This window comes from Takifugu flavidus, chromosome 17 (assembly GCF_003711565.1).
Source record: "Takifugu flavidus isolate HTHZ2018 chromosome 17, ASM371156v2, whole genome shotgun sequence".
Taxonomy (NCBI): Eukaryota; Metazoa; Chordata; class Actinopteri; order Tetraodontiformes; family Tetraodontidae; genus Takifugu; species Takifugu flavidus.
The window spans coordinates 7,649,773-7,793,951 of record NC_079536.1 but is presented as its reverse complement, the minus strand read 5'-3'; the positions used below and the strand labels follow the sequence as shown (position 1 = coordinate 7,793,951).

The window sequence follows — 144,179 nt, the reverse complement described above, 5'->3', positions numbered from 1 at the left end:
GCAACACACTCACACACATATCATCATACCTGCTGCTGTGTCTTCTGAAACTTTTGTTCACACCTCTTCATCTCAGCTCTCAGCTCCAGGATTAGCTGATTCCTGCTTCGAACCTAAACGGAACACATGCAGCACTTTAACCTGCTGGGATCTCACTTTTAACACACTGTTAACAAACCTTCCTGCACACACACAAAAAAAGGGACAATCTTTTTGATTTCAAAAGCCAAAAACTCAGTTTGAATAAATGACGGCTGCTGCTCGAATAAACTGAATTCTTCGTTTGTGGACTAGGTCAAACCCACGGCATCTCGAGAGATGAAATCTGACCTCCAGAGAAAATGGTAAATGTATATCAAAAAAGCACAGCACCAAAATAAGATCTCTATGGTGATATGAAGTACCCGTCTCTACCATGGGCAAGGGCTTAAAACAGGCTGGAAGGAGCAATAGAGAGCTAAAAATGTAAATTTGGCGCAAAAACCTTCTAAAAAACTTTTTGTGAAGATTTTCATTATTTTGTTTACAACAACAACCTGCAGCACAGCTCTAAATCAACAAAGAAGTTCAAGGTCCTGGAATATCCCACCTAGCAGTTCTTCAAGAGGTGTGAACAATGTTGCTTTGTGCTAATTTTTTTCATGAAACTGCTTCTGTTTTTCATTAATACATAAATACATTTTAAAGTTTAAGCTTCTTCACACAGACCTCAAGGTGTGCAGTGTTTAGTTTCTCCTGGCACAGAGCCAGATCAGCCTCCAGCGTCTCTGTGGCCCGGCTGACGTGAAGGGCCACCATGGCCCTCAGCTCGTCCCTCTCCTGGCCCAGCTTCTGTAGGTCCTCGTCTCTTTGGAGTAACTGAAAGCCCTCAGTGAGGCGGAGCCGCATGATGACTGCTTGTGATCTTTCATGCCAACCACAACTATAACTTTAAATAGCACTCTGAGAATTGCATTAGCATTATGTTATCAATATAAAACAAACAGTAGCAAAAAGACTAATAATACTGATCATTTGAATCACAAACCAGGGAGAACTACGGTAATCAGGCTGTTGTTTTGCTACCTCGTTATGATGCTCCAAGTGCTGCTTTTTGCTCTCTGAGAGCTCCGCCAGCAGCGTGCACATCTCCATCCTCTGGATCTGACAAACAAAAGTACATTCATCCCACATTAAAAAAAGTTCTCTTTTATTTAATTTTAAAAAACTCTGCGGCCTTTTGATGATATTTGGCAAAGTTACATTATGTTAAGGATCGCATCTCCCCAAATAATCAAACCCATATCTCTGGAAACGGGGGAGCGGCGGTCGTTGTTTACAAAACTTGAGATAAAATATTCCAGGCTTGTTTTCATATTTGGAGAAAGGTAATGGTGGAGGTAAAGGTGGGTGGGATGGCGGCTCACACAGAGAGCTGTTGTAAATATGCAGTATATCTTATATTTGCTTGTGTTTGTCTGTTTCCTTGGTGACCTCCCCTAATTACCCACCTCAGTTGTGCGCCAAATGTATGCGTCTGTGTGCCTGCGTGCGCTTTCATGTGGGTGTGATTCCTCACAAGTTTGCTGGGGAAATGTTTTAGGCTTTCTTTATCTCGTCTACCGAGTCTGCATCTCGTCAAGATTCTTTTGAGGTCAGCCAAAAGCACCGGGTGTTTGCTGTTATGGGCTGTCAATATCTGAACTGATAGACTTTATAATGTATTTTTAATTGACATTAATGATTTTTAATCCTCAACTGAGAGGCAAAAATCACCTAATATTCACACAACAACATTTCCAGACTTAAGACTAAATATGATGCAGCCAGACTGAAGTTTTGATTTATTTTAAAGTTGAATTTTTGTCAACAAGGTTCCTACTGACACATTCAGCTCAAACACAGTCAAACGCTCCCTTTCCCATTCCACCTCTGTCCCAAATGATCTAGGGACTGTTTTGACCACAGTTGAGGGCTCATTTGTCAACTGTCTTGGGGGATTGATGGAGTTAACTTGGCTCTTTGACCTCTCACCTACAGCTGACAGCGGCCAAGCTCTCTAAACAGGCTAAAGCCCGGCTACAGCAAGAAAGAAAAAGCCGATAACATCATGAGTGAAGAAATCAAAGCAGTGGTAGTTTGGACAGGAAGTTCTGTCAGGATTATCAGATAAAAATGGAATAAAAATAATATTTAAAAAGACCAGTTGTTGCACAAATTCATTCCACCAAACGCAACTACTTTATATCAAATTCTCAGCTTGATTTCTCTTTGTGTGCACATGTGGCTGTGTGCGTGTGTGTGTGCGTATTCCCAGTGTGAAAAAGTGACAGACAGAATGGATGTAGATAAACACAGGAGGATGTCGTGTCAAAACAGACAACTTGTCAAAACGATACACTAACTAGGTCAATCACAAAGTTTAAGGAGAAACTTTGGAGTGGAGCTTTGGTTCATGCATATCTACGCACGCTCACACGTGCACGCGCGACGTAGTCTTCTGAACGGATCTGCAGGAGGGGACCTCCAATATCGAAGGTATTTTTAAATCAATGAGCTCTTAAGTGCATCTCAGTCTCAGTGTGTTCGCAGATTCACACGCACACAACACGGCACACAGATACAATCCCCCCTGACAGGCAATGACAAGATAAAGAGGGGGAGAAAAGAAGGGGAGAGGACGACAGGAGAGGGAGAAATAATATTTGAACAGTTGGGGGGGGGGGGGGTTGGGCATGAAGAATGGCTGTCTGTGTCTGTGTGTGTGTGTGTGTGTGTGTGAGTGAAAGAGACATGGCAAGGAAAGAAAATCGCAATGAGAGATCAAGAGTGAAAAGCAAAGCAAAAATTAAAAAAAATAAAATCAGTAAGCTTTTCCAATGCTCGTAAGGCATCTTTGGTGTGGCTAATGTTCTACAACATTCCGCCGCACTTCTTTGTGTTCTCCTGTTTCTTTTCTTCCATTTTGATTTGCGTTCACATTTTCCCTCCGTCAATATCGAAATAATAGCCCTTGACAATGCTTTTACTTAATAGAACCTATGGACGGTCAGCGGGTGCAAACTCTTCAAAACAAAGGCCCATGTGAAGTGCAGAAATGCCGTGGCACAGTGTTAGCAACCAACAAGAAAGCCTGGACGTCATGAGCAGAAAAGATTTTTAACAGGTTTTGTTTTAAAGTTAAACATTAGATTTCATTGAAAACCTCAAGCAACTCTCCTGCTACACCCAAATGAGAAAAAGATGCTCAGGACCTCAAACTGTCTTCTTTCCCTTTTGCCGACTTCTTTTTTCTTCTTTAAAGGATCTCTGTGCATATTCGAGTAATTGATCAGCTCCCAGTGGTGTACTCGGAATAATTTCAGAAAAATCATTGATTTAGAGAAATGTTCTCCAACCAAATCATTCTTTGAGTTGCAGTCCAATCAGCTGCAACTTCACACCCATTTGTTAAAGAAGGTGTTACTTCTATAGCCTCCAACCTCTTTTATCCACACTTCTCACAGTAACTCCATCCATGTGGAGAGTCTCACCCCCCCCAATCCCCTTCGCCTTCCCCGAGATGTGCGGGTGACTTTAGACGCTCAGAAAAAACCCCAGATCATCTCTGAGACAAAGCCCCCTTGTCATGTTAATGGCTTCTTTCAAGTTGCTCAGTGGGAAAGTTTACAGGCGGGAGTAAAACCACTTTGACCAAATGTTCAGTCTGCAGCAACATCTGGATATGTGTATGATCATGACAAATATGAGAAGGTCAGCTGAAGAGAGGCGCTGAGGAAAATGGACAGGACAAAGAAAGGACATAAATAAGAGGTATGGGAACAAGAAGGGGCATTTTGCTAAAATTTATCTTATTTATGCCTCTAATTAAAGACATATTGTTGATGTAATAACAGTTACAGACCCGTCACACAAGCATCAATGATGAGAGCAGGGACTGAGAGCAGACTTGCAATTAGAGCACTAATGTCTGCACATTTGTAGCTGCAAGGGAAAATAATTATCATGAAAGGTGCACCAACACACATTCCCAAAGATGGACTGAAGGGTAACAAGGGAGTTCCTGGAAGATGGAGATGTGTTCATGGGCGGGTAAAAATAAAAAAATTACATTTCTATCAATTTATATCACAACCGTCTCATGCCAAGGACACGTACTGAAAGACAACTCAAAATGGTCTGCTCTTTACTGATAACGCCACTAAAAGTCCCAAACGTGGGACGTCCCAGCAGCTGACCTGGACAACTGGGAACCATTATCTGAACTGTACTTGCTGTGCAAAGGCAACAGGAGAATTCTAACATGCATGAGACAGCGGTGCACACAAGAGTCAACACCGTGCTAGTCAGTCTGTTTTGTTTTGTCTGTTTTATCTTCTGCGGGCCGTTCTCGTGATGTTCCTCTTCACTATGTTGCATCGTGTCAGATTTGGAAGACAAGGGCAACGCACATATGAACTCACTTTATGGAAGGATGGGGCTACATATGGTGCACATCATGTGATCTGAGTGATCAGATTGATCGCAAATGCATTTTGAATGCATCCAGACGTATGGCTACAGCTTTGGAAGCCATCAAACAACGAGCATGTGCAAACGCACATTGAGGAATTTCAATCCGAGATATTCGATATGATAACGACCAAACACGTTATTTCTTGAAGTGGTGGGAGTCACAAATATGTTGCAAATGATACTTGAACTCTTAAAGCATCATATGAGTCTTTGAAGCAGCATTGTTAGCTTTTGGCTCAAGGGAAGGTATTTTAAACAGCTTTGAGGGTCGACATTAAAAATTACACAAAAAGTTAGATCTTTTCAAAACGTGACATTGACATACACTTCATATTAATGTACATGAAAGAAACGTAAAAAGAATCTTCTGAAACTTTATCGTTGCAAGATTCTTCCGTTTTGCAAAGCTGCTAAATACACAGTGGCACAAGGGTCAAAAATATGGTCTTTTCCTTAAATTAAAAACTGTTTACAAAAGCTTATTTGCTCTTGTATGATATGCACTATAAAGCATATAGCCTTTCAAAAGTGTTACAAATTGAAAAAGGCTTGTGACAATAGCTCAGTGACAACCAACAGAATCCTGACCTCAATACTGGCCGCTAAAAAAGATTTTGAAATAAGTATTGTCAGTGAAGAGTTTTGCCATTGAAAAGGACTGAACATTGTGTGATCAGTTCCCTTTTAGCAAATTCGAGCCATTGAACTCCACCAATGGCTGAATTAAAAGTATCTTTCCATCATGGTTAACTGAAGGTTAAATAGAACCCAATAAAGACTAAACATGTAGGCTTTTGTGACATTTTTCTGACACGATAAAGGGGCAAAGGATAAGGACTAAAAAGCATCATTGGCTACAAATGTTTGTTCACCTGCTCTGAGCGGCGTGCAGAAAAATATTACATTTATTCTTCTTTAGCTAAAATATGTTTTGAAGTATCAGTCCATCCCTTTACGCATTATCTAAACCCTTGTTACAAATCTCAATAAAGAAATAGACATTGCCAGACACTGAATATAACATTTTAAAATTGAATATTTAAATGAATCGCCTCACCTGTACGACCTCTTCTTATCGGTCCCATTGTGTGAAAAGACAATGTGGGACATTAAAGTGAATATTCTAACTCATCTCTATTTTAAAAAAATATATATTTTGGGTTTAACCACATTTTGCTGACGCTCACTGTTATGTTTTCTAAAAAAAAGTCACCTTGTGGGGGAAGCTCGTGAACGAATCACGAAAGATACTTAGCTAGCAACAGCTCGGTGATATTCAGGAAAAGATCTGACAGAATAGGTAGAAGTGGACCAATCACCTTCTGTTCTGCTCTGCGGCACACACGAGTCAGTTCCCTCTGTAGATGTGGCTCTGTGTTTCTACGTTTAGAGAAGTATTTTTTTTGTTTTTTTTCGTAGTTGCTCGTAACAGCGAGGTGAGGAATGGTAAATCCAGGCAAGCCTTCTTTAAAGATAGACCCAGGAGGAGGGATGTTTTGGGTGTTTCTTTGGCGGTCTCCACAGCAGTGGAAAGTAACGCCGTAAAGTCTTTGTCATAAATGGAGGAACCATACAGTTGCTGCCTTGCTGCAGGACTAATAAAATAACTTGACAACGCATAAAGACAAAAGAACCACAGGGCTGAATTTTCTTTCGCTGCCAACCTTGGTTGACGGGGAACGGAGGTCCTTATTCTGTTTGTCTTCCATCTGTTTGTCTACCATCAAACACGGAACAAAAAAGTGCTTTCATGAACAAGGGGCCTTGGGAAATATCACATCTCATCATTAATAGAAATTCCTCCTTTGACATGTTGAGCAGCACTGGTTCAGTCTCCACATCCAGGTGTGAACAGGAAAAAACTGCTGCCATTTCCTCCCCATCCTTGAAACAGTTTGCAGTATTTTTATACTTGTATAGTGTTTTTCCAATTAGGCCAAACATCCCTATTATGGGGAACTTTGAGAGGAATCTGAAAAACTAACACTTTCCTTGTTGGGGTCAAGTCCATGTTTCTTTGGATATATTTAATTTAATTTGATTTTAATTACATGCAGTTCTATTGATACAGTGTATCCTGTGGAATTTGGCGCAGAAATAAAATTCTCTTGTAAACCTGTACATATATTCAGTAAAACTGTCCTTTTGGAGAATAGAAAATTATAATAAGATGTTTTTTAATCACGTCAAAGCTCTTTTAGTGTACTAATGTGTACTCAACCTCGGAAATTCTATCAATACATGCTTTATCCTGATGTATGTCTGAGGTTTTATCCTGGTCTGCTCCAATAACAGCAGGGTTCTGCTCCACGTTTCCTCCTTGCCACTGTTCAGGTTTTTATCCTCCAGATTTATAGATGATTTCTGAGTTACACTATATTTTCCTGAACAGATGATTTTGCACAAACCGGCTTCTTGTCATTAAAAGAAAAAGGGGGGGGGGGGCATTTCTGATGACACTTATATGGAAAAAGACTATAACAGTGGTGTGCAACACTTGAAGGTGAGCTTATTGAAATGGCACATGGGCCATAATACAATTCTATCAATGACATAGGAGGAAACCTAAGTTTCTATTTCTGAAAAAAATCAAAGCATAAGTAGGAGTAAAGGGTGGCAACAGCACAAGTCAAGTGTTCCTGGAGTCAGCTGAGAAGAAGTCTTTTGCTGAATAGCCTCGGGTTGGTCAAGGATACCGTCGGTGCTTTGAGTTCCAGATAAAACAAAGACTTAGAGGAATAAAACAGTCGGAGAGAAAGAGAGAGAATTATAGCAAAGAGAGGAAAAGGACAAGGAGAGAAACATAAAGGCCATTCCATTCATCATGCATATGACTCTTTAATGCCCCCATACATTACCCAGTGGTTCTTAGTGGAGTGAGGGTGAGACCTGACGAGGGGGACGAGGGATAAAAACAAAGAGCGGAGACAATGAAAGGTGGATAATGAATGTACAAGTGAAGGAAGTGCAGCTCCCCCACTCCTGGCCCTTCTCTTGTTTAAGTGATATTCAAATGAGCTCACATTTTTTATTATCCAACAAGGCGGCCCTTGGCGGAGCTAAGATGGTGGCGATGAGTTATTAAATATGGACAGAGGGTGAGAGGGAAGGCGGAGGAGGGGAAAACAGACAGCTGATTCACTGGGAAGGAAGGAAAAAAGAGGAGAACTCCCAAATGTACCTGTCTGCACGTGATTTAGAGAAGGTTGCCCAATTCTGTTCCTTATTTAAAGAGGAGCTCCATACCTGTGTGTGTGTGTGTGTGGTGTGTGTGTGTGTGTGTGTGTGTGTGTGTGTGTGTGTGTGTGTGTGTGTGTGTGTTTCGTACTTTGCGCTGCAGTGAAACCAGGCTGCCTTTGAGTTGTGTGTTGTCTCGGACCAGATGGTGTGTGTGTGTTTCTCCTTCATAGTCAAAGATTTCAGAAGAGAGCGGTGTGTGGCTCGGAGACGGAACATGTCCTGGTCCAGGTGCAAGTTAAAAAAAAAAAAAACAGGTCCTTTTTCATGAGAGAAGACTAATGTTTTCTGAAAATTGCAAAATTTTGCGCCACAATTGTATCCTTTAATTAATTTGGATGAGACTTGTACGTCCTCTTTTCTCCCCTTTGCAGCAAATTTGATGATTTTCTCCTGAATTTTTGCTGACCTAATAATAAACCATTGTGCCATTGTGTAGCAAATATTTACCAACTATTAAGAGATTAAAATAAAATAGAAGTTGCTTTGTTACCGAGCAGCACTAACTTATTACTGTTGGAGAAAGAGGCTGATTATGTCTGCAGACAATGATTGAACTCCTCACCCCATGGATGAATGTGTGTGTGCGTGTGTGTGTCCCTGGTCAAATCAAGGCTCTTATTCATTACTGGTGAATACAAGAGCCTTGTGTTGGATTGCTCAGAAGGCTCAGCCAACAGTCTACCCAGATACAAACACAGCCGCAATCACATTTACATACAGGCAGACGCGCTCAAGGACTCCGCAAGATTTAGAACATGTCCACAGACAATGGCTGAATAAAAATTAAAATCCGCGCCAGTAATATCATTATCCCACTATACAATCCCAGATCCATTTTCTCTCAAAGGGATATTATGGGGTTGCCACACCATAGGCCAAGTGGACCGCATACAACAGATTTCTATTTTTTTTCTCTTTATAATCAAAGATCTGGGCTGTTACATTTACATCACATTGGGTCTTCCTGGTATAATATTATAGATTTCATATTTAAAAATAAGAAAACATGACAGTTTTTTACTGCTTAATACAATTTGCTCTTTGATTAATTCATTTGATATTAATTTCATTCCAAGATATGGGATACTCCTACTTTTTTGTAATATTTGAAAAGCTATTGATGCTATGGACCTGTCAATGTGTGTGAATGTATCTTTCTTTGGCATTAAAAAATAAAACAAGCCTTTTGAACAAGTATCCTTCTTCCATTTTTAAATGTTGGTCAAATGACTGTCACCTGACCCACCCTAGGGTGAAGCACACGAGGCTTAAAGAGTTAAGGTCAGACAAAGTTAGAAAAGATTTGGGGAAATCACAGTTTTTGTGTCACCAATCATAAAAGGCCCAACATGAGATTTTAAAAGTTAAATCACATGTTTCAGCAAAAGTAGAACACAAAAGGCATTTTAGATGGAAATGATCCTGACAGGATGGAATACTTCCTTAGATTCTGACTGTAAAAACAATTCTAAAGGCAAAGATCGCTGCAATAAAGGCAATAAACTGCATTTGTGTCATTCAAGTAGTAAAAATTTAAGGTATTTCTTAAAAAAACAGCTGCAACAAAGCAATATGAGATGTTAGAAATAGGGGATTAAGACCACATGTGTTATTGATGAGAGAATTTCTCACATAACATCAGTGTTGAGACGCATCCTCAAAGTGTCCAGCTGAGCGTCCAGCAAGAATGCAGCCAGAAGCAAAAATAAATGTCTCTGTGGCATTTTAATCAATATCTTTTGCAAGCCACGTTGACACTTTTGATTTAATTGCTAACAGTGCAAGACAACAAATGCAGCAGAATAAAAACTCTGTTTTTATTAGGCCTTTACTTTGAGACACGCGGCACATTTGGTGTACGACTGCCAATGGAAGCGGTGGTTGCCACGAACTGTGACCATTTCTTTTTTAGTCAAGTGCTGGACCCCTTCATGGACGCCATAACAGAAGTAGTTATAATGTTATAATGTTTTAGTGTCTGTTTGCATGTTGTCTTGCCCTGCAGTTAAGCTAAGATGAATAATGTTAGCGTCACTGTCAATGCATCATGACTGGACGCTATTCTAAAAATGCTAATGTATGTGGTGTGTTTACATTGTCTCTGATAAACTATGAGATGGACAAAAAAGATTGTTACATCAGAATGGTTGGTAACTCTTTAGATTAGGGAAAGCATATTAACCATTAACTACCTGCTTATTAACCTTTGTATTAACAGCATAGTGATGCTGTATTAATTACATTCAAATTACTCATTATAACCTTATGCTACATGGTAGTTTATGGTAAATGTGTTCCTGAATGTAAAGCGTCATAAAATGTAAATATTATTAAAAATTGGGTGTGATAGATACACATTATGTTTATTTCACGCCGCATTTAGTTGTACACAAGTTATATACATTAGATTTAGTACAGACAAGAAGGTGAAGGTAGGGCAGAAATGTGATTAGGGCGAACGTTTGTGCAAAATGGCTATAAACCATGAGTGTTATTATGTTAAAGGTTCCTGATTTTATTCCTGTACAGCAGCATAATAATCCTTTTCATTAGGGCAAAAACAAATTGTCTTTTTAGAATTTGCCGTTAAAACGATCCACTAAAATGTACCTGTAACCTTGCATTACCACTGCAGCTATACATATAAACTACTATACTACTGGTACTGGTTAACGTGTACAGGTATTTGTAAGGTGAACAACCCCCATTAAAGGAAGAAATCTCAGATCTCTCCAAGCGTCTTGATTGTCTAATCAGAATTATCATCTATAATCTACCGCCTAAAGCAGAGATCCTTTCACCCAGGCTCACCCTCCAGCACAAGACCAGGAACATACGGGCAGATTCCATGAAGGTATTCCAAATAACTGAAGTATTAGTTCTGGCTAGAACTCACAATATTTGGGAAAATTAGCAGCTTTCTAGTTACATAATTACACATACTGAGATGAGCTGATTGCATATCCTCTGTATGGAGCCTTAGTTCTCAAGAGTGGAAGTATAAGAGCTTTAGGAGAAGGTATGGCAAAAAAGAATTTCAGATTTCAGATTTATGATATTTTTTTTTTTTTTTTTTTTTTTTTTTTTTAAATTGGAGCCTAAGTCTTGGACAATTACATTAGTCTATAGTTCCCATTGATAGCAAAATGCTGGTCTGAATGTGGCTCATTACTTTAGCAATTAAAGTGTATCCCCTGGGGTCCTCTCCTTCACTCCTGACCCCCTGCCTCGTTCTGCTTTGCTTCCGTCTTTCACCTCCCCTTTTATGCGCTCCTTTCGGCCATCATGTGTTTTCAACCAGTCGGAAGGAGGAGAGGAGAAAAGAAAGCGACTTGTCCAAATCCTTGACTGACCGAAGTCTATTCTCCATCTTGGATTATGAATAGAAATGGAACATTTGAGGACAGCAGAGAAGGGTTTGGGGTTGGAAATAGAGAGAGAGACAAAGAGCGAGCTAGAGAGAGAGACACTGAGTGAGTTATAGAGTTATGAGCGCAGAGTAAGAGACGGTGGCTAATATAATTGAATTAAAAAGATGGAGCGTGGCCATTTCTAAGCAGGTGTGAGTGCGGAGTGAGAAAGAGCAGGCGAGATATTAACTTCTAATAAAAGACAGATTAGAAAGTGGCTAGGAGGACTGTTCTGTCTTTACCTATGGGAGTGATGGCCCCCACATAACCTTTCACTGCAATATGCACAGATATTGGCAAGCCATTGCCACAGTGTATAGAATATATATATATATAATATATATATATATATAATATATATATATATATAATATATATATATATATATATATATATATATACTGTATATACATAGTTTATACTTCACACACACACACCCTGTGTGTCCAGCTGGACATTATGCATGGTGCAATCATTGGCATCACATGTTACAATATAGTCATTCATCTTTCTGCACCCTCCCATATAAACACGCCATAATCCCAAAGATCACACACAAACATAAGTGTCTATCATCTGCTTTCATTCCAGCGATCCAACAGGCGGCAGACGTCAGATAATGAAGACGTGGCTCTTTGAGAAACCACCGCTTTACAGATAATTAATTAGCTAATTGATCTAACAAGCTCGTTAACGGCTGCCTCTTTTTTGGCAGCTGGCATGAATACATTAAGAGGACTAATTGAATTTAACAGGTGCAGATTTCACAGTTGCTTTTCTGTCTCGCTAAGCGCGCGCACACGTGCACACACACGCACACACAGACACACGCTACAGGTGCTCGCTTCATTTGACTCTGATGTTTGTCTCAGTGAAACCTTGGCATTCAATCAAAAGCACAATAATATGCAGATCCAGTGTTTGTGTGTCATTCAGGGGTCGTGTTTCAATGCTGCTTTGAATCATAGAAGTTCACACACCATGGTGACTTTGGTAATCTGTACTGAATAGAGGACAAAACGAGTGGGTGGAAACGTGATACAATTTTACAGTTTACTGATACAAATAAAGAAATTCAGCCAATATACTTGAAGCAGCTGGATTTTAATTGGTTTAACTGGTTATGTATAAACTATGTGGAGAGTTTTTATATGCATAATGCAGAAATCCTTTAAGCCACTCACCTTTAGTCTTATTGCATTCAGCTCTTCAGCTTGTTGGTTGATCATCATCTCCTTTTCTTCCATCCTTTTATCAAACAACACGCTGAGGTTCTTCCACAGAGACATCATTTCAGCTGCCGCCTGGAACACACGACACGTTTATCTGCATCCAAAATGAATTTAATGTCAAATTTGGTGATTATGCCTGTGCTGTTATGTATGGAAGAAGGCTAAAACTGCTAACAGCGGAGGGGAGTTTAATGTGCAAACATGCATGAATAAAAACAAAATCTAAAATGAAGGTGACGATCTTGATCGGCTGATCAGTGATTTTTTTGGTGAATTTGGTCTGTCATGACACCCTAAGATCCATCAAAACCAGTAAACGCTGAGGTTGGTGCTTTGCTAAACTCCCACAGAGATGATATCACTGATTAATTTCCTTCTTCATTCCTCACCCCCCCTCCCTCATCCATAGGTTTGCTGTTTTACCCTTCCCCCAGCCCCTCCAGGCACTGTTGAATATTAAATCACCCCCAACCCCCTTTTTTTAATTTGCTGATAACCACAGTTCATTTTTTTCTGCAGGTGTCAAATAGCTAAGACAGAGACACAGTCTGGCAGCCTACAGGATGGCTGAGTTATTGTTATCTTTTTTCCATTTACAGCCTGTGTCCAGCTGGACATTATGCATGGTGCAATCATTGTCATCACATGTTACAAATATGTGCATGTTTGTAGGGAATTGTCCCATCATTACACTTCTACACGCTCGTTCCCACAACTTGAGCGGCAAACCTATGCTTAATGCTTTTGAGCTTCACGATGTAGAACTCTGGAGGGTTTTGTCTGTGTGATTAAGCATTTATGAAACAGAGCATAGACCACCAGTTTAATGCTAAACTTGCTAATGAAAACATGCTAACATTTGGAAAACATTAGGGCAATAACACAAACAAACAAACTAAACAAACAAAGACACAGGGATTGATGAAAATATGCAATATATGGAAATACGCCTCCCACATCAGCCAGCTGCTGTTTGTGGACAGTTTAATCTACACATCAGCCTAATATCATTACAGTTATCTGAGGAAATAATAGTCTGTGAAATGACAGTGTGCAGCACATGTGCACAGAGTGTATTTCACACAAACATAGTGATGTTTGATCACTCAAAAATCTATATTTTCCGCATCAAGTGCGCTGACACATGCACAGAAATCTGCATATGCACACGCGGCCTGGCCATAGGCTGTGTGGCACAAGAGGATATTAGTTAGTGTGTGGCTTCCATATCCTGGATGCATGAGGTCGCTGATGGCCTCTATTGATGGACAATGGCGTGAAGCCATCACTCACGTTATGGAGCTTTAATTGGAGACAGCATAAAACGATAAACCGAGAAACATGCATGGCTGAACAGCCCAATGTAAACCATTAATCATGGCACAGGCAAAGACAAGTGACCACCGCACACACGCGCGTGCACGCACACAGCTGCCGCCCTTGCACCACACACCTTGAGAATGGCTTTGAGAATACTAACACACACGTGCACACGCACACACACTAGAGAGAAGTGTCCCAGTCACATATCCTTGTGATAGATGACCCATTTAACTTTGATTTCTGAGAGAAATGAGCTCACAAGCGATACTGGGCTACCCTGCTCACACACGCCCACGTGCGCTCACTCATTCATAATATACACACACATGGGCAGAGCAGAGTGCACATAGTATATATGTAAATAACAGCAGCATTCAGGCATTTTCTTTTTCTTCTGGTCTCTCACACATGCACGTGTGTGCATGCACAGAAAGGCCCACAATTTGCATCTGAAGGGGTTATAATATGGAGTGATTTGTGGTGTAACCAGTCAGAAGTGGCAGAATTCATCAGCGGCTGTGTCTTACACACACCGTTACCGGTCATAAATACTAATCTGAACACACACACACACCTGCTCAGGAAATATGCACACACCCACTGGGAAGGGAATAAGTCTGAAGAGCAAAAAGTTGGCAAAAACCCTGCATGAGTCTGTAGTCACACATAACAACTGTACAAACAGATGAAAGCAAAAACTGACACCTGAAGTGTTCCTGGAAATGCGGATCCTTCCCATCTTTAAAGCCTGAAAATGAGCCACCTCTCTTGTCAACAACAGCTGGTTTGGAGATGTTTGTTATCAGTGCGCTTATAACGTTTCTCATGTCTTTTTATAGAACCAAATCTGACTCGACTGTGTTTTATTAGTTGACTACTGTATATAATGAATAGTGACGAGCGAATATCAAATTTGCCGCCGCCGTCTCATCTAGCGCTTGCACAAGTTTGGAGACAATATGAAACCAGAGATGAAAGAAAGGCTTCCTGCATGAAAATGATTAAGAGACAAGCCCATATTACCTGTGCATTATGTGGGAAGAGACACGAGTATAAAAGTCATTAAAATGTCAAATAAAAGCCGGGAAGTTCTGGGAAAGATTCAGAAGCCGAGATGAGGATGGAGATTTGTTTAGCTGGATTGAGGTACACAGAGATGTTATTGATTTTAAGAAGATTTTTTTCTTTGGCAAAGAAGTGCGTGAATGAAAAGGAAACTTGAGCAATGAGAGCCAATGGATTTCTTTCTTTTATTCTGTAATCATACTTATTGGTTTTGTTGTTTCTGTTGCCAAAAATGCCAAAGTGTTTCTTTTCCTGCTGTGGTCTCATTATCAATTCATTTTTGCAAAGTGATAATGATGCAGTCCAGTGGTGTCTGTATTTGAGACCTGATTGCTTGCACTGTCGCGTCACAGCTGCGGTTTGACAACATGAGCAGCACTGCAGATATTTAGGCAGGCTGTGTGTCAGAGTGATAAAAAAAACTCCCAAATGCAGGCAAAAAAAAAATAAAATCACACACATACATTTCATGTGGCGGTTGCAGCCCCTCAGCTCTCCTCTGTCCTCACATGCTTGGGTTCCCCATCTAATTGCTGCCATTCATCAGTGCACGTGTATGTATGTGCACTTGAATTTGCTCCATATTCAGTAAGTCAGTTAATATCCTCATTCTACTAACAAAGTGAGGGCATTTTTGCAAGGAAGGGGGTATTTTGCTGCTCCTCACAACTTCAAAGAGCAATTGGAAGGTTAAGAAATGGTTTTATGGTGGAGGATAGATTTGAGTTTAGGTTATGGTTGAGTAACAAGGTGAGGATAAGGAGCTAGGTAATTTATTATGTTAGGGTTAGACTTCATAAAGATGTTTAGTGTGTGTGTGTGTGTGTGTGTGTGTGTGTGTGTGTGTGTGTGTGTGTGTGTGTGTAAAACGTGTTCCTTTACTGTACTGTTGAGTTTTTTCATGGTTTTGTCACTGTGCATTCCACAGCCGTGGTTGAGGTAGATAATACTGGGAAGGGGTGAGGAAAAAAAAACAGTAGGAACGGGGTGGTGGGAGGAGGAGGTAGAGAGAGAGAGATGGAGAGAGAGGGAGGAGGGAGAAAGAGAGAGGGCATACTAATACTAAAGCTGTCAGAATCTAAAGCTGATGGTTTTTACGCTGGTGGATTTATTCTGACATGTTACACCAGTGCTTTACCCCAATTAAACATAGCTCCTGTTTTGGAAATCATATATAAATATGATACAAAAAACAAACTATACACCAAACACAAAAAAAAAAAAAATACTGTGTATCCATAAGGATTTAAAATAGTATGAAAAATAAGCAGCTTGAAGACGTCCTTGAAGAAAATACTAATAGCTAACTGCGACTTGCACACAACCAAATGCGACTTGAAACAAATGAGACTGATTGCACTTTTGGCTAATCAAGAACATGTGACTGTGCTGATAAATAATCCTGTTTATGTTCGGTGCAGAGCATAAACGTGTGTGCAAAATTACATTTATATGACTGTGTGCCCGTGTTTAATAAGGTCCAGATTATTGCTTTTTTTGCGCGTGCGTGTGTGTGTTCATCATGGTAATTTGCCAGTTTATGTTGTGAGGGTGCTAAACAGATAAGCAATCCATGGTTCAATCCTTCATCCCACTCTGATTATAAATCAGCTGGAGCTCTCAGAAGCAATCAGCAAGAGCAATCTGCAGCCAGCGCAGACACCTTATCAATCAGAAGGCACCATCACGCCAGCACATCAACACAGGGAACAAACACTTGCATGTTTGGAGGGTCCCGTGCACAGCGGTGCACACACACCCCTCTACACAAAGCCAAGTACGCCTCGATTGCAATTCCACCCCTTCCCTGCAGCCTCTGTCCGCCTTTTAAAACTTCCTTCTTGCTTCTGTTTTTATTTTGTTGAACATGGTCGGAGCTGCCTGGCGGCCACACAGCGTCCGCTACCTTCCTCATTACAGAGCAATATTAATAACAGAGAAAATATTAATCCTGGAGGTAAACACTAAGCCGCTTAAAGGAAAATTGCACAAAAAGAAAAGAGATTATCTTTAAGAGATGTCCTCTGACTGAGCTGTGAGAGAGATGACCCCCCTCCCGAAACGTGCCCCCTTGTTCTTGTTCTGCTGACGGGATTGGAAATGGTGCGACCGTCTCGTGTGATCACGTCTGTGCATTTTTTTAAAAAGCGCTCTGCCTGGCCATCGTCTCTGGCTTTACCTCCCTCCCTTTACCTGCTCCCTCCTGTATTCATTTTTCACCCCCAATTTCATTGTTTTTTTCATCAGTTTGAAAAAGAGGGTGTGCGGGGGCGGGTGGGGTATCGTGCAGGCTGATTCAATTAGGCTCTGTGATTGGGTGGCTGGCATTCCGTCGGGTCAGGGAAAGGTTAAAGAATTCAGTGGCACAAACATGATTATGGCTCTGTAGCATTTGATCACAAGTATGGTTTGTCACGGCAAAGCAGAGCCCCTCAGCTCCTCAGCACCCGGACCACTGTCCTGGCCCGGCCCGACCCATCCTGGCCCGGCTCAGTCCGTGTGTGTGATTTGCCATACAGGTACTTGCTAAGGACGCTGGGTAATATGCACAGGTGTCAAATGCTACAGCTAAAAAAAAAATGAAAATGGAGTTCACGCACAGAAACATTAATCCCCCCCTCCCGCCTTTCCCACAAACACACACTCAGAGAGCAGCACAGTAATAAAACCCACCCTCACAGTGAAATTAAAGCTAGTCAATGACACCATGCGCAGAGCACACACTAAATCATTTTTATACCCAGATGAAATAGCCAACATAATACCAGCTCTGCACATGTATCCAATATCACCTGGAGACTGCGAAAAAACTCAAAAAAAAAATAAAGGTAATCAAATATCATATTGGGTGTGTCAGATTCATGTCAGAACAAGAGATTAAAACTAAATATAGGAAATATGACACAATAAGACTGTGAGATCTTTTTATATTCAAAATGACCGGGCAGCAGAGAGCACATTATGAGATATTGGATTGATAAACAGGACGGGATGCTGTTGTTCGGTGAGTATAATAGAACAATAACGTTGCTCCTGGGTTTGCAAAGATTGCATTAAGATTTTAATGTGTTTTACAGACACGAGGCCCTTCGCTGAGAGGAAATTACGTCGATAAAGCACCCTTACCTTTTAAAACAAAGAGATTCAGAGTCTGTGAAAGAAAAAATAGAGAACCCAGCACAGCTGCTGCATGAACATGTGCGTATTACAACACTTTGCTTTTAAACTCAAAAGAATACAAAATATTGGTCCAGAGCAAAAGAAACATTTCAGAGAATTGTAGTTTCCAACTTTTCTGAGCTTGTGCTACATTCTTACAGCATATGTGATTCTGGGGGCAACTGTCAATCATCTCCCTCTGAGGGTGCGTTTCCCATCAGACACATCAGGTGTGAGGCATCGGCCAGTCAATAGAGCCGTTTGGAGGACCTCCAAGTCCCTCACTGTGGCCCTAATTGTCAGTGCGACACTCAAACATGTCCTAGCCTCCCCTAATTCGTGTAAATGCCCACCTCCTAGGCAACGCGATCCCCTATTCCGTACTCAAGCTGGTGTATTTACATGGCCCATGCCACGGAGAGCAAACAAGCTCATTTAAAAGTTCACATGCTAATGTGTGACATTTAATCCAAACTTTACACGGGAAAAGGACACGCAACAATAGATTTTGATTCCTTTACTGCCTGTGAATCTCATCAGCTCTCACCTTCAATATTTATGAGCTGGAAAAGGCGGGACACCTTAGGGGAGAGACGCTGGGATGGGGAGGGAGTTTACCAGCTGGAAATGGGGCCATTTAGTCACTGTTGCGACATCCGTCTTTGTTGCCATGATTACTACAGTTTGGGCTTAAGTTTGCAAAAGCACCTGTAAATAGCTGAACCACAACAGGAAACAGGAAAGCCATTCTCGGCACCCGCCGCCAAAATGTGACGAGAAACTGGGGGAAATGGAGAAAAAAACCTTGAAAGTCAGTCAGAAAGTTGTGATCGACACTTGCCGATTTACATCTTCTCAAGCAGATTTATATTTAACTTCTAGGTGTTGGCTGTTTCGAGAAGCGTTCAAAGGCAGTCGCGAGTGGCGACTGTGGCGAGTTTTGTACGCTTTGAAAGTGGTTCTGGAAAAAATCACCTTTTACTTGTGGGTTTGCCCTTGTTTGAAAAAGCAGTGAGCCCCCACTATTTGGTTTGAAAGCATCCTTCATTTATGGACCACCACCATGTTCACTTCCAGTTCTATGTCGCTATGTGTCTTGGGTCTGAAGCAAGAAGATAAGGTGAAACGGCCCAGATGCCCCCTAGGAAAACTGGACCACATGAAGACAGATGAAACCACATGATGCATTTTCACTGCAATTATTATTTTTTGCTTTGTTTATTTTAGGCAACTGGGGCAGTTTTCAATAACCACAATAAACATGTGTAAAATAATAATAATAATAATAATAATAATAATATAATAATAATAATAATAATAATAATAATAATATAATAATAATAATAACCTCCTGATTATCTTTTAAGATGCCAAGGAACTGAATTTGTTCTGTCAGTTTCGGGCTTTCTCATCCACAAAAAAATGTGCACGAGCTCGCGCACGCTGGTGCGGATCGACCAGGACAGGCCAGGGATGAGCACACCCCATCTGATCTGTGGCCCGTTCATTCATTAGACCCATGCTCTCCCTTATTGATTTCAGCTTAAATAATGAGAAAGCTTATCCAAAAATCTTTAGCATTTGGGCTCCAACTTAAGGGAATCAATGGGGCCATTTCCCATTTTGAGCTGCACGTATGCAGGGGGTTTTATGTACGGTGAACGGGACAAATCCTGATGCTGATAAATCAATGGGCCTTTTTGTCGATGGACAGGCACGCTTGCATGCACGCATGGACACACGTGGCTGACAAATGGTACTTTTTGAGGCAATTAAAGTGAGCTGTAAACATAAGAAGGCCAATCAATTGGTCAGTGAGGTCTATTATCAGGGCTTTAACACTGATTTAGAAGGATTTTAGGGAGCGAGAGGCTTTGAGCGCGCCACAGTCACTTATGCAGATAAGCAGCAGCGAGGGACCATCAGTGGGCACGTGTGTGTGTGTGTGTGTGTGTGTGTTTACAACTAGACAATACGAAGAACACGCCAGTACAAAGCGCTTCAAAACTGCTGCAGCGTTGAAAAATGGGAGCCTTACTCAATTTTTGGCCCACGATGACGACTAATATGAAAATGTTCTCGTATGTGATTTTTAAAGTGTGCTTTTGTGTTTAGTGGCTTCAAATGTGTTTAAAAGTCCTTAGTCGACATCCAGCAGCACATTTTACCGATCGACTTCTTTAACATAAAGACATAAAGAGTACTTTCAGAAAAAATGTGTGCTGGACTGTTCACTTTCACCTGATTTAGTTATGGGCTTGTTAGGAGGAAAGTAAATGCATCAGTCCACAGATGCTACTTGGCTAAAGGTGAGACACACGTGTTAACACCGCTAACCTCCAGACAACATTTCCCTGAGGTAATTGCTTCCACATTAATATTCATTAGATTCCGGATTCTGCGGCTACGACAAGTCTCTTGCTTTGATGCTCCAGCATCACTGTGGTGACCCCACCTTTTCCCGCCATCTTAAAGGAAGACACAGAAATATAAGGCTCATCTTCGACTCCGTCCTCTTAGAGAGCTAATTTCTGATTGTTTGTCCAACCCAGTACTGCACGTTTCATTTCATTTCACATACAGCAGGTGCACGAGGTGACATTTCAATCGTGCGTCCAATCAAGTTGTCAGTGAGGGGGTGTGTTCGGGTGAGGAGGGATGCTGGGGTGCAGCGGGTAGTGCTGTTCTGCAGGTTGTGCACCGGCCGTTACCATGGTGAGTCTCTGCTGTCAAAACCGCCAAGGTCACAACTGCTGACCAGCCGTGCTCTCGGGCATGTGAACAGCACGCTGTATACGGGCGCAAGGATTTCTCTCCGTTTGTTCTTTTCCTGTCCGTAATCATCCCCCGCTATTATCCCCTCTTTATATGGCTATATTTCCCTCGTTTTTTGGCCCTTTCCACTTCCTTGTGTAGTTAAGACTAGACTAATTGTGCCATTATGAGACCCGCGGTGTTGCGGAATCCATTATGTATGGCCTGCGCTGGCGAGAGTCTGAACACAGCCTGTTTTGAGTCATTATAATTCAGTTTGCTAACACACAGCCATTGTGCCGGAGTGGGGATATGGGAGATGGCATGATAAAATATTGAGGGCGAGCAAGGCAGCTGCAGATGCTAGCTGTCATGTGTGAGCGGATGAATGTTATGACAAGCATGTTTAAACATTCATGTGGGGAGGAGAGTTTAGGAGGGCTTTTCATTAACACCAATATGTCTTCTTCTCCCCGGCACAGACGCTGCTGGTGTAAGCATGACAACAACAGAGGGGAGAGGAATTAACATCTTGAGAGGAGTCTGTCACACAGGCACATGAAGAGAGGTGGAAGAACCCACCCGTACCGGGTCCGTCAAGCGAGAGGAGCGCTAAGTGAAAATGACGCTCTGCTTTCAGACTCTAACAGACAGCAAAACAACTCGCTTTTGTTTACCAGGACTACTACCTGGAAGTGAGATGCAGCGATCTATACTGATCACATAGCTCACAGTCAAGCTGAACTACAGATTTAGGGGTTCCGTGGCACCTTCGCTTTGACGACAACAGCACCACAACAGCAAGGATGAGGAGAGAGAGGCGGTGGTGGAGGGATTCTAGGTCAGATTCCCAGCACACCTGAAAAGGACGATTCCTTCAAGTTATTGATTTATTTTACAATGATGTTCTGAGATGGATAGTTAAAGGTTTGGGGGATTATTTTCAGATTTTGGAGAAAAACATACAATGCACTTACACGGTGTGTTATTATAGATGCTGTATACACAATGTGGCTCACTAAAACTCCATCAAATGCGAAATCAATACCCGTGTTGATGATCCGATGAAGTCAAATGAAGGCAACTGAGAAAAAGGATCAGGTAATCTCAGCGTAAGTGCCTTTGACTCGCTGAATGTGTTTGCATAACATGAGCTTTGGCTAATGTCATAAATGGCTTTAAATGCCGCAATGTGCATTAAAAAATACGCACCGTCATCAGTTTTAGCTACACCTCTATGCAGCTAATATCGAATTAATCTAGTTTACACTGGTCAGGCAGTTCCATTTTAATATTCAAATTTGGTGCGTGTGACAGTGCGTGTGACAGTACATGCTCGTGTTAAGACTGATCTAATCAGTCTTAAATCAGCTAATAAGCCAAGGACACAGAGGAGATGACTCAGCAGACGTAAGCATGAGCTAATATTAGCTTCCCCCATACAAGAATGGTTCTGCAGATTTTGGAGTCAAGCTTGTGACATTAGCATGCTAGTAAATGCACCATGGCATAAATTGTCAGGCATTAAAGAAAAAATACAATTCACCTCACATTCCAGCCTTCAAATCACACTCTCAAAATACCAAGAGGGAGAAGTAAAAATAGACAACAGATAGATATTATGTAGCTGACAAAGAAGCCTTAAGATGAGGAAGCGTCTTCAAAGACCCTCAGCTCCGAACACGCACTGTAGCTTTTATCATCTTTGTTTTAATTGAAGCTGTCCCCTATCAGCCAGGCAGACCACACCAGAGGAGCCCATGAGTGCCGCTCTTTCAAAAGTAATTCTCTTGTACAAACTCTGCATGATACTCTGCATGCCTGCGCATCATAAATAAAGACACCCAGCTTGTTTATTGCCCTTTATGAAATTCATATGTGCATGTGGTCACATGCTGCGGCGGACAAAACAGATGAGCATGTATCTATGAATAAATACAAACATATTCGTGCACATGAGGAAACCTGGGCTATTAATTAAGAGCCAGAACATTTGGTGTGGGGGGGTGACATCGCAGATCTGAGGGCCTTCCTGCGAGACGTAAATCTGTCACTGTTTCTTCTCATTTGCAAGGCTGCAACAAAGACACTCTTGTCTGGTTTGTCTCCCGTCCCTGCTCTCGCCTCACCGTTCATTAAAACCACAAGAAGGGGTCAGGTTCAAAGGAGAGTGCCATTCTCTCCCTTCTCCACGTTCATTCACTCCATCTGTCTTTGTCTTTCTTGGTTCAGGTCGGGTTTTTGCCTGTTTTCTCCACCTCCAAACCTCTCTCCTGCTCCTTTCTAAACGCCGTCTGCGGATAATGAGCGGGGAGCAAAAACAAGAGGAAACGCGACTTGCTATTAGGACAGGAAAGCTGACTGAAGGTTTCAAATAAATGGAAGGAACTTGAGGCCAAATTGTATTTCCAAGGACATAAACTAATGGAACAGGCAGACATTCCCTGAATAAACACACACTATTTAATCTGCCATAATAGCCATAGAAAATATACATGCCCGTGTGGTGTCTAATGGGAGACAGACGGACGGGAGGGGAGAGGTATAAGTGCATATAAGCTTATATCTGCTGGTAAAAAAATACTGTTTACATGAATAAAACGACACTTATTATCTTGGAAAAAGCTTAATAGCTTTCATTGAGAAGCAGAACAATGCAGGCACAAAAATCCCAACGCTCGTCTACGTCAATGAAACCTAATTAGGCAAATGTGTTTTCTTAAGTGTCTGATATGCTCCAGGGCCTATAAATCCACACTAACAAAGGTTAATTTGGTTATCAAGGCTGATTAGCATAACTAATTAGCCCGCTTGTTAACAGATAAGTGTTATTTATTCAATTAGCGCTCTGGGTTTAAGTAGCATTTGTGTGTTTGTGTGTGTGTGTGTGATCGCTGGCAGAAGTTCAAATTAAAATGAGGCAGGGCTAAGTAGGCATGAAGTGAGACCGGTGGGTGTACATGCGGGCATGTGTTCAATTCATCATTTATCAGCTGTGCACACACAGATGCTCAGCATCAGGTGCCAGACACCCCCGAGCTCTCGCCAACCCTTCGCGCTCCAAGTGTGCCACGCCGCAGCTCTTAAATCCCTAATCATCACCGTCATCCGGCTGCCGTCTCCCATAATTAGCCTCGTTAACCAGACGAGTCGCACCGGGCTGCGTCAGTCACAGCAACTGTCACATGTCGCCCGTCTGAAAGACCGCCAGGCTGATGAAAAGGATACTCGTCCGGATCAAAAGGGTGGGGGTGGGGGGGGTTGTGGCCCATTTGTCTCCTCTGTGATTGCCAGTGGATGAAACAGCACTTAAAAAAGACGCCCAACCAGGTTGTAAAGTTGCAGAACTCTTGCAGCATCACTTAACGGGACAACACCGAGTTCATTTTGTCGATTTATTCTTTTATGTTTGCAAATGCAGATGCTGCCTTTTGTTTGTGATGCTGAACGTGCACTCTGAGCTGACTGTAAACATGAAAAAAGCAAATCAACGCCACTCTCCCGAAAACTCACAAACACACCAGAAAGGCGCACAAATAACCAAAGAGGGAAAATGAAAGAAAGAAAGGGAGCGGGAGTGCTACATTTACTGAAATTAAACATTTTCTCATCAGCCTGAGGGTGCAGCAGGCCCACTAATGTATTATTCATCTCCACTTCACAAAGGAACATTAATCAATTATGAAGATATGAGGATCTTAAAGTATAGAGGAGAGACGAAGAGCGGCCTGTTCGTATTAATATGCGGCCGCAATCGAGCACCTCGCCCCCAACTCCCTCCACCCTCGCTCCTCGAATCAATATTTTGCAGATTAATTTGGAGCGGTTTGCGGTGCGATGGCAGGATGGAAGGAAGGTATGTCGGAGGTGGAGGAGAGGACAGACAGTCTGAGGTCTGAATTAAGACCAAGTGTTGTGTTTGTGTTGTTTTTTTGTTGACCCCCCCCCCCCCCCCCATGTCACAGGATCATACATGTGTACAATTTGTTGTCAAGATGTAACCAAATAAACACAACAAAACATAATGGATAATCTGGAGACGAGAAAATTTATAGCAAAGATTGTTAGATGACTGTACCCATGTATGTGAAATGAAGGTGTGCTAATAGTTTAGAGCTTAGCCTCAGCATGCCTTGTTTTGTGTGTGTGTGTGTGTGTGTGTGTGTGTGTGTGGTGTGTGTGTGTGTGATCGCTGGCAGAAGTTCAAATTAAAATGAGGCAGGGCTAAGTAGGCATGAAGTGAGACCGGTGGGTGTACATGCGGGCATGTGTTCAATTCATCATTTATCAGCTGTGCACACACAGATGCTCAGCATCAGGTGCCAGACACCCCCGAGCTCTCGCCAACCCTTCGCGCTCCAAGTGTGCCACGCCGCAGCTCTTAAATCCCTAATCATCGCCGTCATCCGGCTGCCGTCTCCCATAATTAGCCTCGTTAACCAGACGAGTCGCACCGGGCTGCGTCAGTCACAGCAACTGTCACATGTCGCCCGTCTGAAAGACCGCCAGGCTGATGAAAAGGATACTCGTCCGGATCAAAAGGGTGGGGGTGGGGGGGGTTGTGGCCCATTTGTCTCCTCTGTGATTGCCAGTGGATGAAACAGCACTTAAAAAAGACGCCCAACCAGGTTGTAAAGTTGCAGAACTCTTGCAGCATCACTTAACGGGACAACACCGAGTTCATTTTGTCGATTTATTCTTTTATGTTTGCAAATGCAGATGCTGCCTTTTGTTTGTGATGCTGAACGTGCACTCTGAGCTGACTGTAAACATGAAAAAAGCAAATCAACGCCACTCTCCCGAAAACTCACAAACACACCAGAAAGGCGCACAAATAACCAAAGAGGGAAAATGAAAGAGAGAAAGGGAGCGGGAGTGCTACATTTACTGAAATTAAACATTTTCTCATCAGCCTGAGGGTGCAGCAGGCCCACTAATGTATTATTCATCTCCACTTCACAAAGGAACATTAATCAATTATGAAGATATGAGGATCTTAAAGTATAGAGGAGAGACGAAGAGCGGCCTGTTCGTATTAATATGCGGCCGCAATCGAGCACCTCGCCCCCAACTCCCTCCACCCTCGCTCCTCGAATCAATATTTTGCAGATTAATTTGGAGCGGTTTGCGGTGCGATGGCAGGATGGAAGGAAGGTATGTCGGAGGTGGAGGAGAGGACAGACAGTCTGAGGTCTGAATTAAGACCAAGTGTTGTGTTTGTGTTGTTTTTTTGTTGACCCCCCCCCCCCCCCCCATGTCACAGGATCATACATGTGTACAATTTGTTGTCAAGATGTAACCAAATAAACACAACAAAACATAATGGATAATCTGGAGACGAGAAAATTTATAGCAAAGATTGTTAGATGACTGTACCCATGTATGTGAAATGAAGGTGTGCTAATAGTTTAGAGTTTAGCCTCAGCATGCCTTGTTTTGTGTGTGTGTGTGTGTGTGTGTGTGTGTGTGTGTGTGTGTGTGTGTGTGAGCTGCTAAATGTAGAGAAACACTTGCACTGACTTATAAAAACAAAAAGTATGATTGTCAGCACCAGAAAAAAGTAAGAATTTAAGAGAAACTTGCGGCTTGCATTAGTCTGGAGAGATATAATTTACCAGAGTTAAAGTAATTGAGGTGTTGCTATAGAAACCCCAGAGTAACAGCAAACAAAGGGCATTAGTCAACAATAGGCACCTTTTTGCTTGTTTTTATCTGGTGTTACGGTACTGATGCTAATACATAGCAGAATGCAGAGCAGAACTAAAGTCTCAACCCGGGATTCTGGAACCACTTACTGAGCGGAGATGCGCGTTACTGTCGTGTCATTGCCGTGCATGTACTGTTTCAGCTTGTGGACCATTGCCTTGCTAGCTTAAAACACCAACTTTCAGCTCATGACTTCATCGCTTTGTTTTCATGTAAATAAACAAAAGACTGTTCATTGCAGGGATATTGTGCCTACGGGCGATTAATTTTACATCTTTGAAGCCACAATGTTTAACTGTATGAGTAGATAACGCACCATTCCCCTTGGCCATGAAAGAAATAATTGAATCGATGCAGTGGGAATTAGCAATACAGTATTATGTGGAATAAATCATTTTAATTCTAATTAGTAGTGCTTTACTTTCTTCTTCTGCTGTGCTTAATGAACAGTCCCGTCCCACCTCAGCGTTTGCGTCGGCCTCCTCCTGCTGCAGCCGCCGTTCGCTCACGGTGCCGTCTTTCTGGGTGATCTCCTTCATCTGGATTTGCAGCAAAGAAGAAAACGACTCAGTTACTGTGACGTTCTGGGACCAGTCAACTGTCACAAAAGGAAGAATTCGAGTCACGTCGGAGTCGCTCCTACCTTTCAAAATGACAAGTACAAAGAATCAGAATCAGGCAAGTCAAATTTAAATATCACTTTAACTGACAGGTGTGTTAGTAAAGGCTGTCGTCCATTCGGCTCCATTAAAAGTGTAAAGACCTCTTCACTGGCCCATGTTTACAGCAACTTTAACATGACCAGCGGCTTCACCCTGTCTCCAATCAAACACTTTCATTTGTCCTTCTGACACTTTCTGTTTAATTGAATGGACACGGATGGCTAAGAAACCTCCTTCCACTAACAGAAAAATAATAGCTTCCGTTCATTTCCCGATGTTAAAGTACACTTGTCAGGGATTAGAGTAACTTCCTATTAATCCAGTGATGAAATAAATCCATGTTGTAACTACTATAAGTTGGATATGGATAATGCAGCTCACTTTTTTCCAGTTCAGGTAATAAAAGAAAAAGCGATATGAAGTCACTAACTAACCTGTATGTCTATTCTTTTGGATATGAGGGGCAAAAATTTGTTCTGGTATGTTTAATCTACCTGTTTCTTGAAGCAGCCCATTAATTTGCTTTAAAACTGGATGGATTGAATATGCTGCATGCATCAACTCCCAGTGAAGATCAGAAGAAACTCAATCAGAAACTTTGTTCTGCTATCCCGGTTTGTGTTGCAGTGTTATTACACCTGGTTCGGACCATCAGAAGCTATTTGACCTGTGTCTACACCTGCTCCACAGAAAACTAGAGCTGCTTAGCTTAAAACTGTTGATTCCTGCGTGAAGCTAGACTCCAGCAACCTAACAGACTGGGATCAAGGGAACTGCTAAGTAGCTCACATCATCATTACAACTGAGAATACACAGGGATTAAATAGATTCACTCATTGTTTTCAACATTAGGCTAATATTGTTTTAATTAAGACTCTGTAAAGTTCCTCGGTTCGCAGAAGCTCGCTGACACAGATGAAATCCCCTGGAAATCATCTTTATTGAGTTATGCGAGTCTGTGGAGGCAGATGCATCCCACCATCTGCGCTGCAGATGCGCATGTCGGACACAAATGTAGGCGTAATGAAAAAATAAATCAACATTTGTTGAAAATGTGATTAGCAGAATAAACCGCAGTCGCTTTACTGGCGTCGCCGACACTCTGTAATCGCATAAACCGCTAATTAGTGGCATCGCAAATAAGGGAAGTCGCTGGCTTGCATAAACAAACAGTAACCAGGGCCTGGTTTACCACAAGCACAAATCACTGTATATGTGTGTGTGATTGTGTGTGCGTGTGTGTGTGTGTGTGTGTGTGTGTGTGTGTGTGTGTGTGTGCCACAGAAGACAGTAAAACAGCAGTAGGTATAATTTAGTGACACCTTATAAGGAGGTGTGGGAAGGTTGTAAAAACCTCCCTGTCTTAATCCTGGCCGTCGACGCCATGTTTGTTACCCCAGGCTTGGAGATATGCTGCTAATTCATCACACACGCCGCAGCTTCCTGTTAAACCTGGCTGCACACGGAGCGCTCGGAGCGCAGCTGCCAAAACGATATCGTTAAAAGTCTCCTCCGCCTTCGCAGCCGAGCTTCTAAACAATAACAAGAAAGCAACTTTTGTTTAGGTCGTGAAGGTGATTTTGATTTGTAAAAATAAATGAGTGCATAAGCTACTATATGACCATTGATTAAAACATCAGTTTGGGAAGGATATGAACATTGCATTTTTGATAGCTTTAAGTCACCGTAGAGAAGGAGCAGATCACCTTTGGCTGAAAACTGAGCTCTCTCTCCAGATCGTGCATGAGTGTGTCCTCGGTGTGCAGCCGGCTTGTCAGGCCATCCAAAGCACAGGCATCACCCACAGAGGAGCGACTGCCACAACGACTGTGGCAAATGGAACAAAAACACAGTGGAGAGACTGAGAAAAGACCAAATATTTGTGTAAACAACTTTGCATTTCTAATATGTCCTGTAAAAACACATTAAAGAGGTTCTCATTTATCAGCAGATGATTCAAAACAACGTGTTTATGTCTGAGATGTGATGCGTTCAACAGTTTAATTAAAAATCACACAAGCATGTGCGTGCGCGGGCGAGTGTGTGTTTCCTTACTGGTGTAAATATCTTAAACACACTCAAGACAGCCAATGACAGCTGTCACACACCCAAGCGAGAGGAGAAAAGATGAAGACGGAGCAGAATTTCACATTTACCGGCGGCCACAAGTTATCCTGATGAAACTTTGCACAGATTAAAAAAAAAACAGAAAATGCTCAAATTTGATCAAGCGCATCTACGCGTTGGCGCCACGGAGGGGAGGAGAGGCAAGGTTTGACGAAAGTGACATGTGAGTGGATCGAGTGCGCTGAGAGTTAAATCCTTCGCTTTAAAAAAAGTGTGAAATGGAGTCACAGAGGAGAGCGTTAGACAGAAACCTGACTTTGGATTAGTCGGGTTCCATCTCTGCAAGAGAATAGGGAAGTGTGTTTGTGCTGTGCTGCTAATTCACTTTTATTTTCACTCTGAATTATCACTGTTGAGCGTTTCCCAGAGAAAATGTTTCAAAAGAATGTAGAAAAACTGTTCTCAGACGCTTTAATGTACAGAAATGTGTAGACAAAGACAATCTTTCCCTGAAGATATGCATAAATTAGATTCCTCAACTTTCTGCCAAAGGACTAAACCTTTTAGAGTGTTTCCTTTTTTATCATTCCGGGTCTTTTGGACTGAAAAGGTGAAAATGGAATTTTGAAAGCTTATTTTCCTGTCAGTTTGGTGGGGTTGAAAAAGACAGAAATCTTAAATTACACCACATTAAAGGGAGAATCTTTGAACAAGAATTGTCTAAAATAGGAAGGAGCAGAAAATTGGAAGAAGGTTTTTGAATGAAAAATAACTGCAGCCAATTTCATCCCTATTTTTACTTGCTCAGCAGGGAGGAAGTTCCTAAACCGCCATATAACGTGAAAGCACACCGACAAATTCTGTTTTGACTTTTAAAGGCCTTTAAAAAACACATATTCGCCAAAGTAAATGACCATTAACAAAAGCGCTGACGGCTTTATATTTGCTGATCAGCATCATCATATTATGGATAAACCTCAATTAAATACATGTGTTTTCGGAGCAAATATGGACCATTTCTGATCTGGAACGGGTCAAAATGTAAATGGATTAATCTTAACTTGTGCATATGTATGTGCATATTAGTGTGTGATTATGCAAGTCGCAAATGATTAACTGTAATATTACACAGCACAGCGCAGTTGGCTAAACAAATGGCAGAGTGTCAAACGAACAGATGAACAGGGACTTCCTATTTGCAGCCTTAAGTGTTGTTATGATTACTGTGTGGACGGAGAGCACACGGTGACTGAATATGAGTGAGCGGTGTGTGTGTATGTGTGTGTGAGTGAACGAAAGTGTAATATTAAAGCAGGCTCTCGATATCTCAAACTGTCACTCAGGCCTATTAGGCAGGGCTAACAAAATTAGTCATGAATATGCAGTAATAACATGCAAATTGCCACCCTTTCCCCTGTCCAGTGTGTGTGTGTGTGTGTGTTTGTGGGTGTGTGTGCGCCCTCAGGGCTATAGACATTGGCTATGTAAACCCAATTCTTTCTACATCATTACAGCAACAAGACATAATTCAAAGGACTAATATAAACATGCATGTAGCACGTGCTTGCGCACACACACACACACACACACACACACACACACACAAACACACACACAGCCTTGTATTTATCTTGTGGTAGACTTATATAGACATAATACGTAACCTCTCCCTAACCCAACTGTACCCATCCTATATCACCCCTGAGCCTGAGCCTGACCTAAAACCACCTCTAACCTCAACTTTAATTCAGGTCTTAAACCTCAAACAGTCCTTTGAAGTTAAGAAGGCCAGCCAAACTTCACAAGAATATCCTCACTTTGCTAGTAGAATTAGTATTTTGGTACTCCAACAAATACAAGGACACTCAATTACCCTGATACAATCGCTCACTCATACTTTAGGAAAATAGTTCATAACATCTTAACGACGTTCGTTTGGAACGTTCAAACACACAGAGCATCAATGTGGTCACAAACATGTAGGATGTCTGTTGCCTTCATGTCTCCGGGGTGATGTTTGACACAGGCTGGGTGCTGCCACAGCAATTAACCTCCCTGTTAATGAGAAGAGCTCTGTCAAGCAGCCAGATGGCACCGCCTGGCACGCTGCCACGCCTACACACATACACACACACGTGTACATTCGCACACTTGATTTCCCAACCCCCCACCCCCCTCCCTCGCCCAACAGTTGCTGGTTGTCAGCCCCTCCTCCCTTGAGGCAGCTCTTTCCTCTTTGCTTCTCCCCCTGCGTTGTCACCCCCTTCCCCATCCCGTCGCTAGCAGCTGCTTATCCATGTCACAGCGCTGCAGATGTCACAACTCACCAGCTGGGAGAACAGCAGGGGAGAAGACTTGAGAGGAGAGGGAGGGGCCTTCTGCCGCTTTGCACTTGACACCAGGAAACGCACCTACCGGGCGACGATTCATGAAGTCTCATGTGATTGAAACGACTGATTCACCCACCACATTTGTCACGTCAGGATTTAAAACTTTAATACTTGTAGAGCCGACAGAACCTGTCTGCGTAGGCGAGGCTCCGAGATGCGTCATACCTCTTACTCTGCGTGTTAATGAGCAAGACACTTGTCCGGCAACGTGTCCCTGTCTGCAGCCCACCAGGACCTCATATTGATTATTTAGTCTGGCCTAATAGGACGAGAGGAGCCTGAAAGTCAATATGAAGAAAAAGAGACATACGCTCCCCTGTCCTGAGAGAGGACGGGAGGGGAAAAGGGAGAGATGGAGACACAGATAGGAGGAAAAGTGTTATCGCTGTCCTTGCAAGGAAGAACTTGGCAGGGGACACCAGAGACTGCAGCTGGACAATAACAAAGACACAAATGAAGCGATGAGCAGTAGAAACATCTAATTTCTCAGCTTAACAAAGAAAAGTTTGGAAATAGAACATCTTCACCCAGGTACAGTTTGAGATAAGTTCAGTTCCTGCCTTTCCCAAATGATTTTCCCCTCTTTTCCCCCCTAACTAACTTCTCAGCATTTGACTGCTGGTGGCAGAAAAAAAAAAAAAACAGCACTCAAGTTCACTCCAGTGTAAAAGGATCTCTGCAGGAGATTATACTGGGAGGAAATAATTTTTAAAAATGGGAGGTGGAAAATACAAAATAAAAGAAAACTGACACCCACTCACACATCAATACATCGATGGATCAGAGAGTGTGTGTGTGTGTGTGTGTTGTGTACACTATCTGAGCCAAAAAATATATAAATAAACCTGTAGATAAACAAAAAAATATATGCGGAAATGGAGAAGTAGATGAAAGTCAGCTTTTACCGTAAACACACACTCTTACACACACTCTCACACACACACCTGGCTGAGTGATGCTACCCTGGAGGGTGGCTTCAATCTGATGTGTTTAATGTTGACGCTGGTGGCAAGAAGCACACACACACTCTCCCACTGATTCAACTTGTCTGTCATTTTCATTTCCTAAGACCTGATTTACTCATTTCATTTACTTTTTTTTTTTTTTTTTACCCAGGATCATTTTTTTCATTATTATCACATGTGCAGCCATTTAAAATGCTCAAGGTGTGATGCAAATCCCCTGATCCCTAAGCTGACTGTGGATCCATCACACCTTTCCGGGTGGTCCTCAGGATGGGCGCAGCCAGGCGTTCATCTGTGCCACATTGTGCGAGACCAGCGATTCCGGCTTGGCTTACTTGTAACTTAAATCACCTTTCTGCTCCTGACTGAAAATGAGATGGGACAAGTTCCCGTTCACTCCTTTAAAGATCTGGGAAACTTGAAATTAAATTGTTTCTTTAGATATGGGTCTGAAATGGGAAAGGGAACGCGACTTTAAGGTAATTTGGGTGCCACAGGGTGAGGAATCATATCATACAGGGATTTGCATATCGCCATGGGGACAACAGTGTTACAGCAATTCCCAAAGGAGCTCCGACTCCCTCAAGAGAAACAGAATCTATGAACCCAGTGAGGGGCTCAGATGAGTGTCTGACTTAGCTTAAAGTTACTACAAAGAAGTTTTATATATTGTGATCTCACGGTAAAGTTTCTGGGGCAACATAAGTTGCCTTGTTGATAGAAAGCAGTCAGGAGACGTCCATGTTCATACCTGTATGGGATGTTTGCTACAGACCCAACAAGCTCATCCAGCAAAAGCCTTAGCACAGGAATTCCAGACATCTGAGACAGACTGAAAACAACATCTTTAAAAATATCATTCACAATTAGCAACATTTGATGCTGGTTTGAGGATTTTTTTTTAACACAAAGCAGTTGAACCACACAGTTCTACAAATCTATTTTGTTGCGTTATAGAAATAATCAACTTCCATTATCAACAAATTTAAGAGAAAATGCAATTTTAGATACTTAGAAATCCTTCCATATACAGAAAGCAACAGTCAAGCACACAAAAGTTAATAAAAATTGTTGGACATTCAATATGTTTACAATTTCTAAGTGTCAGACCCTCTTATGAAGGTGGGAGCCAGAGCTGCCGATCCCGTGACCCAGACCCCGACAAGACGGCGAATACTGACACGACCTTTTAATTAAATCACCACTTAATAGAGGTAGCTCTCCGTGTCGCAAATGAGTTTGTCAAGGGTTTTAGATGTGATAAAGTCTGTCGGCCCGAAGGGGCTGAGGTGCTGAAGCGATAGCTCAGAATTTCCAACTTGATGATCTTGGTGATGATGTTAAAAGGAATCATTTAGGACCAGCAGATAGAACCATCTATACAGCAGCTGACCACTGGAGAGCAATCCACATACTTGGCTCCAGTTTAGGAAGCCCTGTTGTGCGTTTTTAAACATAAAATCAATGGCTGGAACTCAGATTACATTGTTTAAAATACATCACTAAATGAAAAGCCGCACAAAGTCATTTGTCTAATTAGCAGCCGTCTAATTGACTACATCGCTCTGTTAGTTTGCTCATGAGGTATGCAGCAGCTAATCAATTAGGTTACGCCACGTCTGTAAGCACGTCTAAGACAAAATTAAATACTGCAATCTAATTTGATTCAAAAATGTTGGTGGAAGCCTTTCTTCAAGATCGATCTTGATTTTAAATCAGCAGATTGCCAAGCAATTAAGACGCAACATGAGCACAGAGATTGGACTCAACAGAGGATCTATGCACAAATCAAATCTCCTTCCACGTAGTCTTTTACCCCCGTGTTTCATATCAAATAACCATGTAAACAACCTGCAACACACTTTTTTCAGCCATGCCCACTGAGAGATTTTTCCTGGAACTAGATTTCGAGGTTATTTGTGCAATTTTATGAATAAAAGTCCTTTACAAAATGAAACTGACGAGGCAGTTGCTTCTCCTGATGTAATGTAGGGAAAGAATTGCAAGATTCCTGCTCAGGAAACAAGTTCTTTAACTTCACCATTAACCCTTCAGCATTAAGTAGGATGTATTCGCCAAATACAGAGAAAAAAAAAAAGAAAAAAATTATATATATATATATATATATATATATATATATATAAATACCGTAAATAAACAGTTATTTGTTAAATATAAGTAGGATTATGATGACAGGTACATTATAATGCTAAAACATGTTTATTTATTTGTTGCTATATTTGCTTACATATGATATACATGTTAAGGACACCCTCTGCAAACAAGCTTATGTATTATGGTAATTTTGGAATATAATTCCAGAAAAAGGAAAAATTTGAATCCAGGCCCGAGAGACCCAGCAGAACTGGGGAAATGCTGGCCACTTTATCGCCGTGGTGACACAGGTCACCATGGGAAAAGGAAATCAATGTTGAGAGCGATGACTTACAGGTCAACACAAGGCCTTTAGTGTGCCTGTGTGTGTTTAAAGTCTAGGGATGCGGGTGTTTTAATTATGTCCTGCTCAGAGTAAAAAGCTAGCACGTCTAGGCATTGAAGTACGTGCAAAAAGTGAAAAAGAACAAATTATTTTTTAAAGAAAAGTAAATTTTCAACCTTGCATACCGTGAAGTTACTGAAAAATGAAGTACAAATGCGCAAAAAGACCCTCGCTGTAATTCACAGTTCAGTTTGGTTTCGGTATGACAGTAAGAACAGCAGGCGTGCATCGAGGTCAGGGGCTGATTTAGGTCCACTGTGTGTTTGTGTGTGCGTGCATGCCTTAAATACCCTTGGGTTAGCAGGAGTTACGACCTGCTTGCATTATTAAGGTGAGTAGTAGGCCGTGTTATGTATGCCTAAACAGCCGGTCCATTCATTAGGGATGCAATCCCCTAAGTACATGAAAAGCGCACGGCCCGTGCTCCCTCTCCCCTTTACCTCACTGAACTGTAAAGTAGACAAAATGTTGGTGTGATGTAAAGAGCTTCAGATAAATCAGAAACAGGAGCAAATTAATAATATGCAATGAAACAACATTAGCTGATTAGGAATGTATGGCTGAGTGGTGGGTGCAATTTAGAGGCGGCTGGCTTTGGTGTTTGGAGTAAGGTCTCATATTTCTGTGTGTGTGTGTGTGTGTGTGTGTGTGTGTGTGTGTGTGTGTGTGTGTGTGTGTGTGTGAGAGAGCGAGAGAGAGAGAGAGCGAGTGAGAGAGACAGAGAGAGAGCGATTTGTTAGTAATGTGTCACCAGTGTCTCAGCTTTATAAAAAGCCCTGCCATCAATGATAATGAGCCCTGTAAAGGTTATGACCTGGGTAAACCGGCTGGTTACAGGAAAGGTTAAATATAAGTGTGTGTGTGTGTGTGTGGTGTGTGTGTGTGTGCGCGCGCGCGCGTGTGTGCGCACGTACATGTGCTGTGCCTTTACTTGTAAATTTCCCCGTGTGGGACAATAAAGGACCTGAATTTGAATTTGAATCTGAATCTTTACTCACTTTTTACATGACGTCTCTTGGTTGTTTAACGGCAGCAGATGTTCTAAGAATGGACTTTTAAGCAGGACATTTTGGTTGTGCCCTCCGCTCCATTCCTGTTTTTTTTTCTCATTTGTACCCATCTCACAGCACAATCTCTCATTTCTTCCCAGGACAGTCGTTTGCCCCCCGTACACCCTCCCCCTCTCTTTCTCTCCCCACTTTATATTTCCTTCTTTCCGCTTTCTTTGATATCTGAAAATAGCTGTCCATTTATGCAATCATTTCGTGTTTTTTCCAGCCCCCTCACCCACAGCTTTTGTCAGCAGCTCGGTCAGCTGAAAGCAAGAGCGGAGGGAAAAAACAAAAGCATGAACGCGAGTGTATGAGTCACGGGATTAGAGAACTCGACGAGGGTGACAGTGACTTGAAGCAACACATCAGCATCTTCTCCCACTATGTCAGGTCTTCCATGATTACAATTAGGATGTATAAAAAAATACGGACTTTAATTTTGTCCAGATTACGCTTGAAGTAAATGCCAAGAGATGTATGTACAGGTTAGCATAGAAAAGAGCCTTGAAGATGTCAATGACATCAAGATGAACTCAATGACCCTCTATGATGCTACGCAGTGCCTTCCTTTTTTCTTCTCAAAGTTAGATAATACAGCATCTCTGCTGTGTCTTTACCCTGATGTGCATTTGGCAGTAAAGCAAATAAACAAATATCCCAAATGTTCCACATGCATGCGGAGGTCATGATTCAGATGCCGCTGACAGCACCTCATCGCTTGGAATGATGCACATAGGAATAAACAAGATTAGAAACTACAAATCCCAAGATGGTGTCACTTCACGTCAAGCATATTTCATAAAATTCATACACCAGCGCAATTAAATGAAGTTATATTACTTAATTTAAGTTGCATAACTTAAAATGCAATTTTGCTCATTTTTACCACTCACTCCTTTATATATTATTGATGCCCAACTTTGGTTTATTTCAATATAAACCTGAAAGCTTCTGTTTGATAACTTGTGTAAATTATACACATTTATAATAACCAACACGTGAATCATTTCAGAGTGACAATTTTGAATGGAAATTAATAAAATCCTGCTGTCTAGATGAAGGCCCCACAGCTGACCCAGTGTATCATACAGACTACCTTGAGTTCCATCCTGATGCTGATATATTCCCAAAGGTTTACAAGGGCAGAGCACTACATATGTAAGTTTGGCCTTATGGCTGACCTTACAATGCACTTAGTATCCTGTACAGGGAGTAATGCTCCAGCCACTCCTCCAAGCCATTTATTCCAGCTAATGACAGTCAAGCGCTCATAAATCAGCATTAGAAACCTCTTTCACCCTCTCTTTCTCAGTTAGCGTCCCCTCTCTTTGCCTTCCTTTGGTTATTTAGCCTCCTTCTCTCAGGCCGCCGTGTCTTCGCCGTTGCTCCGCTCTCATTTTTACTCTGTACTTCATTCATTTTGCCATTTTAGGACAGCAGTCTAATTTTCTGCCAGGTTGTCTGTTTTTGTCTGCTTCTTTTCAAAATACTTTCCCTTTTCTTTTCTCGCTCTCGCTGTGAACAGATCGGCCCCCTGATCTGAAGAATCGTTTGCCTGTTGATAGAGACGGCATCCTTGAACGTATTGGCATCTGTATTGATTTTAATTAAGCTAATTAGTACATTATTTGAAGGATCAATTGGGAGCATCCATTACTGAGTGGAGAGATGGGATGAATGGTGGTGATGGGGATGGGGGGTAGTGAAGTTAATATGGTAATGAAGACAATCAATTATCACTCACAGCAAAGTCATTAACAAGAACATTAGCATAATCAAGCATCACGACCCTGTGACCTCTTCTGCTTTTGCACTCATTTGTGACCCCTTCCAAGCAAGTGTGTGTAAGAAAGAGAGAGAGAGAGATGGAGAGAGATAGCGAGCATGGGGGATGTTGCAGGTTTCAGGGTTCACAGTATGTTTTTAACATAGATTTGACTGTAGCTTCAAACTTCTCAAACAGGTGGCAGCTCCAGAGGATCAGAGATGGTTTAAGACGACAAAGCATCAACGGTCAAAAGGACGCCCGCTCAGGTTCTGTTGTTCATCTGTTATCCTGAATAAGGGAACGGTGGGAGGGCGCAGCTCTGAAATGGCCGCATGGCAATTTCTCTCCAGAGTGCAAGATTTCAAACCCGCAACCTCAAAACATATAAGATGTGGATTTTTGGATATGTTGTATTTATGAAAAAAGCGCCCTAATTGCAGCAGTATGGACTTTGCAGCACCTAGAAGAGATAATGGAGGTAATTTGCAGTATATTTCCAAAAGCAAGAAGCTATAAACATTGAGGTTTGCCCTACGTCCCAACACACAGCCTGTTTCAGAAATCTTATATTCACATTTCCAGGTCTCTCTTGAGATTACCTCCATTTTTTGTAACATTTTTGTGACACTTTCGCTATTATGCTAAGCCAGGTTAAAACTAAAGTACACCAATTCTGCTTTAAAATGATCTTGCAGGATAATCAACATTAAAGCATCTCTCCAGTATTTTTGGATGTGAAGTCTACTTTCTTAACTTGATAGTTGATCCTAAGAATCCCTTTAGGTAGTAATTCAGGTCTGGAGTGACATTTTTTGTGGATTCAACTTCATGACAACAGGGTCAAAGTCCAGATCACTTCACTGTCTAAATATATAAAGCTGTATTACTCATTTGGTCCTTGAATCATCATATTTTAATAGCCCTAGTTCTGTCTTTCAAGGGGAATGTCATAAATAATCATGAATGCATACTCACACACATACACACACATGCACACATATACAAAAGGAGGCTTTCATTGCAGTTGGAAACATTTCAGGCATCCATATAATAAATTTTACTTGTTAGAATTTCCATCTTTCCAACTAAAAATTACATTCTGTCATCCCTCTCTTCAATTAACAAGGAGCAATAACAAGCACAAGGATACTTCCACTTTTATCCACAGCAGAAACAAAATAGTACACATCTTCAACACAGTCATGATCCCATAACCGTGTTAAACGACTCAAAAAGCTATTTAGGCCAGATCACTATGTTAAACATGTACACATGATTAGCATTTGGGATTTATTAGTAAGAAGGGGTGGGGGGCGTTCAATGGGCCAAGATGATCTTTTCTGAGCTTACATAAAAGTCACGTCAATGTTATGAAATGCATGTGATCAGAATCATTTCTACTAATTATTTACACTTTGCTGTTCAGTTTTCTCTGGGCTCAAGCTGTTGAAATAAATTAGATGAGGAAATAGGAAAAAAATGACCCTTCCCCCCCATAATGAGATTTGGAACCTACTGATTTTTTTGTTTTTAGAAACTTATTTCACTAATTGGGGGCTATTCTTAGAAAGCCTGGAGCTCAGATCAGGAGATTTTACATATTTACAGTCCAACTTTTCACCATGTGCAGCCTGTTAGAATGGCTCAAGTAATGCAGAATGACATGATGGCATCGTTCATATGCTCGCGCTATTGTGTCACACATCTATACACACAAACACATCAGGGAAGACACACTGACAAAGCCGTGATACATCAACTCTCATTGGGCAACACTATAATCTTTTTGAGAGGCAGTAGTTCTTCATTTAAACAGGGGAATAAGAGGGACAACCCAGGTGAGGCAGAGTGAAGCAAGGTTGTCTGGGCAGAGCAATATAATTAGTCTGATCAGAAAGTAGTATAGTAGTAGTACAGGTAGGCGACAGCAGGAACCTCAAGGGTTGTTTATTACGAACCAACAAATTCCAAGGACAATGATAATGCCACCATGATGAAGGCTGCTGATGCTTCTGAACCTTCAGATGGCTCAGACCGCAAACATCCACTTGATGTTTGCCAAATTGTTTCAAATCAAACCTTTGTCAAAGCACGCTCAAGAAAAATCCTCCCTTACAGAGCTTTACCGTTTTTTGCTACAGGTTACTTAAGCTGTTGCGTTTGGTGAAGTCAGTAACGTTTCACCCGTCTGCCTCTGGATGGTAAATTGACAACAAACTAATTGCACCAGTCTAGAGCAGAGAAAACAAGCCCTGGGTTTCATGACATTATGTCCACAGAACAAACTCTGTTCAGTGTCCATTACAGTTCAACCCCATTGAAACATCAACAATACCGTACAGGACGATTCAATCAGATGTAGCCAAGCTCCTATTACAGGTCTTATTGCATTGTTTACATGGTGGAATGGTCCATAAGTACTTCTAAATGCTCCTCTCTTCATTTGATTGGATTTCACATTATGGGCATCAGGGTAGAAAATACACTGTTGTCCCCTGACTATCCTAATAGACTCTTGAGTGAAGTAGTGCATTTGTTTGTATTTGTTTAGCAATTGAGTCCCTAAAACACACAAGTAACAGAGAATGTCGTTAAAGATGGGCGAGAATGGAGACTCGAACACTCCGGAAAAAGCCTGATAGTGATGCAAATGATGTTTTTAAAGCTCATTTGAATAACTTCACTTTCAGCAAGGCTGGATGCTATTTTTGTTTTTATAGCTGGGATCAGAGTTTTTTACTTGCCCAAATTCAAGACAATATAAAGATGCTACACAACATTTCTACGCTCTCTGGAGATTAGCATTTCAATACACTTCCAGTGCTAAGCTACTCGGCTACTCGTGCCCACCCACGTTTGTAAGTGAATTTGCCCATTTTTTGTCCATTGGGAAGGTCTGTAGACTTCTTGGCAGGCTAACTAGTTACACCAAGATTTTTTTGTTTTACTGAATTCCAAATATTGATTATTCTTTATAAAAATTGGTTTGGGAAAAACCACACTGGATGGTCTCAATACTGTCTTATCAATGCACAAAACTAAATACAGTCCCTCCATTAAACGTCATTATTTTTATACTACTAAAACATCACCATTGAGATTAGCTATAAGATTTGTAAATGTACAAATGTAGTTTTGACTCAAGTAATGTAAAGCATAGCAAGACCTTTGTGACCGGTGCAGAAAAAAGCATACAAAGCTCGCCCTCTGACCTTTCACATAATGGCCGATAAGTACTGATGTATAATCGACCATAATTACTTCTCTGTGTGCCACATCCACTCAGAAGAGTGAATATTGATGGAAGCCTGCACATAACTGAAAATGGAACAATACCTTAAGGTCACCACATCAAGTAATGATGATGTCTTTATTGTCCTGCAGTGAGCTCAAACAATCTAAAAAAAGGGAGAAAAATTCCATCAAGCATTTTTGCACTCCATTTTCCATCTCCATCTCGCAAAGAAAATGCAACACTTCTTCACATCCTCCAGAAAATGGAAGAACCTGAGCCAACGACATTATAACCTATACCAGTTTGCATATACCTTGTGTTTCAAAGTTCATCTAATGATGACTGTAACCTCCTCTCTTGATATTATTCTGTCTAAACAACAGCTGCTCCTGGATTTATCTGGTAGTTATCATAGTCGGTATGAATACTGATTTCATTCCTTTCAGTCCAAAAGCCATAGGACTCAAATACTACATTCTGCTTAGGGTGACACAAAAGAAGGGAAAAGGACAACATTGAACCTCAAGTCATCTGTGTGCGGATGGTTCTCCTTTTAACCAGATTTTGTAAAAACAAACAAAAAGGAGCAAAAATAGCTTAGTTGAGATGCAAATGAATTTAAAATGCACTGATGTGAAAATGAGGCTGTACAACATAACAGCCTGTAAAATCTTACTTGCAGAGCAGAGCCAGAGCTGTGTAGCTTCTCCAGCCCGTCGGACGCGTTGTCATCAGCTTCCACCTGCAGATCAGCAATGGTCTGAACCAGCACCTGGTTCTGGTCCACAAGGTCATTCACACATGACAGCAGGAAATTCACTTTCTTCTGCAATAATCACACAGCAATGTTACACTGGGTCAGATGGTTCAAATAGTAAAATTACTTTATTGGGTCAAATAAATGACAAATAAAACTCAACAGAATTCACCAAAAGCACTGAGCAGATTTGTACTATCAAGAAAAAGACCTGTATAAAAGATATCCTTAACCAGAATACAGCACAGTACATCAATATTTCAAGCCAATCACACAGTATATATTGCATATGGAAGGGTGTATGCAATATATACAAGGTGATGGAGATGAAGCTGGTGCTTTTTCAAACCCCATATGAGTACAAATGTAGTTGTTTTAGCAAAATGAGGACATCCCAATATTCTCAAGACCTGTCATAATGCATCATCATACTTTCACATCCTTTCAGCTGAGCCTTTTATCTTCCTTTTTTCCATACAGGGATTATTTTACAGGTGGTGAGACAGAACACACATACAGTGATCGCTGCTTTGATAAAAGAGGGGAATGCAAGTAAATGTCATGATTCTGTTGCCTTGAGGAGCCCCAGTACATCTTTGTTCATAAATGTCTGTCCCCTACAGTCAAAAAGTCAACAAGTGGCGTATACCGCCCACCGATGCATAGTATCACACTAATACGTAGCTGCAGGGAAAATAACTTCATAAACTGCAAGATGTGACAGTATCTAAGCAAACACTTGGGGTTGGTTTCATGGTTTAAGGTGTGCAACTCAAAATAAATAGACCATCCTAAATAACGTGCTAGTTCCCTCTCTACTCTTTCTAGTTTACAAGTTTAAAGTACCTTCAGATATATTTTCCAAAATGAGTTTAAGTTATCTTCATTTTTAGATGTATTTAGAACCATTATAAAAATACAAGGGCTTCAGGGTGAATGGGTCTTTTGTTTTCAAAGGACAAGCTTTATGACTAACTGCTTATATCAACCTTTAGAACTTGGAAGCTCCTGGATTCTTAACACATAACCTTGTTAAGGAGGCCCACGACTGGGGCTGGCTGACCAAAACCCATCTCTGAAATCTTGTTACACTTGCTTTGATGCACAACCTATCTCACACAGGCAACATTTTGAACCTAAATGATGTCACATGACAATCTTGATGATTAGAAACCTCTCTTTTTTAAATATGAGCATGGATCTGTGTTCCTGATCCTTGCTGCTTAGATGGAAACATAATGCAATTTGCCACCTGTTACAAGTGCTGTGGCTTTATGAAAGCACCCCTTTGCTTCCTCCTGTCATTTATCTGACAGGACTGAGGTCATCTTCTGATACCCAAGTCAGAATGGACAGGATGCTGCTTCAGTTTATATTGGATGAATGATAACCTAATGACAATAAATGGAACCTACAAATCTTGCATTCATTTTGCATTTAAATGGGTTCTTTAATAATGATTTATAGTGTTAACTTGATCTAAATTATTATTACAAATCAGGTCCCTGCTATAAAAGCAATACACTTTGCTTCTATTACGGGTAGTTTGAGTAGCTTGAATTTAAACACAGTTTCTTTAGAGACAATGTTGTTATCTCCAACTTAACACTTAAACACTCCCTTACAAATACGATGGCAACGGTGGGATTCGAACCCACACCTCCAGAGAGACTGATACCTAAATCAGACATCTCAGAACATTTACCTGATATAGTTCCTCCAGAGTTGATTCCATACACGCTATCCTCTGTCGATAAACTTCGTTGAACTCATTTAGAAGCTTTCTTATCCTGTTGAAACTTCTCACAGCATCCCTAAATTTCGAATTTCGGCTCTAACCCTGTGCTACATTCGAGAGCTCACCTCTGTCGAAAGGCAACTTTTAGTATTCTCCTGACTGCTCGTGGTAATATCTGATGTAATCTTAAAAGGAAGACTTATGATCACATTTCTCACAATTCAGAGACTGCAGGGACTCCTAAGCCTAATCATAACACAATACGATATTGCCAATACCTGCTGTTTTTGATTGGTATTTTTTTAATGCACATCGGTGTGCACCATGGTCTCAGTTACTCAGTTTAAGTAATCGCTTATTTACAAAACATTGTGGTCGCTATGTGACGTTTCAACAACGGATAAAATTCAATTGTAATAATTGCCAGCGGTTTCCTCTGGGCTCTACCTCTGCCTTGATGGTAGCTGCACTTGATTGGCTAAATCCTACTGAGCGTCTCATAAGTGTGACGTTTGCTAATCTCATTGGTGAATCTTCTGAAAGAGGCGGGCTTTGATTACACAACCCGGAAATACATCGTGGTCCTCTCAGACTCCACTGTTATGGACGCTCAGGACTGGTTAGAAAGATCCACAGTCCCCAGTGAAAAGAAATGGGTAAATATAACGTTGCTGTTTTGATTGATGTGACATTATGTTTGTAATATTCTCACGTGAAGTCTAACTTTATTTTCCTATCCTATTCGATCTTGTATTTGAAGCAACGCCTATCACCTCCTAATCTTACCAGTAAAATAACGTCAGGTGCATATAGATGTGTAGAATGCATGATGCATTTGTCAAATGCAACTCTGACTCCCTAACTTCGTGACTGCGTGTGATCCTCCTGGAGCTGGTTAAAAATAATTCCACCATTTTCCCAAATAATCAGTGCTAAAGATCAAAACACTCTGCCTCAAGAGTCTAGGCAAAGTTGATCTTATTGATTTTCAAGAGATTTTATTTTTCTCACCCCAATCATCACTCCACTGCTCTTATCTGCCTCGTGCATATATCTCTCTTTTCGTGTGGCTTTGACTGCACTGCTCTCATACACCCCTTCCAAACCTAATCCCCACTGTGATTATCACATAATGCTCTTGCCTTATTATCAAAATGGAGCAGATTTGGCTTTTGTTGTTGCTAAAGACTGATGGGCATGGGGTAAAAAAAAGGAGATGGTGTCATTAAGTAGTGAATATTGAGCAGTTGGCTGATTACACGAGATTGAAGAATAGGCACTCTCTGGAGCTAAACACTTAGTGTAATGAGAGTGTTTTAAGGTATTCACTGAATTTAAATTGGGCTATGATATCACTCCTGGGTTATGAGGTCATTTAAATAGTTCCCAGATGAGTGCTAGCAATTAAAAACATGACATTTTTTGTGCCTCTTTATAAAATCTCACCTTCCTGCATTTATTTAGCAGACCAAATTTCTGGATGAAGATATATTCTCAATGAGAATGACAATGATCATGCTATTACTTTTTTAGTTTTTCTCAAATTTATATTAACAATAACTTTTTATTTATTTATTTATTTTAGCTTTTCCTTGTTCAAGACCTATTTAGGTATCTAACATCTCAACATTTACATTCTAATGATTTTCTTTTCTTTTATGAGGAAATATATTCAATTTACTAATTAAATGGTCAAAATGCTTTTTTAAGCATTAAACACGTGTTTAAAAATATTTTCTTAGTTGTAGTTTCTGAAACTTAACATTTAACAACTTTGTTGAAGAAGCAGATATAAATTGGTTTCAGAAATGTTTACATAATTCTGTACTGAAGGTCTTCTACTGACAATACACCTACCAATAAAGAAGAAACATGACAGTTGATGTAATTAAAAAACGGACTGCACTCATGAATCACATTTGGATGGTTTAGCAGGTACATTGTGAAGCCACAAAGACCACAATGCGCAACTTTTTCCTTCGCATTTCTTTCATATCAGGTAATTCCACTGCAATTTTAAAGTAGTTGCACAAATATTTAAAAAGTGGCAGAATGTTTTATCATTTAACTTACCTGCTTTTTACAACATAAAGAGAGGTGAGGAGGCTAATTAAATATTGTGCAGCTTCGTAATGTTTTCCACAAGAACTATGGCCCAGATGATCTCCTTAAAAAGACACAACCTTGGTGCTTTAATATTCTGTGTTTTCCTTCATATTCATTGTGGCTCTCTGTCCTCTAAATGTTTCATTACATTTTAAGTTGTTTTTCTCCAAACCCTTGTACTTATTACTCACACAGCCTTAGCATACTGAACTGTCATACTCATGAAATCAATTAATTCTGTTAAATAATTTACCTTCGGAGCAAACCGAGATTAAGCAGACTGCATTTTTTTTTCCTTTTTCCATGCATTAGATGGAGTGATGCGTATTTTCTGTGTTCAGGCATTAACTTGGCCCTCGCCCCATGGCTTGAAGGAGTCTTGGGTGATTAGAGAAACAGGAGAGCCTTGATAAAGCATTAGTGTGTGACACACACACAGCCCGAAGACTCCTCTGTGCATTTGCACACATTCATTTTTCATGAAACGGACTCATAACAATTAGTCTGGTTGCCGCCTGGGTAATCTTAGCATCCCTGTAATGCCTTGCGGTCCTGCTGTATGACATCACTCTCTTCGAAGTTTTAAATCTGACATTCTCGTCTGTTTTCGTAGTGAGGACATTAGCAGGCCGTAGCTAATAGGCCCACGCACCTTCCTGGAGAAAAGCGGGGCAATAAAGTGAGGGGGGGGATGGGAGTACGACAGGAGTGCTCAGAGAAATAGGTTTTATTCACCGGGCCTTTTACGCAAATTAATTTACATGAGAAAAGAAATAGGACTACTGTAATCTTGCACACTTCACCAATCTTAAACCCATTTAATGCTACAAGACTCAAAGAAAGCAAAGTGAATATTCATGTGTTATTTCAACAAATAGTATGTTATGCCAAGTACACTATATAACTACGGTTATTTGAAGTATTGAAGCCAAACACATGCCACCGCTAAATCCAGACTGGGGAACATACATCTGACAGGTATGTGTCTCTTCAGAATACTTGTATCCTGAATAAATGGCAACACACAATCCTCCTGACGTATTTCACTTTCCCAGTAGCCCCTTGCCCTAAACACCCATCATCCTATCCCTTGATGCCAAAATCAAGGTCAAGGGGAAAATTTAGCCTTTCCCCTGTCTATGGACTATTCCCTGGACGCTGCAGTTGAGCCGTGCATGCTCCAGGATTGTTCCCTCCTCTTTTATTGTGACCGCCAGTCCCAAGGTCAGCTCCTTGGAAGAGGTTTGAGCTTATCTGTATCCCTTTCTATCCTATTTCATTTTTATCTGTGCCCTCAGTTTCTACTTTTTTCCCCCCTTGACTGTAGAATGATGTTCAGACCTTCCAGCTCAGCTCTTCATGATGAGGTTTCTGATGTGCTTGACTTTTTGCACAGCCATCTTTGCATATCCTAGCTGTCATTAAGCCTCATTGTCTAGTTTGCAGAGGACCTGCTGCAGCTGCAAGGCTTCCTCTGATGCAGCGTATACCTCTGTTGCCTCATGTCTCGTTCACAACCCTGGTCATGCACCCCCTCTCCCTTTTTTAAAACCTTTGATGCTATTGAAGTGTGAGTTTGAATATTGTTGTTGTTGTTCCAGTCTGGAAGCTATGGCTGTCAGCCCTGAGTCATGTTTGTCTCCACGGAAAGAAAAAGTTAAGCTTAAAGAAAGTGATCTGACTCAAAATAACCTTTAATATTCCTTCCAAAAATGATATTTCTTGTTGCAAAAAACACTTTTGGGTCATTCTTTTTGGGGTTTTCCTTTTGATTCCTCATCTGCCTACATTCTACTTCTATTCTTTTGTCATTTACACCAAGAGAAGGCATGTTGTGTCTGACCCACCCAAGAACCAGTGGAAATAAAACACCCCTTTACATGCAACGCAGTCATGCCATTTCCTGTAGCCTACTTAAATGCACAGCTATACAACACACTGCCTTTGATTGTGAGTTTTAAATGTTACATAAAGAACATTGATTAGTAGTTACTCACAGGGGGGGAAAAAAGGCGAACCTGTAAATTCAAATGCGTCATTTTTATAGGCAACCTGGCACTGACTGAATTCTCTGCTTGTTATATATTTGGCAAGTGCTCCAAGTCTGAAGGGAAGCTGTCAATAGCAATCCCAGCTATTGATATGGCAGTGGGCAGGAGATGTTACTTGGCCCCGGACTCCGGCATCCCTCTGATCCCTCTACATCATAATTACATTAATATTGACAGACCCTTGACAATAGTCACATTACTATTGATAGGTGGCTGTCAATACAGTGTTTCCCCAAATAAAACATATTCATTCATAACTTGTAAACTGCTCGATAAAAGGCTTTGAAAAGAATATTGGACCCGGCTGGGTTTACTCTCCTGAGAGTGCCGCTGCTGTGACAGGGATTTCCACCACCTGCCTTTGTGTGTGGAACTATGGACTGATAGATTAATTTAACTCCTATATTAAAGCTCTGCATAGATCAAGCCTTCTTCTCTGCTACCTGATAAATGCAGTCACACACACACACAGGCATAATCTGTGTTTTTATACCTGTCAAGGAAAAAAACTTCAAGATTTAGCTACCACAGATGATAACTGTTTATTGGTTACCATACTCATTCAGACCTCTATTTTATTTTTATTTTTTAATCCAAACTCAACTTCCATCACTGGCAAGGTTCTAATCGCTAAACATGGCAGCATTTCAAATGCAGCTCAGGACATTAGTCACACATGCTTACTTAAATGTGAATTCATACTTTTTTTTAATTCATTTGCTAATTCTAACTTTGTGGAAGTGTGTATCCCGGCTCTATTTAAGCATCATCAACCGACATAGGGTCCTGTGTGTCACAATAAACTCAAACATTGTGACCACATATGAGAAAATTTTTCTAAGTTCCTCTGAAAGTGACTGAAGTGACCATCATTCTCTCTCTTTCTGTCAGAACTGCCATATTTACCCTGCTGAAATCTCTTTTAAAGCCTCGTGACAAATCCCGTTCAGCAAGACACAAAAGCCACTGTCAGAAAAAGGCCTCTCCGTCTCTCTCCCTCCATCTATCTCCCTCTCTCTCCTCTTCTCTGTGCACCTCTTGCTCTGTCTCTCCTTGTGTTAGTTAGTCTCCCCACTTCTTAAGCGTTTCATGTGAGGAACGGCCAGATAAAAACTGGGGGGACTGTAGCACAAAGTAGTCCGGACTTCACAATGGCGAGCTCCAATATGGACTTGACTCTAGGGTGAGGAAAAATTGTTCCACTCTTGGTGGATGTTTACGGTGTACCAGAGACTATGCCGTTAGCCTAATCCCTGGTGATGTGATTTGTACACACCCCTATCTCCAGAGGGAGCAGGCGCCAAGAGCCCCAAGGCTTCACCTCCTGTGTGTGGGTGTTTGTGTGTATTTATAAATTGGAAAGAACTAAGACACCCCCGCTCCACTGCATTGCACAGCTAAAAGGTTGCATTAAGGATGGGTATTTACACGTGAAAAGTGATTTCCTTTCCGATGTAAAAAGAAAATAACCTTTCCTACAAAATCACCCTCACCTTCTGAGCTTTATTCAGCATAAACTATTTGTTCTTCAATAGTTAGACTGCAGGTGATCAACTGATTATTTTTTTTTAAACATATCAATTTTATCCAGTGCAATCTTAGCTAATTTGGTTTTTTGCTTTTGCTTCATCCTATACCTGAAAATACTTAGAACACTTAATAAAATCTTTTTTTCTTCCCTATTTGTCAACAGGTTTAGAAAGAAATGCAAACAAAACAGAGGCATCTGGGCTTTCTGGTTCGGACCAGACTCCAGTACTGCGCATCAACCAACTGGATGCCCTTGAACTAGACTCAGCCCTTGAGCAGCTGCTTTGGACCCAGTTCTCCCAGTGCTTTCAAAATTGCCGCCCAGGTCTTCTGACTCCAGCTGAGCCCGAGCTAAGAGCTTTGCTCCAGTTGCTTGTGTGGAGGTTCACTCTGTACTCGAACAGCACTACCGTGGGCCAGTCCTTACTGAGTCTGCGCTACCACAACCTTCTTTCCTCAGTGACCCGTTACAGACCTCTATCCCGTAGACAGAAATGGGGTCTGGCGCTGCTTAACGTAGGTGCCCGCTGGTTTCAAGAACGTTCCCACAGCTTGCTACTGTGCTTGGGTTTGAGCGCCGGCGGGTCTGTGTCTGAACATGACGTCAGCTTAATCACACAAGGACTCCGCAAATGTTTCAACCTTGTTTCTAGCATTGCTCATATTGCAAGTCTCATCAACTTCTTTGTGTTCCTAAAGAAAGGTCAGCACCCGCTCTTGGCCGAAAGGATTGTGGGAGCTCAGGCAGTGTTCAGCAAGCCCAACGTGGTTCGGGATGAAACATACCAGTATATGAACCGTGAGCTCCTGTGGCACGGCTTTTCTGAATTCCTCATTTTCCTGTTACCGTTGATCAATACGCGCCAACTGAAGGCTATCGTGTCTTCTTTTGTTTTTGGAGATGTGAGGACAGATACACAGGCAGCACCAGAAGGACAAGGGCTTTTAAAAGAGTGTGGTTTGTGCGGAGAGTGGCCCACCATGCCTCATATGGTGGGATGTCGCCATGTTTTCTGTTACTACTGCATCAAAAGCCACAGCATTGCAGAGCCTTACCTCACCTGTCCAAAATGTGGTGCGCAGGCCAGCCAGCCTGAACCGTTGAGGATACAGGTGGAGATGAAGTGATGTGCTGGACTTGTCAAAAATGGGGGGGCAAAACAAATAGAAATATATGATGAATGATTCAATGTACTGTTGATTAAGCCCAACCTTTTTAATTTGGGAATAAAGTATATGTCAACATGTGTTTAACGGTCCCTCTGAGCATTTTTGGAAGAATCACATAGTCTTCTTGTAAGACTTTATAAACAGACTTCGCTCTTTATTATGTCTGTGTCTTTCCTGAACACACATAGACCTGCCATGTTTAATGTATGTGCTTCTGTATTGACTCTCCTCTGCCCCCTTCCTTTTCTCCAGCTGGACTTTGGAAAGAACTATTTGTCTTTGGTGCAGTGGACTGCAGAGAACCGCACAGAGCATATATTTGATGAGTGTCTGTGTTGATTTATGCTCTGAATTTGCTGCGTGTATTTGTTGAAATGGGATTATTTGTTCTGATGAAAAATGCAGAAAGTCAGCTGAATAAATAATGAGAGGAATTTCTGATGCCTCTCATCATGGCCAAATTAGCATTTGTTGTGTTTTTTGTGCCTAAATTGTGTTTCAACATCATTAAAATTGATAGAGTGCTACCTCTTGGGTGTTTATCTCGTTAAGTGGAGAAGAGAGAAAGAGATGAGGGAAAGTTATAACAATCAGCACACTTCTCTGTAGACAGGCCCAGTCGTTCTGACTCCCATTATCCATTTTCACAGCACCCCAACATGCTGAAGATCAAGGGGGCAGCCAGGGGCTTGGATTGAATCACATACACAGACACACACTTGACAACCAGCCCCTCTTTTCCCTTGGCCTTTCTCTCTTCTGCTGCCTTTCCGTCTCTCTCTTTCTGTAATCTCCTGGGCCCTCGCCCCTATAAGACTGTAGTAAACTGTACCAAAACCCAGGCAGTCATCTCCTTCCTCGCAGGCGAATTACTCTCTAATCCCTGTAATGAGTCCAAAGATGCTTATTTATGCTGGAGTTAACCTCCACAAGTGAGCCCAGCCCCTGGCCAAATGCACCCCAGCTGAGTGAAGCCTTTCCTTGGCTGACGAGTGGATATGGGTGGGAATGAAGGGGGATGCTGGCTACCTCCATCTCTCATTCCCTCCTCCCACCTCCCTCTCTGATCACTAGGGCTTAATTGCTGATTGCCAAGCCGATCAATCGGAACTGCAGGCGTGATAGAAAGCCTAATGCACAGAGCCGGCTTCTGATCTCCAGGCTCAAAACAGACGTACACACATTTGCACTCAGATGAGGTTAATGTTTCTGCTGAGCAAAGAGGAAAAGTGTGAAATATTTGTCTCTATGAAAGAATACGGAGTTGCCCTCCTGCTTGAGCTTAAATTATTCACCTTTCTGACCAATATGATCGTTTCACTGAGAACCTCTGCAGGCCTTTAGAGTATAAGTCCTTGGTGGTAATCCAAGGCCAAAAATAATGAATTGCATGGTTTAAGGCTCATATGGACGTATTGAAATAGCCCCTAGTTGGAATAAAACTATATACCTAGAGGTGGGGTTAGCTGGAGATCTTGATTGGTTTTGGCATACATAGGGGTCCTCCCTCATATCAAGGACGTTTTGACTAAAGAGTCAAATATCGTTGCATATACAGTGTGCATTTGTCGATATTTATGCATTTCATTGTATGAATGTATGTAATGTTCCCTGGCAGGAATAATGAAAGAGATGCCTGAGCTTTAGATGAATATAAGATCAACCTTAATGCCACTGTGACACATCACCATTGACAAACTTACAAATCCAATCCTTTTTGCAGATATTACTATGTAACTCTTAAATGAAGTCCCCAGTCCCCAGGAAAGAGAAAAGATAAAGAAGAGACAGTGCATTAAAGCCTATTAATTGAGTTGGGCCATGGATTGAATTAGCTGAAAGTTGGAACAGAACTCTGGACTTAAGGAAGCTAGCTAGGGCCCCGTTAAGCCTATCTGTCTTTGGATCTTTTCTAATTCGCAGGCTTCGTGTGGAGACAGAAAAGAGGAAGAAGCCCAGATTCCCCAGCGGCTATGCAAAGCAATCTGCACATTCACACGCAGCCATTTAGGGAGCAAATTGGCCCCGTGCCCCCTCTGACGAAGGTTTTAAGAGAAAGGGAATTAGGGCGTTGAATCCTTAACTAGATCTCCTTTTTTGATGAGCCTCTTTATCCTCCTGTCCCTCATCTCCATTTCTTTGATGTAAGGCGTTGATTTTCCTGATTAAATAGTTTTTAAAGTAAAAAGCTCTTCTCTGGGCTCTGTAATACTAGGTACTTTACATTACCTATTGTAGGTTGGTTTGTGTGCATGCTTGTTGAATAATCCATCTGTGGTATTCTTTAATTGGTAAGAGCCCTCAGCCTCCAGATAATAATAAGGATAGTACAATAGCTCTGATTTGCACATGAATATTTCTCTCTCAGAAATTGTTGTCATTTAAGCTTATGCCTGGCTTTTACCTCTTCATTTGAAGCAGCTAGAAGGACTCGTAGAAGCCCAGTGCATCGCTAATGAAATTACAGAGTGCAAATTCCTGTGCCTTTCCGCTCCAGCAAAAATCTGCCTAAGATTCCATTTTTTACATAGCATGACCCTGGTACCTGTTTTTCTGCAGGTGAGGGCATTGGGCCTCTTTTTAAAATGCTGAGATATTTCCAACAACTGACATTGCTTTTAAGGAGGGAATGACATTCTTTCTTGTGCCAGGACAAGATGAAACAAAAGTACACAATTTATTTGTTGACACTGCAGACTCTACCGTGTATTCTTTTTTCTCCTGGCATGTCCAATATGTCAGCAGGAGTTACAAGTATCTCTCATATTTCATATATTCAATAAAAGACTTGCCAAACATGAAACGCTAGTATTCCTGGAAGGTAGTGAAATCCTGAGTGTAGTCAAGTTGAAGGCTACAGCCGCTTCGGGTACCTGCGTTATGAGAGTTCTTGCAACACCTGCCGGGCTTTGGATACCATCGGGCCCAATTATGTTAGTCTGCCTCGCCTCTTAACCACCTCTTCGGTCTAACAGGTCAGGGAAGCAATCAATCACATCTAAAATAAGGAAGTAATTTCCTGAGCTTTTATCACGCTGTTGAGGTTTTGTCTGGTTATATTTGATGCCGCTAGAGCGGCCAAGCCACGCTCATTTGGCAGTTTATAGAATTCAGCTTTTGCTTTCATTGTTCACAAGGCCCAGGATAATACAGGAGCCATACATTTACCTGTACTTGTGTTTTGGAAGGGCTGCTCTTAGGGTAGGGAAAATAGACAAAAAGGCTTGCATTGTCAATAAAGGTTATGCCACTGTATAACTTTAAAAAGTTTCAATGTAGGCTGCATCCACCTACTCCACCTCAGGTACAAAGATATCCAGAGAGCACTCCTTCATACCGTCCCACATGTCAGGGGAGATTTGTATAAGCACAATATTAGGTATTATATCCAGCATCTGAATCTATTTACTTTAAAGTTTCTTTTTTATTAAAGACATTATGACTGTCTGATCTGAAGACTTTTCCCAGACTGTTATTGAACTGAAACAAGTGAGGTATTTGACTACGACAAATAAAAACACAACTGTTCAACTTCTGGTATTCACATCGTCTAACCCCTGGGATAGGGCTGAAGAGTCGGACGCAACCTTCACCCGGCTGGTCCTCCCGCTGGATGAGCCCAGTGAGGAATAGCAAGGGGATTGGCCCAATAACCAGAGGGCATCAGAAGAGATTATACACAGGTGCACTGTGGCGCGCCTGTAGAACGTTCCAAAGCCGTTGGTGTGTGTGCACGTATGTGCATGCTCTGACTTTCGCGTGCGTTTAGTCCTCTCAGTCCTTCCTGTTGATGCCCTGAACAAACTAAATGAGCAATGATCTGCACACATCCCTCCAGATGTCCCAGTGAATTTCCTGAGGCTTAAGGCACCAGCTGAGCTCTTTGAACATTTTGATAAGTTCTGCAAATGTGATTGAACCTCTGCTTGTCCAGGAATGTGGAACAGGACACAATGTGGTTACTGCTATTTCCCCTCAAAGAGATGAAAAAGGAAGCATGCTCAAACCCACCTTGTGGTAGAATATTCATATTCATAAATAACTGGGCAAACATAAGATATGTAAGGAGAAGTGAAATTTTAATAACCATTTTATACATTTTATTATCGATTTGGAACTAATATATATATATGTGTGTGTGTGTGTGTGGTGTGTGTGTGTGTGTGTGTATGTATGTACATGTATATGTATGTATGTATATGTGTGTGTGTGTGTGTATGTATGTATGTGTGTGTGTGTGTGTGTGTGCGTGTGTGTGTGTGTGTGTATGTATGTATGTATGTATATTAAAATGTTCATTTGTATTGATAATGATACGAAGATTACAAAAAATAGTAGACTTTATTGTATATTACATCGATTTCCATGAATGGATATTTGTTGCTAAAGGTCTGATTAGCTGTCAGCAACAGCAGAGGAAGATCGTGCAGTTTGAACTTTTTACCCTATCATATGTCAATCAATGCAACTACAAGGCCCTTAATTCACACAGGTAATCATATACAAGCAGGCCCGCATGTAAAGTGACATAAATATTTGATAGTCCCCTGTCACTCTCACTAGAATTACATCCCTTCCCTACACCAAAAAAAAAAATAAAATACAGACATACAATATATGCAGAGCATAGATGAGGATGGGTGCATGTGAAACAGCAACACCTTTATGGTTATAGCAACTAAAATATTTTCAGTGAAGCGTCCTCATGTGGGTCAGGAGAGGAGAATTAACCCAGCATGGAGATAATATGAAATTCCTCCCTAACCAAGGTAACGGGAGGAATTCTTAAATGACGTAGGCAACAATGAAAAGGCGCAAAAAGCCTGAACCTGTTAACTATGTGACCACGGGATAGTAATAATAATAATGTATATTTGTATATCTTGGAGTCTTTAGGAGATGGCCCAAGCTGGGGTAAGGGTGTGTGTGTTTATTTGCATTGTTGCCATGGATACCTGCAATGAAGGTTTCAATGCTACCCTCATCTCCTCCAGGAGATCAGTGTCAACTAACATTAACCTGCTCAACCCCACATTTGCACACAGGCACATGGACATGAAAGCATTATGAGCACGCACAAACGTGCACCTAGACCTCAGCTAATCATCAAGGATGGCGCAACCTGATGAGGTCCGATTCGGATGCTGGAGAATTGGTGGAACCAGGTGAAATATTCCTGTAGAACCCAACAAAAAAGGCAAACAAATCTATATATGACAGTAGATATACATGTCATGTAGAATATTTTATATTATATTTAACATGTCTGCTGACACATGACATCTTTTGCATATTTTGAGGGGTTTTTTTTTACCCAAAAGTAAAATGCGCCTAAAATCCACTTTTTTAAAATCATTTTTATAGCGTCTGCTTTCATCCTCTTCACCAGTGTATCAGCCGTTACTCTATTGGGCCTTGACAGACATTCTTGGTCTGTTGTCGAGTATGATGTTCTAAAATGTTTATGCTTGTCCTCTGGGCGATGCTGCCGGAGATGTCTCTGCAACATCCACAACAATCTCCTGGCAAAATTCAATAGTTATATCAGTCCTTATTTCTATAGGATCCTCACATTGGAAAAAAATGGTTCTCTGAGAAAAAAAGAAAGTTTCTGCAATTCAAAACACATTTTTCTATCAGACAGGAGCTATATTGGCGGCTAAGCATTGTCAGATGTTGGCAAATTCCACATATTTTTCATATCCGGCCCCCTAAAACTCGGCACTGCTTCAAGACTCGAGGCATATCATCGACAAGAGACTCTGGTTGACCTTAGGAGCATGGGTGGAAATGAACCAAATATCTATTCTGATTTTTTTTTCTTTTTTTGTGGAAAAATATTTTCTCTGATATAAATGCAATATCACTAGCCATAAATCATTTAGGAATTCGTTTGGAAATCATTTGAAAAGCACATTTATTTTGAGAGGGGGTGGTCATCAATAAGTGCAGCTCCTGTGGAAAGTTTTATTTATATATTCATGCATTCAGTAGAGAGAGTTATTCATGTATTCACTCATTCACAAGTCCTAGTCGGTGGCTAGGTGTTGGGCTCCTGTGTGCATTTAAGTGTGTGACCCACGGCGTTGTCTTGCTATGCTGCGGGCTAGTGCTCTTCCCCAGGGGACTCTCATCTTTTACTGAGCCCTGACAGAAGATGGAGGCTGGAAGAGGGGTCCGCTGCATTAAAAAGCCTTTACCTTGTTCTGATTTATCACCCCTGCCACACACACTCACACACACACACACAAACACACACACATACACCTGCCAACCCCTCGCCATCTCACATTACTGCAGCTCGACTCTACACTCTATCAAACACAGACATATAGTATAGATGTACGCGCACACACACACACACACACAACACACACACACACACACACACACACACACACACACACACACAGGGCCTCACACGCCATCAAACACACACTCGTTCCATCATAAGATGGCTGCCTCAAAGAAGTAGTGAGGGAGTGAGGTGCCGCACTACGCCACAGTGGTGATTTTGCATTTTAATGGTACCCCATCTCTTTTCCCTCCCTTCTGCTGGTAATTCCGGTGCATTGAAGTCAGACAGACGGGCAGCAAGCGTCTGCCTCACCGCAGGAAGACCGAGCGACACAATTACAGTACAGCATTTCCCGAGTACATCACCTGCACATGGCTGCATTTGAATGTGACATGCGGGTTGGGGGGGGGCACGCAGTGGGAGGAAGTAGATTGTCATTACACCAAAACAGGCCACATGGAATCACAAAGGAACGTGGCTGTGTAGGAAGACCACAAAAATATCCACAGACATACACATGACTTTTGGCCTTTCAAAAATGTAGTGATGTAGCAGATAAAAACCAAAAAAAACCCCTAGTTTTAATCATTTTCCTCTGCTTAAAAATCACAATGAAGACTATCTAGATGCCACTGCTACCCTAGTTATTTAGTCCCACAATTGTCAATTGTGAACTGAGAAGTACAGACAGACAGACAGACAGACAGACAGACAGACAGACAGACAGACAGACAGACAGATGGATGTAAAATATCAAAGCTGGACATGCAGTTCACTGAGACATTGTCAAAGGTGACTATTTCTTTTGAAGTGCCATGCAACAAATACAAAAGCAGCTCAAAGAAGCACACACACACACACAACACACACACACACACACACGCACACACACACACACACACACACACACACACACACACACACACACACACACACACACACACAGCACACCACTCCAAGGCTGTCAAAAGGAATCTCGAGGAACACAAGGTTTTGTCCTTGAGACATTCCAGAATCTGTAATCATGTTTGTTCTTTCATACATACATATGTTGGACAGGAATATATTTGCTCCTTTTGTTCAGACTGATACCAACAAGGAGGGAAATAGAGGTAAATTTAACTTCTGAACAAAACCCTCAATACTAAATACAACAAATATATGTATGGGTTTTTTTAATATTCATTTTGACATTAGAGGTTGTTTTTAAAAAAAAATCTAATCCAGATCATCTCTTACGGAGAAACTAGTATTTCAATAACATGTGTGCAAATTGTTGCAGTGTATATGATATATAGTTAAGAATATTTATGCCTAAGATCTGTTCTTTGATATCTGATGAGCCATTTCAGCTCTAGATCAGTATAATGAACCTAAAAAGCTGCAAATGTTGTGTTTAAATACTTGCAAATGAGCCTAAATGATGGTTTATGGCTCATGTGCATGGATTTTTGTGGATCACCTTTGTGGGTGGTAATGGTGCAGTTTTAGCTCAAATAAAATTGAATCCTTTAAATGTGCTAGGTAAAGCGTTGTGACTTGGAACCTGCATTTTAAACATATGCGCTCATTAGCTATAAAAGTCAACAAGAACTAATGTGTCCTCAACATTTCCTATAATCAAAAGACATCAATAGACATCAATAGTTTTTTGCGTTTTGCCCCCCTTCTGCATTTGTGGGCGAGCAGACAAACTCCAGCTCAGCTGATCGCATCATCAGCCATCAGCGTTTTGGTGTGTGCATAAACGTGCCTGATGCTCGGCTCTATGAAGTCATCTGTTTGTTGAAGTGGCCACAATTTTTCCCTGCTAATCTGCGTTTCTGTGAGTTTGTGTCTCTGTATATGTGTGTATGTGTCTGTGTGTGTGTGTGTGTGTGTGTGTGTGTGTGTGTGTGTGTGTGTGTGTGTGCAGGCATGTGTGCTAGCGCACGAGGAGAGGAAATGGATGTTGAGAGGAAGGCTGCTGCAGCTGTTGCCTCCAAACCCATAATTCATTGTCGGGAATGTTACAATCTAGATTACATCTCTTGCAGCTTAAAAGTGTATTTTCCCATAAACAGCAATCCAAAGCTCATAAAAATTAATTCGGCTCCAGCATAAACAATCCCCCTGTCCTCTCACCCCATGTCCATGTGTTTCTGTGTGTGTGTGTGTGTGTGTGTGTGTGTGTGTGTGTGTGCGTGCGTGTGCGTGTGCGTGTGTGTATGTGTGTGTGTGCTAATGTTTGTCCATATGACATAAACAATCCCCAACTCCTGTCAGGAACACAAAGTGATCCATCAGTTTCTCCACGGAAAAACCAATTTCACTGGAGATGTTCGGTTTTTCACTGGCACACGCAGCAAATATCCTCACGCAGATTGAGCGAAGGGACAGAGTAGGGGAAGATAAAGAAAATGAAACAGGGAGGAGAAAGGAAATGACAGAATTTAAAGGAAAAGAAGGGAGAATGGAGAGCGAATAGGGAAGTCCCTAATAGGATGCGCTGTTTCATCATTTCAATATAGTGTGTACAATATTTTCTGCCCATCCTCTTGTACACTTGCAGTTGACACAGTTCATGTCACACAGCTCCCCCCCCCTCCCCGAAAAGGTCGATTTCTAGTGGTATACAATAAAACCGAAAAAGGAGATCATCGTTGACTATTAAACCTTGAAGTGTGGAATTGTGAGGAGCTGGAGCGGCCCAGTTGTGTCGGGCTAGAACGGGCGGATGACAACATAATTACAGCGCCATCTCGTAACAAGCGATTAAACAAACAATGCACCTCGTTTCCTCCTAAGCTCCTCGTCTCTGCCTGGCGACTTTTGTTTCCCCCTGCATGGGCGTGCCAAACGGCTACAGATAGAAGGAGGAGGTGAAACCACACGTGTGAGAGGTCGGCCTCAGACGGAGGGAAATATTACTTGCAGATGAACCGGCGATGGACGGCAGCCTAATGTATCTTAGGAGTAATTGGCTTAACTTAAGATCAGATGAGAAAGGCCTTTAATTTAGAGGAGCTGCATTGCTACTAATGACTAGAGGGCCTCCAACTGCCAACCATCTCTGCCTATTATGACTTAGAGATGGCTCTTCTGTGTTTTTAAAGACGGATGCAAATTAAAAAGCATTAGGCTACGTTCATTTGCTGGCTTTGGCATATAGGCCACTTTTGGTCCGAGGGCCACTTAAGACTGCCTTATTTCTCCAAATGACCTTGAAATCAAAGAAAGAGCAAGTTTTAATGATTTAGAGGGCTCTTAAAGGCTCAAAAGGGGGAAAAGGCAACATGGGCACTCATTAAAATTTTCATTTAATCATTAAAAAAGCTTTTTGTTACAAATGTCCCTGCCAGGATGCTGAGTTGATGCTCACAGTGGCCATAAGAAAGCCCAAAATCGGAGCCAATTTGATGTCAATGTGTCTCCTCATGACTTCATGAGTGTTTCTACAAATTACAATGCTTATTTGGCCGGGGTACAATTTTGTCAGCACGACGTGGGCCTGTGCACGTGATAAACGACGAGCTCTGGAGCGTTGTGATTTGGTGCAGGGGCCTGTGAATGACCTGGGGAATGCGGCGTGTCACTTTATATTTAGCTTGCATTTCCTCACCGCTCGCTCTTCCGCTGCACATGGTATGATTTCAGCTCGCGAGAGTATGAATGTGCAGCCCGGACAAGGAGTGAGACATATCCCATCACCCACTAAAATTCCTTCATTCCCTCCACCATTGCTCCCTTATTTCCCCAACGACTCGGTGCACCTTGTAAAAAGAAGCCTCACCAGGGCTTCTTGGCGGCCTTTAAAATGTAAAGCAATATTCCACTTTGATCTCTGCTGCTGTGCTTTTGGGCCACAAGTTGAGAGAATATGAAAAAAGGTCCAGCTGTCCAGACTTAAATGAAAATCTGCTTGTGATGAGAGAGCGGTAACACTGTTTGTTTGTCACAGGTGCAGAGATGGGAGAAAATGCCCCACATATTTTTCAGTTTTTAGCATCTGGATCCAGAACCTCTGTAGCTCCGCGTCTCACGTGTTTAGTTATTTACAGCCCTGACAACAAGAAAGCCTTGAACTGTTCAACAAACTACACAGCAGCCCTTTGTGTCACAGGCAAAACAGGAAATCAGACTTTTGTCCGCGCGAGATGGCATCAAAAACACTCCTTGTTTTATCTGTCTTAAGCAATCCCATCCCGACACCTTCATACGTCCCCATGTGGGGCTTTGCCGCTCCTCAGAACAGATTGGGAAACAGCACAAACGATCTGCCGGGGAAGTCCCAGCGGGCTGCCATAACACGCTCGTTTGCAGACGCACCTCTGCTGCACGGAGCCCATGTTTGATCTCTCTCAGGTCGCCCCTCCTTTTCTCTCCTTCCTGCTCCTGCTCTCACTTCACTTCTATCACTTGCTCATTTTGCTGTCTGTGTCACCTACTTTCTTTCATTCTTATGTTCCCTCCCTCTGTCCCTGACACTCCTTCTCTTTCAGCCTCCCGGCCTGTCTGTCTTTCTCTCTTGGGCCTGCCTTTTTCTCCATCACACCTTTGCCTCCGCTTTCACTTTCAAATGTGTGTTAGTTGGTTGTGAGTCTTGTAGCAATAGCAGAAATGATTGTGTTCTTCACACAAAGCGATAATAAGTCAGGTGTATCCCCCACCCCACCTCCATTTGTGCGGCAAAATATGGAGAACACAAAAAAACACACAGACCTAAAAAAATATAGACTTCCTTTTTTTTATATATTAGCATATGTGTGGCCTTCACTGGCACCTGGATAAATCTGGGGGAAAATGCTGCTGTGTTCCTCACCTTGTCCTGTGTCCTCTGGTCTGCACAAACAAAATTTATGTCCTCAGTTTTAAAGAGATGCACCTTTAATTTCCTCTTGAGAGCCAAAAAGTTTTGCAGAACTTGCGTTGCACCTGTTAGCCGCAAAAACAACAGGTCTTTCCAAGTGCAGCTGGTGATAAATAACACAATTTCATGTTGGGTATTTGTGCACGGGGGAGAATGGCTTCCTGATTTCTCAGGTGTAATGGTGGATGGAAGCCAGGTGCTGGAGTTATTTCGGGTGCGTGCCGTTAATCACCGACCTGACGCTGAAATATGGCGTGCATTTTTGTGGTTTTTAAAATAGAGTTCCCTTGACTGCATATTCCCCGGCAGAGAAAATAATAATAATAAGGGCAAGATACAGTCAAGACTGGGAGTGTTTCATATGATTATGTGCAGAGAAATTGTTTTATCAGCAAATGTGGGCCCCAAGTCTGAAAGATAATAGAAACTAAAAAGGATCTGATGCTGTCTGCCTGATAGCAATAATTTGACAGTTTCATTTCCAATGCGGCAATCAGGGCTTTGATGTAAAGATCAGATTAGAACCGCACTTCAACAATCTGTTAAAGGATTTTCTGTGCAAATGCAGGCTTGGAACAGAGGAACAAATGAATGAGGACGAGCAAAAAGAGCCTGAAGTTTTTTCATACACTCCAAATATGAAACCCTGACATTTAAGCGCGTCGGCATATTTGAATCTAGCAAGCGAACTGATGCCTTTTCAAATAAACACAAGAGCTGATTGGTCCCAGTGTGTGTTGGCTGGCCTCTGGAATAGAGCGAAAGTGACAAAGGTTTACATTAGAAACAGACTGTCTAAATATCTGATTATGAGCTGTTTATCCTCGTTAAATGATGACAACATAGTAACGCCAATACGCGAGTGGCCTCAGATGTGATGTAGTCGATATCTATTGACAGACAAATCACTGTTGTTGTTCTTTCGTTTCGTCATTGTCCAGGCCCAATGCATGAGGGGCTAAACTGGGAGTGAATGTGATTGGATTTTCAGTCTCCGTCATTAAATTCCCATGCGGGGAATACTAATTCCAGTATTTAGTGCGGTGATGCTAGGGCTTGCTTTCATCTTAAACTGATTCCAGTCTAATTAGATTGGGCATGTGGGGGGTGGTGGATGTATCCGTCTGGACTAATCCCTGCCTCTCTGTCCAAAACATTGTATTATCCAGAGAAAATCCATTGGCTGCAGGCTATTCAAAGGCAGATCTGCCTGAACCGCAGCCTCTATACTGTATCATCTGGAAAGCTGTGGCTGGAAGGATGCGCTGTGCTGCAAGGATGGAACCCTAATGGTCGTGAGTGATCTATGGGTTGCAGAAAACACCATTTAGAATTTACAGTAAACCTTTTATCGCGTATTCAGGGCAAGGCGGCTCACTGCTGTGACCTGTTTGAGCTAAGCTGTGTCTGAACTGCCGCTTTCACTGAAGTGCGGTTGGCTAACGAAAGACGGCACCCATCAAAATATAGCAGCATCGACTTTCATGTAGTATTTTGATGCAACGTCTCAGGATTCAAGATGGCCTGATTATAAGTTGGTGGTCAAAGTCGATCTGACCTATAAAATAATCTGTATTCTGATATCTTGACAGCAACACCAAAACATCTTTTTGTACACTCAGGAATGGCAGCATTTTTAGCTATTAGCATTGTGTGGGTTATCTTGAAGAGGGGGCTAAAATCATATATAAATATGTAATAAAAACACATTTGCTACCAAGTCCCAATCTACTAGCGTGTCAAACGTTGAAACGCCTCATCAAATTACACTGATCTCAGGATCTACGCCATGCCTCAAACACCAGAGCGGTAGCATATCAGAGGAGACATGGCCAGCTGACACGAGGAACTAAAATGTATTGATCTATTTGTGTAGAATGGAATCATAAGGAGGCCAAAGAAAGGAGCTAGCCTCGAATAGCTGTTGGTACCGTGCTAACGCAAATAAACTTCGTCATTATTTATAAGGAAGCCATTTTAGGGATACAACAAATAGACTTTTGTTGTGACAAAATAGAGCATTGTTTTACTTTGTCAAATAATTGTAATTTTAACGGTCATAAAAACTGTGACACAAACGCACTGCGAGCACGGATCAGATTGTCATTTTGCTTGTGGATTTCTTGGAGACCACTGTGAAAACCAAAGAGCGAAGGGGTCTTCCATGTAGACGCTGAGGAGGCCAAAGAAATGAAAGGCCTTCAGCCATTGTTTTTCAGAAAGGTCAAATGCATTCAATTCCATAATACGCTTGGTGGGGGAGGGGAACACCTTGGCAACTGCCTGCACTTCAGGGGTGAGGAACGGAAAGGGCCACTCAGCAGAACAGTTGCACCCTGTGAGCCCAGCACATTCGTCAAGGGCAAGGGGTGAAGTCAGAAGAGGGGGTGAAGTAAAAAAAAGCCGTTTCCGAGGATTTTACATGTGCAGGCTGTTTCAGCACATGGTACAGTGCTTAAAGCGAGACAATAAAGGCCACAACAGATTGTCCTGGAGTGAAAAGATCCTCATCTTACCCTTCATCTCTGCTGCCCATGTGGAATTTCATTACATGGATTTAATGACTTGTGAATGTCGTCTGTCTCTGTGACCCTGACACTGCTGGTGGACAAGTCTGGGTGTCAGGATGTGATGCATTGTATTGTTCCTGCGGTGCACTTCTTCTAATGTGACAGCATTTGTTGACCTCTGATCTAAAAATGTCACCCCTTTGTCTCGCTTCGGTGTGCATTTTGCCTTTCCAAGTTACAAAATCCTTCCAAAAAACATTCTGAACCACACGCGCAAGTCCATACAGTAGCGTTAGCATTAGGATTTAACGCACATGTATTGAGACTAAGTTAACTTTATAATATACTACATTGTTTTTTCCTGTTGCATGTTCATCTGTAGCGTGACACTACCCTTTTGATATGGAAGGGTCAGGCGTGGCACCTGATCGGATCCAGATTAGCAGACACTTTGATGCATAATCCCCAACATCTGCTCCAACTCAGATTACCACAAATAGCTTAATGATGGGAAATACACTGTTTAGATTAGTCACTAGGGTGACTGTTATTAAATGGACACCAACACAAAAACAGTGTGAAGGCGTGATGACAATCTGAAAAAAAAAGCATAAAATGAATTTATTCAATGAGCTTATTTATTAACTATTAAAGACTTTGTAAGGAAAGCTAATAATGTTCGGTACATTTTTTTTGTCTAGTGCTTCATGGGTACTTTTAATGACAGTCATTAGGATATATTATTACCATATTATTGCTTAAGTACTTCATTGAAACGTCCCAACATTATTCAGCATCAGTATTACACGTATTTTGAATACTAAAATATATTCGGAGGGACCAAGATAACATTGTTTTGTGTGCACTATGAATGAAATTGTCAAAGTAGAATTAGCATCAAAGGCTTAGAAGACACGTTAAAATAAATAAGGCTCCGAGTTCTAAAGGAAAGAATATATGAAGATCAAAAACTGGTTTGCAGATACAGTTTTTAATGTATCACAACAATGAGCAACAAACATACTTGATGAACTATTTCCAGAAGTTGTTCAAATACCATCTACAATAAACGTCATTTCAACTATGACAACAGGTCTGTGACAAAATAAAAAAAAAGGTTTCAAAACCATGTTATTACCGTGATACGGTACAGTTGAGACCTCAAACAGTACAGTAACAAAAACTAATGTGACTACTCTCTATATATAAAACATCAATAACATTTTTGGTTTAGTTTATTTAAAGTTTTAGCCGTAGGGGCTTCTTCTTATTAAAACCTCAGGGTGCATTTCCTATGTAACCCAGATGTTGAAGAGTACATATTGTGTAGGATATGATTGCGCCATGAAAATCCCTTTGACATCCAGAAGAACAATTCCAATTTCAACCTTTTGAAGGCTGTCCCCATGAACATGACACAATTCATCCTTTTTTTTAAAAAAAAGTTCTTTTTTTTTTTCCTTTTTGGCTGCTGTGCAGTTGCAATATCTATGTACATTTATATTGTTGGACCATCCTTTTTGTTGGTTTGTTAGCTTTTACCAGTCCTTGGTGTGGAAAGCGTCCTGTCTGATGCTAGCATCTTAGCACGCGATGCTAGCTGACAGTTCAGTCTTATAATGCTGAGCCACAAAGTGGGGGAAAGGCAAAAAGCCAGAGTTGTGAAAGCCTTTGGAATCAGGACAGTCGCTCATGTTAGTACAATGGCAGAATTGCACCTTAGGAGGCCAGGATGTCTCTTATGAAACACAATCGAAAAGTGTCTTCAGGATTAAAGTAAATGTCAAAATACTAAAAATCCAAATAATGACATTTAAAAAGCTCACGCAGAAAATAATAATTAAAAAAAAATACAATTTGCCTTAAAACTTTGAGAAAAAAAAAAGACAAAACACCTTTACAATAACAAAACATAAGAGGAAATGTTACTTGATTTTGTTGTTTGAAACAATAACTAAGCATGATTTGATTTAACCTGTCAAACAGTTGCATTACATGCTACTTGCTCATCTCAGAATAGGAAATACCAAAAGCAATACATTTTTGCATTTCTTCATATTAATAAATTTGTACCATGCACAGCCAACTACGAATATGTACAACAGCTTAGCGTTCTTTGTTCACAAGCCTTTTTCTTTCATACAAATAGCCTTCTGTTACTTTGGAATGAATCACATTGGTTGAAATTACCAAACTAGAAAGTGATTCTTAAAAAAATTGAACACCCTCTGACAGCTTTCACATTCTTAGTTCCACAGCAAAATAATAAAAAAAAATATATATAGCAAAGCAAAGCAATTAATGGATCAGTATTATGTCTGGTAGAAAGTGGAAAAAACATATGGCAAGCAAAATAACATTACACAGTAGCAGCAAAAACGTTGTAAGGTAATACTTTGCAATGTTGAAATCACTAAACGTGAGAAACAAAAATGTTTGACTTTAGCTGTAGGTCATCACAAGTGCCCAGAGAATTGATGGGAGGACGCCAACCAATGCGATAAACGGCCGCGTACAGGTGTAACACTGTTTTAACTCCTACAAGTACATGAAAATGGTTTAATATACAACAAAAATGCTGTTGTCCCCCTTTTAAAGCAGCATAATTGCAAATGTATAGCAAATGATCATACTTTTTTTAAACATTGTGACCAACTTGTACCTTAACAGTTTCAAGTATACAGTACTGCTTTCATGGATGCACCAATTGTTAAATAGGTCTCTAGATTGTTAGGCATCAATCCTGTAACAAATATGGACCGAAATGCTGCTGTAATAGACACAAATAATAATTAAAACACAAACGTACGTACATACAAACAGAAATCTATTAAATTAACAAATGGCCTAATCAAATAATAAAATGACAAATAAAACAAAATAAGTGCACTATAGTCCAGACACAAGCAGGTACCGTAACAGTACAGCAATTCACAAATGAAAATGTTATATTCACATGATCTGAGTGTCTATCAAAACTAGAGTTATTACCTCTTCAGAAAAGGGTGTGAGTAGAGGTAAAAGTGAGAGGGTAGGAGTTGGCACAGATTAGTATATACTACAAGAAAAAAACGGGTGGGAAATAGATACAGCTTGTCGTAGTACAAACTGGCAAACACAGGGGCATCATACACATTTACTTCACCATTCTAAATTCCCTCAGTGGCAAAACCATACTGTCTTTGTAGGGCAAAACTAAAGGATATGCACATCGTCCACTTTAACAGTTATATTGTCTCTTGGTACTCTATACACATCAAGAAAATGCGTCCGATAAAGCTTGACATGTTTTGGTTATAAGCCAAGTGTACCCAGGCTTGTTGCTGCTTTAACAAATGAGAAATGTATGTTCTGACCTGAGAATTTAAAGCTACTGAATTACACCTATCTAAACTAAGAGAGATTCTCTTTGAGGGTTCTGGATCGTCATCCCATACAGTACATGCTAGCATTTGGAAAACAATCCAGCTGAGGTGCAATTTGCTATCGTGAGAGTTTTTGGCTTGAAACAAGCCCCCCCCAAAGGAGCTTGTGAGATTTTTTCCTACTCCGTGTTTTTGTATACAATATAAGCTCAGTCAAGCATCTGCAACAGTTCTGTCCATAACAAAAATCAATCGATATCTTGCCAGCATATCAATATGGGAAAAACAATCCTGAGTCAATCATTTGGTACTGTAATTTTTTGGGTTAAGAGAAACTTTGGAACTGCAGTTTAAAAAGTCTTATTTTTTTCTTTAAGCAAGGGATCCTTTTGTCACTCCTACACACTGAACATATCCATTCTGATACTACTGAAGCTCGCGTCCAGGCCAGAGGCCGACTTTGCCTTGACCTCCAACGCGTTATCTAAGTCATCCAGCTTCTGGCTTAGGTCATTGTCAGACTCATCTGAACAACTCTCGGTGGGTAGTGAGGTTGGAACCCCTGAGGTGCTGCAGGAAGTTGAGGTAACCGTTGAAGGTGAGGAGAGGGGGGGAGGAGGAGAGGCAGACGGGGAGGAGGAAGCAGCTTTCCGGGCTGTGGTGGCCTGGAACAGGACATTTGGCCAGGACTTCATGGACAAGTGAGAGAGATGAGGAAAGGTGTTATTAGAAGAAGCTGCAGACTGCGAGGTAGATGTGTTAGGAGTTGGGGAGCAGACAGAGTGAGGTAATAATCTAGTATGCTCTTTGGCATTTCTCATTGCTTGTTTGATTGTTTTCTCTTTGTGCAAGCTCGAGTGAAGGTGTTGGCCAAGTGCTTCGTTCGCATTAATGATGACGTTGCAGGCAACACAGGTGTAGTTGCTCACTGCCTTTCGAAGCACTGTCTCTTGCGGGTCAGTAAAAGGATGTCCAAAGTAACAGAAGGACTTCTGATGACGCACCACTGAATCTTCGTCAGCAAAAATCATCTGGCACTTCCTGCATATAAACTCATGCTTCACGGACGGTACGATAAAAGCATCTGGAAAATCCATGGTACTTTTGGTATCTGTTTTCGGTTCTTCTTTTGTGCTTTCTGTTGAAGAGCCTTTGTTGGTGTCATCCTTAACATCTACAGATTGTTTTGGTTTAAAGGAGTTGGTGCTGCTCTGACTGCTCTGTGGTGTCTTCACAGGGGTTGCTTTCTGCTGCTGCTGTTTCTGTTGCTCAAGTTGTTTCTGCTGCTGTTGTTGCTGCTTCTGCAGTGAGTCCTGGAGGGACTGTTGGTACTGCTGAAGGAGAGCGGTCGGGGAGAGACCGGCAGCCATGGCAGCTTGTGGGACTGCCGCTGGGCCATATGGAAACAGGCTCTCCATTCCACACAGTGGTGGAAAGTAGCCCCCTGCTTGGACCCCTCGAGGAAGCTGGGGAGTGAAGCAGTTGGGAAATCCAGGTAGAAAGTAGGGAAGGAACTGCCCTCCTAGGAAAGAGCTTGGATCACCTGTCGCAAGAGCATTCTGAAGTGCCTGCAGCTGTGTGGCATCCAGTGTGGTCTCACTTCCTGGCTTCCCTGGGGTTGGACATGGTTTCTCCCTTTTCTTGGACATGCTGGGGGTCTCAGGGCGTGAGCCGCTCTCATTCTCTTGGTCCTTCAGCTTTACCTGAAGTGGCTTATCTCCTGATTTCTTGCTGCTGTCTCTCTCTCTCTCTTTACTTTGCTGTTCTGTATGATTTAATGCTGCCAAAGGTGTGGAGGGAACAGGAGGAGGAGGAGGAGGAGGTGGTGGTGGAGGAGGAGGAGGAGTCTGCAGAGGAGTCTTGGTTGGGGTAGTGCTGAGAGACATGGCAGGAGAAGGGGTGGCTGGTGTAGGGAACCCAAGCATGCCAGCACCGGGAGACGCTAAAGCTGAAACAATGGTATATAAATATGGAAATATTCAATATTTTAATAGTCAATCCCAATATGGAAATTAGTTTGTCAAGATAAAGATGGTCACTGGCTCTTTATATGATTTTGTTATGGATCAAAACTGTCACATGCGCTTTATAATCATTTCAATTTGCCATTATATCATAATAGTGCTGTATAAATATACTGTACCAACCCTACATTAAGGGAAAAACAACAAAGCAATTATAGAGACACATTTTTGTAAAAATAATAAAAAACCAACAAACAATGAAATCAAATCTCTTAATTATCAGCTAATGCTGTAACTCTGATGCTGACATTATGCATGCACTAACAGCCACCATTTTGATTTTAAAATAAAAAGTGTTTTAACAAACACAACATACAATAAACAGTAGTAGAGTTGAATAAAATAGTGCATTATAAAGCTGAACAGTTCATAAAGCTTCTAGTCTATTTCTTGTCTCACTGGCTGTCATAGTAACTCACCAGGTGTGTTGGGTGGGAAAACAGGAAGTGATGATGGCCCATTAACTCCAGGAAGTAGCACTGGTGGAAGGCCAGATAAACCTGGGTAGCCCGAAGGAAGGCTGAGGCCATGAAGTGCGTTACTGTCCACTGTATTCTGCTGCTGTTGGCCAGGCAGGCCGAGTCCATCGCTCGATTTTTTAATGCGGTCCAACTCTTGCTGCGCCATCAGCTGACGGACAGTGGTTGGTGCTAGGTAGTCCTTTTCTCTATCTACCTGGTTTCCCATGGTTTCTTGCACTTTGGTAATGTGTTGTTTGGAGAAGATGTGATCTCGGACAGACATGCGGGCAGTGTATTTTACACCACACAATGTACACTCTGGTCTGGGCCCATCTGGTGAACCTTGACTTATCATGAATGGCTTTCCAATGTTAATTTTAAATTTCTTTTCTTTAGCGCGGGCATTCTGGAACCACACTTGGACGACACGCTTGGGGAGTCCAATTTCATTACCCAGTATCTCACACTCTTGCATTGTAGGAGTACGGTAGTCACTGAAACAGGCCTTGAGGACTTTAAGTTGAAGGTTACTCATTTGTGTCCTGAATCTCTTTTGGCCTGGTCTATCCCCAGAATTGCTGCCTTTTCCTGATTTGCTGAAAGGGTTGCCTGCCCCAAAGGGGCTGGGAGAACTGGGATCGGCTAGGCTTGATGATTCACTCCTGTCGTTGCTTTCATCCATTTCATCATCTCTCGAGCTAAAATAAGAGTCATAGTCCTTTCCAGAGACACTGAGGGCTGGACTCACCATACTAAATTGGAACCTTTCACTACAAGAATCAGAATTTGATGCTAGGCAACTTTTGCTGTCATTTAGCTTGTCACCATTAGCGCTAAAGTTCTCAACCTCATTGTTATTACCCTCATCTCCAGTTGTAGCATCGCTAATGGCTGTATTAATTGAGGATGTCTCATCAAAGTCAATCTTACTGAGGTCATAAGATGATGTTTCGGCTGAATTAATATTAGGCCCTTCAGTTTCATCGCAGTTTTCAGCTTTTAAGGATGAAGGGCTTAAGAAGTTTTTTACCTGTGCTTCAGATGGTTTAACAGGGGTAGAGGATGAAGCAGGCAGCTCATACTCATTTGGCTCAGTCTTTGTAGGTAGCTGTGGGTAGTCAAAGAAATACTTATTGGGGCTTTCACCTCTGTCATGATCTTGACTCATCATTGGGCTTGGGGGCAAGCTAAAGCCTGCTTGCTTAGCCTCATGCCAGTGCCTAGATCGAATGTGGCTGTCTAGAGCAGACTTTGCCTTGAACAGTGCTCTGCAAAAGGGGCATTTCTTGTGGGACTGGGATGGCCCTATGGCCCTAAACTGTCCCTTTCTTTCTCTTGCACGGGTGTTTTGGAACCAAACCTGCACAACTCTCTTTTTCAAGCCAACTTCTCGCGCAATGTGGTCCAACATCTTCCTTGTGGGGTTTGAGTCAAGTAGGTATTTGTCATAAAGAATCTCTAATTGTTCTGGAGTAATGGTGGTTCTCAAACGTTTATCTCTGTGTTGTTCCTCACCACTATTTCCACCATCTTTATCATTTGGGTTATCCTCCTTGTCATCTAGCTTTCTCTTCATTGCTCCAGAGCTTGCAGCAGAGGCTAAACCTGAACCACCCTGAGAAGGGATTTGGGAAAGACCTCCAGACAACAGCTGACTAGCAATTAGGGGGTTGTTGGGGTCAAATATCATATAGGGCATATCAATGGGTCTTTCGAGAAACTGGGAATGAAGGAACTGGTTTTGTGCAGCCAAGAAATGCATATGCTGGTGCTCTTGCCACAGCTCCACAGTCGGGAATGCAATCTTACACTGGTCACATTGGTACTGAAGCATCTGATGGGGAAGGCTGTTTGTGAGTGAGGAAAGGGCCAGGGACAGTGGACTTGATGGCACTGAAGCTGCTTGTGGTTGGGAATGGGGTCTTGACATTTGTGGCTGAGGGGCTTTCTGTGGTGGTGGCTGAGGTGTACAAGCCTTAAATGGTCTTGGTTCTGGTAGCGACTTGATGATTGGTGAGGAGGCAGCCTCGGTTTGTTTAGGCTCAGTTTCAGGGGCGGCATCCGGTTTTGGAGAGGCTTTCCCGATACTGGCACGAGGAGAGGCCATAATTGGGGAGCTTGAACCAGAACTGGTAGCTGTTCCTTGGGACTGTTTAGGTGGCTCTGCAAGCACTCGGGAGGTCTTTGCTAAAGGCATGTCAAAATAATTTTCTTCATCAAATGCACTTTCCTCATTAATATCTTCATCTTCATCCTTGTAGCACAGCTTTTTCTGGTGAGTTATAAGGTCGAAGATGCGAGGAAACACAATGCTGCACTTCTTACACTGGTACTGCATGTTGCTGGTTCTGATGTATCGCTCATTGGTCAATTCTTTTTTCTCATTGTCTTTTGAATCTGCCTGGTTTTCATAACTTTTACGGGCTTTCTGGCGGGCATTCTGGAACCACACCACAATAACCCGGGTTGGCAAGTTGAGCACTGTTGAGAGCTGTTCAATCTCATCATCTTTTGGATAAGCATTAGTGTCAAAGAAATCTTGGAGTATTCTTAACTGGTAGTCAGTAAATCTGGTTCTGGAGGATCGCTTGTTGATGCTTGATCCATCGCCCCTGTGGTATTCATACGTGCTAATCTGTGGGTCCAATCTAATATCTTCCAATGTAGTAATGGGAGGAATGTTAAAATTATATGGAGAATCTTTGCTCCGCTGCCGTTCTTTAAAGAGAGTGTTACGGAACCAGTGCTTGATGACTTTTTGAGGCAAACCAGACTTGTCTGACATCTCCTGAATTTGCTCCTCACTTGGAGAATTGTTGATATCAAAGTTGGCACGGAGAATCTTCAGCTGGTCATCTGTGATACGAGTCCGTGGTCGCTTAAACTGGGACTGGCGGAGAAAGTTTGGATCAAGGCCTAATTGTTGCTGACATAGCTGTGTAAGATCTGAGGAAAGAGCATCCATCGTGGGCAGCTGTAGGGCCAGTTGTGGAGGCAGGCCTGGGTGTTGTACAGACTGCATCATCAAGGGTGGGAAAAGGGGCAAATCCAAGGGGACCGGAAGTTGCACTTGAGGAGGTGCCGGTGGGGCAGTAGGTGGCTGGGGTGGTGGCTGAGAAGGTGTTGCTTGGTGAGAGGTTTGATGTGAGTTTGGATGAGAAACAGGAGCAGGTGAAGGTACTTGGGATTGGGACTTGGTCATTGAGGTGGATGGAGGCTGAGTAGCTGTAATTTGGGCTGGAGCAGGAGGTGGAGGGGGTGGAGGAGGCGGTGGAGGTGGAGGAGTCTCAGGGGAAGCAGGGTTAATGGGATAGAGTTTGTCATAGGCCTCCCTGTACTGCTGGGCAAATTTTTCAAGCTCCACATATGGGAAAAGGAGACTGTGCACATGTTCCTGGTGGCTTTTCAGAATGAGCATATTAGAGAAGAGTTTTCCACACATTCCACATTCAAGTTTATCAGTGTTGATCTCCGGTTGTTCAACTCCCTCTTTGTTCTTCTTCTGATTTTTTTGCCTGTTTTCGTTGTATTGGATGACCAACTCAAATCCAAAGTTTTCTAGCAATGCCTTGGCAGCATTACCCCTCGCACCGGAAACAATACGCGGAGGAGGAATCAATGGTTCTGGAAACTTTGACTTTTTAGTGTCCTTGTCTTTACCGCCTTCACTGAGATCACCAGCAGTTTCCATTTTTGACCTGCTCTCTTGTTTTTCTAAGTGGTCATCGGAGTCTCGAGACATCTGCATTTCAGCTGACACAGTGCCAATTTCTGATTTTGTTTTTTGGTTCTGGGTTTGCTGGTTTTTCTGTTGCTGGATCTGAGAGGCTGTCTGAGAGGCTTGCTGTTGATGAGCCTGTTGCTGAGCTTGAGCCTGCTGCAACTGGTGCTGCTGTTGCATCTGCTGCTTTAGATCCTCTAGAAATGATCCACTAAGGCCAGGCATTCCAAAAGCTGCTGCCGAGTGCAGAGCTAGCTCTGGGCTGAGGTTGAACTCTGCCCCTGGGATGTAGAAAGGGAAGAGAAACTGAGGCTGTTGAAACTGCAGTAGTGCTTCTGGGGTTATTGGAAAGTGGGGAAAGAAAGCTGGATTAAGGAACTGAGGCTGGAAAAAGGCACCCTGCTGAAGCTCATGTTGAAGCTGCATCTGGAGTTGGGCTGAGGACTGCGCTGATACATGGCTGCTTGTCTGTGCTGAAACATGGTCAGTTGTTGGTTTTGAATTAGTGCTGCTGTTAGATTCTTTGGGTTCCACCCTGTTTTCTTTGTTAGCAGATGGCGTTCCACTTCTTGCAGCATCCAAATTACTGTTCCCCTGTGTGCTTGGGGCTGGGCTTTTTGCAGGCACTGGACCACCATTACTACCAGTGCTACTGGTGCTCATTTCAGTTTTGGCTGTTCTGGCTTTGGTCTGATGAAGTACTGACCTCATGTGAATTTCAAGCGTTGAACTTTGGCTGTACGCAACATTGCAAGTGTTACATTTGAATGGTTTGTTGTCAATGCTGTTGCTTGTCTCCTGTGGAACTGGGCTTGATGCTTCTTGTAGAACTTTCTTCAGCTTATGCAGATGGGAAACTGAATTATAGTGGACAAGTAAAATGTTCTTCTGGGTGAAGGACTCCTTACATACCGTGCACTTGTAGGGTCGAGAAGGGTCCAGAAATTTCTCCATTGTAAAGTTGGGCCCCTTTCTAAAGGGTAAGGTCCGTTTTGGTTCTGCTCCCATCTCATCCAGCAGAGAGCTACTATCACTTCCTGTAGGACTCGGCTTCTCCTCCTGGTCCATTTCTTCATCTTTGTCCAAGTCGTGATCAAAAGCCTGGGCTTCCTCTAAAGCCCTGACCTCACTCTCAGTAATATCTCCATTCAGTGGCAGATTACCTATGAGCTGCTGCACCTCGGCTTCACTTAGTTCAGGATGTCCATTTTCCAAATGCTTCCTGAGTGCCAGGAATGTCCTGAAGCTGCGCTGGCAAAGGCTGCACATGGTCGCTGCTCTAATAGCATGGTACTGGGAATGTATCTGAAGCTTCTGCATCGTCTTGAAGGCCAAGCTGCAATGATTGCAGCGATATTTATAGACATGACGATCAGATACTGAGAGCTGCTGCTGTTGTTGCTGGAGTCTTTGGAGCTCACTGAGATGGTCCTGTAGAGCGTCGGGGGACTTGCTCTCGCGTCCTAAACTACTAGGCTTTCTCCAGCCGGGGGCCTCTGAGGCCTCCTTCGGGGGCTTGAGTTCCTCACCCTGCTGGTCTAATTCATTTTTCTCTTGACTGGTCCTCTCATCTTTTGTGATGTTCCCTAAAATTATAAAATATAATTTGACATACAGCACACGGCACAGCTTACTGGTCATTATATGTGCTCCTCTTTCCATAGTTTCAAAATAAAAACAATGTAAGTGTTTTACTACTGTGACAATAATTCAAGTACCAAACTGTTGTCACCTTGAGACTTTGCTGATCCATCGTTAAGAGAGACGGAGGAATCCAAAGATACAATTTTGTCCAGTCCAGTTTGGGGATGCATGATATTGTTTGGTGTGTCTGGTCCAACAACCTATCAAGAGCAAAGATAATTTCTCATGACTCTAATAAAGATGATGAATTATAAATCTTGGATCGTGGGTATAATTAATCCCTTTTAAACATCACAGACTAGATTAGCGGCTCTAATTGGAGTACAGGAAACAGGCAATCCCTGGTTTATGTTTAATGTTTAATAATGGAACAAGAGAAAGAAAGGTGAAAGAATCATGACAAAACTACAAAAATAAAGCTGGGACAGATTGACATAATATGCCATTCATTAAATGCAGTGAAAAGATCTCCAATTACTTACAGTTAAAATCAGCTTTTCCACACAATCTGGAGCCACACTGTGGAGATGAGTGAGATGCAGCTGCAGGTGAATCTTGTTGCTTAGGACGTCCTGGCACAATGGGCAGCGGATGACTGGCTGCATGGAATGCTGGGACATCACGTGGAGCTGCATGCGGTTAGCATCTTTGCTGCTATAGTTGCAATAAGGACACTGCTGAACCTGAAAAAGGGAAACAAAGCTAAATGCAAAAATGCGTCGTCACTGCTGCTTATCAAATAAATTGATAGCAGTTGCTAGGCTAGGAGAGTCTCCAGTTAGCAGCATAGGTGCGGCCAATTGGTTATTTTCTTGACTCTACCCTTTAATGCTTAAAATGTAACTTGATTATAACAAACAAAAACCACGTAGCTTATTTCTAGAAAATAACGTTACATAAATACAATTATCTTTCCTTGCAAGACTCCTATTCTTGACCAGACCAGACTAAACCTTTTCCAGCCACCCATGTCCACTTTAACACAGCAAATGTACATCAACCATTTTTTTAAAATGTAATTCACTTAAGTCCCTCAACTCATGCAATTTTATTAGCAGAAAACACGATTGGCCAGAATTTCTAATCAGGGTATTACAGATGACAAAGGTGTGTACTCTCCCAAGCTACGCTTTGCCCTCATTACAGGGAGTACTCTGAACATAGCTGCCTCCCCACCACCTGTCTTAATAGAATCCATTTCTGAAATGACTAAGTCCTCCCTCCTTGTAGAGCCCAGAACCAGACGAGCTAATACTTCATAATCTAATTTAAAAACACATATAATTTAAAGAGATGCAAAAAGGGGGTACAAAGCAGGGTGGGAGCCTCAGGCAGGTATTCCACTTAAGAACACAAAGACTGGCCTGATGTTAAAAAGTTCTGTCAGGGACAGAATGGCAGACTGTGCTTAACCCTTTGATCGAAAGCTGGCGCACGCTTCCGCTAAATGCTTAGCTTAACATTTTTGCCTCTTGCAAATGTGTAAGTGCCTTTCCATTAGTTCATCCTATGGTGACAGTGAAGGTTACGTTTTATTAGTGCAGGGAGGAACCTGCCTCAGTTTATTCAGATGCGCACAAAAGTTACCAAACCAGAAGATGCATTTCCTTTGAAACGTCAATCTGATAAATGCACCAAACTTTCTTTTTTCCCCCTTTTTTTGTGACAGAACAATTACCTGCTCATTTGCAGAGGTTTTTCCCTCAGCAGATTTGGGCCTTTTAGGTGGACTTTCGAGGCGTGGATCTGAGAGGAGGGAATGTTTGCCCATAGCATTCGGTCCGGTGACCTCTTTGGGTATGGTGCTCATTCCTAGATGATGTTGGGAAGAAAGAGACAGGAGAGTTAGGGTTAGAGTTAAGCAGAGACAGAATGTGAAGTGTTAAAAACAACATTCATTCATTCTTTGTAAAATAGGTGATGAATTCAAAAAAACAATTTGACACCAAGACAACATAAGGACGGATCCAAACACAGACTATTATTCACATTCATGTTTCTGCCCCGAGGAGATGTGAAATGGAGAAAAGTCAGGCAGGCTCATTATCACAGCACGACATACATTAAATGTTATGGTAATATTATACACTTCATTAGTTCATATACATTTCCCCAGCTGCCTCCGCAAACTTCTGCGTCTGAACAAGATGCTAAATTTTGGGGGCTCGGTCACGGCTGCCGGTACAGTAACTGCCCCGCTTCTGTGTGTGTGTGTGTGGATTTGAATGTGCGCATGTAGGCATGTGTGGCACTACCAGCAGGGCTCGACGTGACGAGATGAGCCTCTGGTTGTATTTAACGAATGCTGCAGCCTCTGATAAATCCTTCATTAGCCTCATCCTGAGATAGAGGCCACGCCGGCCGTGTTGTACTTCGCCACTGCAAATTTACCCAGCCGGCACAACACAAAGACACAACTCTCCCTCCCTCGTTGCCCATCCTCTTCTTCCCTCCCTCTCCCTAAGCCCCCCCCCCACCCACCCCCACCCCCCACCCTTTGGCCCTCCCTCCCTCATCTGGTCACTCAAGGCAATATGTGAGCCTCACTCTTGCGAATCAACGCTTCACGCTAGATGCACAAATGTGGAAGAAAAAAAGAAAAAGGGAAATCAAAGCACTGATACATAGAGGGGGCGGGTGTGTGTCTGTGAGGGGGGTGGGGGGTGGTAGAAGAAAAACATTTTGTATTTCATATATTTCCGTGGCTTGTGTTGGTATTGGGTGCATATCAATTCCTCTGGCCCATTCATGCATTTTAATTCTGTTGCATTAAGTAGGCGTTCCACTTATTTTATTTGTAATCCCCTATATCTGCAGCCTGAAATATTGGCCTGTCAAGGAAAGTGACAAGGGAGAAAAAGGGAGGGAAAGGAAGAAAGAGAGAAAGATCAGGAGACACACACACACACACACACACACACACACACAAGGGCAGAATTTCCAAGAACATCCCAGAATTGCTCTGCAGCTCAGAATAGCAAGGTAATCTTGTCTTCTACTGCTTGTGATGGCCCCTGCAGGGCTTGTGCTTGCACGTGTGTGTGTGTGTGTGTGTGGTGTGTGTGTGTGTGTGTGTGTGTGTGTGTGTGTGTGTGCATTCGCGCGCCCATCTGTGTGTATATTATGCGCTTCACGACAGCCCACTGACACCCTATTGGTCAGATTCGTCCAGCCTGGATGCGCTCGTCATATCACCTGACCTTTCCAAAGCACCCCCCCCCCCAACCATATTTATTATGGCCATTTCTAATTCCAAATTTCAATTTTTGCCTCCATCTTCCAGTCAATTTGCAACTAAATTACATCCCAGCAAAAGAAGATGAGGCAATTGTCGGACAAGGGGCTGCAAAAACATTTACAATGCGGAGGGGGGGAAAGAGCAGATCGCAATTGATTAGCTTCATATTAAATGTAAGTGCATGTTTGTCTGGGGCGCGCGTGCACCTGTTCAATGTGAAGATCTGTCCTTCTTAGATTCCTCTTTGACCTAGCGCTTTCTTCAACATATAACACTTGTGTGATGGAAGAAGGAAATTCAAAGCAAAACCAAGCTGCTGTTTAACCTTGAGAGTTGAGAAAGCGTTTTTCTCCATTCCTGCTTAGGCACTCTGCCTGATGCATGACAATACGACTAAATAAATATTTTCCACTCACGGGGAAAAGGTATCTAAATATTGCTTCTTCATGCCTTCACTGGAACAAGAGAAGCAAAATAATTGGAGATTATTACAGAGTCTCATCTTCTTTTGTCTGCCCCCCCTCCCGCATTTCGATTTTTTTCCTCTCTTTCTACCTTTCCTTTATCCCGTCATCCTGAGGTGGACTCTGGCAGCTGCAGCTCAGCTCAGCTCAGCTCAGCTCAGCTCAGTTCAGCGGAGCACAGGGGCAGAATGAACCCGCCACCGCAGCATCCTCTCCCCCAATCCCAATGACAAATGTCTGCATGCAGCAGGACCTTGCTTGATTAGATAAATCAAAAGGTGATTTATGACATTCAACCCCCCCTTTTGCATTGTGGGGTGGGGGGGGGGGTGGGGGGGTGGAGCAACGCGCTTGCCACCCATCTTTATTTGCAACTGTCAATGGCATTTAGGCAGTCGCATAGACACAAACATGGAAGCCAGTGGGCAATGACAAGAGAAGAAAAATAACTGAAAAAGGAGCATGAACAGGGAAAAATGGACAGAGGGGGAGGCAGAGAAGCCTGTAGTTGTAAATAACCGGGATATATCCGTCCTGAAAGGTTTCTGAAAAGACACAAGGACCAACTTTTACAGCTGATGCTTTTCCTTTCCTCTCAGACTGGATCTATTTTAGAATCTGCCCTTTTGCGGTGAAGAAAAAGGGGCGAAGAAGAACAATGCGCGTGTTGTCGAAACCATCCGACTTGTAATCTACATGCCGGCGTGGGGGCATAGAAAAAAAAAACAATTAAGCTGTCCCTGCTCGGTGTGTTTCATTTTTCATTCAACCTCAGCAAAATTTGATTCCATGTCTGACATTTCATTTCATGAAAATAAAAAAAGAAACACCCGCAAACACGGAGCAGAGACTGTGGGATTTAGGGGTGGGGGTGGGGGGCACTGTCAATTAAGGGGAAGCAGGCCGGGTGGCGGCAGCTTGGATTTAGTATTCAATTTAGCTGTCCTGAACCCTGGAAGACAGGCTAAGGTTACGGAGCAGTAAATCCAGGAGGGAGAGCCGGCCAAAATGGGCAAGGGAGGGCCTGCTAGCATGATTTACTGGCCTACTGGTCCGAGGTTAGGCATTAGGCTGACCCCCCGGTCACCTGATAACATTACGCCAACACACTCTGAACCCCAAACTCCCACTGAAGCACTCAGCAAGCCCACATCTAGCTGGAGGGGTGAAGGGAGGGAGGGAGAAAGAGCGCAGCTGTCTTAGAGTTTGTGTGACTAGTCCTCCTTTCTCTGCTTCCACACAAGCCTTGTCAACTTGTGACAAATCGTCAGAGACATTCAACAAGCTGTCGTTACACAAAAACACATAGATGCAAGAAAGCATAGCCGCGGGCTAATCATTAAACATGCTAATGTCTTTAATATATTTTAATCACATTTTGGAGGGACGGAAAGCCAGGACAGTTCCTGTCTCAAGTTGGGAGGAATTTGCAAGATGCATGCAAATAAAGACTGAAAATATTCTGAATGTGAAGAAGCTAATATGTAATACTTAACATCTGATCTTGTTTGCATGCAACCCCCCCCTCCCCAGATCATCTGCACAGTTCAAAATTAATACAGAACATTTGGCCATAGGAATAGTGAATGATTTCTTTGCAAATGTCAAACAGGTAGAGATCGGTCCTCTAAACCCACCTGACAGGCTCATTTCCATGCTGGGGTCTTTTGTTTAGTTGGTTATTTATAAGAAGTGGGCCCCTGAGCCATGATGGCGACATGCACCCTCTACACACACACACAGCACAAAGCTATCTGGAAATAATCCACATCAGGGGACATTTGCATGGAAAATGTAACATGGATTATAATTAATCTAAAGTGACATGGGATTATAAAAGACAATGTAAATGAACCAAGGGAAAAGAGCTTGTTCGCTTGTTCCTTATCCTCTACCTCCCTATATATATATATATATACATACATACACACACACACACACACACACATACATATACAGTATATATGTATATATATATATACAGTGTGTGTGTGTGTGTGTGTGTGTGTGTGTGTGTGTGTGTGTGTGTGTGTGTGTGTGTTGGTCTTGGAGATGAGGTGCACAAACTGCTGCTCACTTGGTCAGGCTGTAATCCCTTCCCTGGAGATCTCCATCCAGGGACACGCACACAGAGCGTCACACACATGCACCAAAGTGAACATTTCAAGAGATTTGGGGCTGAGGATAGAGACGCTTAATCTTTATCTCCAAAAAAAAAACAAAAAAACCCCACCAAAACAAGCGCCACATACTGACACACCAGACCACAGTCTAACATTATAGCGCCCTTCATCTTTCAAAATAATCCAACTGAAAGTTTCGATTTGTCCAAACCTTAGCTATTAAAACAAAACAAAACACAAGGTTAACAAAGAACGCTTGCTTTTATGCATATGTGCAGTGGTGTTAAATGACGCCGGCGGTAATATGCAGCGGCAAACGCACGGATGGTGGTTCCCCGCCAGTCGGTCAGACGGGGCTGTCAGAGAGACAGAGCTGAAAGATAGATGACTAGCTAAACTAATAGGCCCCAGCCTCACTCAGCTCTCCTTCTGCCTCATTGAGCCTCACATTATGGAGCTAGGTATGGCATGCTAGGGAGAGGTGGTGGGGAGGCTGCTGGAGATGGATAGAGGTTGGGGAGTTGTGAAGGTGTGTGTGTGTGTGTGTGTAGGGGTGGGGAGGGGTGGAGAACGAGAGACATTAAGAATAAGAGCGAGAACCCCATGCAATGACAGACGGGGGGGGGGGGGGGGGGGAGAGACCCCATGCAATATTCATCCCAAACCATGGATTTCCATCTCATACATAAAAAGACCATATGAATTCTTATTTGGGTGAATCAAATCTAACAAAGCCGGGGCTATCCCAACCGCAGGCTTGCAGCGGCGGCATTATATGCTCCCCGCCTCACCCCCAACAACAAAACAACACCACCGAAAAAGCCTTGTACAGCTTGTTCCCCCTTCCCCTCCTGCAATGGCACCGTTCCTACGAACGAACAGCTCCCTCGCTGATGTCGTGGCGCTTGTATTCGAGGTAATGCCGGGCGCTCGGGTCAAAGATTGGACAACAATTAAGGGACGGATGGAGCCAGAGGGGACGAAAAAAAACAAGAGACATAAAAATGAAGGGAGGGTGGAGAAGGGGGGGGAACTCATTTAAGGGTTGCAGGGATGCAGTGCAATATTAGAAAAACATATACACAGCCCCCATCTAATCCAGTGCTTATGAAAAATTAATATGTCACCGGAGAGGGCACAAGAACGAGAAAAGATTAATACAAGGCGCTTATAAATTACAAGCACGCAAACTGATTTGATTAAAAAATAATCTGGGGCCTGGACACTGCCTGGTAATATCCACAACACTCAACCTATCCTATTCCTTTTCTTTCCATCCCCCCATCTACCCTCTTCTTCTTCTTTTACAAGTCTTTTTTCTGTCAGATGGGAACGATTAAAGCAGGTCACATGGAGGCTAGTCAGCAGCATTCACATGTTATGCACACATTAGGCCTTATCTGAGGCGCAGAGACAGATGAGCAATAACTTTAAAAACAAGGAGAGATGAGGGTATGTGTGCGTGTGTGTGTGTGTGTGTGTGTGTGCGATCGCGTGTGTTAGCTTACGTTCAGTCCTGTCCGTCAAGTCTCGCTCAGCGACGTTGTGCCCAGGCCTGGAGGAGGAGCGAGGGGGTCTCGGCCCGTCCTCAGCGCCGTCGTCCGCTGAAAGCGCAGAAAACAAACAACATGTTTATTTTAGATCACATATGTCGCCATCATCATATCAGTCATTTTGAAAAATACTGCAGCTCGTAAATGTTCCGTTAATCCCCATAAAACCCTTCAGCTTTGCTGTGCGGCGCATCTCACCCACAAATAACACATCGAGCAAGTTTAACACACGTCCTTTACAAAGTAACCGTGCGCCTTCTTCTGGGTGTAATATAGTAAACAGGCAGAAGATGTTATATTACATCAGACACAAACCTTTCAATTTGAAGTTGTGTGCTAAATTTAGTATTTCAAAACAATGTTGCTGAATATGTGGCCTTAAAAAATAAGAAATCACCTGTCAGTGACACACTAATGATGTCTACTGCATGTACACCTGCGCAACCCTAAAACTAATATGTGCAAGCGTGCACGTGCGGCTGTGCACAGACACAAAAGCCCAACACACACGTGCATCTTGCTTCTATTAGCAGATTAGCCTGCCCATCGCTGAGAGTTCAGCCCCTTGTTTGATAATTCTGTGTATCTGCAGTGTTCTGCCAGTGGATTAAAGGGTGTGTATGTGCATGTGTGTAAAAGTGTGTGCATGTGTGTGTGCGCACTAGGGTGTATGTGTGTATATGTGTCGCCAGCGCAAGCTAACACTAATCCCAGCCAAGCCCCAGCGCTCCCTTTCATCCAGCCATCATTTGTCTCCGGCTGGGCTGATGTCACTTTGTAATGAATTTTGAGCAGTCTGAGAGAGGCCAGATAACCAGACACACACACACACACACACACACACACACACACACACAAATACATATATACATATAGAACCCTACTCCATCTCCAGGTAATACACCAAATGCAAACACTTATACACAGGCATCAAATAATACACACACACACACACACACCCACACACACACACACGCACACACAGATGCAAAAGGGTTTAAAAATTTGATGTCTTCTAAATGGGAAGGAGGGGGGTCTCTTCACTCTCTGTCTCTCTTTTCACTACAAACCCCCCGTTTGGCCACAAAAAAAGACTGGTGAATATGGCGTCATGAGCATTTGTAGAAAAGAGATGTGCTCATCAATCTTGCACTCTCCTAATAATCATATTTTAACACAGACACAGACACACACACAACAACAACAAATGGGTGAAAGGTGCATTAAGGGCATCTTTCATTTGCATACAATCACTGTGGCCATTAAAGATGAGCAGAAGGGGTCAGTAACAGAAGACATGATTTGATTAAAACCTTCATATTCAGCAGGGTTTTGTGCTGATGCACAGCCAGCCAGCCAGCCAGCCAGCCAGACAGACAGACAGACAGCTGTGGTACCAATGCTAACACAGGGCTAAAATATCGGTGGACATTATATACAGCATGAAATGTGGTGGCACACGTGATTGGGAGGAAATCTTAGTTTTCATCCAAACAGGTAATGTTGCATATTCTGCACGTGAACTGAACATACAGGTATGCTTTATTATCCTTGTTTGTGTGTGTGTGTGTGGTGTGTGTGTGTGTGTGTGTGTGTGTGTGTGTGTGTGTGTGTGAAGAGCAGAGGCAGGGACTGCACTCTGCTCCTGATGTTTTATTAATATGTGGGTGACAACAGGGATGAAATATCTCCCGTCAGCCACCACAGCCCAGCCTGCAGAAATTGCAATTTTCACAGCCGCTGCAGCGGCGTCCATCTTTGTATTTTAATTCGTCCCCACCTTCACAGCGAGCAAGGATGCATGCAAGCGCACGTTGGCGTGAATGTTTCTGGTGTAGTGGAAAGGGGAGTTCTCTCATTTTTCAAAACACAGCAATTGCACCAAATGAACGAGATGTGAGGAACGAGGACGGAAACAAAGAGAGTAAAAACCAACCCAATTTGAATGATATTTCCAAATTCTAATTATGTAATCAAATGTCAATATGTAATTTAATTTAAATCACAATTGTTTGTATTTACTACATAGATTTTTCTTTTAAATTCTCCTTTCACACATGCTGGTGTTTAACGGTAGACACACTAAAGAACAGGTAGAGAATGGGAAAATATAAAAGATGTGCACGTCCAGGGTTAAATCACTTTGATAAAACTTCAAATCTACACAGCTGGTTTAAAATACCTTCAATTGATTTTCAAAATACTTTATAAATCAAATAGAATATGTGTCATATCCAGTCTGGATCTTCATTGACCATCAAAAACAAACCTCTAGGGGGCAGTCTACCTGTAACTGCACAGAAAAAGGCAATGAAAGAGAGGAAGGAAGAGGAAAAGAGGGATACACTAAAGGAAAAGGCAGAAATGAGAAGGTGATCACTGGGGTGGCATTAGATATGCGGGGAGAGAATGTCTGTGTGCGTGTGCGTGTGTGTGTGTGTGTGCATGAAGTACACGCTTCCCCACTGAGGACATCCCCAGATGTGCTCTTTCACTACAGAGCACAACGTCTGGCCTTTGACTGACCCTGACAGCTCCACACTACGAATGTGTGTTCTCGTCCGTGCAGCACACGCGTGTTTCGGGGTTGTTTTTTTTTTGCCTAGATGTGCGCCGTTGATTAAGTGAGTGAGACAGTGACAGCATGTGTTTGCATGTGAGTTGTCATGTGCACGAGAGGGAAAGGGGGTTCTGCAGCGGGAACTCTTTAACCATCAACTTAATCACTACCAGAGGACAGACAGAGAGCAAAACTTTTACAGTTACCTTCCACTGCCTGCACACACACACACACACACACACACACACACACACACACACACACACACACACAGGCTGAGGCTGGAGAGGGTGTGTGCGTTTGGCAGCCTGGTGGGACCGTCTTTGAAGTGGGTCACTCGGAACATTAAAGCTGGCCGGTCAGCTCGAGCTAACCACAGACCCTGGGTCCGATTACCCCACAACCAGCACCAGCCTATATTTAACCATTAAAGAGACGCGGAATAATTAAGTGACTCCAGATCGGAGGACAAAGACGAATGATTCCTCTTTCAGATTTTCACTATTAATTGGAAACCAGTGTAACCAATTAGACCTCTGGATGAATAACTCTCTTGTCTGCCTGTTTAATAACTTCCAAAATGCTCAAACACAACAAATTTGGTTTGGTTTTTTTTTGTTTAAAGAATGCAATACATTTAATACAAACCTATCTTGAATGCGGGTGCATCACGCTGTGAATTAAAGGAAGAAAAACAGCTTTTGGGCCACACGGAGAAGTGGAGGAGACATCAAGAAAGAGATGTTTGCTAAAAAAACAGACATGTGGGAGATGGAGGCAATGGAGGATGTATTGAAAGTGTCAGAGCAGAGAGAGAGTGTGTGTGTGTGTGTATGTGTGTGTGTGTGTGCCCTCTAGCTGTATAATGACCTGCTCTGAGACCACTCGCTCCCGTTCCCAGCTCCCCCTGAGGGCCCATAACCGCCATGCGGGGTCATTATGCGCCCAGCGGAGGAGTCACTCCTACAGCACACAGACGCACGACGGTGCCGCGCTCAGACGCTGGCCGCAGACGCTCCAAAATGGCCGCATTCATTAAGCTGGACCGAGCTGCCTTTAATTTGCTTCCTCGGGGCCATAATGGTGCTCATTAAAGTTGAGAAGGAGTGAGAAAAAAAATGCTTTTAACATTATTGTTTATCTTAAATCATAGATGCGGTGAAAGTGGAGCATCAAGTCAAAGCATAATAGCGGCAGAGAAAATATAATATAAACTGCGACTGCGTAACTGTTATGCTGCAACGCTCAAAGAGCCGGGATGTGTCCGAAAACAACAATCTGACTGGATTTTATCCGCGTGAGCTGTAGCTGTGGCACTAACGCCGACGACTGCCATGTCTGCCGCGCTTAACCGTGATGTTGACGCTGATTTCTTCTTACAACCCCAGTCATGTCCACCATTCCCCCCTCCCCCAGGTTTCCCCCGTGAGACCACGTGTGAGTATGCGCTAGCATACAGAGGCCTTGTGATGTCACATTCCTGCGCCGCGCGCGTGGCTCCAGTTCAGGCCCCTCCAGGTTTGAAAAGGGAAAACCTTTGAAACGCTACACCGTCCCGGCCAGACGCGGCGCGCGCGCACACACACACACACACACACACAGGCAACACAGGCAGTCAAGGGCCAGTGGTAATACTGCCAAGGAAATAACCTTACAGACTTACTGATCTCATTCCCTCCCGTTCTCTCAGCCTCCAATCTTTATTTACCCTGTTCTCCCTCTTTACAGTATACCTCCTCTCCCCTCTTTCCTCCTCTACCTTTCCCCACTGAATTTCAGGGCGTTTAACAAGCATTTAGATCTTAACCAGATGTTGTTAATGTAGCATGTCTAAAATACTAAACATCAACCCAGCAGAGAGGGGCTACAGCTCCTGCACAGGGCCTGGGAACAACTCACACACCCCTGCACTTGCTTGCTCTCTCTCTCTCACTCTCTTAAACACACACACAACCCACCCTCACACACACATACACACACACTCTGACCCACAGAAGCCTCTGCACATTTACTCCCACACAGCATTCGATGTATTTCATGCACAGAGGTCCACAGCCCACATGCTAACATATAAACAGACAGACACCAGCAGAAGCAAACACACATGTTTCCATCCACACACACCAGTGGTTCCACACCCACACACTTTTTTTTGGGGAGAATTTGTTACCCTAGCATAAAGGAGAGAAAAGCTATTGTTTCAGGTAGGCCAAATAAAGCTCCTGGTGCAAATGTCAATAAATTGAAATAAAGGGATAACCAGTAAAAAGAGACTTTTTTGCAAATAAAAGCATGTATCAGCAGCTCAAAATTTGCTTTGTTGTTGTCAATTATGATTTCCAAAGACACTTCATTGTATTTTCTTCCGCTCTTCCGCCTCTTCCGCTGCCTTTCTGGCAACTAACAAAACACCTATTACTCATTAGGAAAAAAAAGGAAAGAAAATAATATGAATAAACATAGCTGAGATTAAAGGCTTGCGTGTGTCGCTTGCTGCGCAGGCAGAAACTGTTGTTTTGTGTTAAATGGGGTTTCATTTCTTTTCTTTTTTGGTGCTCTGAGCGCTGGGTGGTTGCCGGGTGTTAATGATTCTTTAGTAGCAAATTCAAAAGGATTTCACAGGACAAAAATATGGCTTCAAAAGCTTTAAAGGGGAAAAAATGTCATTGCCATGACACCTGGCCTAGCACAATAGGCCGGAGCACACCTGTACACTTCCACACGTGTTCACACACACACAAACACCTGCGTCTTACACAACCGCCATATTGCATTTCAGCTCTTTCAATCACCACAGGCTGGGAAGGTGAACAGAGGAGGAGGTAGTGCAGCAAGCTTACTGAGGGATTTAGGAATAATTTAATTAAAAAGATTCCTCTCCTCCTTTTCATCTCCGTCTTTCTGCTCTGTTTTTTTTCTGCTCTTTTATGATTCTTCGCTCCAATATTTATCCAGCCCCTGATCATAAACATATGCTTGCTTGTCTGTGCAGTTGGAAATATCCCACACGCTCGCCAACGTGACCCCCGCCTGATCTGAGCTGGAAGACGGAGGGAGGAAGGAGCAGAAGGAAAGAGAGACGGAGAGAGGGAAGTAGGAGCTGAGGGTTAATGGCCTTCCCATCTCTGTGATAAGAATTCATTCTGTTCTATTACCAGCACTTATCTACAGAGGCTGCTGTCTTTACACACACACACACACACACACACACACACACACACACACACACAGACACACATACACACACACACACACACACACACACAGTGAGGGTCTGCGATCGATAGATGAACCTAATGAAGAAAGCAGCTGTTTCTCGGCATACCTGCTCAACTCTATCAGGCCAACAGGAGCTCCCCGCCGCATTCATCTGTCTATCTTTCCATTCATTTATCTATCCGCCTATCTATCCATCTGTCCATCTCTTTCTATATCTCTCTGTGCAGCTATCTATCCATATACCTAGCCTATCTAGCCCATCTTCTGCGGCGTCTCGCTTTACCCCGTATCTGTCCATCTATCACTCTGCTGGTAAACAAAGATACCAGTGGGATAGATGTAGTTTCCAATTGACCAGACTGGTCCTTGTCATGCATTCGAGGTTTTATTTATTTTCTGGGAACTAAGACAAGGCAGGAAATCAGGGAATCTAATAAAATGGCCGCAGTGGTCTTAGAGGCCAACTCTTGGTTTGCATTTGTATGTGTCTATGCTTGAAATAGGTCTGTCACAGGCAGCGGATGAATAAATAATGCTCAACCAGACCTTTATCCTGTTGGGCTCCTGTCCTGTCTGTCGGTACGTGCAAAAAGCATCTAACCTCAGAGTCAACTAAAACATTTGATGTTAGATAAATGCATAAAAGAAGCAACCTGATAGGAAGAAAATTGTTTTTCCACTTTTCCATTTATTTCAGAAGACCAACTTTTGAAGACCACAGATGTGCACGACACATATAGGTTGCTGCATTTTGCCATAAGAATGGCATGTTTATGAGAATTACGGAACAAATAAATGATAAGAAAATTACTTTGTCTGTTTTCATTCACTCTATTCATTTCTGCTCTTCTGTGACCACATTCCTTACTGATGTAGCACCAAAAAGCTGCCATTAGCGGATAACAATTTCATATACCGACAACGTGAGGCATGGCTTTTGCCTGGAAAAGAGTGTGCAAAAAAATGTGTGCATCATCAGGCTCTTATTATGTGTTGAGGTTAGGCAGGATAGAAGGAATCTTCAACATAAGAAGAATAGTCACGGAAGGAGAAAAGAAAAATATCTTCAAGCCCAAAAATTCATTAGGTTGCTCAGAATCACATCCAAAATTACCACATGGAAGCTGTAATGCTCGGGTACACACACACACACACACACACACACGCACGGGCCTGGGGCAACTGCCCCGGAGATGGTATTTGCAGACGGTTACAAATAAGGAGTGTTAGCTTTCCTCTGACTTTCTCAAAAACATGCAAAAAATGTCCATTTCATTACTGGCTAAACAATGTCATATGGGCCCCCACTGGCCCTAATAGAAGCAGACAAAGAGAGAGAGAAGCACACATATGTTTCAAATAAATCAGATTACTGAGGGGGGGGAAGAAAGAGACACCGCCAGACACTTAGAGGATTGACAATATTCCCTTTTCTTGCTACCTCCTCCCCTCCTTTTCCCCTTTTCTTCACTTTCTTAACTCCCCGAATCCCACTCTCTCCCCCCTCCCACCACCAGTAGGATCTGTTTTAGATTTGAGCCAGTGCAAGAGCCATATCTCTGCCTTATCTCTGCTAGCCGTCAGAAAACAGAAAGCTCCATGTTTCCAGGCATTAGACTCCCGGGCCCCTGACACGCCACTTGAAAATCTCACATCGCTTCCAAAATGGTTGAGCAGGAAAATAAAACAACAAAGCTGTATTTAATCAAATGAAATGCAGGTTTACCACGAGGGGGGAGGGAGGGCCTTCATTGATATCACTCCGAGGGGGCGCCATATCAAAGAAAATGTCAGCCATGAAATATTATGGAAATGCATTTTAGCAATGTGACAACAGATGTCAGCCAAAATCCCCCAAAAATGGGGCTAAAAAAAAGGCCACAAAGCATCATTAACTCTGTCTGAAAAGCCATCAGAATTTGAGGGGCAGTGACATTTTTTTCCCCCCCTCTGACTGCTTCTTGAGCATCCACCCCTATCGGGATATCCTGTTGTGTTTTTTGGGCACCAATTAAGCCAAATCTCTCCTCCAATGACTGTAAAGGGAACTATTGATCCCTTTCAAACTTATTTAAAGAAGAAAGAAGCGAAGACAGGGCCGGGAATATGTTAACAATTTGAAGAAAAAGGAAAATCAATATTCAAATGACTTCTCATATCGATTAATAATTAGGTCTTAATTGCGGCCGAGCTCGGACTTTCCGATCGCCGATGTTGGCCAGGAAAGGAGATAGGGGAACATTATTGATACGCATTAACAGTGGTGGTCGCGCAGACATTGATCCGGCTGCTTTGTGGTGCCTTTGGCCACCGAGATCTAAATGCACGGGTGTTTGAGGAAATGACACACATTTCTGAGAAAACACACACACAACAAGTACACACACCTAAGTGAAGTATCAGAGTGTAATTAACCTGCATCCGGGAAAAGCCAGGCCTCCCTTATCTGCAAATGCGCCTGTGCTGTAATTACACTGGTAGCGACGGACTTCAGGCGAGCTTCAACCAAAGTGTGTTTGCTATTTTTATTTTCTTATATATGTCTTGCGCTTTTGACTCTATTGCCTCTACATCCGCGCAACGTCGGTGTGCGCGTTTGTCCCCGCGGGCCTAATCAGGTATCAGATACCTTTTGTTTTGGGAGCTCATTGATGGATGAAATCTTTATCTGTGCTATTGATCAGGAGGGCACGGGTCCTAAACTGTCTGTCTAGCTGCCTGCCTGCTCCAGCTCTAACAAGATTGCCAGGACCGAGTATATCAGTTAACATTTAATCAATGACGGCTTAAGACACTGGGGCTAAGGGAAAGAAGCCCGCCGCTTCAGCCCCCTGCCCCAAACCATTACCCGGGATTGAAGGGGACCTAATACTTGTGTGTGTGGGGGTTCCAGGTGATTACAAGGGATTGGGTCCGGTTGATCACATGTCTTCAGGGGACAGATGTGTGTGTCTGCTGTGTTTGGTGTGTGCTGTGTTTGTGTTGTGTTTGCAGGCGTGAGAATTCCAGCTTGTCGATACATGTTAATGTGCCAAAAACGCCAGAGGGGCCTGAAGAAAAGGGGGCAGCTTGAGAAGAAAATGGGAAAAACTGAATTAACTGACTGATGTGTCTGATAAATCGGCATTCAAATCAAGCGAGGTTTTTTTTAAATCGAGCGTGCCTGCGCGAAAACACACACACATGCACGCACACACACAGACACACACACACACTGCGGTGGAAAGATATGACATATCAAGCGGAAAAAAAAAAACCTGATTTTTTTTCTGCCTCGCTTGCAAAAAGCCCCTGATGGTAAAATGCAAAAAAAAGAGAGTCAGCAAAAAAAAAAAGAAATATGATCTCTGAGATTTTTTTTCTTTTAACCATCAACTCATTTTGCTATAGATGAAACTCCATCAGATTCAAAAGGTGCTGCCATCTCCGATTTTGATCTTATATTTTTATTTACGCCATCGCTGGACCTCATTGTCTTATTCAGGAGAAATCAAAGACACACACAGAACATCTGCTGTGTGAGTAAGTTTCAGAATGTGTGTGTGTGTGTGTGTGTGTGTGTGTCATAGGGTTGCTCTGACGGGGAAAGCCCCTTTCGCGTCCCTGCCTTTCTGTCCAAAGCCTGGGAGATTCCCACCACTGAAAATCAATGTGTGTGAGAGCATATGAGCGCCTGTGTGTGTGAGTCAAGGTTTTGTAAGACAAATCTCTCCAGCGTGCGCCGCTTTAGTGCTATTGAACCGAGCTTCGATCACTCGGCCACTGTGAATAATGCAAGGGAGGCTACTGCTCACTTACAGCAATAGATGCTTGTGTGTGTGTGTGTGTGTGTGTGTGTGTGTGTGTGTGTGACAGAGAGAGAGAGGCGCGTTGCTCGTTCCTTCTTGCAAATGCAACAGGGCAGTTCTTCGACGTTCCTCTACTTGGCCCTCTTAATCTCGTGTCAGATACAGGAACTCCCACATTGATACTGTCTGTCCGAGTGTGCGCTCGTGCAACTGTGGCTGCTGGAGGGTCCTGCGGCAGGCAGATAGAGGGAGCTTAACTCGAGCAGACAGCTCGGGCCCGCACTTTGACACACCCTGACTCATTACATAGAGCTGGCCCACAGTGGAATATTGTCATTAAAAAAGACAATTAGATACAAAGTCAAGGGAGCATCGCTTACACACACATGCCTGAACACACAGTGCAGGAAATAGGTGAACACACTCTCGTCTTCATATCCCCAGGTACGTAAAGCGGAGATATTAATACTTGCGACGTTACAGAGTAATTAAAATGATTTCAAATGACGTGTGTGCGTCTGAGAGAGAGTGTGCCTGTATGTTTCTGTTAATTAAGTTGAAGGATTTGATATGACACAAACCATAATGCCTTAATGGTGTCCTCTACTGCATGCAGCCGAAGGGGACAACGGTTGACGGGGCGGCTACGAAGGAGAGACGGGGCGACACGCACAAAAACAGATGCCGCGGCTTGTTGGCTCGGTCGAGGGGCTGCATCTCTTGTTTTCTACATAATTATCTGTGTCATCACTTACGAGGCAATTAAACAAATATCACTTCCTATTTCCTCTTGTCTCGTCTTATTATACATCCTCATCCCTTTTTTCCTCCGATGGCAACTGTTTTTTTTAAAAAATTTAATCTTCTCTTTGCTCCTCTTCTCTCCTGCTCCTCTTCCTCCTCTCCTGTGACTCCAGACAAGGTTTCAATTTCGGCATGCTGATTGTCTCATTGCCGACTCTATGCATGCCTAACACTTACTGGCACTCTAGGGACCGGCGATACACACCATACAATGCCTATTACACTCCCACACTTTCCTAGTGAGCGTGCTGATGTGTGTATGTGTGTGTGTGTAAGGGGTGATGAGGGTGTAAAATGCCTATTACACTGAGGGTCTGGTCTCTCTTATACTGGAGAGAATTCTCTGGTGCCTAAAGAGCAGAAAATTGCAATGCTCCTCTTCCTCAGTCCCCATTAACCTGCTTTTGAAACAAAGGCCCGGCAAAGGTGTGTATGACTGTGTGTGCCTTTGAGTGTGCGTTAGACATCATGGATAAAACCCCACATGGGTCCAACAAAGCCCAAATTGTCATTGTCCTTTCAACACCTTGCCAGCTTCCATCTGTCCATGTTTTCCTCCACTCACGATTGCTGGGACGTATATTTTTATCCCCTAAAATGAACTTTTCCATCATTTCTTTTCCCGGCTTCTCTCCATCCTTCAGGAAATAGGATATAGCGGGAGGAAATGGCGTTTGGTGAAGACCTTCCAGATAACTAAAGCAGCAGGCATATTTGTCTAATTTGCGCAAAGACATCCACATCAAAGCACAAATCAAAACCGAGGCTCATTCAAGGGATTTTTTCTTACCAGCCTACCCGTTTTTTGCTCTTTTTTCCCCTGGCATCCCTTTTCCTCGCTGTCACATTCCTCCTTCTCGCACTATTTTCAGTGTGTTATTAGAACATGATAAAAGCAAAAGGGGTGTCATGACACAGGACCCCCTGTTAGCATTAAAAGGTGGGAGGAAAGAAAAAAAAACGAAAGGAAAGAGCGAACGAGGGGCGGAGGGGGGAACGAAGGGAGAAAAAAGATGAAAGAGATTTGTCTGGAAATTATTGCTCACAAGGCATTGATTCTCTGCTTTAATCTCACACAGTGTGCTCAAATTTCCTATTAGGGAGATGAAGAAAAGGGAGACGGGGAGAGGGAGATGGGTGGTATTCACATAGGTTGGGAGGTGAAATCAGGCATGTCTCTCTGTGTGTCTTTGGTGAACAAAATGCATTTTCCTAATACTGGAAAAAGAATCAAAGATCAGAATCCTTTATATTACATCTATCGTCTTACTGTAGATTAATTACGGTGCTCCAACGCAGAAAAAGGCATGATGCTCTGAATGCCCATTCCAGCCTAATATATGTATATTTATAATGCTATAATGCTAAAATAACCACTATTGCGTTGTCCAATGAGATACACAGCAACAGAGAAGGCCTTTGTCTGAACATCGACCATCTGCTGAAATAACTCATCTCTGCTCTGTTTTTCCACAGGACCCTGAAGTGATGTTACACCACAGTTTTTCCATCAACTGTTAGGAAAGACTGTATGTGTCAAACAAGTGGAATTTGATGAATATGCCTTATTTTTAGCCGCTAATGCTCGAGGTGGAAGCAAGGAGATGTTCTGAATATTCTCCTTTGTTTGTCTAGCAATACATCCTGTGAAAAAAAGAAAAGAGCAGACGTATCTGTGGACAGAACCGTTAGGTGCAAACACACGTAGCATGAGCCACCGACAGCTGCTACAGCTGCAACGTTTCCTCCAGTTAGCGATGATTAGCCAGAGCTATTGGTAATCAATATCCACTATCAATTCCATACCTCCCGCTGACGGATGAGATAAAGGCAACTGAGAGTGTGGAATGAATGGCAAGAAATACTCTCTGACCTGGTGCTCTCATTTTTGTATTTGTGTGAGTGTGTGCATATAAGCTCCCTTAAATGTCCATCTGTGAATTGAATCATCGCTGTCTGAGATTAGTGGCTGCTTGGACCCAGCGAGCGTAATGCCTGGTTACCACAGCTCCGGCTCCACACAACCACCCTCCCGTCACTGGATTGTTTGTCTTAATGCTGTGTGACACGGTCCATTGTTTTGTCCATCTGTGGTTAAGAGTCAATGGACAGAGGGTGTATGAGGGGATTGCTGAGAGAAAAGAATGGAGGTGAGGGGGGAAGAAAATAAAGAAGGGCATGGGTGAAGGGGGGGGCTCTAAAAGGCAAGAAAAAAATAACAGGATGGGCATGAGAGCGGAGAGGTGAATATTTAAAGAGAAAGGTCACGATGGGGAGCGAAGGAAAACACGCAATAGTCCTGTGATTTCAATACGGTCGTCGGACATTCATGACTTCCTCTTCCAAGTCCTTCCACAGGCATCCAGTCCCATATGGAGCGGAACCATAAGCTCTGTGATATCACCCTATACCCCCCCATCCCCCCCACCCCCCCGCCCTCCAATTAAGTCAAAGTTAGTATGCGTCCTCATAGCCCCACGGCTTTGTATTGTAAATAAGACTAATGCGGCAATGGTCAGGTATGCTAATTCAGATAATCAGCGCAATTTCTGCAAATTATAACTGTCAGTGTGGTGGGCACAGAACCTCGGCGGAAAACATGAGGGAACAATTTAGCCTGGGTAATACCCCTGCACCAAAGAGCTGCTCCACTCAAAGAAAAACAATCGGCCTAAGCCCGTACCACCCCTACACACTATTGCAAAAATAGTTTATGGTGAACAAGGCTGCACTTTTTTTTTCTAAGACACAAGTCAGCATGTTACTCTTTTTCCCCAATGTGCACACACAGACCACAAAGTAATTATAATTTGCTTGGATGGAATTATTCAAAAAAGTGACCACATCTTTTAGCTCCTCATAGAGAATATGGTTTTGGGGAAATTTGAGGTAAATTGCTACTTGCCAAAAATATAATAATATACATATATGCATGCGCCTTTTTTATTTGACAAATGACTCAAAATTCTTCACAGAAATGCTGTTGGTAACAGGCAGATTTGAATTTCTCCTTTAAGGAGGTCCAGGTCTTGCCTGCCCAAAATTAGTGAATACCTTTTCATGTAAGTGACTTCCAGCCCCACAGCAAATGAGAAAGTAAAGGTCACCACAATTTAACTGTAGGTAATGAGCTAGTCGGACACAAATCAATATGTAACATAATTAGCTGCCTTTACTGATTAAACAGCCAATCCAAACAAAGATATCCCACAGAGAGAGCAATGGCACATTAACCAGAAGCTGTGCAGATTGTCCTTCAGTGAACCGGTCAGCTGATCTCATCTCCTGAAAAATGGCTACCGCTGCAGCAACTCCAGCGGTTAGTTGGATCTGGGTGTGTGTCGCATCCTTTCTCTCACTCCTCTGGCCATCCGTGACTGTTTATGTAATGGCCACAAATTACTGAGACAAACCCTGGAAATAGACTTCTGTCTGAGGAGAGACTGAAGAAAAAACGAACCGCTGGAATGGCGAAACCGCCCCCAGCGCCCACGCGGGGGAAAAGGAGAAGTATGAACGGGTAAAAAATGAAGGAGGGAAAACTTGATACCTTCAAAATACCTATGTGTCATCACCGCCAATTGCTCTTTAGCTGTGGAAATCAAGCAGTCATTTTGGGGCTTTGGTTGCGGTGGTTATCACTTTCAAAAGCATGCAGAAACACTGTGCTTGCTCCCAGCATGTGTCCATCAGTCCCTACGGAGACACGCAGACACGTGTATTCTATATTCACTCACATATAGCAGCAATATATGTCCATTAGGCATCTTTAGCCTAAAGCTGCAACTAAATGGTCAACATGGCTGCATTAATTTGACCAGGACTGAAAATATCCCACAGCCCTATCACAAAGAGGAAGGGGAAAAAGAACTGGAAACACACACACACACACACACACACACACACACACACACACACACGCACAGCCATGTATACACACGCAGAGGATAAAAGTGTTGTTGGTCTCTCTAAGTCAGAAGAGGTCTTTTGTTTAAAAGGGGGACTCAGACAAAGACGGTTCTCTCCCTCCCTCTTTAATGCATGTTGGGTGGTGGTGTTGGGGGGGTGAGGGATGGAGATGGGTGGGTGGTGGGGTGGTGGAGGGATGGATGACAGGCCTTGGCTCTCAGAAATAATTACCTCCATAAGATCCCATCTCTCTTTTTTTTTGTAAAGGACGGAGGAAAACCTAAGCGGGGGAGGGGGGGGATGACAAAAAGTAAAGTATGTAGAAAAAGGCCCGAGTGTTTCTGCTTGGTCTGTCTTATGAGGAGCTTTACACATGATGGAACCCTGGGCTAATAGGCAAGCATGCACACATTGAAAAAATAAGAACAGCTAAAACTGAGCCTATGTACACATGTACGAAGCTCCACTTTATGGCGAAGGTCCGAGATAATCAGGGAAAAAATAGCAACAGTGTATTGCCAGAGACCGTTGACGTCTTCAAAAATACGACCAAATGACTTATTCAAATCATGATGGAATACCCATGACTAGCAATCTGTCATATTTACTTTCTTGGCTATTTTTTTTTGGGGGGGGCAGGGAAAAGTAAATCTAATTTTTCTAATAACTTTTGGACAGCCCTTAAAGCAAAATGGCCTCTAAGTCCTCCATGCTGAGAGGCAAACTGGTTTTAAGTTTTATTTTTTGATAAATTTATAAATTTAATTATCTTTAACACTTCTAATTCTACTCAGAGAACATCAACTTATCTGTGCTGCAGGGGCACACTGGGCTTTTTGTCTGTGAAGGACGCGACTGCAAGATCATGGTGAAATCTTTCTGTCGGCCGGTGAGAGAGCCTGGCCCTTCACAATGGCGTTACACTCACAGTGCTCCAACCCAGGGATTTTTGAAATCATGAGGACAAGAAAGAGTGAGAGTTTCCTAAATAAACACCGCTCACTTGTTCCCTGAACCCTTTCGCCTTTCGTCCAAACGCTCACACCCTCACAGCCTTATAGTCTCTGCGCAGTGCTGTATCCCTAATTAGGCCATAAAATCAGCATCAAAAATTGTTTAATGAAAGCCATTCACATGTACATAAAGTCCAGAGCATTAGAACTCTTATTCCCAAATGGGCCTATAATTATGTGGCTCAGTGCCAGGTCCCAGGCTTTAAGAGAAAGATACCGGTCAGCACTTAAATTAATCTTTTTCATACTAGTCTCTAATGAACAGAAAGTGCTCGAGTCAGGAGTTGCAGCCCCAGAAAGCTAACAGCATGCACACCTATGCACGTACGCACGCACAAATATGCCATTCTTAAACCGAATGGCCAGCTGGAAATGTTGCCTGGTATAGTGGTTTCCATCATCAGTATTCTGTAGGAGTCAGAAGTTACTCTAATATATGATGTGCGTTGTTGTGTCCTTTAAGAATACAAGCCAAAAAATATAGATTGAAGACAAACATATGTTCCCTTTGGCTGTGAGAAACACAGAACACTTGTACTTCAGCATTCAATCTAACTACTCTCTTCTGAACACAGTCGGCAAGGGAATGCTCAATTGAAACTTTTACCCTGAAGGATATGAAAGAATGCTCTTGTTGAGTAAAAAAATTATATGTGTGCAAAGGCAGGGCACCCAAAAAAGAAAAAAAAACAGTTTAGCATTTTGGGCAGGACAAACGTCCGCTTCCTCATGGAAATTCACCATGTGGCATTAAATGTGGCACATAAAACAAGGGCCCGTGCAACAAATGCAGCGTGTTTTAAGAGTGGAACATTTGAAAAAGGTGTAGCGGGTGAATATTGCTTTTGACAAGTTTAGAATATGGTTACGCTCACTTGTTTGAGATGTTGAAAGGGGAAGAAGGGGGGAATGATTGAAGTTGGGTTTTATAAAAAAAATGGACAGGAGCTGGACGGAGTGGGAGACTGAGTAAACAAGAGAAAAAGGGGAGAAGAAAAAGAGAAGAAGGGGTTAGGGAAGGGGGAGTGGGGGGATTCTAAACTGTACAGTGAGGATTTATCCAACCAATGTTTTCTGCTGCACCCCCAAATTTCACCGAAACTTTGATCCACATGTAATTAAAACCAAACGCACAAAGGTATCCATTTCAGTATTAAGAGATCTGCCTCTCGTGTGTGTGTGCGTATTCACATATGTTTTGGAGCACCGACCCCCATCTGTTTTGGGAGTCCATGTACAGTATAAACAGGACACTTTGGGGAGCGCAGATTTATGCTGACATACACACACAGTACAGGACAGTAGGGCGCTGACACACACACACACACTGGTGGATGTATGGACTAATGCTATGCTGGAATGCTGTTCAAAATGTGTTACAGCCCCCCATCCCTCCCCCCACCGCCCCACCCGCTCCTTCAGGTCAAGCAAAGCAAAAACAAGTTAAGCGCTCATTTTCTCCCGGCAGCATTAACATAGGGATGACTAAATAATGGACCCTGACTCTTGGTCTTCTGGTTTAAATTACAGCAAAACTGCTCCCCCCTCCCCCTTACACCCTCCAACCCCCTCACCAACCGTACAACCCCCCACTCAAAGAAAAACGATTAATCTTTTTTTTGTCTCTCTGAATGTTTTACAGTTCTGTTACACTTATTAGCTGCTGGCAGGATGGAGAGTCTTAAATGAAAGCCAAATTGCTTTGGTCATGAGAAAGGAAATGAAAGCTCACTCCAGGGAGAGACTATGTAGCAGTCCTATATGTGTGTGTGTGTGTGTGTGTGTGCATGTGCATGTGTTTGTATTGGTCTGTGTTTGTGAGTTATGTATGTGTATAGGTCTTTTCACTATGAGATACTCAGAAGGTGAAATTTCATAAGCTGACTGCCAGCATGGGATGTCCCCTTGTGTGTGTGTGTGCACTCACGCATCTGTGCGTGCACGTGTGTGTTGCAGATATAAGAAGCAGCCTAATAGGAACAGTATGCTCATTTTGGAGAGATTAGGAGGAATGGACGGATCTGTATCGGGAGACGTGATCTGGATATGAAGGCCAAAGGGAGGAGGGTGGGAAGGAGAGTGGTTTTTGACAGAATAAAGAGGGAGCGGTGCAGGGAGACAAAAAAAAGTCATGGGAGGAGCCTGCAAAGTCAAGAAAGATGGATCTGACTTCAAACAAAGAAAAACTGACCACTGCAACTGGAATCTGCACTAAAACGGAGAACTCTGAGAAAGCAAGGGGGGAGAGGAGCGCGAGGGCAGTGGGAGGGATGGTGAAAGGTGATCATAGTGCAGAAACAGGTCACACATTCACATTAAGAGCAGTTTTAATACAATCCTAAGCAAAGACAAGGAGTTAGAGAACCACCGACCTTGGCTGGAGGGGCACTCTTTGACCTGGAACAGCTCATGGAAGCTCAGTCCATCCTCGTCCCCTCCGAGTCCCTGCTGATGCAGCTGGAGCTTCCTTAGTCCTTCATTCTGCTGGTGGCGAGCTGAGCGGGCGTGCTGCACCAGGTTGAGGCGGGCCTTGGTGGAGTAGTCACACAGCGTGCAGTAATAGACACACGAGTCTGGCCCGTATGCACTGTCTTGCTTCTGCAAGTGCTGTGGATCAGAGGAGAAACACAGACGTGAGCCGCTTTAGGGTGTTGACGGGTCAAATCAAGCTGCATTTGTTTCCCATAAATAGTTCTTTTACTCGGTACTCAGCAAAATGATATCCTCAGTCTTTTGTAACTTATGGCTATAGAACTTTCTCTCTGGCTTTATGGTTTGCTTCAAAAGTTACAACCTGACGAAAAGTCATTTCAGCTTTTCAAAGACTGAAGATTGTGGCAAAAAGGATGGACATTGTACAGCAGTCGCACTGCAGCATTTCACGTTTAGCGGGAGTGCAAGCAAACGATGCAGCGCTTAGATAATTCCAGTTAGACAATTCCTTGCTAGATTTTTTTTAAAGTATGTAAAAAAGTAAGTATTTCTAAATTAACCAGATCCATTTTAGACAACACACAAAAGGTCACATTAGGAGTTGAGTTCAGGGAACTATTTTCGTCTGCAACATGCACATTGTCCAGCTCTCCTCATTGTTAGCAGCTGCAGGGGCTTCTCATTCAACGTGTGCTGTCAGTTGCAAGCCCTTAATTTCCAGTTGCCTCTTTAATGGCACTGCAGCCATGCAAAGCTACCCCCTACCTCGACACACACAGACACACACACACACACACACGCACACACACACAAACCGAGCCTCCATCCCACCTTGCTTTACTCCCATACACCCAGTCAAGCCAAGCATATCAAGTGTGCCTCTGTTGTTGCTGCCGGGCTAATGAACAATGCACAAAAACAAAAGACCAGGCCAAGCTTTTATTATCTGATCCTCTTTGGAGGGGAGGGAAAGAAGCCAGAGAAAGAAAAAAGGCAAAGAGACACCGAGGTGGCTCATGAAGAATGCGCTTTATTAAAATTATTTAAAAAACAACCAAAAAAACCAAACAGGTGCCAGTCACTTAAAATGAATCCCCATAACAGCTGTGTGTTTGCATTCGTGCACATATTATCCTGTTCTGTCAGGACTTCCAGACAAAGATGTTTCAATCATAATGCCCGTGAAAAGTTGCTAGTGAACACTGCTTCAATAAAGCAGGAAGACATAGAAAAATCCACGCGTGGGGGGAGGAGAAGTGAGGCTGGTGCAGCTAGCTGCAGGTGTGTGAGTTCCCCCCATTTTCTATTCCTCCTTTGACAAACAGGGATTAGCAACATAGCTACAGCAGCTAACACATCTTTTCTCTCTGTCTCCCCTTCTTTCTTTCTTTTGTAGGAAACCTTGCGTGTTTTTTTCTCATGAGACGGTGGGACGTCCCCTCACAGTCAGAGGCCCTTTCAGAAGTCTTAAGTTTTAATTAAGTCAGAGCTGTCAGAAGAAAGCTCCCCAAGTCCAGAGCTCAGGGCCATTAATTACATCTATCTTTGTTTCTTAGTGAAAAGAGGCCTCCCTTGCTGCTTCCCCTCCTCTCTTTGCCTCTATTCTTATTGCTGCCCCTCCCTGCCACACAGGACAACTGCAAATACAGTATATCACAGGGCTCTGTGTGCATACCTCAACTGATTTGGGAACAATTTTAAAAAGAAAACTGGTCAAGCACACCAGGAGAAACATTTTAGAAAACCATCGGCTGCAAAAACAACTCTGGATCTAAAGGGAGTACTAGAATTAAACAGCAGATGATTAAAACACAGATAGAAAGAGGAATGAACATCTTGTTCTGGCCCTTACAGCCTTTTGTTAACAAAAGAGACAAGGATGCTACATTTGTTCTTGATCAACCTGCATTGCAGATTTTAATGTCGAGAAAACTATCAGCCACACTTTCAATATTTTTTTGTGTAACCGTCAAGTTGTCTTTGCAAGTGCATTTCCTTAACAGATCAGTCCAATGGTCGTGAGTATTCAATAAAAAAGATTGTGTTTATTTTTCAGGAGGATCATCTTTAATTGTTTCCATTGCTTTCTCAATACAGCTATTAAAGTAATTTCGCTGGTTTGAAATTCAAATTTTCATATACGCCAGCAGCGGCCTAAAACATTTCATATCCTTCAGTGCCCTAAATATTATTTGTTTTTAGGATGTGAGTCTCAGTCTGAAAAGCGCTGGATGATATACTTAGGGTGGAACCAAGCTGCCAGATAGGTTTAGGCCTAATATTAATTCTCTCCCCATCAGCACATTCCAGAGGGTTTGTTTAAGACCTAAACTAGAGGGCTGTCTGTCGCTGTCTGGCACTCTGCAGGCCTGAAATGCAGGCGGTCTGGTGATCACAGGCCAGAACATCCATGATTTATGAACTTTTAAAGGAGCACTTTGACTCCTGCCAGGCGCGGGCTGTGTAATGCATATTCAAACACACAAACACACTGTTCCTGCTCCTGGGTTTGCACCCGCAAGTGTCTGCTTGAAATGTGTATTTAATTTATGCTGCAGCTGATTTGAGTGTGTATGAGTTTGAGTTTGTGTGTGTCTTGAGTGTGAAAAGGGCCCGTCCCTGTCAATATGGCACCTCTCCAGAGGGCCCCGTGGTTAATTGTTGGGGATTAGTGTTTGGCAAACAACCAAATCAGCTAACAATCCCTGTGGGCCAATCAAAATCAGCTAAAAAAAAAAAACCACACACATCCTGGGCAGACCGGAGCATGGCACAGACATCCCTGAGTGGTGGGGGAAGGGAGCACACACACCTCCACAATGCAAATTACAACACAAGGGACTTCCTGTTTACCTGTCAAAAACACAGCACACACACACACACACGCACACACACAGAGCACACGCACAATGAGATGGGAGGAGAGTCAATTTGACAGGTAAGGGAAGCTCCCTTGTGTAGCAGTTTGGTGCTTGCTGTGTGTGTGTGTGTGTGTGTGTGTGTGTGTGTGTGTGAGACGAAGATGACAGAGGACCACATTCATTATGCAGAATGAGATGTTTACAAAACACCTTTCTCACTCACACATAAACATGAGCGTACCTCCCCTGCGCTCGCTCCTCGGGTTTGCGGGGAGGATGGGAGCCTGCGCTATCTCATATTCATTTGTTCTATCTGTGGTGACAAAGCTGCCTCATTAACTGAATTCTTAATAAGCGACGGCAAAAAACATCTCCTCACAACTGCTTTTATCTCCCTGTATTCATGCGTGCACGGGAGAGCGCATGTTTCCCTGTGTGAGCGGAGAGTGTAAAAACTCCAGTACAACACGTGTGTTTGCGGGTGCATAAATAATTAACTTCACACTTTTACCTCACAAGTGTGTCGCTGCGTCTGCCTACGAAATCAATGCATTCTTCTTTTTTGCCTTGCATGCGCCTGTGATGGTGTGTGCACACTGGAAACTTGACAAAAATATTTTGAAAGCGGCAGAGTTGTGTTTTGCTCCGCAAACCAAATAAAAAATTAGGGTATTCGGTGCAAACATGACACTTCCTGTCATTAAGTGTAGAAGCAGGCAGCTAATGAACACATACTGGAAATAAGAACCCTCTGCTGCTGCAGCTATGTCTTAATAACCAGTCTGTGCTGCAGCAAGTGTGTACATGTTTTACATGTAAAGAATCAGTACATGAATTCTGTTTCAGTGTGTTGGTGCTAATCTGCATCCTCCATAAAAACAGCATTATCTGCATTCATTGGCTTTTCCCCCTTCTTTTAAATAAAACTGGTGCCATATTATGAGGCTTTACCTTTCTTGTACAATGTCACCAGCTTCCGGTGCAATCCCCTGGGCCCCCGGGGGCCATTGGAGACAAAAAAAAAACAGCCCTGCATGGTCTTGCAAATAACAAAAGCATGTTTTGTTTCTTGAAAGTATTTTAAACACATACCAGCACTGCCTGGAAGGCTGCCAAGTGTAGGGTTCCATCAGCACTGCCACCTCCCCAACACATGTTACTGCTAACGCCGCTCAGCCCCCAAGACATAAATGTAACGCAAGATCACTGTCAGCGGATTCGCTGGCAGAATGCGCGGCTTAAAAAGAGATGCTGAAGGCACAGGTAGATGTCAGCTTGCTCCCAGAGATGAAGAGCTGAAACGGTGTATGCGCGTTATGTTGCATCCACACAAAAGCAAATATGCAAAAAGAATCCACAACTGCTGCTCTACTTCGCCTTGTTAAAAGGAAACTGTGCGACCAGGATGCTGTTTCAATGGTAACAGTTTTTAGTGCAAATAACCATAATAATATTCCCTCTGAAACTTTTGACGACACTTCTCTGACACTGTTTCCACTCATGCCACCCATGTCTGCAGCTCTTCCCCTTCCTGCACTCCTATTTAAGATTTGTCAGTATTAAAAAATGAGGAAGTGATCGTGGCTGTGGGGGAGAAATGTTTGGGAAAAAAATGAAACGCTTAAGTTGAGGCTTGGTTCCTCCCCACTGACAGCCACACAAGGACCCACATACACACACGCAACATGTTAGCATCAGTGACGTAAGTGTGTCTGACGTATGGGGCACAGGTCAATCAGAAGTTCACAGCTTACCGACTCCCCCCGGCCCCTCTCTTGGAGAAATTCCGTCTTGCTATCGCTGTCTTCCCTGTGCCCACACCAGCCACACGCAACATACCAATCCTGCAGACACGCCCTCTTCTGCTCTCAACTGAAGGTGTCAGCGGAACCCTTCCAGCATTTCCAATATTACGGTAAAATGGAGTAAGCGACAAATTGGAGGAGATGGAGACAAATCTCCCATCTTCATAGATACATGTATATGATGTTTCTAAAAAGCCAGCCCCTCTCCACTCCCAATGAAAATGGATCAGTATTTACATTAGCATTAGATTTAGACAGCATGGCCCAGCCACTTACTCCCTATTAGCCACACTGACCTTAGCCCATTAGGGTCTAAAAGCCCCAGCTTGTCTCGATTGCCGCCAGGTGAGACTGACCAGACCTTGCCATTTCTCTAAACCGAATTGTAGCTGAGATTATGTTTTTTTTTTTTTTTAACAACACACGAGGGACACAGAACATAGGGGGAGATCATTGCGATACTGACATGCACGTGGGCTTTTCCTCTAGTGGCGTTGCGCAGGAGGAAAGATGTTGCTGAAATTTGAACACGGTTTATCGTTTTTCCATTTTTTTCCCAACGTGCAAAGATGCTTTTGGGAAATCAAGGGAGGCCTAATTGACAGGATCTGTGAGCGATGGGGAGAAAAACAAAAATAAAGCGCTGAAGTCTAGAGATTCATCTTATTGCCTCATACCATCAAAGAGGTTTGTACTAGGCTGATGTTATATTTAACTAAAACTGAAAGGGAAGAGAGGAGGAAAATCCTTTTGGCGTCGATCGGCGCACCCATTTCTTTTACCCGAGTTTGTTTTTCTTGAAATGGAGACTGAAAAAAATGTCTACCAGCAGGAGTGGCAGAGACACAACGAGAGAACTTAACCAATTGACTGAGAGGCAGAGAGAGTGAGAATTCTCGGCAGAGAAAACAAAAGAACAAGAGACAGGGAGAGAGAAAGAAAAAGAGAGTATGATAGGGGAGAATCTAGACGAGCGTAGTCCTGGCTTGAATCACTAATTACACATTCCTGAGCCTGTGAAGGGGAGTATTGTTTTCCAGTTAGCCCCTATCCTGTCGCATGGTTTCACTTAGCGCAAAACAAAAGGTGCACGGAACAAAACACAAGGCTAATACCAGGACCTCGTAATGACAGAGAAATGGGAGAAATTATCCCTGTGGTGGATCCTCGTGAGAAAATGACTAGTGATTACTGGACAAAGGGACTTCATTTTGAAACTGTCACAAAATGGCAGCCCGTCTGCTTCTTGCTTTAATGGGTTGTGTTTATTTTTTTTAAGAGATCAAAAAAGGCTAATATTCTTCTTTTAACTGATTGTAAAACTCACTTCATTTATATCTGAATCTAGAAATCACTGAGGACTCTCTGCGCAATAAACGGTGGCATTGAGGGAAGGAGGCGACAATGCAGCCTGTTGTGCTCACAAGCTGTATGCAAGTGTGTATGCATATTGGAGTGCTAACTGGACCAAGGAGAGCACAATGACAGCACCTCTTCACTGGCACCATTTTGCATAGGAAATCAAACGCTTTGCAGTTGACCTACAGCACCGGACACTTGATCCCTTCCTGCTTTCTTAACAGAAGGTAGCCAATTTCCTCAAACCCCACCCCCCACCTCTTATCTTTTTTTCTTTTTCTGCAGCAAAACTCACATCTGAGCTCTGAGTCTGACAAACGTCCAGCAGCCGGGGACTTTAAATCTCATAAAACTGTAATGATGAGCCTCTTGCTCTTCCGGCAACACAGAGTACCCTACCATTTTCTGTATGACTCAGAAGACGGGGGGAGGGGGAGAGGGGTAAGCTGATAGTGGTGGCAACACTGGGTAGAGTCGCCTGGCTGGTGGTGTTTGGCCAGACCCCGGCTGTCTAAAGGAAGGATATTGTTTTCCCCTGAAAAAGCCTCAGCCACGGTCCGCATACCAGCGTCCACTCAACATACCAATGGGCTCTTTGAAGATTACTCAAATGTTTGCCTTTGTTGCCCCCACCATCCTCTCCCCATCCACCCCTGCACTCGTCCTAACCTACACTATTGCTAGAATAAGGAAACAAACAGAAAAAAAGAGAAGAAAAAAGACTCATATCTTCAGAACACAGTTGGAAAGCAATACCACCCTCAGTTGTATTGGCCCCCAAATTGGCCTTTGCTGGGGATGGCGAACCATTGACCAGAATAATAGCGCCCCGGCCACCAGCATAGTAAATCCAAACATAAACAATGTCAAAGGTCAGCATAATCCAGGGTGGCACACATGACACACACAAACCTTGAGCACTCCAATCTGTCTCCTGTAACCTGGCTTTTAAGACCCAGTTTGGCTTTTCATCCCTGCACTAGAAAGTCTACAGTGTGCTCAGAACGTGATCATTTCAATAGGTTAATTTACTTAAATGTGCTGAAAATTTAGTAACCCACCTCCCCCAAGCCAACCCATATTAATCCAGAACAAGTAAGTGGGCCTTCTATCAGGTCTATTTCAAAGCATTAAGGATTACCTCGCAGAAACTAAGCTGCTTGAACTCGCAGGAGGTCAGCAGTATTGTGCCAGTGCAGGGATGGAAGACCAGCAGCATAGGATAGACAGCAGGACAGGTCAGTTCCTCTTTCTCCAGCTCTCCAACATCCCTCAATCCTTCGCCCTCCCTGTTTTCTCTTAATCTTTTCATCCCCTTCTCTCCCTTTTACCATATAATCGAATATCTCCCACTACTTATCTATTCACTGAGCACCTAATGGTTAAAATCAATTACAGCTGGAATGCTGAAATGCGGAATCCTGGGCGACACGCTGATAATGACAGAGTTTGAAGAGGAAAGAGAGGGGCAAAAGGGAAGGGGCCTTAGGAGCGTTCCAAGGGAGGCACAATTACATCTAATCGATTGATTATTGATTTTGGTGGGCATTTAGAAGCATTTCAGTTCAGGTTTGTCCATATCAATATCCTAATAGCGTTGCGAGAAGGTGGTGAAACATCAGACCTAAACAGAAACAACTCTGCTGGTGGAATATTACTTAAAAAATTGTTATTGCAATGGGACCTTGTCCCAAATGATGTCTGATCAAATCAAGTTATCAAAGCTAAGCTAAACCTGTGGGATTGGATGCAGGGCATTGAAGTTTTGTCCCAGTTAAATGAATGAAAAAGAAAGAAAAATGAGGAGTAGACAAGGAAGAGAGGAGTGAGGAGGTAAATAAGCTTGAGCAAGGAAGAGAATGTGCACCATGGTGAGAGAAGGAAGATCCGAAGCACAAATAAATCCACATAAACCAAAAAAAAGGACAAACTCCTGTTAACTCCTTTGTTCTGCAGCAATGATGCCTTCCTACTGGTGGTCTATAAGACAATGAAGCCCCCCCTCCACACACACACAACCCACACCTCCCTGCCCCAACCCCCAAACACACTCCAGCCCCTTCTTTCTGCTATCGTTCCCATACCTGTCAGCCCTGATCTGCTTCACACTCCCCTGCACATGGACAAATGGTTCGGTCTGGCATGGCCCGACTGACCCTGACTTTAAAGAAAGAGGTGGGACGAATATGAAGAGGATCACATCTCACATCTGGCTATTAATATGAGAAAAACAGAAGTGTCTTACAAAAAAAAGGTTGGAAAAATGTAGAGAAAGAAAAGAAGCAGGTCTGCCATTAAAGCCTGTCGGCCTTAACTAATTTACTGGACAGTTGGGCGGTGGGGAGAAGAAGAAGGGGGAGCTGGTCAAGGTAATTAAACATTACATGAGTGTCAGTCAGGAGCAGGACATTAAGCTCGACATTACACACGCACACACACACACACAAGCGCGTGCTCGCAGAGACTAGAGAGAGAGAAAATTGACAAAGCTCTTCCTAATATATGTGAGGATTATTAAGAAAAACGGCGATGTTTGTGTTTGCCTGTCCATTTGAACCTTTCTGTTAAACACACAAAGTGACTGCAAAGACACACACACACACACATACTCGCTTTAATTAGCTACCACCCTTTGTCCCTCACTTTAGCATCCCTGAACCTCATAGGGATCTCTAATGTAATCTCCACCCAGGTGTGAGAGAGAAAAAATAGAGAAGATTTTAGGGATCTACCAACTGTCACATCTCTACAGAAAAAGAGAGAGATACAGTGAGCAACTGCACATGAAGAATGAAGATAGAGGCAGGCAGACAGACAGACTTAACATTTTTGGCTAACACATGGAGATGAAATCATTCGTCTGTTCGGGTTTACAGCCCTGAAAGCTCGGCTGCGAGTTGTATCATCCGTCTCCATGACAGAACATGAAAATCTGAATCTTGCAGTCAAGTACCTTCTGGTGTGAAGTATCTGCAAACATGCCTTTCTCCAGACACAAGCAACACTTAAAACCTGTCTGCGAGGATGAGACGAGGACGTAGTGATCAAGAGTGTCTGGAACATGAGGACATGCACCCTAGTGTAAAATGGAACCCTTCTGATTATGAAGACTTCTGTTGTCTATTCTCCACAAGTGAATTTACGTCTGTGTGTGTGTGTGTGTGTGTGTGTGTTGGTGTGCACATGAGTGTCTGTGCTTGTCATAAATTGTGAAATGCATTTGAAATAGCTCCGACCTCTTTTCTATGCCACAGACCAGCACAATGACTTTTTATGCAAATCTCCGAGAGTCAATCTCCTGTCCATTTCCCCATCACGTAAGTCCAAATGACAGTCCAATAATTTGGGCTGCATATATATAGGGCCATTTGATTTTCAAATGAGAGTGGGCAGGGTTGACCCTTGCTAATAGCCAAGGCGCAGCGGTAGACTTAATATCTCAAATGCATAAGCACAGCCATCCTCATCTGATGGAGATGGAGGCGAATGAAATTTAAGTGAAGGGAGCATGGAAATCTAAAAGTCCCTTGATCGATGGAAATAAGCAAAAGGGAAAAAAACATTGAGCAAATGATAAAACAGGAGAAAAGGGGAGACCTACACTGTTGTTGGGCCACCACAAATAATTTTATAACCACCCTCATTTTGACCTTGGGTAAGAGTCCTATTGGAAAAGTGCACCACAAACAATGTCTTACTATCAGTTGACTGTTAAACGCCTGCCTCTGTCACTTCACCTCTATCATTAAAAAAATACATTTAACAAGCAAGAGAGTACAACAGACAATAAGATGGATGAGAATGACTAGAACAGAATGGAAAAGAAAGATGGAATGTCCCTTTTCAACTCCAACTTGTGATGGAAAGCTGGACAGAGAGACAGTGGTGGGGTTGTGGTGAGGACAGTTTATTCAGACAGCCATCTGAGAAACAGGTGCCATGCCCTGTGGGACATAGAGTGTGTCTGAACACGTGTGTGGTCCTCCACCATTCCCCACTGACCATGAACATTCTCAACTCTTAATGGCCCAGGAGCCAGCGCAGGCTGGATCTTAACCTCAAACCTCCGTGGGGACGTGGACCAACGTGCAAGCTCACGACAACCTAAACTCCCCTACTTGCCCTGCAGCACTTGTGAATGGCACTGACAGATTTACTCCTGACTGTGTATGTGTATTAGTGCCAGTGCTTGTTATTGAAAATCATAACGAAGCCATACATCATCATATTCAATGCTAAGTCAAACACGAGACACGCCAACCACCGACATGCTACACTACTCCAACGTTCCATGCTGTGTCCAGCTCAAATGCTAATAAACAAGCTTCCATTTATAAGTAGAGTGTTTCAGTAGGGTGAAGATTATAATTTAGCATGCTATGCTCTAAAGCAAGACGTGGACTGCATTTTCCATATAAGGAGTACAACTTCCGACGCCACCTGCTGCACTCTGGACGCCAAATGACTCCACGTCCATATACTGCTAATGTCATTTTCCTGCTCAGCCTTGGAAAAACAAGACCTTTAGAAGTACTGAATCGCTGCTACAAAGCAGTCATAAAATCTCTTGAATATGCTTTTTGTTTGTATCTTCAAATGGTTTCCCATGCCATAAAGATGTCCTCTGTTTCCAAAAACGCAGATGGTAAAGTCATCAATGCTCGTTTTATTTTTTTTAATACGTCTGGCCTGCTACCTCCGTCCCCATGTGCTTTCCACCTCTGCCAATTACATAAAAGGAAAGGTGTTTCTCCGGTCAAACAGAGAAATATTTTTTTTCTTCTCCTTACTGCTGTATGCTCTCTTTCCCCTCTCTTTGCTTTACTACCACATGTCCAAGGGTAAAATAGTGGGATTTCTGCCAGAAGCACTAAAAGCATCATCTGTTGAACAGATTTGCTGAGGCCTCTGGGGTGGGTAGGTGGTTGTGTAGATGAGGTACATGGGTGCAGAGGGGACATTGAGATGGTCCTCCGTTGCCTTTGCTTAATTATTTGAGACCAAAGATCTTCTGTGTCTTCGGAGTAATGAATTTGTATGCATGATTAAATGGCCGTTACCACGAGAACATTATGTTTAAATCCTCTTACAACTGTCTCTAAATTTAAAGCACAGCACACACAGTGCCTCAAACACCTCCCGCTGCCATAAATGCCAAAGAAATCCTTATTTATGGAATGCCCTTGATCTTGTCCCGGTAGGTCAAGGCCTCTGAAATGTAACACCATCCTACCAAAGGAGATACTCAATGATACGAATCTTCATAAACATACTGAAAGAAAATCACGTCATGTTGGAATGTCTGACCTGGGTGCTAAGAGTTTTCTTTTTAGTGTGATTCCTTTGAGGACGCTTATACGTTGACAAGACCACCAAAAAAACCTCAGAAGGAAACATCAATGTGACTATGTCACGATGGAAACATTTGGAATTAAAGTCATAAAATCCAATGCAACCACACAGCAATAGTGCTGAATAAACCTCAGTTATAATACCGTTTTAAGGCTGGACCTGATGGCATTATTTCCCCCTGAAAATTAAATACTGTATTCCCCATAAATGCAACAACACTATGATTTTTGTTACATGGATGTGCAACAGTTTCAGGAATTTATACAAGTGTATATTGTATTTTTTTCTTGTAATCATTACATTATGTTAAAATTGAAATGTTGTTATACTTTAACTTCTTAATGGTGTAACAGTTAAAAAAAGCTTTAAGTTAATAATGTGTCCTGAAAAAAAGAAGACACTTGTTGATATAAAGACAGAAATTCAATTCTGCAGGACAACTTGAGAGCAGAGTTTTTACCTTGTAGAGGCGGATGGCAGCCTCATGCCTCTGGTTGGTAGCATGCAGCCTCAGTTTATCCACGCTGTTGCTGTAGTAGTCACAGGCGTTGCACTTCAGGTGCACGGGGTTGCCAATGGCCACACACTTTAATCTCCACTGATTGGCCTTTCCCCCCTCCTTGATGTGGGCCACCAGCTGGTGCTTCTGCATGTGCTTGTCTGTCTTGCAGTGCAGCTGAAAGTTGGCCTTAAGCTGTGTGTTGTAGGTGCAGAGCTTGCACTGGTACACGTCGCCCACCACGCAGCGCCACTCTTCTTCGGGCAAAGCGCGCTCGGTGTTGACATGGGCGTTGAGAGCCTCCAGGCTGTCCGTGGAATAGCAGTTGCACACGGCGCACTGGTAGACACGCAGCGAGGGGTCATTGATAGGTGGCGACAAGGAAGAGAGGGAGGGGTCTGCTGAAGACATGCCCCCCATTCCTCCTGAGGACACCAGGGACAGGTCGTCTGCCATCATCTGACCACTGGCGAGGCGCAACTCTGCCGACAGGTCACTATTCACTACAGAGAACGAGTGACAACAAGGTCAGACAGCAAAAACAGACAAGTATTTGTTTTCCAGGATGCACAGATGGCAAATAATACGCACAAGAAGAATGGTGCTTTAAAACAAAGAGGTTTGACAAGAAAAAAAGCTCAGATGAACATGAAAGTCTGATCTACATGAAGGGATAATGGGTGGAGAGGATGAGAAAAGTCTCTTTTAATGAAATTAAGTGTGAAGAAAGAAAGAAGTCCTCTATGCAGGCCTCTCACACAAAAGGATTTGATAAAATAAAGCCTCACAGAGGGCTCCTCACAAAGTCTTGTCTATAAAAAACCCTAATAGGATTGAATCAGGATCAATTACAATCATCCTTTTCAACTTGCTAACTCGCTCATCAGGTAGCTTTAATTACTGCTCTCAGCAACGGTGAGGCGACGGTTTTAGGCCTTCAGGCTTTTCTCCACCATCGGCCCAGATTTAAAAAGCTGATCAATGCATTGCTCTTGCCTTCTCTCCCTTTTGCCTGCCCGCCCTTGACAAAAAGCAGATCTGCCATTCAAACAAATGTAATTAACTCCTTTGTTTGATTCCTTTTATCATCGCTTTTGCATGTTATGAAAGCTCATCTCATCTTGAACAGATGTTTCAGTGTATTTAGCACAAAGAGTGTTCAGCAAATACATCATCATCTTTTTCAATTTAAAGAGAATTTCCTCATTTAGCGAATAACTAAGGCTGCACGGGGCCTAATCTTAAACTTTGGCCAGTTATGAAAGCAAGTGTCTTTTAAATGTGTGTATGTGTGACTACAGTGCTCAAACCCACTTGCCTGTTGTACAGCTGCGTTCACTATGGGGAGCTGTGTGTTATCTGTGTAATTCACTGAGAGTACATCTGCTGGCTGGGCTGTGACCTCCACACTAGTGTGGGTGTGTAACACTGCAGGGTCATTGTTAAATCTCTCTCACTCCTACGGGAATCCGTTTCCTGCTGCGCCAGTGTGTGTATGTACGCACATGTGTGTGCATGAGTGTTCTCTCTAGGGTGAATGAAGGTGGGGTGGGGTGCGTACGGGCAGGGGGGATTAAGCTGACTTAAGAAAATTACAAATGAAAGATTAAGAATAATTCTCATGTGGCGTCTCATAATCATTTTTTAATCAGTGAGAGGGGGTCAAAGACAAGAAACAATGACAGAGGGACAATATGAGAGTGGAGATAAGAGAGAAAGAGAAAAGGTTGCTGCGAAGAGGGGGGGTGCGAAATGAAAAGGTTGGGAGAAGAAGAGGAAGGGTGGGCAAAAGGGCAGAGAGAAAAATGAAAAGGAGAGTGATAGAGATAAAAACACCGATCAGATAAATAAGACAAAGCAGATAATTGTGAATGGGGATCTAAGAGAACATCTTAAAGCATTTGAGATAAAAGGTTTCACCCAATGTAGAACCAGTCTTGTATTTTAATCCACTAACACCTAAAGCAGTGTGTCTCAATTAAATTACAGTATTACTTACTGAGTCCAGAACCAAGCGCAGCAGCAGTTGCAGGATCAAGCTGGAAGGGGTTTATCATCATCTGTGCATCTGGCCCACTGTTTCCGGCGAGGTTCTCCAGTTTTACACCCGCGAGGCCCATGTTTTGCGCCAGGTAGTACTGGTAGAGCTCAGCCTCAGCTGGAGCCAGGCCCAGGTGGAGGTTGTGTTGGATCTGCTTCATGTTCTGCTGCAGTAGCATCATGTTGTGCATGTGTTTCTCACTGGTCATGTGAATACGCAGGTTCCGCGCTACGTTGGTTTCATAGTCACACACCTGCCGGAATAAAGATGGGATTGTTACAGCAAACTGTCCTATCATTTATTTGGTGACAGTATTAACAGGAACAGGAGTGAACATCATTTACAATTACATGACTCCTGATGTTTCTCAGTGTGATCATATTGAAGAAATTCTGTTTTATAAGAGGTCAGAGGTCAAATGATGCAGCCAAAAAAATTAAATACATTATGACGCAAATAGAATTAACTGGCTCATTGCGTAGACATTAAAATGAGTAAATTGTAATGTTGGTAAGTCAGCACACCAATCGCACTCTGTTTTGTTACCTCGCAGCGCCAAGTAGGCTTCTGTTTGGGCTTGGATGGCGAGGGGGTACCACAGCTCCCACCAAGGCTGGCGCTAGGCACAGAGTTAGCATGGTTGTGGTTGTATTGTGCCTCACTTCCACCATTTTGCAGTGTTTGCACATTGTTTAGATGCTTGTCTGACTGCATGTGGATGCTAAGGTTGCCTTTGGTGGTCGTCGAGTAGTTGCATACCTATAAAGAAAATGTGCACAATGATGCAGGACACAAATGTGAAATTGTGTTTGGCAATATATTTCTAATTTTCTAAGTTATTTGAGATACTATGTCCACCAAAACCAAGAAATCAGATTTGGTTTAATCTAGAGCAAAAAAACAACCTTAGCAAGAGTGAATTGTATTGATATTTGATTGAGGTATTAAAACTGAGTGGCTAACCTCACAGCGGAAAGGCTTGTATCCACAGGTGTAGCTTTCACCTCTGGCTAAACGAGGATGAGGTTGGCCTGTGCGGCAGTACACACAAGATCCTCCAGACTCTGGATGTTTCTCCTTCATGTGGGCATCCAGTGTTTGCTGGTACTTGTAGTGCCAGTTACACTTGGGACACTTAAGAGTCTTGCAGGAGTTACGGGAATGCATCATCGTCATATGCCCTCCCAGCGACCGGGAAGATCCCAAGACAGTGTCACACTTAGGGCATTCTACTCCACTCCCTGGAGACCCTTCACCTGGACCAGGGGTGCCCGGTGTCCCCGGAGTTCCAGGTGTACTGGAGTTCCCTGTGTGTTGATGCAGTGGTCCCGGACTCTCGTCTTCTCTGCGTACCATTATCATATCAATGGGGTTAGAGGATGGTGAAGAACCATCCTGTCCCACCAGGGCTTCACTGTTTGAATCGTTGCTGCTCTCCCTCTCTCTGGTCGATACCAGGGCTGTGGACAGTTGGCTCTTGTCCATTTCCAGCTTCTCACATACAGGCAGGGAGGAAGAGGAAGTTGATGCAGGGCTTTTGCTGTCACGATTAAACTTTAGCACACTGTTGGAAAGGGGGGAATTACTTTGGTTTAAAAGAGGGAAATCTTTGCTACCGGTGCTGTCAGCCCGCTGGCCTGTCATAGACACAGACATTGCCTGATCCTCCTCCTCATCTGCCTCCATTTCTACTCCACCACCATTGGAGTAAGTATCCTCATCCTGATCTGGACTTTCTCCTCCCACTGAACCTGGCTCACACTTGATGGGTGGGTACCGGCTCAGGTCTGGCCCATTGGATTGCAAAGTGCATATATCCCTAATGAGGCCTTTGCAGTCACTATCAGAGTTCCGACCTTCCAGGTTGCCACCAGTGGAAGCGGCAGCGGAACACCCGATAGGGGTTCGGTGGGCGCCAGCCCCTCCCCCGAGGTTTGGGTTGGTCTCAGCCTTTGGCATGGTTTGGGTTCTGGGGTTTTGGTCACTGGATGAGCTGCTGGCACTGCCTTTCAGGAAGGCAAAACCTGCCTGAAGGGAGTCAGCATTCTCACCACTGTGGAAAGCGTTCCACAAGCCACGGAGCCCTGTGTCTGGCCCTAGGAAGTTGGCAGAAGTGGGAAAGTGGGATAGCCCAGAGCTAAGGGGTTTTTTTGGTTCCAGAAAGCTTATAAGAGGTTCTTTGTCCTTGCCAATGCCCTGGATGATGGCAGAGACATGCTTGTTGCTCAGCAGCTTCTGCTCTGCCTCAGTCAGGGTCATACGGTGATCATGGACAGCATGAGTAACGAAGGAACGGCTATAGCCAAAAGAGAGCTTGCACAGGAAACACATCAGCACAGGCTTTCGCCGCCCATCAGCCACACATCCCTCAAACTTGGACAAGTCCACATTGTTGGGGACATCTTTGGACACACAGGAGTTTTTGGCTGCACCATCCGCCGTCAGATAGTCTTTGTCATTTTTGTGGCGGAGGTCGTAGACACGGAAACTGTGCAACACTGGACCAGCACCCGCCATCCCTCCAACTGAGGTATTTTGGAAGGAAGGATGGTCAGATGCTAGGGATTTACTCCCCAAGGACGAGGCGATGTGAAAGGTATTGATGAGCGGGGGATAGAAGGACATGGGTGCAGCGGGCTGGTCCAGCCGCTCCCCCCCAGGACTCAGACCGCTCTGGCTGCTGCTGACCTGGGCATTGGGGAATGTATGGGGGGAAAGCAGGCCTCTGAACTGGAGAGACCCAGAGAGTACCCCATGGTTGCCACGCTGCTCTTTGGAGTCCTCTAGGATGAAGGCAGAGCCATCAGGCTGGTAGATGATGTCGCTGCACAGATTCTCCACGTCACTATCATCTTCCATCTCCATTTCACTGTTCATTTCCCCCATGTCAGCAGCACCTATCTCATGCTCTCCATCATCTTCACTCTCTTCACCAACCATTCCTTCATCATCCTCACCCTCTTTGCGACCACCAGTCGGCAGGCGGCCATTGGGGCAGTGATGCTCCATGTATTTTTGTAAACTGGAGAAGGAATTTGAACATTCGTTACACGGGATGTCCTTCGCCGGTGCCACAGGACATGTGACTGGGGCAGAACAGTCCGAACCCACAGCTGCTCCTCCTCCTACTCCTGGTAAAGTCCCGGTAACACTGCCTTTGTTACCAGTAGTAAAGCTTTCTTTTCGACTCTGCTCAGTTACAGCGTCGGTAGTTGCACTGACAGTGGTGGGGGTAACGGTGGACCTCAGTGGGCTCACAGTGGGCTCTCCAACACCCTTTTCTGGCTCTCCAATGATGACAGGCTGGTCATTGTTGGCATTGAAGCTGTTGACGACACTGTTCTCCATGGCAATGACAGAGTTGTCTTCAGCAGCAGCGTCCAGCCTCCGGCCACCATGTTCTTGCTGCCGCGATGGCACCATAAGGGGAGAGTCACAAGTTGCCATGATGACCACTACATAGGGATCTCATCTCATCCAGCCTAACAGGGACCTGATTTTTAAAGACATAAAAGAAAGGAAAATAGAAAAGTGTGGTTAAGCTTTGAATCCACTGTAATATTTGCATATTGCATGCTTTTTCCATATCGTTTCATGCTCTAGCTGAAATTCTTGACATATGAGTGATTCGTGTTAAACCCTAAACCTAGCACCTACAAGTCTGAATCAAGTCCTACTTTCAGGGCTCTAAAGTGTCAATAAGGTTTCTAAAATGTTATGCATGTGGAAAAATGTAAGGTTTATTAAGGATAAAACTGGGCTAAAGGTCAAGAGGTCAATCACTGGATACATCACATGTTCCTAATAGTCATGAGTTACAAATTAGGCAGCACTCATTAACCTATTTATGCTGTGAATGAAGGATTTAAACACTGGATGTAAAAGGAGACAGAAGTGTACATTAACATGTGAATTTTTATAAGAGGTGGTAAATCCAATTACATATTTCCATGTCTGAAGCATTTGTTAATGTTTTCTTACACCGAAGCAATAAAGTAAAGAAACGGGAAAAAAATGTGCTCATAGGAGGAATGATGTTTGGAATACCAGTGAGATGTTATCAATTCTTGGGTGGCTGCCCATCTCTCAACCACTCGCCTACTTCAATCTTTGGGCCTTTCACAACAAGACATTAACGTAAATTTAAAGAGAAAAAAACCCGGATAAGCTCGTGAATGTAGAGTCCAAAAATCATTTCATTTCATAACCATAACTTTGATTGAAAATTTTAAAAAAAACAAATTAAACAAACTTTATTACCTATCCAAATATAACAAATCCAAACAAGTTATGCTAGTCTGGTTTTTTTTTTCTGTTATTATTATTTGTTTTTCTTTTGATACAGTACCAAATGTCTTTCAGATCCTTGCATGTAAATGAGCTGGTATTAAAAGGAAGCTTTAAAGAGCCATGTTAACCTTTAACCCAATCCACCTGCTGCTTAATTCTCTCTCCTTTTTTGCTACGCTCCTTCTCTCTCACAACAAAGCTACAAAGCAATTAGAGGATTAATCCACAACAATCCACTGCTAAACAAAGCCGGGAGGAGGGACAGTAAAAGCGTGAGGAACGAAATCAACATGTGTGCGAGAATGTTTTGCGGGTGCGTGTGTGTGCACGCGCTATAATCACATCTAATCTGACATATCCCGGAGATGATTCCATGGGGACTAGTGATAGATTAAAGGGAGAATTTTTCTGTTTGTAATTCGTTTGTTGTCTCTATTTGGAGATTAAAGGACAACATTCACAGAGATCAGAAAAGTGAATTTTACTCTCATTTGTTAGCATGGATGCAGCTAAAGATGAGAGGCAGCCTTGTGGTGTGACCATATATTTCATGATTTTTAGATAAATTCTATTTACTGACTAACGCTGGTATCAACAAGCAATTACTTCAAGATCAGAATTGTGGTTAATTTGCACAGTTTATGTTATTGTGAGTTCTGTTGGCAACAATTAGCACTGCATTGTGAGGAGTTGAAAGAGGCCAAGTGTGTCATGTACCAAGAATGCATGGAATTACTACACACACACACACACACACACACACACACACGCACACGCACACAAACACACCAACACACACACAAACATGCAATAGATAAAGATATGACAGAGATTGTTTCTGTGACTGAGGAAATCATATTAAATTATAAAGTACAAATTCTACATTCAAAACCTTTTCTTTTTAACCTATACATTACGTATATGTTGTGCACCCGTAGTGTCGGAACAACTCGCTGAACTCGTTCCTCCAGACAAACACATTTTCTAACCTTCATATCACTTGTGCTAAATGTGATTGAGGGTAAAGCTGTTCAGAAGCAGTGGGTTTGGGAGCTAATGCGACACATACGAAAGGATTTACTACTTGTCAGTGGTGTCATTTTGCTGCTTATTTCATTGGAGAGCAACCCCCTTTGAATTGTAGCTCGGACATAAAACATTGCAGTTTATGAATTATGCATCTCCTAACACTTTAAGTATGGAATTATGTCTTATGGATAAGCCAATGTGTTGAGCACTTGACACTGACACATCACCTCTAATGCTATGAAGTTAGCAGCTGTTTACATGTGTACTGCCTGCCAACAGTCATGTAGTTGTCTGCTATTTGGTTATATCTGTTTGTCAGTGAACCCATAATGCCACACACATTGCACTTAGAAAATAACATATGTGGCTAATCCTATTGTATGTTTTATATTTTTCTGCACCACACAATATGCATAAATGTGTTGCTTAAGTGGTGCAAGCATGGCATACTCTGAAATGCTTCTGCATAAGTTAGTGACGACTAAGATGCATCTTTAGCACCAGATTTCTTTTTAAAGAAATGCTTAAGTCTCAGCCCATCTTCTCTTATGAAAGAGAAATGTGGTGCAGTGTAATGTGGGTGTTTGAAGTCATCTTGATCCATCCAGCATGTGTTAATTTACCATAGTTGGACAGAGAATTAATGAGATTTCTGGTCTTTCTATCAAAGGAATATATTACCTCTCAGAGCTCAAAGCAACATTTCTGACACTGAGATCTTCTACAGTTCTAGTTTTTAAAGCTCTATAAGGGAGGATTATCATACATTTTGTCTTGATGATAATTGTTGTTTGCTCCAGGCTTATCACCTTCAGCAGTATTAGACCTTTTCTGCTATGCAGCTCATGCTACTCTTAGATTCTCTCTGCCTTTTTTTCTTCTGCTTTTATTTATGAGTAAACAATATATGGTCAAAGTATAAAGAGTAAGAGGGAGAAAGAGAGAAAGATTTAGCAATAAAGCCTAGGCTATTCCACACTGCAGACATTTCATCTCTTTATACAAATGAGATGGCCAGAGCTGCTGCTAGCTACCTCAGATTTTTTTTTTAATTAACCATGTCCCCTTTGCTTTCAAACACACAGTTTCTCGCTCCCTCTCTCACTTTTGCACACATACACATAGACACACACAATAAGGTAATTAAAGTGGCAGATCCGATCCAGTGAGAGGCAAATAATAGCCCGGGAATTCCTGGATTGGACACTGTTAGCTCTGCTGGGCGAAGGGGACTAAGTTACTCCCCCTCTCCATATGCTTTCCACCATAGCTCCCTCAGAGACAGAGTTGCAGTCTAAAAAAGGGGATTTCTACACTTTTCCCCCATGCTTCTCTCTGCTCTCTTCAACTGGCTTCCACCTCAGACTGACGTCAGATCATCCACGTACTTCACAGACAGTCAGAGAGGAGAGGATCAGAAACAAATCACAAAAGGCACACGTCCACTGACAAGACTTTATTTTTTAGGATGTTTAGCAAATTAAAGTTGTAATTAATGCGCACAAGGTATTCCAACTTGTGTTCTACAGACCTGACATATTGAGCTCCAGTGATGTCAGACACCTCCTGCTTTTGTGCTCTTGTCAGACCGTCTCACATTAGCCAGGAGATGCAGCCTGTTAAATGCCAAACCTGTAATTGCAATGTTGCCACACTGTCGTCTTTATTGACATTGGGGTCGTCTGGGTTCAACTTCTTCGCACTAGCCAGTTGATATTTTAAAAGGCCAAGTGATGTGTGTTAAAACTGCTGTGAATATTTATGTAAGTACAGTAAACAGTGTAATTGCAATTGCTTTAGCTTTGGGATTGGACATCAAAAACCTGAATTTTCCTCTTGTCACTTGTGATCACAGCTAATAGGTTGAAGTTAAATTAAATCCTGACTTAATCTTTAAAATGACCCATGAAAGCTACCAAAGTCAAACAACAAAGTCAGAAAACAGCATGAGACTGTCCATTTCTAGAGGTCTTCTGGAAGGTCATCCCTCTCCCGGCATGTGGCCCCTCAGTCCAACACCAAATCTTCTATCAAAATGTCACCAAGTGTTAACCAAAGACAAAGGCAAAGGACACTGTGAAAGCCTCTGCATCCATCTCCCACTGTCAGTGCCATGAATAGGCGACTCTGGTCTAATTAGACCTGTTTATTTGTTGCCATGCAGAAATGGACAGATGAAAAAACGAAGGAGGAGGGGAATTATCTCCTTCTACACAATGCGAGAGGGGCTTCGGCAGTCATCAAAGGGCGCTGATGTATATACACACATGCAGGCAATCACAGTGGAGGGCCTAATGCCCCGTGTTAAAAAGAAAGAACGGAGGACGAAAATTGCAAAAGGATGAGAAAAGGGGTGGGCTCTTCACGTGACCAAATGGTTTTTGTCTTCTTCACTTCGTAACCTCACAAAGAGTTCTGAAGCAGCCTCTGTTTGTTGCCCGGGGGTGTAATATTAGATGCTAGCTCCAGCAGATCTCCAAAGTAGTCCGCACCCCACCACACGCTCATCCCCTTTCTGTCCTCCTGTCCTCTTGCTCATGTCTCTCCCTTCCTCACGAAGGCCTTCATTACCAAAAGACACCTTATCATTATTGCAAGGTGCGGCCCAGACACGACACGCTATTTAGCGCCAGAATCTTGTTCAACATATCACCTGCGCCGTAAGAAGGCCTTAAGAAAGAAAGCAACTCAAAACTGTCTACATGGGCAACAGCTCTACACTGGAGAATATGGAGGTTTAAAAAAATCACACAATGCTTTTAAAGAGGAAAGGGAGATCAGGATAATGAGGACGGAAGTGATTTTTTTTTTTCATGAAATTGGAGCAGGTATGCAGAGTCTATCCCCCCGGATGATGACAAGTAAATTGGGCTCATTGCTTGCTCAAGTAACACACACCGCACTGGCCTCGGGCCTTTACCTGATATTTCTTTGTTAGAGGAGAAAAATCCAACAATGGAAATAAGGGTAAGGGGATTGATGTCATGAAATATAAACCTATATTGAAGAAATGAAGAAAAAAGAAAATAAAGATTGGGTGCAATCAAACTTGTTGCTCATGTACAAACGTGAATTTAAGGACCATGTTTGAAGAATCCTATCAGTAAAGGCACCAGTGCGTCCTAAAATCTGATTTAGGATCAGTTTACACATGACATCAATGAGAAAGAGGTGAAAACATGAGCAACAGCTTAAAGGCAAGCAACGCTCAGATAGCCTTCTGACGTTACAGCTTGGTTAAAGGCCTTGCTCCTGTCAATGGTCAAACCCTTAAGACATGGCTACTCCTTCTTCTGCCCTTACACACCTGTAACTAAACTTTTAGCTTCCACCTGAACTTTTAAACTGGCCCAGTATGCTGCAAGTTCTTACAGTGGAGCAATTCCTCTAGAATGATGGAAGCAGAACTGGAATGTTGAGAAAAACTGATGTGTTAATGATGGACCAGCATGTTGAATTTAGCTTTGATTCTATTTTAAAAACATGGATGAAGAAAAAGCATTTATTTTGGTCATGATTTATCACACTATAGTACACACTAATGTGTTAATAAGGTTAAAAATGTGATGTTCATCAGACAGGGGTGTTTGGTATTTTTTTTATTAGGACTCGTTGGATGTGGGTGCTGTGTTCCTGTGATGCTAGTCCATTTTTGTAGAGACAAACTCTAAAAGAGTTAGCACAGTTCAAACTGGATTTAACGTTTTTATAAATTGACTTAGGACTTTCACAGTCCAGTCTAAATATGTGCACATGTCTGATGCATTTGAAGGGGATATATTTCAAACTAAACTTAAACTGAAACATGAAAATAAACAGCCAGACGCTGCTGAGTTACAGTCACCACTTACTGGCCTCACTAAAGACTTCTCCAGCATCAAAGGAAAAGCCAATCTACATAACTAATGCTTCCATTTTTTCCCCCCAACTCCGATTCTTCGAACTTTAAACAGCAAAGACCAAGGGAAGGCAGAGAAAAAAGAGGGGATTTTTCTTTTGCTGGCAATCTGGAAACACTCTGCAGTTAATTAGGGTTGATTGGAAATGAACCGCACAAACAAAGGGCAGCCTGTGCCTTGACTATTATGACCACGCACGCGTGCATCCACAACCACTGAAGAATTGCACGCTGGGTAGAAGCTTTGCTTTCTAGACCCTTCCCCCCCAACTCCACCACCTCTAGCCCCAAGATTAAGGGAACGCATTGCCAAAGAATGTGTGACGACCTCCACTGCCACAGAGCAAAACTTCCAGCCCCAGACGCCACAAAAGGCAAAAAGGTAATTAAGTTTGAAAGAATGGAAGCGCTACCGCAAACAATGCACTAGTGTCCATGGGGATGGACTGGAGAGGAGGTGGTGGTGATTGGGGTGTGTGTTTGTGTGTGTGTGTGTATATATATATATATTATATATATATATATATAATATATATATATATATATTATATATATATACTCTTGCTCTATGCTCCTTGCTGCTGTTCTCTATCGCACCAGAACTCGTCTGTCCATTTTTCCCCTCTATCTCCGTTCTTTTCATCATTCCTCGATTGTCCTCACGTATAAGCCCCCAACCAACAGCACCTCAGTGCACTTAGCGCCCCTGCACCCTACCTTTGCTGCTATCACAGATACATGCAAACAAATTCCCTGTGCCACCTGGCTGTCTGCGAACCTGCTTTGCAAGTCTAAATTTGGTGATTTGCATTGGCTAAAAACCTGAGGACAGAACTAGCAAACACAGATAAACATTCGCTATCACTGTTCGTTACCACCTTTTTTCACCACATTAACAGCAAAGGAGTTCAACTCAATTAGCAAAGAACGTAATTTTATTTACAGATTCACGGGTTACTCAACACACACAGCCAATGAAACACTGTATAAGCAAACGGCCCTCCTCCCACGTGATTGAAGCTAAGAAAGAAGTATTTATTCCTGCTGCATGTGTGTCACCCTGCATGCATGTGGCTGCATGTGTGTTCAGACAGCGGAAAGATCATGGGATGCATTTACGTCAGATAAGTGAATCAGACAAACCACTGCTAATTTGGATGAGGGCTTCTTTTGAAGGGAGAGTCGGGGTGAAAACGAGAAGTTCGATTACATGGAGATGCACATTAACAGCGCCAGCAATTGGTGGGCAAGTGCGCCAGGAGTCAGCGAAATACAAAATCTTTCAGGCAGGCCTCCGCTCACACTCTTGTCCGCTGTCCGGATCTGTTTCTGTGCAGCTGAGGAGTGTGAGTTACCGACTAATTGTGGTTTTGTGACATTACGTGTTTGATAATCTCCTCGCTTTGTCTCTGAATGTGGATTAGCGCTAAAATGATGACGGCTTAATCCTTGATTTTCCCTGTGCTAAATAAATATTAATCTACTCTGCCCATCGTGCGTCTGCAAGGTACAACATACACAATATGAGTGGGCTTACGCGTTATATAAATTGTTGCCTTATCCTTTAGATGAGGAAAAAACAATGAGACCATACACACATGGATACACACACACACACACACACCCACACATACACAAACACAGCTGGCAGAGCAAATTAAAGGGGCGGTGTGGTAAGATTATTTTGCATGTGAAAGTAGTAATTCTGCAAAATTATAACAAAGGTGTCTGATGTCCCCAATGCACGGTTTTTAGCGGAATCTGTAAATGGACACAAATCCGCAAAAAATATTTCTCTTATTTGTGATCTTATCCCTCCTTAATTTTTTCACGTCTGTATGAAAAAAGTCCTGCAGGGGACATGGAAAAATGAAAGCTTCCATTTCTGGAGCCTCAACACACACACACACACACACACACACCACACACACACACACCCACACATACACAAACACAGCTGGCAGAGCAAATTAAAGGGGCGGTGTGGTAAGATTATTTTGCATGTGAAAGTAGTAATTCTGCAAAATTATAACAAAGGTGTCTGATGTCCCCAATGCACGGTTTTTAGCGGAATCTGTAAATGGACACAAATCCGCAAAAAATATTTCTCTTATTTGTGATCTTATCCCTCCTTAATTTTTTCACGTCTGTATGAAAAAAGTCCTGCAGGGGACATGGAAAAATGAAAGCTTCCATTTCTGGAGCCTCAACACACACACACACACACACACACACACACACACACACTAAATTGACAAGGCCATGGCAGAGCTGCACAGAAGAGGTTAAGCAAACAGTGTCCACGTCAGTCAAGGATAGCACACACTCACAGACAGACACAGAGAGCTCTCTCTGACGCAGGCATTTCACATCCACCTGGCAAATGTGAGCGGCTGGTTATTTGGTGAGATCCTCTGTGGAGTCGGCCTGAAACCACAATAGCGCTTGTGAAACGGCCTGTGTATCTTCCAGTAGAGACGCAAAAGTAGCAGAATATTCTCCTAAAATGTTTACCTCATCGTAGGCACACAACTTGAAATGAGAGACATCGAGTGCTCGCTGCACCGCGGTGACCTTTCCAGGATTGGAATCAGCCCGCTGAAATTACAAAACCTTACTTATTAAGCACTTCAAACTAATGCAGCAGCTACTTGATGACTGAAGTTTGTCCCCTTTCGAGAGAGTACATAAAACTTGCCACACAAAATTCCTTATTTGGCGAAAGGCAACTCCACAGGGCCAAAAAAAGATGCCAGCATTGCTGCTAGTGATACAAATATTAGTGTAATAAGAAGACTGATTTGGCTTTTTCACATCTGTTCTATGCGTCCTGTTTGAAAAGAACAGCGGCATTTCTCAGACATACCAACCAAATGTCCCAGTGTTTTTTTTTCTAGGGGTAACAATAAAGTTTAAACTTTAAACCCCAACTGCCTTTGTAAAGACCATACTCAGCAGGACCCTTGCCTTGTTATTATCTTCATAAACATAATCATAGGGCAGCTATTCTGACTGACGCCACGAGCTATGTGCCCCTTCCTCAAACATCTCCATCTACTTTTCTGACACGCCACAAACTGGACATTAACGTTGGGGATATTTCATCGGGAAAACTGCAAACCTTGTAAGGAAAAAGCGCTGATGAAGAGCACTGAGATGGGAGCAGGCAGTCGTGGAACAACACGCAAAAAGAGCACACATACCTTTTTGGCGGCCCAAGAGATTGAACGCTCGTGACAGGCCTAATTTCTGGACCCAGGGAATTACTAATTAACTTAGGCTTATGGCTCTCTATTTAATTAGAGAGGGCTCCAAATGAACTTTAGACCAAAGCCATTTGCTTTTTAAACAAACCCCCTTTTTCTGACAGCTGTTGCGAGTTTGCTCTCTTCTCACAAAAAAACCACAAGGAAAGCACAGTTGTTATTTATGCCATCACTGGCTCTTTTTCTGGTTACCGTGGGAGTAAAGAGAGAGACCAAGGAGGGGTGGTGGTGAGCAATAGAGTTGAAAAGTGTACATTTTAATTGGATTTCAGTACAAACAAACAACTGTCAGGCGCAATTAGAATGGTTTTAGATTAGCACCACAATATTCCTTTATCAAATAAACACCATGTCATGCAAATCCTGGGCCAGCCTGCTGAGAGGGAGCTGAGATGAAATGGACCCATTACCTTACTGTTCACTGCGGGAAATAACAGCTATTAGATATAATGACAGAATAACATATTAAAAAATCTAACATGGGGTGAAAGAGAATCCCATTGTGTACTCACAGTTAAATGAAATCAAATGCTTGGTGTTTTTCTTTCTTTTTGTGAGTGGAATGCGGGACTGTGTAGGTCAATGACAATGCAGCTGGAGACCACAGTCAGCAATACTGACCACTTTTAAAGACTAAATGTATCTAAATCCAGAATTACAAATGTATATATTTATTTGAATTTAAGTTTACACACTGAGGAAAAAAGATAATTCATTCTGTGATCGTGTTTGTATAAAATAATGACAAGTCAAAAAGAACACTGGCCCATTCATCTCTACATCTTGACAGTTGTTTAGATATTGTGTTGAGGAAGAGGTCCTCATTCTTTGCTTCTTTTTTTTTTAACAATTCCTCCAAAGCTCTCTTGTATCAGCTCATCTAAGCTGGGACGAAACATGGAAAGCTCCCCTCTTTATTTAGTCTGGGAGCAGAGAGCTGATACATCAGTGAAACCGCTGACAAAACCATCCCTGTTAATACCTACAATTTCATATACAAGGACATTCCTGCAGTGTTCTGCTCTTCTTCTTTTCTGTCACTGAAAAATTGGGGCTATTCATTACAATTTCTTTTAAATAATAATTAATTAAGGATTATCCTACCAAGTTAGAACAAAGCCAGGATTGAGATATTGTATCTTTTTTTTGTAGTTGGAAAATTATCCATACAATAATAATAATCTTCCTGCAACTAGAGCTTAATTCACCAGTAATGTGTCTCATATCTCATTACACTGTTTGTTTAAGCCCACAAGTCATGCATAATTAATTAGCCACTTATTCCCTGACGAACCCTGCAAATGGCCTTGAGAGCCACATGGTATCACCCTAAGGGATGAGAAATGCCAATCACCATGCACGCGAGATACGAGCCTACACGCAGGAGACCCACTCAGTTGTTCAGACAGAAACAATGTACATGAAAATGAGGTGAAAGACTTTCAGTTCATACAGATAAATTAGCCTCACATACTTGTCCTGGAGGTGTGGTCATGAACATAAATGTCCTGTGACTGGTTTCCCTGCCTTTTTCAAACCGGACCTTTGTCTTTGACTGAACGAGGAAGAAAATGCATCATTTGTCATGAGTCGTCTTGTGCTATTGTGGTGTTTCGCTTCAACTATGGACAAACTTAGTCATCGATCAACTTTTCCCCTCTTAGTGCAAGGCCCATCTTTTAAGTTCTCTTTGGAAGAGGTAGTTGCGCATTTTTCCTACAATTTCACCTTGCCGGCCTCAACAGCTTTGAAAATAATTCTGACAGCAATCAATAAAATGCAGCATATAAACTTTTGTACTGCTTATTATTTTGTTGGTAGCTACAAGAGGGATGGGCCTTCCAGAAACAAATGCCTGCTGAATGCTTTTCTTAAGCAAGGTAAGGACTTTTAGTTACTCTGACAGACTTAGAGGCTGAGAGTGTCCTTCATTGTTAATGCATCAATGGCCAGCATTGTCAGAGTTATTTAGTATTTAAGATCTGTAGCAATGGAAAAAACTACAAGCTGCATATTAAAATTAGGTATTTAGGTTTTCGGAAGTGTCTACCTGGCATACCCTGGCAAAAGAGCATTGAAAAGAATATGGGTGAGACTGTATGGGAGAAGGAAATAAAGCCTTATTTTACCAAAAAGCAAGAATCAAAGCCCCCCCTTGGGCAAGCAGGACCTCAGATCAAACAGGAAAAGTCCTTGAGCACACGGCTCCAATTGTTCTAAGATCACTCCCACTTCCACTCTGAATCTAACAGAATAAACACTTTATTCTAAATGTCATTCCAAGATTTTGGTTTTTACTAATATCCTGTATGAGATGGCTGATGCAAAATAGGCAACAGCAGAGAGCCTGAGAACAGGACAGAGCATGGAGGGAAGTGAAAAATCCCCCTCTTTCTATTTTCCCTTACAGAGAGAGAGAGAGAGCGAGAGAGAGAGAGAGGGTAATGCAATCCTGACTGGCACAGTACCAACAGCAACAAAAACATTTAGATAACCGCACTCAATAATGAACGATTTCAATGAGGACAAAAATTACATTTCCTACAGATAACATGTCCCCTTCCCATAACAGAGTCAAAAGAGCCCTGAAACCACGTCACGTTCAACAGTGGTGCGCTGAAGTATTATGTTAAGGGAGGGTTGTTGTAACTGTATTAGTATCCTTTTACCTCAGCTGAGACAGTACTTTACTGGTTGTAAGGATATGGAGAAACAGCAGTCGAATGCAGAAGGTATGACGACCTTTCAACGGTTTGAGCCACAACGGGTAACATGGTGAGAATCATTGCCTATTTGTAACACACACTAGTGCCACTCAAAAAAAAACCCAACTAAAAACACTCCATACACACACAACAGAGGATCCATGCAGTGCACTTGATCCTCACAGGTGGTGCAGGTCACAGCAAGAACACCCATCCTCACCTTTCCCATCCGCTAAGCACTCACTTCCTTTCATGACAAAGTCTGGCAAGTCGTTGAGAGGGGAAGAGGCAGGAAAAGTGGAGATATCAGCATGGAAAGGAGGCAAAGAAAGAGAGAGAGTCTTTGTCCTCCACCGCTCGGCTCCCGCATGTTTCCTCCTCGGGACTGGCGAGCATTAGCATATGAAAGGCGAGGGAAGCCGTGCAAAAGGTCAAAGAAAGAGGATCCTGTCCAATGAGAGACAACAAAAACAGGCCACACCGGCCTTTGTGGAGTTTATGTTCTCCACTACCTAACCCTCATGCTCCTCCCTCTACCCTGGATCATTTCCATACACCAGATGCAACAGCAATAATGACGGTTGATCATAAATTACTCACCAAGTCGAGTCGGGTCATGTGGAAGTCACGGTGGCAATTTTAAGCTGCGTCACCACCCTTATCCCACCCCCCACTAGCCGCAGAGCTCACGTGCACACAGTTATTCACATAAAACACACCTGCCTTGCAGTGCCACAGTAAAGTCTACCCACACAAGATCCAACCAAATCCTCAGCAAGCATCTCAATAAAGGAAACTGTAAGAACTGTGTAGTTTGATTTGATCCATGGAAGCCGCTCCCTTCCTTCCATGTAAATACTACCTGAGCCACATCCATCCACTACATAATTGCACACTCCGGCACTTTAGGGATGCCGTTTAATATATGAAGACTTAGAAAGGGGGAGTGAGGGCTTAATAGTCTCGGCAGCTACTTGTCATACATGTATATGATGCCTCACATGTCACTGGGAGAAACCCAAAAAAAGTACAAAAAACTTTGTGTTTCCAGCAAACACAGTCCTCTACTGGCCAGAAAAAGACTAGAGAGGAATGAGGGCAGGGAGGGAGGGAGGGAGAGTAGAGGGGTAGAGCATTTCATCTCTCTTTCATCTCTGTCACCCAGTCAAGCGTTCAATGCCCCATTCAGCGCCTGCCCAGCATTATGCAAAATAATGCTAATCCCCCTTCCCGTGCTTTCACACTTGTATAAACCGCCGTTCCTGCCTCTGAAAAGCAATTATATCAGTTTACGTTCCTGTCAAAAAACAGGATTAGCATGCAAGTACTAGCAGCACAAACTAGGCCCAATCTCTATCCACCTTTGGCTAGTGGCAAACACAGAAAATTAAATGCTTGCCCCCTATCCCTTAATGAAGGATATCCTGCTGCTACGTTGCGATTAGCAATAAAGATGCGTTGTAATTAGATATTTAGGTAGTAAAAAGCGAGTAAAAGTTGCAAAGGCCTAATGCCTTGTCCCATTTTAGCCTTAAAATTTTTCTTTACCAGAATATCAGACTTGTACAGTAATCAAAAACAAATTTGGCTATGTTGTTACATATGGTCACATGGCCTCTTCCCTGACAACTGCGTGAGTTACACATGTAATACACACCCTGACACACACACAAACGAACAGTTGTGGCCCCCTCAGACACACTGCTGCCACATGCATGCAACCTTACACATGCACGGGTACACATGCAAATGCACACAATAAACAGACGAGGAAAGATGGCAAAGTATTTTTGAATATGCAAATGCTCACGCAAGCGGAACACGTGTAAATAGGGGTCATTGTGCACTGAGATAATCTGGACAGTTGGGCCTCTCTCTCTTTTCCAACCCCTCCCGTGGATTTTTTGGGGTTGTGGGGGGATGTTCCCCCATCCCGACTGCAGATCAGGAGACATTAGTCAGCACAATTAGCCAGGTCGTCATGGCAACTAATGAAATTTGGCAAAGCGGCCTGGCGCTGACTTAAATAATCTTGCTGGTTATGTGCTAGCACAGGAGGCTGGCTGGTTGCCTTACACACACCCATTATTCTTTTTTTCTGCAGTGGTGGTACAATGGAGTCACTTGTATCTTAGCCGATACCCACTGGCGGTACAAGCTCTCCGCCTGACAATTTGCATATGTTAATATAATTAAGTGCTAATTACACTAAAACTCGCATATTCACAAGCCCCCTCCCCGGGAGCTACAGAGGGGCTTGATCTCGTTCCAAGTCTTTAACCCTCCTCCGCCTCTCACTCAGTGTGTGTGATAGAGAGAAAGTGTGTGTGTTAGCCGTGGTGCCCCAGGGCTGACAAAGGAAGCCCCCCTATATCTGAGACATAATGCCGCGCTGCTGCAGAGACTTTTTAGCTTCTCCCCCTACAGGCCTTGCGGAGCCAGGAGACCCTGACACTAGTACTGTAACAAACACCCCCCCCCCCCACCCCCCCACCCCCACCCCCACCCCCCCTCCCCTTCCTCCACCCCATCCCAACAAACAAAGACATATAATCTAAAAGAATGACATGCCTTGAAATAAGGGTGATTGGTCCTTGGAAAGTATGTCACTTAAAAAAATGCTGTGTCTTGGCCTTTAGGACGAGATATACTTCTCTTTTGTATCATATTTGATTACATACATATATACATTTACATATATTTGCGCGCACACACACACACACACACACACAAACACACACATATGTATATACAGTAAGAGATGTATTTTTTTGGGGGGGGGTAGATTCTAACAGCCATCATTTTGGTGAGGGGAATGTCAGAGCACAGATGTTCATTTCTGAATCTTGACAGAGCAGGTGACCAGAATAATAGCAGTTATTAGAGTTGTGATAAGAGACAAAAAAGTACACGAATCCCCCCAGTGAGTATGCGTGTATGGATGTGAGAGTGCGTGTAGGCCTGCCGTTTTGATAATGGAGGACAGGCTGTTGTGCTTTTCACATTGTAATGGCCGTGAATCAGGGAGGAAGCCAAGCGGTCGTGCTACAATTAGAGCTCTTTTGTGCCTCTTCCTCTGTCGCTCTGCCTCTCTTTTTTGTGTTTTCACTTGCTGACAATCTCCCTATCGCTGGTACGTTAAAACAGTGTACTCTGCTCGGCTGCAAAAGCTGAATTGGGGTGAGGAAGCGGGACGGGTGGGAGAGAAATTCACACTGTGCTGCTGCTGCTTCTGCTGGACATGCACGTACACACGCACCAGATGGTACAGGAAGGAGGATTAAATAAACACACACCTATTGGCAGACAGACGCTGCTGTGTGCACTATCCCTTAATGAATGTCTACGGGGAGTCAAGGGGTCCAAGCTCATTTAGTTGACTCTCAATGAGATGCAGCATTATGACTATGGTAATGTGACCCCCCCACCTCCCCAATAATCATACACAGGTCAATATGTCAGGGTGCTTCATTTCTATCACACACACACTCTCCAGATGTTATTACACAGCACCATAAATCTCTCCAATGGGTGTCGATGCTCAGAGCAGATTTGAAAAAAAAAAGTGGAGAAAGCAGAAATAAAGCTATGCTGTTCACTCAAGCAGAACGGCTGGTAATGTAGGCTTGGGTGTAGCTGCGTGTGTGTGTCGTGGAAGGCGGGGGGGGGGGGCTGCCTTTCACTAATACCTGCTACTCGGATTACTACACCGTCTTAAGTATTCAACCGGACTCATATTTTCCCTTTCTGCCTTTTTAGCTAAATTGGCTGTCTTTACACTGTAAAGCAGTGATATAGCCCTCCTTACCAAAGGCCTATGGGGGGATCCACGAAGAAGAACATTAAAATTCAGCGATAGCCTTGTTGCAAAGCTCCTCTCGATTTCTTTCTCTCTCTCTCGCTGTTTCTGCAGCAAAGGCTTCTAAATCACCCAGCCTCCTCTATTAGACGGGAGACTTATTGAGGTAGAAACCATAAAAAATGAAGAAGGGAAATTTAATCCCTGAAATATTGATTTGCACATTAATATCAGATAGGCAGAGGGCAATCTAGCCGGGTGGAAATGACACATTGTCGACCCCTAGGAGAGGCCCGAGCCAATCTTCTGGCTGCATGTGTCTTGGGCCCAGGAGTTATAGGACAGACTCAGCCCCTCGTCTACGTCTCCCTCTCTTATCCTCTCCTCCTCCAACTCCACTCAACCCCCCTGAACGCTCCCACTCGATCCGCACCCTTAATGAAGGCTGCGATGCTGAAAATACATTAGCTTTTAATAATCAAGAGGCATTTTCGAGCCAACAGCTATTGTCCTCCCAGGGCTGTCTGCCCATCTCTCACATCATGGGGTTTTTTATCGTATCCCTTTTGCTTCTGCCGCCGAGGGTAAAGCGAATGTTGCAAGCTGCTTAACTAACACGGAGATACACACACTCAGCCTTTGATAGCACCGAGACGAACCGTGCAGAAAAACAAAAACATAAAGAAGTGGCCCTGGCTTCTGCAAATAAAGAGCTGATGAAAAAAAATCTTCTCATTTGCAAAACAAGAAAAATAAAGCACATTTCTGTTTTTACAGAGTGAGACAATACCATCATTAAGTGATGAAATTCACTGCAATTAGACAGGCCTGTCATACTTCATAATTTCATTATTATTATTTTTGGCATCAAACGGACATGGTAGTATTTGTGTTTGCAAAAATGTACAATTTTGGTCAGCTGTAATAATATCCAAAAAAATGCCTGTGCCCAGAATTAATCTGTCTAGAAAAATGATCACAATACAATTAATAATTAATTCATAGAATTAAATGATATTACATTTTGCAGATAAACATAAATACACCTGTAATAACAACAACGATATTAAGAGTAATAATAATAAATGAAATTTTTGCAATAAAAAAGTATTTTGATTTTTTTTATTGCATTTGCGTCTTGAAAAGTCAAAACATGAAAGAAATATGAATCACGATTTGCTGGACAAATGTGCTCTGATGTGATCGTGAAGAAGTCAAAAGTGTCGCATATAAATAGAGCCCTGAAAAAAGGTCGCCTACCCTATACACCGTCGGCGTGTGCACAGTCTCTCCACGCACACACGCACTCACACACACACTGCACAGTTGCACACTCGGGTTGTAGACTGGCTGGCCCCTTGGCTCTGATGTTTTTATTTTTTCCCCTGTGCGATCGATGCCCCCCCCTGTCACAGTCGCGTTCCAATCCGAGCCAAGTCCGCCTGTCTACCTTCAGAACACACAACCAGCAGGGACGCGAAAAATTCCTGAGAAAACAAATTTATGTCCTCGAACTCGAATAAATCATCGCAATGGTGAAGACAAGTACAAGAGGGGCATTTTATAAGGAAATTGGAAACATGGGGACGAGAGTAAAAAAAAAGAAACTTAAAGATTATAGGTGGCGTTTTAAATGTTAGAAAAAGTGTTGATGCCGGTTTAACAATAGGGAGTGAGTTTTTCTACACATCTGAAAAGCCGGTGCTGGAGACAGATGGAGGATTCTCGTAGTAGTTGGCTGTTCCAGAGGGGACACGCCGTGCTGTCGCCATCCCAGCGTTCGCGCTCCCTCCTGGGCGACGCAGCTACCCACACCCCGGTAAAGTCAGACGGACAGTTCGTGAATCGCAGGAGGTAAAAGAAATTGTCGTGACCTTCCAGCATGACGCTGTTTGAATTAGTCGGTTTCGAGGCTGAAACCCGGGAGAGGGGATCGTGCGTGGGAGTCAGGTTGTGTCACGTCGCGGAGCGAATCCCTGGAAGATGCACGAAAGCCGCTGTGATCTAAACTGGCTAAAAGCATTCCCCATATCTTAGTTATCTAAATATCTAATAGTTCCTGGCCGAGAAATTAGGTCTAAAAGGCTGGAAAAACCACGAAGTCAGACTCTTTGCTTTTAAGCTCAAAGCGGTTACGACCAAGGATCGGACTCAAGCAAAGGCAGCACCATGCCCGCACTGTGGAGCCACAACACGGGGAAAGACGCTCGCCTCGCCTCGTTGTTTGAACCGTGGAGCGACACTAATCCTGTCCGCGGTATACGATCAGTGTAAGAAGAGTGTAAACTTTACAAAAAAGACAAGTCCGGACGCTATACCCCACGACTGGAAGACCGCGGACGCACGCGTGAGAACGCCTCCAACCCTGACAGTCGCTCGGTTTGTTGTAGCCAAATAGCGCCCGAGAGGCAACATCACGATCTTTATTCTGGGTTTAAAAAAAACACCCAGCACCTGTTATCCAAACAACCACGATGTCAAAGTTCCGCCAGCGAGGCAGACAATCGATGTCCGACCCCTGAATTTAACACACACACCACAAACTACTCAATAAAAGTTAAAGGGAGAGGTGGAAAGGGAAAAAAAACTTACTTTCTTCCCCCTCCAAAGCCGTCACCTCCGCTCCTCTTTCTGCTCTTTTTAGAAAACAGTCACATCCAGCGGCTTGCGTAATTGGACAATCAAAAGGTGGAAAAACAGGGAAAATGGTAATAATCCTCCAACTTTATGTCATGAAAGAGGGTAAAAACCACAAATGTCAAGCGTTAGGAGTGCTATCCCTTATTTTGGTTCCGGTGGTGGCGAAACGACGTGTCGACGGGTTGCCTCGCAGTCTCTCTTGTGGACGGGGGTCGGGAACGGAGAAAAGGAAATGAAAATCCGATATGTCTTTATTCTGCTAATTATTATCGTTTTAGCCCTGTTTAAAAAAATGGCTGATTAAGTTGAGTGCGCATGTCTTTGTGTGTCTATTTTCCCGATATGCACTCTGGGAATGGGTAGAGAGACAGCGAGAGAGAGAGAGGGAGAGAGAGAGAGCGAGAGAGGGGGGGAGCAAAAAAGAGTCGGAGAGGGAGGGAGAAAGAGAGAGAGAGAGGAGAGAAGTGTAATTAGTGAGTTGATCAACAGTCTCCACATTGCAAATGACGCGCACGGAACCCTGGCGGCCGCATAGGTCTTTGCGGGCAGAAAAATCCCTTTGTATGCGCTCTCAGAGAGGGTCAAATCCCGCGAAGAACAATAGACAGCCGCTTCCTGCACACTCACCACCAGAACTTAGGAGTCATCTTTGTCTAAAACCCCAAACAAACATGATTTTTGCGTTGAATCACAAACACGAGAAGACCGTGCGGGTGTGCAAATCGCTTCGATTTGAATAATTTAGACACGACCTGGTTATTCTTTTAAAATACAATTAATGTCAACAATAAGATAAGTTTAACCGATCTACGAAAACACTGTAACCAGTCATATGCGTAAAACAGAAATAAAGAAACCACCAAAATCAACCCAAACCCGCGCAGCCATCTCATCAAAACGCTGCATTTTCTTTCCACAGTTGTGTACGCATTCATTTCCGTGCACGGTTTTGACTTCTCATGTATGGTTCTGTATACAGCCTGGTTTTCTGTTTGTCTTGGAACGAGAGGCTCTGTTGCAAATATGGTACACATAAACATTCCGGCTTAAAAGTCAAAGCCGCGATGCATCACAGTAATCCGCCACATGTTGGAAAGTCATCACTGCCCATTCGGGACCGCTGAGGCCCCTCATGGGTTCAATAGAGCCAAAATCCAATACAGGGTCACACACAAAAAATAACCACTCGTCATTCAAAGCTGCGTTCAATGGCGGTTATATTTCGTCTCTTTACAAAAATATGCGTTGGTCTTTTACACCGTTCAGCACAAACGATTTCCTCTGTATTTTCCCATCCGCTCTTTTCAGTAGCTTTTGAGCAAGAATGAGATTTTACACGGTCTCAATCGGGGGAGAAAATCAAGAGATCTTGTTCGCCTTCTTGGGAAAAAAATCGAAGCTGGGGGTGAATTGAACTGCATGAGTCGGGGCTCGGAATGTGATGATAAGGCTGCTGCTGGCTAGTGAACTACGTGGTCCTACTTTGCAGCAGCATTGACTGGACTGCACCCATACCAACTGGATCCTTGAGTGTTCCGAAGTCGACGCGACCCCAGGCTGTTTATTCTGGGTTTAGAGGGGTCTCTGACCAAAAAAAAAAAAAACGGGATGGGTGGGTCGAGGTGAGGAGCAGAGGCGTCACTTTTCACCCGGATCCAAGGCTCCCGCCGCTGCTGTCGCTACCGCTGCAGCTTGCCTGCCTGTCCTCCAGGGGGGTTTTCTAGCGTGTCAGGCTTGGGAGCCGTCGCACACAGACGGCTTGGAGATTCGAGTCTACCCGCTGCGACCGCGGACGCACGTTAGCTGCACCAGTGCTGTGCGCCGAGCTCCCGAAAGATTAATGAAGAGGACTGTTTTTTCCCCCCCACATTTGCGACTCTATTCACCAAAAGGAGGACTTTTACATTGATAACCGCAGCAGTGTTTCTTTTTGTAACAATTTAAGAATCTGATTTTCTGCACTTTCCTGTGATAATTTCGTGCGCGCTGTCGACATTTTTAGCCCAGCTGCATTTCATTTGTCTGCGACGGGGAAAGGAGAAAGTACAAACGGATTCAGTGAACTAATATTGGTTGCCGCTTATCTTAACCTCTTGCGTTTTTTTTTTCCTAACCCCCCCACCCCCCCCCCGTGTCCACCCTCCTCGCTCCCCCTGCAGACGATGCTCTTTCTCCGGAGAGCTGACAATAGAGCGCGTTAACTAATATTTCGCCTTATTTCCATATCGGCGGCATCCTCGACTAATTATAGATTTTATCAGTAAAAGCAGGTCTGGCGTCTGCGCGCGCGCTCTTGGCTAGCGCGCATTTGGGGTGCGTGTGTGCGAGCGTGCACGCAAGATGCTGTTTGTTTGTTTGAAATGAAATAAATGGCTGAGATATTTCTGCGTGGTATCACAGGGAAAACAGAGGAGCGACTGCAACTCTTTCTACTATTCCGTCATTGTCAGACATGTAAAGAATCGAATTTTATTTATTCGTTGATATTTGTTGTTTTTAGAATGCATGCGTTTATGATAACGCAGCAATTGGAATATCACGCCACCTCAGTAGATTCATGACTGGAAATCGTCCGGATCCACTGCAATAAACGGTAAACCTACTGGGAAACAAGGGGACGGTTGTTGGTAAAGTCTGAAAAATCAAAAGCATTTATCTTTTATATTATTTCTTTAAGTCCTACAGTCCCTCCAAGCTTTACCTGCACTGTTTTCTGGAAACACAGGCTACATCCCTTCGCTTGTCCTATGCGTCGGCGCCCTCATGGGGTTGCATGACTGACCCCTCTCGCCTTATCACGACGCACAGAGAAAAATCACGCCAAAAAAGTCTCCATTTCTGATCCACAACCTGTCACAGTGACCCACTGGCCAACATCAATCCAGTAAAAAAACAAACAAACGCAAAAGCACGCTACATAAAGGCCCATAAAACAAACGATGCGAAGTTAAATGTTGGTCTTTGAACGCAACACGACAGTGTAGGACCTATTATCAGCATAATCCTCTCAAAACTCAAATAAAGGGAGAAAATATCAATATCATATCAAGCAAAAACCCGACACAGGGAAATGTTCGTAACACAAAATCCTCTCAAAAGTTTTTACTTGTGTTCAATTAAGGAGCGAGCTTGTAGGGGAAATCAATAAATTACTAAGAATTTAAAACAAACATAAATATTACAAAAATTTCAGCGAAACTATTGTGGAAATCGAGTCCAAACAATCGCGTGGAGAAGTGGGCAAAACAGTTCAAGCTCACTAAATCAAGAAAACGCAGCTTAAAAAAATAAAATAAAGAAAACAAGATAAAGTTTCTGCCCTAAAACCTCCCAGTGCTCGCAGGAAAAAACACACACAGCAGCGGTTTAGAAATATGAAAACCTTAAATATGAAAGAAACTTCAGCTTTACCTCCTCTTACCTCTTTTTAAATCCTCAAAAAGAATAAAGTACAATAAGCCATTGAAAGTGAAGATAAATAAATGCGATGCCTCTCGGTACCTTTGGTATAAAACATTCCGTTTTGCTTCTTTTCTGTCTTTCTCTTGCTCAGTAGCGATCCGATAATAGCATATGGAAAGTGTTTTCAAAATGCCCAGATTTGGCACATTGTCATTGAAAAGAGAGGAGCGCAGTGATGCGGTGCTACAACAGGGGAAATGAGTTGCGGATTGGACGCAGCCCGCCTCGGTGCGGACTTATCCCACTTTAATTTAATATTCCGCAATCACACACACTAGTGATGGCATATAATTCAAGGAGAATTCAGAGGGACGGAAATGCTTTTGTGTGTGCGCGCGTGCGTGCGTGGTTTTTTTTATACCACTTTATTTGATTAAGGAGAGAAGCAGCAGAATATTGTCTTTTTCACCCTCTTCTCGCCATTTCCGATCCACAGTCAGTTTTAATATTTTTACACATAAAACAATAGACATTCATTTGTTTATATTTCACAATTTATTTTAAAAATCAACCATTTCGACTTCCAGGCGCGTCGGTGTCAAACTGGAATCATCTCTAACGTAAAATCGAGACCCATAAACGCTTGTTTGTAAAACACTGAACCCAAAATCGATGTATTGGGACATTTCAATCGATTATATAAACGAAAATCCATACGCAACATGAAACCGGTATCAGCCCACTCTTCCGCTCCCTTTATAAAGAGAGGGAGAGGGAGAGAGAGAGAAAAGGGGGGAGAGGGGAAGAGACAGAGACACACAGAGAGATGGAAAAAAGCAGAGAAGAAGAAAAAAGAAACAAAAGACTGTCATTGCAGCTCTTTGCATTAGTCACTTAGATCAGGGCTTATTCAACATTTTGATGTCAAGAACCCTCAAATGGACGCACCTTATGCCAAGGGTCCGACATTTAATTGGATTCTGTCCTTGAGACTCCCAATATGTCTTTTGTTGTTGTTGTTGTTATTGATTCGGAATCTCATCGCAAACCCGCCTTAATGGCGGCACAAGTGGAGCCTTTGTCCAGACACATGTTCTGTAATTGCAATAATTTCGGGTTAATGAAATCGGAGTCAAATTAAACCATCCCTCCCTTTCCTTGTGTGTGTGTGTGTGGGGGGGGGGGGGGGGGGGCTCCTACTCCTGCGTGGCCTTCGTGGACCTGTGTGGATTCTAGAACCTCACTTTTCCAGAGCCGCTAACTTTGGATGTCAAATTGTTTCCAGATGCGCGATGATAGTGCGCGTCCTGATGACAACAATTAGACGGGGGGGGGGGGTGCCCCAATCAAACGGAGCCACGCGGGATTACGTTACATTTCAAGGGTCAAAGGAAACCGTTTGAGGACCTCCACCCCCCTGAGTCCCCCCTTATATCACATTTCAGCATGATACAACCCTAAATGAGCAACAATCAGGCAACATAATCAGCTATGCAAATTCCCAGGGACACGATAGCCGGTAGGCACTGTCGGATGAACTATTGCGTAAACTGCGTATTAATATGCAACATGATATGACGGAGGAGTCAGAAACAAGGGGGTAGGCAGACGGGAGGGGGGATAAGGAGATGCCAATCATGTAAAATTTACAAGGGACCACAGCTGCTAGGGCTCTCGAGCAGAGGGGGGGAAAGGTGGGGTGGAATTGGGCAGGATGGACATTGGGGAGGTGGTGGTGGGGGTCTGGATTAGGAGAGAGGGGGAAGAGGGAGGCGCGGGGCGGGGGTCCGCGGACAGCCGCTGGTGCCACTCTGTTTATTTGATAAGAGCAATCGATGGCCCCTGACTGTAAAGTCTTTACCCAGAATGCAGGCGGAGCCGCGATATAGTGGCTCCCGAGGAAGGAACAAGTGTTGCGGCGAGCCGGAGGGAGAAGAAAAGGAACAGACGCGGGAGTGAAAGGGGCTTGGGGGGGTTGAAAAGGGGTGACTTGGCAGACTTCTCGCCCGCATTTCGGTCGCTCCCGAGAGGAGCACGTATGTACACGCAGACATACACACACTCCACACACACGTCTCTTCCAAATAAACGCACCACAAAACGCGGCTGTTCTGTTGCCATTCCGCCCTCGCTCGCCCTGCTGCCCTCCTCCCACTTGGCCCTTTGCTCCTGCGATCTTTTTCATTGTTGATCCCTCTTTAATAGACACGCGTCCAGTGAGTATCCTCCAAATATGGACAGAGGAGGAGGAAGGAGAAAAGACCCCCTCCGCTACCAGCACCAACACCACACCGGCCTTCTCCTGTTACCTCCTTTACATCTGCCCGCCTCCAGACCCGTTCAAAGCTAAATTCTATTGATTATCACTCAGCTCCTTGTACGCACATGCACTTATATACCGGAAAAATCGACGGCGCGGAAACAATAGCACAAGTGTTCTCAGAAGAAAACGAAAATAATGGAATTAAAGTATTCTGGTTCAAATACAGTGAATACTCACAATTTCTAATTGCCCTACTATTTACATATTTCATGAAAAATACTCTAAATATAAAGAAAAAAAATATTACCCTCTCCAATCCACGCATGTAATTTAAACATGTAACATATTATCACATATATCAAAATAATTAGTATTTCTTTATGAATGAGGGATCGTGTTCGCTATTACATGTTTGGGTTATTCTCATTAAAAGGAACTTAAGAAGACCCCAGTGCAATTTTATTTTATTTTATTTTTATGTGTCTTCGACCTACACACAACCAAGACTGTTACAATAGTATTAAGGTTAATGCCGGTCAGGGCAAAATATTTTAGTTTTGATGAAAAGCTTTAAACGTAAATGGAAGCTTAACAAGTAAATCGAACGCCTCATGTTGAAGGTTCAAGAAAGTGAGACAAGACTGTCACTGTCTTATTAAAGCGCCTGCTCCACGACCAAACCCACGAGCTTGAACATGCCAATTTAGTGGTCTGAGGGGTCCTCTCCAGACCCCCCCCCCCCCCCCCCCCCCCACCACCACCACAACCACCCCCAACCTCACCAGCCTTGCCGACCTTCACTCCAAACATGCCGCCCCCACAACACCACCTCTGTCTACGCCTCTCCTCTGACACTCGCCGGGCCGTCCACGCCAAATAAGCCGGTCAGAGCCGAGGAGTTCCCTTCTATGGCAACAGATTGACATCTCGACATCCACGGGGAAAACGTCATGGCCAGTGGTGCTGATCTTGTTACTCAAAAAAAAAGTAATGTATCCCATGACTTTTAAGTAATAATCCTGTACTCCTGCTTCTTGGTAGAAGGCCGTTTGCTGCGAGACTATCAATTACAAAGCACGAAGATTCGACTCCATGTTTGGATATTTTAATTATAAACACTGAACATTTTATTTCGTTTTTTCCCCAGATTAATTACTTTATCAATCAGCACTGCATTGATATAATTATTCAATCTTACATTTGCATAGAATTTAATATTAATAATAATATCATTAATAGTCTCCTGGCATTAACATGCTGGCTGACGTGTGGACTTGCGTCCTAAACAAAGCATTACCACCGAAGCATTACTGTTCTCAGCTGTGGCTTCGTACTGTCACTCAGCCTTCTGCTTGGACACCATCATCTATCAAGCCAACCAAGTCAACCGGAGGCGCAATGACCAATGCGTAAATGCGCACGGATTAGCGGACGTGGCTCCGACAAATTGGCAACGCTTGGAGCAAAGGATACACGGAGAGAACGACAGACAGAGAGAGACATAAAGAGAGAGAGGAAGAGAGAGAGAGAGAGAGAGAGAGAGAGAGAGAGAGAGATACAGACCGTCAGAGGCGTCGTTTTTGAGATGTGCAGTGACCCCGCAAGATGGTCGTTGGTTTCAATTATAATAGTGGGGTCCTTAGCAGAACTCTTCAACCTCCTTTCATACTGACCAAATTGTACCACAGAGGTTTAAGCAGTCTTTTCTACAAACATTTGAAGTGCCATTGAGTAATACACCTAGTTACCTGTGTTCAAGCCTGCTCTATTAGCCTGCTCTGTTTTATAAAGAAGAACACACACACACACACACACGCACACACACACACACACACATTTGGGTTGAAATGTAGACATTTTCTGTTGGTTGCATAACGGCCATCCATATCACTCTTGCCTTCAATTAAATGCTATTTCTCCCAAACAAAATGTCAGAATCGTTCCACACAGGGTGGTTCTACAGTGATTTGTTGTGAAAGCTATGTGTCTTTTTCTATGATTGTGTGCGCCCTGACCTCAATTCAAACTGGGATCAGAGAGGGACAAAAAAGGTGCCTAAAAATACATTTAATTCACAATCAGCCCAACACAGTTGAGAATGGCAAATCCTTTTATAACACCACGCAGTGAGATGTGAGATTAGGAAACATACACAAACACAGGCACACACACACACACAGGCCTATGCAAACATATGAGACAAGTGCAGAAAGAGAAAGTAAAAGACCATTTGGTGATCTCAACATTAAAAATGAATGAATGAATGAATGAATGAATGAATGAATGAATGAATCAATCAATCAATCAATCAATCAATCAATCAATCAATCAATCAATCAATTCATAGCTAATGCACATGTTTTGTGTGCTGGTGTTTAAATGATCGGAACATTTCAAAAGCAAACTTATTTGCCTCCTTCTCCACCAAAGTTAAATAATGTCTTTATTGTTAGCTTTGATACAATTTCAGCATCTGTAATTTTCATGCAGAGATCTGTGGGACTTTCAGAATGGCCTTAGATTCCCACACAGCCTTAGTGTGATGAGACGATCGTGCCATATTAGACAAGATCAAACAAGCAACTTGGACATGAATGGCTAACAAAGTTCCAAGATGGCC

At 43.0% G+C, this 144,179-nt stretch overlaps 3 protein-coding genes across 15 annotated transcripts in view; 1 reads left to right on the top strand and 2 right to left on the bottom strand.

The window, feature by feature from the left end:
• Nucleotides 1-43,959, bottom strand: part of LOC130514016 (paramyosin-like) — a 76,024-nt gene extending 32,065 nt beyond the window's left edge. For 3 of the 8 annotated variants that reach the window (XM_057013361.1, XM_057013364.1, XM_057013363.1), the window contains exons 1-9: nucleotides 43,485-43,959; nucleotides 41,699-41,848; nucleotides 33,219-33,289; nucleotides 28,752-28,872; nucleotides 26,845-26,922; nucleotides 12,329-12,448; nucleotides 1,066-1,143; nucleotides 709-858; nucleotides 30-113 (exon numbers count right to left, since the gene is read on the bottom strand). In XM_057013361.1, the coding sequence (XP_056869341.1) occupies nucleotides 30-113; nucleotides 709-858; nucleotides 1,066-1,143; nucleotides 12,329-12,448; nucleotides 26,845-26,922; nucleotides 28,752-28,872; nucleotides 33,219-33,289; nucleotides 41,699-41,848; nucleotides 43,485-43,514 (882 nt within the window). In that variant the 5' untranslated portion in view covers nucleotides 43,515-43,959. Of the gene's footprint in view, nucleotides 1-29; nucleotides 114-708; nucleotides 859-1,065; nucleotides 1,144-12,328; nucleotides 12,449-26,844; nucleotides 26,923-28,367; nucleotides 28,578-28,751; nucleotides 28,873-33,218; nucleotides 33,290-41,698; nucleotides 41,849-43,484 lie in introns of those variants that run through there. The other 5 variants (XM_057013365.1, XM_057013368.1, XM_057013369.1 and 2 more) reach the window with 5 other exon arrangements.
• Nucleotides 43,960-44,062: 103 nt separating this feature from the next.
• Nucleotides 44,063-50,838, top strand: pex2 (peroxisomal biogenesis factor 2). The gene is made up of 2 exons (XM_057013349.1): nucleotides 44,063-44,173; nucleotides 49,368-50,838. The coding sequence occupies exons 1-2, from the start codon at nucleotides 44,170-44,172 to the stop codon at nucleotides 50,330-50,332; spliced, it is 969 nt and encodes a 322-aa protein (XP_056869329.1). The 5' UTR covers nucleotides 44,063-44,169; the 3' UTR covers nucleotides 50,333-50,838.
• A 14,165-nt stretch (nucleotides 50,839-65,003) lies between these two features.
• Nucleotides 65,004-139,533, bottom strand: zfhx4 (zinc finger homeobox 4). Of its 6 annotated transcripts, XM_057012648.1 has the most exons (13): nucleotides 135,847-136,236; nucleotides 125,999-126,082; nucleotides 115,231-117,760; nucleotides 114,814-115,026; nucleotides 114,226-114,520; nucleotides 112,188-112,729; nucleotides 100,290-100,524; nucleotides 82,580-82,675; nucleotides 76,925-77,058; nucleotides 75,729-75,929; nucleotides 75,335-75,446; nucleotides 69,840-75,188; nucleotides 65,004-69,344 (listed from the first exon to the last, which is right to left on the bottom strand). In XM_057012648.1, the coding sequence occupies exons 3-13, from the start codon at nucleotides 117,712-117,714 to the stop codon at nucleotides 67,795-67,797; spliced, it is 11,211 nt and encodes a 3,736-aa protein (XP_056868628.1). In that variant the 5' UTR covers nucleotides 117,715-117,760; nucleotides 125,999-126,082; nucleotides 135,847-136,236; the 3' UTR covers nucleotides 65,004-67,794. The 6 variants fall into 6 exon arrangements, with proteins under 6 accessions (XP_056868628.1, XP_056868629.1, XP_056868627.1 ...); XM_057012649.1 differs by lacking the exons at nucleotides 125,999-126,082; nucleotides 135,847-136,236 and adding an exon at nucleotides 139,396-139,533; XM_057012647.1 differs by lacking the exons at nucleotides 125,999-126,082; nucleotides 135,847-136,236 and adding an exon at nucleotides 139,316-139,449.
• Between the last annotated feature and the right edge of the window lie 4,646 nt (nucleotides 139,534-144,179).

Bases quoted from the DNA above. Each gene is read 5' to 3' on its own strand.
- zfhx4 (XM_057012649.1), bottom strand. From the start codon at position 117,714: ATGGCAACTTGTGACTCTCCCCTTATGGTGCCATCGCGGCAGCAAGAA. The intron at 77,059-82,579 runs GTAAGCTAACAC...AACATCATCTAG, and splicing joins CTTGACGGACAGGACTGAAC to GAATGAGCACCATACCCAAA. The intron at 75,189-75,334 runs GTGACAACAGTT...TTATAATTTTAG, and splicing joins TGGATCAGCAAAGTCTCAAG to GGAACATCACAAAAGATGAG.